Source organism: Coptis chinensis, chromosome 6 (genome assembly GCF_015680905.1).
Source record: "Coptis chinensis isolate HL-2020 chromosome 6, ASM1568090v1, whole genome shotgun sequence".
Taxonomy (NCBI): Eukaryota; Viridiplantae; Streptophyta; class Magnoliopsida; order Ranunculales; family Ranunculaceae; genus Coptis; species Coptis chinensis.
Genome location: NC_141461.1, coordinates 3,333,440 through 3,473,489, shown reverse-complemented (window position 1 = coordinate 3,473,489; position 140,050 = coordinate 3,333,440). Strand labels below are relative to the sequence as shown.

Genomic DNA, 140,050 nt, shown 5'->3' with positions numbered 1-140,050 from the left:
AAGTTAGCATGGTGAATCACACTAATTACAGGTAGCTTATAAATAATACAAAACGAGGAATGTTAACAGCCAACACGGCGTTCTGAGTAAGTGTACTTAAAAGTTAGGTTCCTTAAACAGAAAGTGTCTTTAGAGAAGACACATGCATGCAAACTCGCAAAATGAGTTGCCTGCAAGTATCCCTAAAATTAGATATTGGTGATCGATTTTTAGGTATCCTATAACCAAATGAAAAATGCCGAAAATAAACCTAAGGTTATTTTTACGGAGTTGCAAATAAACCTAAGGTTAGCTTGATCCAATTAACTTAAGTGGGTGTTTGGTTTTTATTTTTTCAAAAAATTATTTTTTCTTAAAAAATATTTTTATGAAAAAATATTTATTCTAAAAACAGTTTTTAAATAAATATGTTTGGTTGTGATAAATAAATAAGATCCAAACATTTTTTCGTAATAAATAAATAGGATCCAAACACCCTCTTAAATTATTAGAGCTATGAAAGTATTTCTTCTCGAAAGTTATTTTTTACTATATTGTGTGATCCTTATTTTATAGTTTTCATTAGAATTTGGTCAGGTCACTGTAGTGGGGGCCTATGATGGGTCAAGGGTTGAAATTGAAAGTTGGAAACCCATTTTTTATGAGGGTCTCGTGGGGTGTATGTGGTGCCCCGTCTGCCAGTCCCCATCTACTCTCCTTTCCGTCATGGAAAAAGGCACAAGTGTCATGTGCAAGTGAGAAGTTAAGTACTAAGAACTAGACCCTTAAGTTGGAATTGCACGCAGACTGATTGTGAAATTAGAAAAGTCCAAAACTTGGAATCGTACAAACGTTCAATAGATGGATGTTTCATGTGGGAAACACATACTCAAACGATCCCACTTTGATTTGTTTATTAGAAATATGAATTAGAGCTCACGGCTTATATAAATTTCCTATTTGTCCCAAAACCAAAATGTATTTTCAAGCAATCACGAATTTCACCATGCAACACTGGTAGGGGACCTGACTCCCATAGTGCTGCTGCTTATAGTCTGAGACGCTACATTCTGGAAAATATTTCAGGCAAAACTCCTGTTTTTCACCCCTTCAGACTTGGGGGAATTTGATATTTTAATCTGTGGATGCACAAGCACAAATGAAACCTACAAGCAATGGTAGAATTAGGCCACCCTACAGCTAGATGGGAATATCTACAACTCTGCCCACTTCCTCCTAATCTAGGTCAGCCATGAGGAGTTCAGCCTTCAGGCAATCAGGCCTAACTTAAGTCTGGTTTGGGGTTCAGTATGGGATTCTGCCAAATGTTGCTAACAGTAAATTCAATATTGGCAAATGCATTTGCCACATGAACTGTAAAATCATTATATCCATACAAAACAGTACAACTGAAGTCTACGGAAAATCTAGAGTCTGCAGTACAAAAGTTCACCGAAAAAGAGTGACACCTTATTAAATCGGTACAACATAAGCAAGTAAAATGGGATAAACATTGCTGCCAAATTTCACAAGACAACTAGTGATATACAGGCGCTATATATAAGTTCATAAAAACAAAAAAGTAGGAAAAAACAAAACTCAAGCACACCAACTGATCCAGTTCATCCACTTCCAATCGAATCTATAATTAGTGTTCCAAGTATGCCTCAACTCTGTCTTCTTTCAGTCAGCTCGAGATTGGCCAGCCCGGGATGAGAGAATGATACCCACAATGAGGCCATAAAGGGCAAGAGCTTCAGCAAAAATGAGGATGAGAATCATTCCCACAAAGAGCTTTGGTTGCTGTGCATTAGCCCTGCAAATAGGGATAACCCAACACAAGTTTCAACATGCAATTGTAATTTCTCTTTCACACTGACCAATACATAGAACACTCAGAATTCAGAAAAAAAAAACTCAGTAATAACAGCACAGTCATAGTAACATTCAAGGCAGCATACAAAAGAGTGTTGGCCAAGAGGAAATCATTTAGAAATAATTACGAGACCAAGTAAGTTGTACTGTTCATGAGGACATGTAAGATGTAACAGCTCACTGGAAGCTTCATGATTAAAAAATAAGACCCTCACAATAATAGGTGTCTATGCCTGGGCAGAAAGACTGGTATATAGTATACCACCTGAATCGCTCCTACCAGGCATGAGGCACATGGAATGTGACTCTGACTTAAGCATCTACTACATAAAACAACAGATACCAAATTAAAACGGACAATGAATGACCATGAATCTCGGCACACATTCGACAAGATAAAAACATAAGATCACTAATTCAATATTTCCCCTTCCCTTTTAAAAACAGGAAATAGGAGATTCCAATTCATCCAGACTCCTTTTTAAAAGCGGGTTTCGTAAAGTTCACCAGTTCAAACCAGAGATGTTTGACACCAAAACCTAAATTATCGATAATAGATGTCAAACTTAAATCTATGTACAACCACTTAATTAACCTGTGTCCTACAGATGTGAAGCCTATAACAGCATTAAACTTATCAGATCCCATGATCACATTGCTGAATGACTGAAAGGAAGCCTTTCCTTCATCTATATCAAGAGCTTGTGAGTAGAAATGATTTAGGTACATTCTCATTCTTCAAAATAAGGAAGGAACTAATCCTGGGAAAAGGAGTGGAACTTTAGGCTATATCCTCCACTCTCTAGTGTTAATACTGCGACTCAATTGTTGGAAACAGCAGAAAGGATTCAAAGGTAAGTTTAGGTGTCTTTATCGAGTGAGCGGAGCGAACGATCTTGGGCCGAGTTTTTTCGAGTTAGCCCAAATGTCATTTGACGCAGTTTTCGTCTGACTGTCCGCAAAGCTCCTCAAACTCCCGTCTCTTCCAGCTCTCCTCTCTTTCTCCTCACTCATCTCGGCTCAAGAATTTCTCCTCTCTTTCTCACCTCTCCCCCAAAACCCATCTTTCCCTCTCTCTCCCTTCTCCACCCTCCACTCACGCCCCCACTGCGTCACAGTTAATCTAGTAATAATATAGTGTCTAAAATTTATTTCCAGACAAACCTTACAGGTATAGGATGCTGAGTTAAGCATCACCTGGTCTAGGAACTTATTAGTAACTAATCTAGGTAAATTCTTTTCCTCTTGAGAAAGAATTGAACTTGTGATAACCCATTTTTATACACTTGATTCCATGAATAAGGTTTACTGTGACAACTAGCTATATATAACTAACCAGTAAGCACAAGATTTAGGAGATTTGCCTTTTAAAGTAGTCGAAACATGTACTAGACAAACATGGTACAAGATGCTACCTAAGCCTACTAATGAGCCAATAAACTAAATACAAGGCCCACCTAAGTGGGTGAACAGTTAAAATGTTTATATGAGAAGCTTTAAATCTGAAGTCTGAAAAATTACCACAAGCAATAGAAGTCGTTATATTAATAAACAGTGTCTAAAGTTTACACCTTGGCTTACTTATAGAGACTTCTGCTTTAATACTTTGTCAAAGTAATAGATATTAGGAAAGAATCAAGTAAAAAAAGAAAGCAACAACAACGTGTAGCATTTTCTTCTCATGATTGCATGTTAATTTATGTCAGAGATTATCGGAATGTGTTCGTTATACATCTGTAAGAATAAACATATAAGCACGTTGGATGTCTAATTGTCCTGGCAGCAATGACCGTCAAGGCATCTTGAAAGTGACTCGCATTGTTTCACTCCAAGACAAAGGAGATCAGTTTGCAAACACTCCACAAAATCATAAAAAGTTAAGTACATGAACATTGTGAGGGATCCTTTGGGAGCCAAAACTCTTCCTGAGCTCCCAATTGTTTCATCCTTTATGGCATCAAAAAATGTATTTGCATTTTGTAATTTCGAGCATTTGCTACCTATCACCTCTGAGGCGATACAAATAATTAAGACTTCTTGTTCAAGCACCTGACCTTGTCGTCAAACTCTACATTTCAAGGTTCTATAACATGGTTTGGGCACTTGTCTGTGCATAGGAACTATGAGAATCTCAGCATTTGGTTTTGAATTTGTTATGTTCCAAGATGGTTTCACTTATCCTACAGTACTACATGTATTATGATTATTTGATGAACTCTTCCTCTTTTCAAACAACTTGTCCATGTCCATTTCTTACTAAGACACCTCTTGGTCTCCTTAACTACCTAATAAGTCATTTTCTTCTCCTTTTAAACCAGTATTCAAAGGTTAAAGAGCTACCCCTCTAAAGGGGAAGCAGTCAAGATACCCCCTAAACAAGACATGATACTGCTAACATCAATATGTGAGATCAGTTATTATAAGTAGCTCCATGCTTCCATGCTTACCCCCTAATAAGCAGCTCCTTATCAACTCTCAAACACATTTCTCCTTCGTTATCTATAATAATAACAATCACCTTCTAGTAGTCAACTTATGTTCATTCTTTTTCTTCTATACCGTAAACTTAATAAACACCTTCACGATTGGGTTGCAAAACATATAACCAAATCCAACTACTTCAAATTATGACCAAGTTAGCTACTCCAGCTCAACAATCACAATGTAACCAAGCAAATGACCACAACATCAACACAAATTCAAAACTAATTCTATAAAAAATGATTACCTCACGCCAGCATCGCCAACAATACCAATAGCCATACCAGCAGACAAACCAGCAAGACCACAAGAAAGACCAGAAGACAAATGAGCATAACCATCAAAAAGGTAATAAGATTTAGCCTTTGGGTTAATACCAGTACTAATAATAACAGCAATAATCAAACCATATATCCCCAAAACACCAGCCATAACAACAGGTACAATTGACTTCATAACTAGCTCTGGTCTCATTACTCCCATTGATGCTACTCCTACTCCACTCTTCGCTGTCCCATATGCTGCTCCCATACCTTAAAATATCGAAACTTTAACACAATTAGAACAAAAAAATAACAAAACAAAGCTTGGAAATTGAAGGGGTCGTTTTTTTTTTCCTTACATGAGAAGACTAAAGCAGCTGCTGCACCGAGAAAACCAAAGAATGGTGCTGTTTCGTCACCACTGAATGCTGTAGATGACATTTTTCCTTCTTTGGGTATTGTGAAAGAAAGGGGCAGGAATTAATTTGAAGAGATGTTCTTCTGGTTTTTTTCTTCTTCTTCTTCAGAGAGAGAAGTTTTTGGATCGAAGATAATGAAATCGACACAATCACTGATATTTCAGTTGTTGTCGGCAAGTAGAAGTAAAATGCCGATAAAATTGATCAAACTACGCCACTTCATTTATACTGACGCTTATAGCCTTGTACAGAAAAAGAGGCACGCATCCTGACAAAGAAAATTTCTAAATTACAAACTGAAAATATGCTCTTTTCACCGTCCACTGGAGATTAATTAGCAGGTATTAGACATAGTTAAAAAGTATGTCATTATGGAGATACAGTATGATGCAAAGTTTAGATACATTGAAGGTAAGCAGCCACAAGAAATTGATAATAAAATATGGAAAAGTAAACCCACGTACAAGAACATTGAACGAAATAAGACTTCAATGAATAGAAACGTACTACAAAAACTATTCATGGTACAGATAATACCAATTATAAGAGCTTTCCTCACTTATCATCTTTAATGGAGGGTGTAAACCGTATAGAGTGTCAAGTTTGCACTTTAAATATCAAAAAACTCTTTCTAATGGGGTGGTATACAGTAGATAATAGAGTATTAGTTGATAAAGGAGGTGGGGAGTTCATCATCTCGCTATTAGTTGATAAATAGGTCGGGCGACACTTTAACCAACGTCCGAACAAAAAAAAAATTCGGACTTCACTTTAAGTAATGTCCCTTTCTAATTCTAAAATAATTTTTTTAACTCGGTCATTTTAAGTGACGTCCCACTTAAAATGACGTACAAGTTTAAAATCTATTTTTTTTTACACTTTTCTATTGAGGAGTATAGAGTGTGGATATTTATAAGTTATACAATAGTATACAATTAGAGGTGTAAAATCCTAATGGCACCTACGTGGAGTCTAGATGGAGGTGTAATTTTACACCCCTCATTGGAGATGCCCTTAAGAGGAGAAACCTCATCAACTTCTTATGAAGAAACTTGTCCTCGAATGTAGCTTGAGAAGTCAGATGGAAGGATGCACAGCGGTTGATCATCAGCAATGCCTCGGATCACCAATACTAAGACCTACTGAAAAGGAAAATAAATAATAGCAGATGTAAAAGCGTCCCTAATACAACATCAACCCTTGGAACCTTGCTGCCCTAAAACAAACATAATCATATAGGGACACAAAAGTTCTGAATAACACGAACTAATTGGTTTGTCTGAGCATAACTTTCACTCTGCTTTCTTTTTCTTCATTGGAGGAGGGAACAGTACACGGAAGATCCACGTATAACTGCTCCCATGTAAGCACAATAATCCTGCTTATCAGGCACAAAGCCTACACAACAGAACTGAAGAGAACAGAACAAAATTCACAACACAACAATATAACATTTCAATATTGAACCAATTGAGAATGGTAACTGAATGCGGACCAAGAAGGATGTCACCAGGCAAAATTACTTGTATATACTTTTCCCTGCCGAAGAAAAGAAAATTGGCTGCATATTGAAAACATAAACACTCCAGACAAACTCAAAATTTCTTAAAGAAAATGTGTAACCCAGTACTCAGTTCCCAATTCTCAAAAACAGCTCAACAATGCTTGACCACCCTCCCCCCCCCTACCCCCGCACACACACACACACTACAAACGAACGTTGCATGTCCATTTCATTGGGAATACAAGACCAACTTACCCCTCTTTCACTTTGAGATTTGAAAACCACACTCTCTTCCCCTCTGGTGCAAATGTGCAATGCAATCTGGGGTTAAGAAGATGGCCCCCACCTGTATACAATAACTATAAACGAAATTTTGTGCACCCTCCATTTACATCCTGCTCCACTATCGTGTCCTCTATTACATCAAGAAAAGGGACGGGGAGAAAACAGTAAGGACCTCAAAGAAGGTGCAGCCAGAAGCAAAATAACAGCTCTATTAACTTCTCTATACACGTGGAGTAAAGAAATGAAATGGAATAGATGAGATTTCTCTTCGACATATTTTGATATGCCTCCACCACGTTCACATTTTTATCACGTAGGCATGCTTTGGACATTCCTCGCACCTTAGTGAAAAACATGTTTTTCTGTAACTCCACGTGACCTGTTTTTCTTTTTAACAAACTATGCTTTTCCTGAATACAGAAGTCAGATTGAAAACTATAGCGTACTATATCAATGTCAAATCATTTTTCTGAAATAGAATACAAACATCCAGTGTGAAAAAGTGTTGGAGTTATCCATCACACGAGTAGAAGAGAGAAATTCCGTTTCAACTTGTGTGGAGAAGACAGAGTGTGCCCCGCACCCTCTACAAGCCATTCTGGAGCGCACTCTGCACTAAAGTTTCTGGACATTGTCCAAGGCCAGAGCACACCCCGCGCCCTCGATAGCACAATTCCGAGCGCGCCCCGTGCCCATGCCTATTTTGGCAGGATTCTATTTTTGCGGAACCACTAGTTTTGCATTATATATTTGGGTTTTTGGCAAAACCAAACACACGAGAGGCAGCACAAAAGTCAGAGAAAACCCAATCTTGAAAGCTATCAAGATTGAGAGATAACATTTACAGAGATACAACCCTGTAAAGAGATAAGAGTGATCTAGTAAGGTGAGAGACTGAAAGGAGAGATTGTAATATTCATTCCCACTTTATAAAATGACTAGCTCTTGTAGAAGTAGGCACCATTGGCCGAATCACGGTATATCTTTGTGTTGTGGTATGCGTTTAATTCTGCTTTACATTATTATCTGTTGTTAATAGTTATTTAGCGAGTTGGGCATGTTAGTATAGGTTGTAGTTGATATTTAGAATTTGTCTGGAGTTGGATTGTGTTCAAATACAAGTTATCCGTATAGTGGGGGAATCAATTGATATTGGTATAAATCCCAATAAGTGGTATCAGAGCCTTGGTTAGATTAGCCTAGGGTGTTATCCAAATCTTGGTTGGAAGGTGTTTGACAAAACTCATGAGAGAAGATTTGAGTTTAAATAACTTGTAGAGATGGACCATTCCATAAACACTCGTATGACGAGTCTGAATAGGAAGAACTACACCATTTGGAAAGCCAAGATGGAAGACTTGCTTTACTGCAAGGACTTGGTACAACCTATTGAGAATGGAGGAGAAAAACTGAAAGCGGTTGCTGCGACTGAGTGGAACAAGCTTGACAGAAAAGCAATTGGGTACATTTGATAGTGGATTGACGACAGTGTCTTTCACCATGTATCCCAAGAGACTACAACTTTTGGTTTGTGGAAGAAACTCGAAGACCTTTATGAGAGGAAGTCGGGCGGAAACAAAGTGCTGGTCGTTAAGAAGTTTGCCGACACGAAGTACCAAGAAGGTTCTTCAATGTCTGAGCATCTTAACGAAGTACATAATATCATCAATCAGATGCATTTGATGAAGATTAATTTGGGAGACGAAGTTGAGGCTTTGTTTCTATTAGGCTCTCTACCCGAAAGTTGGGAGACATTAGCAGTCTCTCTACACGGAGCAGCCAAGGATGGAATCGTTACCATAGATGGCTACCGCGTCTTTGTTGAATGAGGAGACTAGAAGGAGTTCAAAAAGTAGCTCCTCTCGCTCAGAGATCCTTGTCATAGAGAAACGGGGGAGAGGCAGATACAAAAAATCATCTCGTTCTAGAGGTGATGACAGAAGTAAATCTAGGGGTCAAGCTAGAACTCCTAAGGCAGAGAGGCAATGTTACTATTGTGCCACCAAGGGCCACTTCAGATATGAGTGCAAAACACTTAAGAGGGATGAGAAGAATAACTGTGTACATGAAGACATGGTGCAGAAGAACGTAAACACAGGCAGAGATATTACCGCACTAGTCAACGACCTAGTGGGAATTGTGTCAGATTGTGGTGTGTGTTATCTTAGTACCTCATGTCAGGATACAGAGTGGGTGATAGATACAAGAGCATCCTATCATGTCACACCGCACAGGGAATTCTTCACTACCTAAAGCTGTGGTGAATATGGTGAAGTGAAGATGGGTAACAGGGGCGTCTCGAAGATTATAGGCATTGGTGATGTTCATGTAGAAACCAATGTCGGCTACATCTTGACACTCAAGGATGTAAGACATGTCCCTGACATTCGGCTAAGCCTAATTTCGGCTAGAAAAGTAGATGACGATGGCTTTGTAAACTCGTTTGATAACGGGGTATGGAAACTGAGCAGAGGTTCCATTGTAGTATCCAGAGGGAAAAAAAAACTTACTCTCTTTACAAAACACATACTAGTTTGTGTAAAGCAGAAGTGAATGCGGCAGAAGAATAAGCTTCCTCCGAACTGTAGCACAGGAGACTGTGTCATATGGGCATAAAAGGGATGGAAGTTCTTGCTAAGCAAAAGGCTTTGCCAGACATCAAATGTACACATTTAAATACATGTACTCACTGTTTGGTAGGAAAGCAACACAGGGTGTCTTCCCAAAGATTCCCGTCTCACAGAAAGGACAATGTCCTTGAACTAGTGCACACAGACTTATGTGGTCCTATAAAAGTGAAGTCCCATGGGGGAGCTTCATACTTCATGACCTTCATTGATGATGCATCAAGAAAGATATGGGCATATAGTCTGAAGACCAAGGATGAAGTACTTGGCGTGTTTGAGAAATTCCACAGCATGGTGGAAAGAGAGACTGGGAAGTTGTTAAAAGTGTATTCACTCAGATAATGGGGGTGGGTATATTGGGTCGTTTGAAGAGTATTGTCAGAGTCATAGGATTCGTCATGAGCAGACCGTTCCCAAGACACCACAATAGAATGGAATAGTAGAGAGAATAAACCGTACTATTGTAGAGAGGATGAGATGCATGTTGTCTCACTCTAAGCTATCTAGAACCTAATAGGTAGAAGTAATGCGTACAGCCGTGCATGTGATCAACCTATCGCCATTGAAGTCTCTCAAAAGTGACTATCCAAAGAGAGTATGGTCAGGCAGAGATGTTGATTATGGATACTTGAGGGTATTTGGGTGCAGGGCATTTGTACATATTCCGAAGGATGAGAGATCCAAGCTTGATGACAAAGCCAAGCAGTGCATTTTTCTGGGTTATGAAGATGAAAAGTTTGGTTACAAACTCTATGATCCGATTAACAAGAAGGTAATCCGAAGTCGAGATGTTGTGTTCCTGGAAGACCAAATCATAGCAGACTTTGAGGAGGGTGAGAAGCTACATGTTTTCACTAATGATCTTGTTGATTCAGAACCGGAAAGTTCCCTCTTGTGGAGCGTCTGCGAAAGGCATTGAGAATCTGAGAGAACCATGAGGTTGAAGCTCATGAATGAGAATCATATTGTTCATGATGGGATAGAACCTATTGGTATAAAAGATGCAGATGAGATGCATGAACCACCACCAGAGCAAGCAGAAGTGCATCCTCCTGAGGCACCAGCAGATGGGGCAAGGAGGTCAAACAGAGAGAGACTAGCTTCAACCAGGTATCCACCACATACGTACGTGCTACTATCGAATGGTGGAGAACATATGTACTATCAAGAGGCACTTGAAGGTACAGACAAAGAAAAGTGGTTGAAGGTCATGCATGACGAGATGGATTCTTTGTATAAGAATCACACTTATGAGTTAGTTGAGAAACCGCAAGGACGAAAAATTCTCAAGAATAAGTGGATATACATAGTTAAGCATGAGGAGAACAATCCTCACCCAAGGCACAAAGCTCACCTTGTTGTGAAGGGATTCGGTTAAAGAAAAGGGGTTGACTTTGATGAGATTTTCTCTCCTGTAGTGAAGATGACTTCTATCCGGGTGGTATTGGATATGACCGCAAGTATGAACTTAGAGGTTGAGCAGCTAGATGTTAAAACAGATTTTCTTCATGGAGACCTTGAAGAAGATGTCTACATGGACCAGCCAAAGGGGTCTGAGGTCAAAGGCAAGGAGCACTTAGTATGCAAGCTGATAAAGAGCTTGTATGGGTTGAAGCAGGCACCGAGGCAGTGGTACGTAAAGTTTGATTCATTTATGGCGAAGCAAGAATACAAGAAGTCTGTTTTCGATCATTGTGTGTTTGTTCAGAGATTTCTAGATGGGGATTTCATAGTGCTATTGCTGTATGTGGATGATATGTTGATAGTTGGCCCAAACATCAACAAGATATCCAAACTGAAGAAAGACTTGAGTAAGTCCTTTGAGATGAAGGATTTGGGTCAAGCAAAGCAGATACTTGGGATGCGGATTACTCGTGATAGAAAGAGTGGGAAGTTGTGACTTTCTCAAGAAAGCTACATTGAGAAGGTGTTGAAAAGATTCAACATGGATCAAGCGAAACCAGTCAGTTGTCCGCTTGGTGGCCAGTTTCGCATGACCAAAGAGATGTGTCCAAAGGGTGAGCATGAGCAGAGTCAAATGGAAAAGATTCCTTATGCATCTGCAGTGGGCAGCTTCATGTATGTAATGGTGTGTACAAGACCGGATATTGCTTTCGTTGTTGGTGTTGTAAGCCGATTTCTGTCAAATCCGGGAAATGAGCATTAGGAAGGTGTTAAGTGGATATTGAGATATCTCAAGGGCACTTCCAAATCATGTTTGTGCTTTGGTGGAAGTAAGCCCTTACTTGAAGGCTACACTGATGCAGACATGGAAGGTGATGTTGACTCGATGAAGTCCACCTCCGGTTATCTGGTTACTTTTGCAGGGGGAGCAGTTTCTTGACAATCTAAGTTGTAAAAGTGTGTTTCCCTCTCCACTACAGAAGCCGAGTATATTGCAGCCACTGAGTGTTACAAAGAGTTTCTATGGATGAAGAGGTTCTTCGACGAACTATGGCTAAAGTAGAAACAGTTTGTAGTTCTATATGACAGTCAGAGCGCCATCCACTTGAGCAAGAATCTGAGTTTCCATTCTAGATCCAAGCACATACATGTGCGTTGTCATTGGATTATAGAAGTACTCGAAGACAAGCATTTGTGTATCGAAAAGATCCATACCGACAAGAACGGGTCGGATATGATGACCAAAGTCTTACCGAACGGTAAGTTTAATATTTGTTGTGCTACCGCCGGAATGGTAGCAGACTCCTCCGGTTGATTTGGAAATTGTATGGAGGTATTCCCCCTCACTGTTCGGGAGGGGGAGATTGTTGGAGCTATCCCTCACATAAGGAGAGGAGAGAAATTCAGTTTCAGCTTGTGTGGAGAAGACATAGCGTGCCCTGCGCCCTCCACAAGCTATTCTGGAGCGCACCCTGCGCTTAAGGTCCTGGACATCGTCCAAGGCAAGAGCGCACCCCGCACCCTCGATAGCACAATTCCGAGCGCGCTCCGCGCCCATGTCTATTTTGGTAGGATTCTATTTTTGCGGAACCGCAAGTTTTGCATGGTATGTTTGGGTTTTTGGCAAAACCAAACACACGAGAGGCAGCACAAAAGTCAGAGAAAACCCAATCTTGAAAGCTATCAAGATTGAAAGATAACCTTTACAGAGATACAACCATGTAAAGAGATAAGAGTGATCTAGTAAGGTGAGAGACTGAAAGGAGATATTGTAATCTTCCTTCTCACTTTATAAAATGACTAACTCTTGTGGAAGTAGGCACCATTGGCCGAACCACGGTATATCTTTGTGTTGTGCTATGCGTTTAATTATGTTTTACATTATTATCTGTTGTTAATAGTTGTTTAGTGAGTTGGGCATGTTAGTATGGGTTGTAGTTGATATTTAGAATTTGTCTAGAGTTGGATTGTGTTCAAATACATATTATATGTGTAGTGGGAGAATCAATTGGTATTAGTACAAACCCCAATAAAAAGTTGATCGTCGAGTTTGAATAAAACAATAAGTTTGTAATGCTTTCTTTTTTCCCACAAATCCCAACAAGGGTATCTCAAATTTAGCTGCAAACATATTGGAAAAAGGGAGAAACTGCAAAGCACAGTCTCCTCTTGTTGGTTTCTTATGGGTATGTCAAGACAAAAACCATTTTTCCATTGGACCAACTTATCCATATGTTCACACTTCACACTATCATTCCAAGGACGGAGACAGGGGGGTGGGGGAGTCACCCCTCCAAATATTTGGAAAAGCCAACAAATTACACTACAATCAGTACAGAAATGACTGAAAATATAAGGCTTTGCCCCTCCAAAAAATTTCTGGAAAATGTACTACTGCACCCTAATATACCTTTACTCCCTCTAACCCAGAATCCTGGCTCTGTACGACCTTGCTTGAATAAGATTTGTTCTATAGGTAAGTACCTCTGTTTCCTTGAGTAATCCAAAGATTCCTGGCTCTGTCTCTTATTGTGTCTGATGTACTTCTTCTGTGTGGTGACTGGTGTGTTTGGGTTCGTTGCAATATTGTGTGTGTGCAGTGTTTCCAGAACATGGAAAGCCATAAACCAAACATATAAACATACAACACAAACAATTATCCAAGCATATAAATCCCTAAGACTAGTAAACAAGTAAAAAGAAAATACGGAAGCAACTCACATTGGCAGGATTCATGAAAGGGCCAGTGTACCCAGTGTAAAGACTTATTATTTTGGTTAAATTTTGAATGATTCACTTGCATTGAGTCATTCTGTATTTATACTCAACTTGGTTTGTTACATATAATATCTAAACTAACAATACGTCATAACTGAAGTAGGATTTTAAAGAGTCAGATTATCTTCTCTTGGCTTTGATGAGATCTTCTCTTGACTTGGTCCAATACCCTCCCTCAAGCTGAGCATGAGTGGTCGAATGGTTAGCTTGTCTCGCATTTGTTGAAATCGAGGTGATCCCAGCCCCTTCGTGAAGATATTGGCAATTTGATCCTTCGTGGAGATAAAACGAACATCAAGTTGTTTTTTAGCAACACGCTCTCTTACAAAGTGATAATCGATTTCGATATGCTTCATACTAGCATGAAACACAAGATTGGCAGTGAGGTAGGTGGCACCCAAGTTGTCACACCAAAGAATTGAAGATGAAGAAGAAATGCCAAGTTCTTGCATAAGGGATTCAATCCATATAATTTCAGCTGTAGCAATAGCTATACCACAATATTCGGCTTCAGTACTTGAACGTGAAACCGTCTTTTGCTTGCGAGCACTCCATGAAATTAGATTACCACCAAGATATATACATTAGCCACTTGTTGATCGTCGATCATCGGGGCATCCTGCCCAATCAGCATTCGAATAAGCATGAAGTTGTAGAGTGGATGGTCGACGTAAAAGTAAGCCATAATCAATGGTGTTTTTTCAGTCAGTAATTCTCTTTTAATCTGGCTGCCCAATGCTCATCTGTTGGGTCATACATGAATTGCCAAACTTTGTTCACTGCTACTGATATATCAGGTCTGGTAAGTGTGAGATATTGGAGGGCTCCTACAACACTGCGATAATGCGAAGGATTTGAAAATTTGTGGCTACCTTCTTTGGTTAACTGAGTGTTGGCAGCTAGAGGAGTGTGAACTGGTTTGGCACCATCAAGTTGTGTGCGACATAGGATGTCTCTAACATACTTGCGTTGTGACAAAAAAAGTCCTTCACTGTTTGGAATGACCTCAACACCCAAGAAATAGTGTAGGCTACCCAAATCCTTAATAGCAAATAATGAATTCAGCTGAGAGATCAGTATATCAATGGTGTTTGAGTCAGATCCGGTGACAATAATGTCGTCGACATAGATGAGAATATAGATAGTTACAACAGAGTCTTGCCGAAACAGAAGTGAGGAGTCTGATTTTGATACTCGAAAGCCCAAGCCAATAAGAAAAGTAGTTAGGCAAGTGTACCATTGACGGGGAGCTTGCTTTAGACCGTACAATGATTTGTGAAGACGACATACATGATTAGGATACCGTTGATCAACATAACCAGGAGGCTGCTTCATATAAACTTCTTCGTTTAGGATGTTGTGCAAAAATGCATTTTGAACATCTAATTGTCGAAGAGGCCAGTGTCGCTGAAGTGCAATTGATAGATTTATACAAATTGTGCAAGGCTTGACCACCGGACTGAATGTTTCACCATAGTCAACTCTTGCCTTTTGATTAAATCCTTTGGCAACTAATCGGGCTTTAGGACGATCAATTGAACCGTCAGCTTTGCACTTGAGTCGGAAAACTCATTTGTTGTTCACTACATTCATGTCGGGATGTGATGGAACTAGTGTCCATGTGCCATTTCTAAGAAGAGCATTAATTTCATCATCCATTGCTCGCCACCAAATAGGATTAGAAGAAGCTTGAGTGAAGCAAGTAGGCTTAGTTTCATCATCCACCTGCAAAGGGTACTTTGTTGCTGTTAGACACAACTTATCAATAGGTTTATAAATTCCTTATTTACCTCGAGTAACCATGTGATGTTCAATCTCCGAGTTGGTGGTGGTATTTTGTTGCAAAGGTTCAAGGACTGTTGTTATGGATGCTAAAGGAGGAGATGAGTTTGTTTGGGTTTCAGTAGGTGGAGAAGGCATGTGAGGTGAACTTGGAGTGGACGAAGTTACTGGTGTTTGAGTGGTTAGTTTAGGACTAGTTGGGGTTAAAGTTGGGGAGTTGGGATTTGTTAGATTTTGTGAATGGGTTAAACTAATTGTGATGGGAGGAGTTTGGGTGAAAGTGGACTGATTTAGTTGGGGTGGCGGGGCTGTTACAAAGGGTGAGACAGATGTAGCTCTTTGTTGCACACACGAGGACTGTGATTGCTCTGAAAAAGGGAAGGCCGTTTCTTCGAAACGAACATGCCGCGAGATGTAAACCAGGTTAGTAGGATGATGATAGCACATGTAACCTTTCTGAGTGCTGCAATAACCAATGAATACAGAAGGAAGAGACCTAGATGCTAACTTGTGAGGACTATATGACCGTAAGTATGGATAGCATAGACATCCAAAGACACGAAGAGTTGTATAGTCTGGTTTTGTACCAAAAAGGAGTTCAATAGGAGTGTTATTTATATGGTTTTTAGAGGGTAACCTATTGATTAAATAGCATGCTGTGGTGAATGCTTCAAACCAGAAACTTAAAGGAACCGAGGCATGATTCAAAAGGGAAAGACCAGTTTCAACCACATGCCGATGACGACGTTCAGCTAGTCCATTTTGTTCAGATGTGTGGAGGCATGTAAAACGATGGAAAATTCCTTGACTATCAAGATATGAAGTAAATTTCTTGTACTCCCCACCATTATCAGATTGAAAAATTTTAATTTTGCAGTCAAGGAGATTTTGAATTTTATTTTTGAATGTTATAAAGACTGTAAGTGCATCAGATTTGTGAGCAAGAGGATAAATCCAAGTGTAGTGAGTATAAGCATCCATAAGTAACAAATAATACCGAAAACCATCTCTTGATAAAATTGGTGCAGGTCCCCATAAATCAAAAACAATTAAATCTAAAGGTGCATACGAAGTTGAACTTGACGAAAAGGGAAGCTTACAACTCTTACTGACATGACATGCATTGCAAACTGAAAATGACTTGCTAGACACTGGCAACCAATTAGACTTAATAACTTTATTGACTGTCCGAATCATCGGATGACCTAAACATTGATGCCATTGAGAAAGAGACATTGAAAGAGATGCAGAAGAAGGTTGAACCGGGTTTTGCACCTCGTAGCCATTGTCAAAATAATATAGACCTCCCTTATTCTTTCCTTGCAAGATTACAGTCCTCATGCGGCAATCCTTCACAACAAAAAAATTTGGGTGAAATTCAAAGAAAACATTGTTATCTATCGAGAATTGAGAAACGGAAAGTAAGTTGGCAGATATATTAGGAACATGATAAAGATTATGTAAATGAATTTTTTTGGAATTATGGGTAAATGAAGCAGTACCAATGTTTGCAATTGGAAGATGTTTACCATTACCAACTCAGATTTGATCGGGACCATCATACTCAATTCGGAGATGAAGATTGTTCAAGTTCGACGTGAGATGATGTGTAGCTCCACTATCTGGTATCCAATTTCCGTCAGCTATGGAACCTAGTGCCGCAACATATGCTGTAGGAGGTGTGGAAGAAGCACTATATGGTTGATTAGATCGATACCAACAGGTGTTGGCATCATGGTTTCTGCGACCACATATTGTACAGGGCCCAACTGCATTTTGTGAACGATTATAGTGTGGGCGATTATTGCCTTGACCACGAGGGCGATTTTGATAGCCACCATTGGAACGTTGCCTTTTTGAATTGTTCCCAAATCTGTGTTGATTGTAGTGTGGCTTTGAAGTCATTGACCTGTGCTAGGTAGCAATATTAGCTACTGGATGTTGTTGAAGGAAAACATTCTGAGCTTCAATCTTTTGATCAAACGCAAGCAAGTGAGCTCATCCATTGGAATATTATTTTCCAGTATGGCAATGAGTACAGCAACAATGGGATCATATGTAGTATCAAGGCCGATAAGAATTATTTGTTAAAGATCGACATCGTTGATATGTTCACCAGAAGCGGCAAGGCTGTCTCTCAATTGTTTGGCATGAGACAGATATTCTTGCATCGATTTTGCCCCTTTGCGCGAGCTTTGTAACTCACGTTTGAGATGCATAATCCTTGCCCGAGATTTCGAAGCATATTGCTTTTAAGAGCGATCCATACGTCATGAGAGGTGTCCAATCCCACTACTTGAGTAAGAGTATGTTCTGTAAAAGATGATATAATAACCATCCTAGAAGAATTTGGTCTTGCTTCTGCCATTGTAAATAGGTTGGGCTAATTGTTGGACAGAATAAATTTGTGGACAAGCAACTGTTTGTTGTCCACAAGACCTCAGCTTCTTATTGGTGGAGTGGCTGCCAAAAAAACTGTACCTACTACCCGAAAAAACTGTTAAACTGACCGAAAAAACTGTTACCCAATAGAATTGTGTTGTTTGTGGACAAGTCTGTCCACAAATTCGAACTCATTGTTGGATCTGTGGGAGAAAGAGTTGTTGGTGGACATTTGTTTGTTCCATCAACATAGCCTCCAAGGGCATATCCTCTGAGTAATGCTTTAAACTGTGTTAGCCATAGTAAGTAGTTATTTGTGTCTAGCTTATGAGATGATGAATAGAAGTAGTTTGAAGGGTAGGAGAGGGAGTGATTTCTGTGGTGTTGTTGTTAGTGGAAAGAGCCATAAGAGAAAACACAAGATTCAAAGGTTCTGTAGGATAGATAGGATCGGAATAGGCTCTGATACCATGTAAAGACTTATTATTTTGGCTAACTTTTGAATGATTCACTTGCATTGAGTCATTCTGTATTTATACTCAATTTGGTTTGTTACATAATATCTAAACTAAAAATACTTCATAACTGAAGTAGAATTTTAAAGAGTCAGATTATCTTATCTTGGCTTTGATGAGATCTTCTCTTGACTTGGTCCAATACCCAGAACCAGCAACAACAAACACAACAGTGGAAATAGACAACAACAGTGTCTTCAAAATAGGACTGTTAGGACCTCTAAAGCATGGATGCACCTCCTAATAGGCTATGTCCGCGTTGGACACGCATCGGACGCGGACAAGGACGCGGCATGGACACGCGTCGGACGCGGTCAACATAGTCAGAATGCGGATTTTGACTTTAAAAAATAAAAAATAAATCAAAATAATATTAAAAAACTAAATTTTTTCATATTTTTTGTTTTGTTAAGACTTATGACATGTTTTTAAAGTTTGATTAGGAAATATTAAACTTAATTTTGTAGCTATTTATCTTTAATAGTTTTGAATTTATGAATGTTGATACATTTAATTTAGTTTTTAATATTTAATTTATATAAAATAAAATTATAAATATTAATTAATTTCCGCGTCTTTTGTCGCGTCCGCATCCTACTTTTTTGAGATATAACCGAGTTGCTGCATCCGTGTCCGGGCAACATAGGTTAGGACCCCTGAGAATAATAAAAAGAACACAAAAACTAATTAAAAAAGTCAATACTCCTTCAGCCACGGCCACAGCCCCAGTATGCAAATCTACTTTCAATGAAGGTCCTCCCAGTTGATTTTTATAGTGACTAGGCACCACTTCCATTATCGCCACGGCCCCACCCAGTGCCCCTATAGCTTGCCCAGTCACAACAAACAAATTATTAACAACTAGGGTATGCCTGTGCCTACGACCCGTGAGACCTCAACGCGCCTGTTGCGCTACCCCGACAACTCGTTGTGCCTTCGGTGCAAAGACGATCTTTGAAACGCTTAATGTCTTCGACGAAACAACCGCAACGCGCCAAATCCCATGCCGGTACCAATGCCCGGCCAGCGCCCGACGCGAAACAACTCGTCACGCTTTTCGGTAAAGGTGTATGTCGTCTTCGTGAAACAACTCGTTAGCGGCAAGGCCCCAATTGCCCATTATCCATAAGCCCAATAACATCAATTGGGTCAGCCAATTGTGTAGTAGCATGTCAAATTTGGAGGCCCAACAGTTTTTGGAGGCCCAATAGTTTATAAGCCCAGCCTTTTGGCTGATTTTTAGATGCCTACCCTCACTATTACAATTTTTTTTTAATTGAGCCCATGCTCATGGTTCCAAGCCCATAAAAAATTCAACCCATAAAAATTTTGTCCAATGTTGACTTTATTGTGTGGGGGTGGGTGAGGTGAGAAAAACTGTTTAACTCACTTTATAAAAGCTTTTTAATTCACCTTCTATGAGTTTTGAGTGGCTATGGTTAGGGGGTGTGTCGACCAAGTCTCACCTTATGACGTGGAATCTGTCCTCCCACTCCTCCCTGTTTTGTTAGATATAGATAGAAAAAGATAACATAGTATAATTTATAATTTAGTCATATGAAAACGAATACTACAAATATACCTGGGCTGGAAAACGCAAGGCCATGGAAATGAGGGCACCAGCAGCGTAGAACGAGGCGGCACCTGTAGGATTAAAACTAGCTCCACCCAAGTATGTTAAACATGAAAACAAGGAATGCAACGAGAAGAGTAGTGATGACTAGATTAGCTATCGCGTAGGTTTGAACGGCAGCTGCGGATGCTATGATGGATGTAAAGATTCCTAAAGTTGACGCACAGAATACCCACATGCATGTTAAGATAGCATCTCCTATTGCAGCCTTCACCGCTCCCATTTTTTTTTCTTGATCGACTTCAAATGGGGTTGTAAAAATAGTAGGATGATGAGGAGTCGAAGATCACGACGTCTCTAGTGAATGACTCAACTAATTAAACGACCCAAGACCTCGAGTCACTAGATAAAACTGTTAATTTTGAACACTGTTCTAAAAATCCGTTTAGGAGACTGTTTAGGCGGTGTCCAACCGATTCACCTAGGCCCAAATCGTTTAAAAAATCGGTGAACTGACTAGGCGGACCGATTAAGTGGGTCTAGGCAGTCTAGTCAAGTTTTTTTTTTTTAATAATTAAATGTCGAAAATTAAAAACTCGTGTAGACTTAAGATTTGAATGAATTTAAAAGACTAAAGTCTGATGTAAATTATATGTCACTATAACAAAGAATATGTTTTTATATAAAGTCGATATTTTTCAACTATTACACATTTTTATAATAAATATTTTTATTTGTGTTTATTTTTTAAATTATGATAAATAATTTTCTTCAATAGTATAGGTGTGTACAGGACAATTATAGATGCTTCATAAAAAAAAACCAGTAGTAGGCTTTCTTTGTGTATGCTAGCTATGAGTCTATGACTGACAAAATATTTGGTAATGTGAACTTTTACAAGGGGGGATGGTTATAATGCACCCTTCATCCTGTCCACAGGACACGTCTGGATGCTTCATCAAAAAGCCAATAGTAGGTTGGGGCTATACTAGTATGACTGACAACATTTGCTAATATGAACCTCATCAAAGTGGGAATGGTTAAAATGCACCCAATAAGCAACAGCCCACCAAACAGGCATCGGGGTTATACCTTTCACTTAACATTTTTTACACCGTACAGCTAAATCACACAAGAATCTTCAACTGCAGACAAAAATATTCCAAATAACATCGCTAGATTTGGAATCCCATTGAACAATAACATTTGTAGTTCCTTGAGTTCAAATGACAACTTGTTAAGGTACGAATTTCAAATTAACTAGTTTCTGAAGACCATAACTGTCGCACATAGAAACTAATCAGCATGTAAAGAAACATGAACTTATGGAGATACAGTATAATACAACAAATAGGAGAGCTATTGAAGTTTAAAAATATATCTACACTATATAATAGCTGTATTTTTAGGAGGAAAATTTCTCAACTGAATTGTGTATTTGTAATCTCTCTATTTTATGATTTTAGAACCACCTCTCTTAATTATTCTAATCAGCTCCTTCCTTTTTAAATAATTTACCAAAAAATCTCTCACTTTATTGAAATTAGAATTAACTTCATATTATTTAAAATAATTTAGAAAACCTTATTCACATTAATCAAATTATATTCAACCCCTCCTAATGTTTTTATATTATTTTTTAGATTATAACTAGAATTCAAAAAATCATACTATCAGAAAAATGTTTGAGCGATAGATTTAAAAATTTGAAAAAATACCGATGCGTAGCATGGTTCGCATATTCATTTCAAGTAAGATGCACGATCTATAGAACAAATACCATGGAAAGGTAAACACAGATGGAAGAAAATTGAACAATAGCATTTGTAGTTCCTTAAGTTTCAGAGTTGTACCATAAACTCTAAATCGGAGTACATAATGAAGAATTATAAGAGCTTTTCTCACTCTAGAGGATCAACCTCATCAACTTCTATGGAAGAAATTGGTTCAAAGCTTGAGAAATTGGCTGGAAGGGTGCACAACGGCTGGTCATCACAAATTCCTTGTAATGCCAAACCTAATGCAAATCCCAAGGCACGAGAAACGGGAATTGCAACTGCATTCCCTACTTGCATATACCTATAAAGAAAAGTATAATCCAGTTGTTAATTATTTAAAATGACAAAAGCAAATTAAGCCAACTCCCAGGCCTATACAAAGAATGCACAACAAATAAAAGAACATAAAAACTAAAAAAAAGTATGTTATTGGTTGTGAAGTGAGTAATTATCACTACACCATAATATAGGTGGATAAATAAAAAAAAATCAGTCAAACAAACATTAATGAAAAGTTGTTTTACCTTTCTTTAATAGAACCAAAAAGCTTATAGTAGTCTGGGAACCCTTGTATACGGGCATTTTCTCTAATGGAAAGCACCCTATCTTGCTCCGGATGCATAATGACCTATTAAAAAAAACAGGTATTGATTTATTGCAGATCCACATGCTTAATCACAGCATATATGATCACTATAAAACACATAACAACAAATATTATACCTGATTATGTGGCTCAGCCCTGGTAACTACAGTAGGAACAATATCATCCCACCACAAGCGCCCAAAAGGCCTATTCACATTCACACATTGTTAGGAAACTGTAACAAAATAACATAAAAGTCACAATAAATCACGAGGGTTCACCAAAAAATTGCATACTTTGAAGAGGTACCGTCGCAAAAGGTAATCGCATAATCAGGCACCTATAAGAATGACATCAAGTTAGCTAAAAAAGAAACCAAAAAAATAGTTGAGACTTTATGATCAATACTATAAAACTTACTAATGGTTTTCCAGAAGACAAATAAACTCTAGGAATTGAATCATCAATTTCGACCTTATTATTGCGGACAATAACGCCAGCAAGATTACGAAAATTTGCGCCCTGAAAATGTCAAAAAACAAATCAACAATGTTATTGCCTATAAAGGGTTTTTTTTTTTTTGTAATTTCTAAATGAAGAATAAGAACCTTCGATTTAGGAACAAGACAAACACGCTCATAGTCATCCTGGTTAAGCTTGAGTGGTCGGTGGTCATAAAGCCTAGCATTTGATGATGATGACTCGAGCCCTACGAACACTGCAATTCCACAACTTTTAATGAAAATAGGGTCTAAATACGCATAAAACAAAAAAAAACAAAAACAGATGCATGACCACTGAACATCTCTATTGCATGGGTACTCCCTAATTTCCTCTGTATCGCGTACCCATGTCCTGCGGACACTAGTACGGACACGGACACCCGAACACAAGCAAAACAGACCCTAATTCTCAGATCTCGCCGTGTCCAAATCGTCGTACCCGTGTCCAAACCAGACACTCCGTCCCGTACCCATGCAACACAGCTGAACATAGTAATTCAAGACATACATATTACTCGAAATTTCCATAATTAAGCAAGACAAACCGGTTTAACAGACAGTTCAAAGCCCTTTAAGATTTCAAAGCAAAAACAACACAACTTTTGAAAATAGGGACCCAATAGGCAAAAAAAAAACTAAATCAGGCTGAGTAACCACAAAACATAATAATTATAGATAATACTGAATATTTTCACAATTAAACACGAACTGAACAGGACAGTTCCAAGGCATTTAAATTTCAGTGCCAAAACAGTGTGGTGCGAGCTTTAGGTAAGCAATAAAAGCATAAACTCATACAATTATGTACAATAAAAATTTGATTAACAAAAAGTTTAAACTTTGAGACAAATGCACACAACCAGACACTTTGGTCACAATGTCACTTTTTCTGATTATAAAAGAAAACTTCCAAGATGATTGTAGAAAAAACCACAAAATAAGTCTGTAACACACATTGAATTACAATAATATCTTCACTGAGCTAAGTGAATAGCTCGAGACAAAAAGGTGTCGTGTCCATAAAAAAATCTTTTAGAGTGTATGGGTAACCATAAAAACAAGTGCATACACAAACACAACAGGTAGCACATCAGTTCCAACAGCACAGAACAGCTTAGATTACACGATTTATATTCAGTTGAGACTAAAGTAAATAATTAACACTTGACTAACAATGAGAACGACAAGCTAGCAATTTTAAAAAAGGTAAAACATATTCACCATTTCTACTCGATCTAATGTATTTCTGGTATTCTGTTTGAGCAGCAACTTTGTAAGGCATTTCGTCTTGACTTTCAACATTTGTTATCTAGACAAAATTGTAAATGCATGTCAATTTATACTTGTTTTTGCCAATTTAATTGTTAAAAGAGCACATAAAAGAGATACATACCGGTGGAAGATCCGATATTGCATCACCAAGAAGAAGTGCCTTTTTCAAATCCGTTGGAGTGTTCTCCTCGTAAGCAACAACATTACGCTGTTTTCAAACATTAAATAACTACATTTTGAATCACTTTACATATGAAACTAACACATTAATTGCAGGTGCCAACTAGCAAAGTCGGTAAAACCTTTGGGTGATGATACCAAAGGTCTGAGGGTCGAACCCCGCCAGCATCAAAGAGTTACTGATCTCATTTAAAACAAGCTTGTCAATCAGAAAAAAAAAACTAACACATTAATTCCATAGAACCATACCTCAAATTGCTTTGGAAATAATCCTCTAACCACTACATCATGTGTAGGAAGAGGAAATTGAGGTAATTTCTACAAAAGCAAAACAACAATGGCTTAAATTTTGTCTTATTCAACCAAGGGAAAAGTAAAAATGAAAGCTTTAAATAACAAGTAAAGACAATCATCAATACAAACAATCCACCTCACTTGGACGAGCTCCCCATAGAAAAGCCCGGCCACGAAACTGAGGCAGCCCATATGTTCCTGCTGCCATCATTCCCATCCTTGCTTGGTAGTCCATGGAAACAATTCTGCCCATAGCATACCGTCCGAGAAACCCATCAGAAAATTTGAAAATGTCAACAACGTTTTCCATCAAGAGACATCGTGGCTTCAAGTACTCTACGATATCCATGAATACCACAAGTTGGCGATTCTTTTCATCATCAAGTGGTCTAGCTTTGTTTCTAAATCTGTTGAAGCCACTGGCTCCTTGGCAAGGAGGACCACCACAAATTACATCCACATCACCCTATTCATACCAAAAGAAATAAAATAAATTCTTGTTGATGTTTGAATAATTAGCATATGGAAGAAAAGGAACTGATATTTAATAACTACATTTAGAAAAATCAAGAACACATGGTGAAAATGAGAACCGCTTGATAAAGCACATGTGGATGGCTGTTTGATCAGAAGGCTAGCATGCTCGATTGTCGGACATACATAAGAAGCCCAATTTCTCATGCATCTAAGTACTCTAGAGGTTATATGTGGGATACAAGCTCTAGTTTTAGTGTACTTTAGATTTCATTGATCCTTAGCTCATGACTTACATTTTCTACTTTCTTTTTTCCTTGTTAATAAATTCCTGATTTCTTTTATTTACCAAGCAGAACGATAAGATACTAAAAAATGCCTACACCCTTGAATTTGAACACATGAAAGATATGGAAATTATTATTTAGTACGTATTTTTTGTGAAGCCAAGAAAACAAACAACTTTACCGGAAGGGGCAAGATCCTTGAATTGTAACCCCTTTTAACAAAGTCTTGTATTCTCTCCTTGCATTTGCTGATCAAATGAAAAACAAAAAATGAGGTAAAAACAAATGCATTTTGAATTAAATGTAGGAATGTAAGGCACATCTAAAGATACAGGAACAAGAATAGAAACTGATGTAGCTCACTTAAGACCAGAAAGTGGTTCCCATGAATCATAGCTGGAGCCATAACCCTTCCACCGTACCTATGTACAATCCAACATGAGAGCACTAAGTATAGACACTTGTAACTATCACTAATGAATACTTGACTGATTTATGTGCTGAAAGTTCCAAGAAATGGGAACAAAAAATAGACTAACACAAAAGTTAAAAGTGCTACTGAATTACAAAATTAGACAAATATCTTCTAAAACACTTTCATACCTTGAAGTGCACTCCAGCTTTTTTATTATTATTTGGATCTCCAAAACAAACTTGTACCAACCTCTCCACCTCAAATTCTTTTGAGGGATTCGCTGGAGCAGTATCATCATCACCATCATTTGGTATTAACAAGACCTCTTGTCTTTGGGAACGCTCACAGCCTAGCAAGTTGAACTTCTCACAAAGCTTCCTCCACTCCTTTAGTAGAGACAAAAAGTTTTCAGCTGTCTCGTTTCTTACCTACAAATATGGAGTAAATGCTTGTTACCTATACATGTCAAAATTTTAAACCAAATGGAAGCATCAATTAAGTACCTGTGTCTCAGGGTGGTTCAATCTCAAACTTTCACACGCATATTCATTAAAATCCACTGCCCATCTCTGGGATAACAAAACATAAAAATATCGCAGTGGATTAGTGACTGATGAAGACAGCATTTTCTTGACTGGCATATGTACTTGGAAAGTCTACTTACAGTAACAAGATTTACACCAGAGAAAGATGCACCAAGGCATAAGCCTGTTGACATTGCACCGCATCCTGAATATAGATCCAAGAGCGTCGTCTCAGATTTTTCATGATGACCACCAAGAAAATATTTTTCTGAGTTAAATTTTGTTTCACTCGTTTCCCCACTAGATCCACCATCGCATGTAATTGAGGATGTTTCACTACCCACTCTAATAGTTTCTGAAAAGACTCCACAGTTAGCTATTAGAAGAAGTTTGAAGTTGTACATAATCTTATGAACATTGTGTAGTACTGAAATAATTTAAAGACAAAAGAAAGATGTTCTGAAATCCTTTAAGTGTAAACACACCCAACTCTTTCAAGTTTATTTTTGCATGCATAATTGCATAAAAATATTACCTGTAGGTATGTTCGAGAATGCGGAGTAAGGCAACGAATAAGACATATCATAGTAGAAATCACATGGTGGGATAGCTGCCTTCTTTGCCACTAAATCAACCTGTTACAAAGAAAGAATGGAATTAGGATCAACAGAGTACAGAAAAGAGAAAAAACACAACAAAACTTACACGACAGAACCATACATTTGGAGGAACCTTCAAAACAGTTATTCTGGAAAGGATACAGTCAAGCGGGTTGTCATTCTTAACGTCCGAAATGAAGACACGCTTACAGTCTACAAGACTTGCGTTTGCTTTGTTAATAATCTAGTAACAAGGCCAAACACAGATCAGAATTTGTAGTATAAAGAGAAGATGCTATCAGAATCAAGATTATCTTACTGTATCCAAAGCTCTATAAAACCACTGCACCGTAAAAACAGCCCTTCCATCTGTGGTTCTGAAGAATTCAAGAATCCGTCCAATAAAAGGATCTCTTCCTTCATCAGCCTAAGATAAGTAAACAAATAAACTGACATAATTTTGATAAAACAAATCAAACTACCAACGGCTACGAAGTAGAAACAAGACAAAATAAGGGGACACCAATTACCACGGTACAAAATATCAAAATACGGTTATTTATCGATATTTAATTTCTAGATATGTATCGTAGATATATTCTTTTTTTTTTGGATATTTGACATTGTTTCACATGCAAATATCGTAGATATATTCAAAATATTGACAAATATCGTAGATATTTCTTGATATATTATGATACATTATTTATATTTATTTAAAATATAATGATAAATATTAAATGAAATTGTTATATACACAAAATATCACCAAATATCACAAAATATCTCAAAATATCACCAATATTTACAGTCATATATATCTCTGAATATATTGTGATATTTATATATCTTTCTCTATATCTCTGAATATATTGTGATATTTATATATCTTTCTCTAAAATCTAAATAGACATCTCCAAATATCGCGATATATCGGAATATTTTGTACTATGCCAAGTACAGCTTCCATTTGAGTATCAGTCACATAATTAATGAAATCAGAGAAACTCCTTCAGTTGAGCCCATTTTCACATAAGCATCAATTATTTGTCTTCACATCCTGTCTACTGAGTTATTATTTACAATTGTTAACAAGTTTGTCAGTACAACAATGTGTTCCCAGATATTGAGAATCCGCTAAAGATATTGAATCCATTCACTCATCCCATGATCCTATCCAACAATTGCTCTCTATTAAACATTCTATTGATGTCCCAGTCCATATAAAACACTGACAGAAATAACCAATCACGAAATGACTATTTCCAGTTTTGACAAACAATATATCTAGATTGAGATCACTAGTCCGTGAGCGGAACGAACATTTTGGGAGAAGGGGGGAGGGTTATGCGGACAAAAACCAACTTGGTTGGTTTCTGTCTGTCTGTCCTCATTTCTTCCCTTCTGTTTTTTCTCTTCGTCTCTCTCACTCTCCATTTTCCTCTCCCTCTCCAGACACTCTAAATCTCCACTCCTCCTTCTCCATCTCCACTCCTCCATCTTCCTCTCCCACTCCGCTCACCCCCACTGCTTAGCAGTATACTAGTAAAGTATAACAAAAAGGATTGAGCATTTCTTCCCTTCTCTTTTTTATCAAATTAATGTAAGGAACACACGTTTCAGAGTTACAAGGTGGTGTTCGGGGAAGATGGCAATGTCTTAACAGGTAAAACCTCACATAACAGGCACTATTACCAGCTAATCAATAGCATTAAGCTCAAACCAATTTCCACTGCAAGAAAGACAGACCATCTTATTGGTACATACATTGTGTTTAAGCGATCTAGAATACTAAATTTGGAGTCTCAAAAAACAAGTTACTACACTTAGCTCAGTTAATTTTTTTTGCTGGAATTTCAAGGACCTAGTATATCAGCAATCATGTGTTTTCTAGCAAATAGTTTGTTAAACAAATTTCATGAGCGAAAAAACAACAACATTTTCTCACTTGATTGCAATAATGTAAAGACACTTAAACCCCAAATCCAATAAAGAAAAAGATAAAAGTGGCTTACTTCAACATGTACATCATCACCAAGATTAACAAAATCATCAGTATCAATTTGAGCTTGCTGGTAATGAGCCACAGCAAACAATACCTCATCCTCTTCATCCTCCTCCTCATCAACTCTATAAATAAACAAAAATCAACACTCAAACAAACACAAAACAAACAATTTCAAGTAATAAAAACTTACTCCTTCTTCTTTGATCTTCTCAACTTAGCTTCTATTCTCGCTTCCCTCTCCGCATTCTTAATTTTAGCAATCTTCATCTAAATAAAAACACAAATCATCAACAAAAATTTGTTAAAAATCCAATCTTTAAGCATATAATGAATACTACGGCAAAAAAAAAGTTAACTTTTTTACCAGCTGTTCATCATAACGGTGTGGCCAACGTCTTCTCGCTTCATCATCAGGTATTGGGTCACCTACAAATTTACAGTCAGGGTCTAAAACATCTCTTTTTTTCTTCTGTGGTGGTGGGGAAGAAGAAGTACTCGCTTGTTGTTCAGCATTTCTTTTATATCTACTAGTTTTTGGTTTACGAAGAATGGGTTCATCTATAAATTTGTCTTCTTCAATCTGTTTATCTTTCCTTGGACGAAGTTCTCTTTTTGATGATGAAGAAGAAGAAGAAGGAGGAGGAGGAAGAGGTTCCATTGGTTGAGTGAAAAAAATGAGGAGTGGGAAAAAAAATTGGAAGTTGAAGAGAGGGAGACGTGTGGAGATGAAAAAGGAAGCGAAATTTGAAGTTTTAAATTTTTGGTTTGAGAGGGAAGATGAAACGGTCAAAAAATTTGAGAAATTGTAATCAGTTTAGGTAATTACATATTTACCCTTCATCTGCTGAGGAGTGACTGAGTAGTGAGATATGTGGGTAACTCTAATGGTGCGGCAAAACACCAAATATCACGGGAATTTTGATCTAATAGTGCGTCAAAACGCTAACCCGCCAACGCTATCGGCATAAGTTTACCTATATATAGCACCAATTTTAACGAGATAGCGTCAAGTCTACACGCCAGTATGAGTGGCGGGTAGAAGAAATCTAAGCCACACGCCACACCTGGCGGCTAGAATTTATTATTATTTTTTTTTTCCCACACGCCTGTGAGAATGCCGGCTGGAGAGTCCCAAACAAAAATAATAATAATCCTATACGCCGTAGGTATTGGCGGTTGTGAAAAAAACCATTGGCTTGAGAAATGCTAACCCGCTAACTGTATACACTATGCTATTGTGGTTTAGCGGGATGGCGCGCCAAACCATTGGACTTAGCCTTAGTGATTGAGGTAGTTGATTGTTATCAGTAGATTGATCGAAGGAAATTGTCACGTAATAAGTAGAATAGTTGATTATGATTGGAAACTTATTGGTATATTGATTGTGGAAATTTACCAATTAGATTATGATTTGTTAAGTAGTACTATATGATGTAATTGATTGATGCAATTTACTAAACAAGGTTGAGTTGATTAATTGATTTAGTAGATTGATTAACGGATTTGTCATATATGCCTAGCAAGAAATTTAATTTCACTAGTCGTTGATTGAGCTATATTAGGGTTGGTGGAGACTGTTCATTTCCCATCAGTCAATCTAACTTTAGGCTGTTTGTTTTTTTCTCGATAACAGTCGGACTTGGCCCTTGCAAGTTAGCTAGGAACTTACGGCTGAGTGACTTGATGTTATGTGTTGGATGAGATTGTCTATGCTAGGAATCATGCCCATCATTCACAACAACGTTAGTACTGGGGAAGGTGGTGGGAGTAGCTTAGGTGATGTAGGCTCAAAGTCTCAACTTGCAAGTTGCAACTATAATGCCCATAGCGTGCATTATTTTTCCAAAATACTTACTATAACTATACACTGCACCACATATCAAACACCTTCAACAAGTATTTACAGCAAGTATTCCGTTGCAAAAAGCCGCCCAAACACTGTATGATGCAACATGCCATACTATCCAGTACCTGCTCAATATTTCCTAAGAAACGAATTCATATCAGAATCTCATCGGTGATCAAAGAAAACAAACGTTTGACTACAATATATTTACAAAATAGTTACATTACATGAACTGACCACTTGCCCACCTCAAGCAGAGCAACTTATGTAAGTAACACAGCCATCAACCCAAATATTCAAACACAATGTGCGTATCTAACATGTTCATGACAGCAATCCTTTTGTTTTACCCCATCCAATAGCTATGAAATATAAAAGCAGACAACCTCCTATGGTACCATATGTAGTTGTCCAAAACTGAATTGGCTGACCAGAAAAGATGGGAATTTCAATATTCATGCCAAATAGACCTACAACAACAATGCCAGCATTGAATACCATGTTCGCAGTAGTGAGCACGACTCCCATTTGTAGTAGCTGATTCTGTTTGTCGTCCAACATAATGTTGATGTAGTCCTCTGTGTCATCCACATACTCCCTCATCTTTGTAGGATAACAAGAATGTACATGACAAAAAATGAAGTGGAAATAAGAAACATGGATAAATAGATCTCACATCATTAGAAAATATATATAAAAAAAGAGATAAAAAGAAAAATTGCATAATTTATGTACGCATTGAAATAACTAAGACCACGTCAGAAATCCAGAAGCATGCATCCGATAATTCTCAAAGAGGACTTTAGTACTGACTTCTCTTTCTATATAGTTGGGATTCTGTACTCAGCCTACTATTCACATTTTCCTATTTGGAACATCAAAAGATGCCGGTATGTCAATTGTCAATAGTGCAAATAATATTACGTAGCACCTCTTATATCGATCCTGACATACCAATTCTACTTCTATGCAGCACCTTCTCTGAGAACCTCTGAAGGGCATGGTAGTCCGACCAAAGAAAAACCCTTTGTAAATTTTTTGCATTGGCAATCCGGTTCACTTTTTTCAAAATTAATGTCCGATAATCTACAGCATTTTACGAAGGTTAAGAAATCAGTTAAAATGGATAGAAAGATGAAATTCATACAGTGGATAGCTTTTGTAACGTGCCATCTATCTGTGCAAAGTAAGCTTCTAAAAGCATCTCCAACTCCTCGACATTAAGCTTCAAACCGCTGATGCTTTCATCAGTATTTTCAGTCTTAGTGTCTTCAACTCTGATACAAGCAGAATAGAGCGTCTTAAGAGTTATTAGCTGGTTCTACTGCCAAGTTCTCTATTGAAGGTTATTAAAACTGAAGAAGTGACTGCTTTTATAGATTAAATTATTGTATAAGCTAAGTACGCCATTGAATCACTAATAAAGATTAAGGTACCTTTCATCATCTGCATCATATGCCTCACTGGGCAATTCATCATCTCTAATAAAGGACTGTTCTAATGGCTGAATGGCAAGTTTATCTGTCAAATACATCTCAGCCATATCATTGTCATCATCCAGTAAATGTTCGAGCTCGTCTCTAACCTGACGGAGAGAAGAAAAAATTGTCTATTCAAATATGACACAATGATATAATGACCCTAGTTATAGAATAAGACCCCCTAGCAACCTTTAGGGAAGACATCGCAAGCCAACAAGTAGAGGTACAAGTAAATCTTATCAGGATTCGTTACATTTATATCACTCTCATGTTCTGGTACTCTTCAAGAATCATATCAAAAGATTACCTTTTGCACTCGTCCTGATATTGCAACCAGCCTACTCTTTATTTGTCTTACACGTTCAAGATTGAGAGTGCTGATTTTGGAGGTCAATTCATCCAAAGCAGGGTATGCCTCTTGCTCCAGAGTCAAAGTCTGACATAATTATAAGATCCATACTTATTAGGCGATGCTTATCATACACATATGTACTAACATTTGTACGTGCACATACTGACATATTGGATCTGATGACCACTTAATTGACATCCAGCTGCATATTTCCCACATGGATTAATAATGGATATTATATACCACAATGTGCAAATCCAAAAAATATAGTGTCGTCAAATGTTTTTTTTTTTTGCTCCCGAGTTCGTGTAACAATGGCCGCTCTATAAACTTTCAATTTCGACTCGCATCCTCTTTAAAAAAGATCAGCAGGGATTAAACAAGAAATGCTGATTGGCAGAAAAGGCCGGGTATGTGCTTAAGATGTGAGACATATTAGATAAAGGGTGTGTTTGATGGCACAAGGGAGCTTTTGTCACGGCATGAAGAATGTATAGGGAGGCAAGGGAGAAAAATTTGCCACCCCCAAGCAACTTCAGTGGGGAAGTTCCATGAGAGGATTCACCTAGGAAGGGAATGGGCCATGAGAAATGATCTGAGCAATCTCCACTATCAACTGCTGAGATGGACTGCACACTGCAGTGAAAATTCCCTTGTGCAACAAAACACACCCAAGTGTTTGTATTTCATATGGACATAGAGAATGATGACAGGTAATGTCTTGTTAATAACATGAAAAGTAAAACTTGGCTGGGAAATGCGTACTAACACAGAGATATGAGAAAATAAGTTAACACGCACTCGTGTTTGCTTCATAATAGAAAATAAGACTATTACAAACGTAAGAAAAATTAAATGTTGACGAACATACCTCAGATTCCAAACGTTTGCATGCAGATACAAGGCAAGCTTCAAGTGCCCTGAATTCAAAAGGTAACATCCTTGTACCATGAGCTGCTGGAACATCCTTTGAGTTCTTACAATTGCTGTCGTCCGTATCAGCATTTGTTGAAGAGGTCTGTGTGGAAATAAACAGATTGAAAAATCAAAATGTAATTGAAATTTAAACAGGAACTACATTGATAGAAGTGTAGAACAAACAACAATTGCATTAAACATTTCCTTTACGCATTTTAGCAAAATTCCCAAACAATCACACCTAAAGTAAACTTAAGTAAAACCCAAATGCTTATAACATAACAATCTACAAAAGGTACCTCGTTTGACTCCAAAATACGACATTGAAAATCATGAATAAATGGAACAACCAAAGGATCCTTAAAATTAAGCACCAAAACCTCTGCCGCGGTAATAATAGCCTTAATATGTTCCAAATTAATAACAATGGCTCTTTCCCTTCCTAGAATAGTAGACGGATAAGATAGTATTGGATCAAGACTCCTAAGATCACGACCTGGAAGTCCAGTTCTTTTCATGATTGAATGTTTTCCTACTTCCTCTAAATGAGTTTGTCCCAACAATGTAACAACTAGCCATTCTTTAATTCCTGCCCCTTTTCTTCTTGTTTGTGTAGGACCGATTATTGGCGTTCGGTTATATTCTTCTTCTGTGGAAGATTTCGGATAGCTTGAGCTCATTTTTTCATACATGGTGTTGGTCTCCTTGAGGGGTAGGATTTCTATGGTTTTATTGATGGTTAACAAAATTTTAGGATTCTGCCTATTATTAGGGACTCTCTTTCTTTGGACTAATTCTTAAAAAGTGGAATTGACGGTTGGGAGTTGGGAAATGTAAAGATGGCGGGAAAATAACTGATTTTTAGTTTTGGGCTTGCCCTTATTGGATCTGGAGAGAAGGGTGAAGTCGTGAATTGTGTACTAATTAGGCGTCGAAGGCGCTCCGAACGGACATCCGCCCCGGCACAGATACGCGTCATGAATTACTAATTTGGGGGTTGTTGCAGTTTGAATGGGCCATGCTTGTTTTGTAGTGTATTAATAATGTAAGTATTTGTTACTGACAGACCCCATATTGTGTTGGGCAGACAAAAAAAAAACAATTATTACAAGTGTGTCATTAGTCCCAAAAAGTTGAATTTGAAAACCCCAAGTTTAAAACGACTCGGCTAGTTCGTTCGTTGTGCAAACCAAACGGTCTAGTGACACCGTCTGGACTAAGTCCAAAACGATGTGGTCATGTCGTTTGTGATTTGGACTTAGAAAAAAATTTACCAGTGTGGTCACATCATTTGGACTAAATCCCAAACGACTTGGCCACACCATTTGGGACTTAGTCCAAATGATGTGCCCACACCGGTCAAGAGACCAAAAAACAAAATTTTATATTTTTTTCAAAGTTCAAATCCAAAAAACAGTGTGGCCCTATCGTTGGGGATTTTTCTAAGTCCAAATCCCAAATGACATGGCCACATCGTTTTGGACTCAGTCCAGACGGTGTGACCAGACCGTTTGGTATGCACAACGAACGATCTAGCCGGGTCGTTTAAGGTTGGGATTTTCGAATTTTCTCATTCAGTCACTATACACATGCATATTCAGTCCTAGTCACGTGCATATTCAGCCCTAGTGTTTAATGTTAGTGTTATGACATATTTTTCATTGTTTAAGATTTAGGGTGGTGGAAGAGAAGAGAAGAAAATAAAAGAGAATGGCTGAAAAAGGAAAATTTACGTTAACACAAAACAACTTTTTGGGATCAATGACACATTTGTAATAATTGTTTTTGGTTTTTTATTTTTTGGGACTAATAACACACTTGTAATAATTGTTTTTTTTTTGGGTCTGCCGAATAGGGTCCGTGGACCCATAATATCTCTACACTATATGATAGCCAGAGGAAAATTTCTCAACCGAACTGTGTATTTATAATTTATCTATTTTATGATTTTAGAACCACCTTTCTTAATTATTCTAATCAGCTCCCTCCTTTTTAAACAATTTACCAAAAACTATCTCATTTTATTGAAATTAGAATTAGCTTCATATTATTTAAAATAATTTAGAAAACCTCATTCACGTCACTCAAATTATATTCAACCCCTCCTATGTTTTTATATTATTTTTTAAATTATAATTAGAATTCAAAAAATCATACTATCAGAGAGATGTTAGAGTGACAAATTTAAAGATTTGAAAAAACACCGATGCCGTAGCACGGTTCGCATACTCGTGTAGAATGGATAGATATGCGCACTTCAGATGTTTTACATGATACATCGATCATCAAGGTTATTGTATTGCTCTTAGCAAATAGCTATTTTATAGACGCGTACTTTGAGAGGCTTATTTGCCATACATGGTCTTATAATCAGTCCAAAGCTGATCAACAGATTTTCCTAGCAATTCAACAAAGAAGTTGTCGTTGTAATCATTTCTCATCTTTCCATTGAGTTCAGCAACGAATCCTTCCCTAAGACTGTTACAGTAATCAAGGAATCTAGCAGTTACATCGTATCCCTGGTCCCATTTATAACCCTCTCCTGGTTGCTGCCAGTGTGATGGTGCAAGGTCACCCTTCAACCTTACGTAATCAGCAATTCCTTCTGTTAGGTTGCCTATATTTGGCTGTCCATTTCCATTTCCATTCCATTGCCATATATGTGTTGCCTCGTGATAGAGTACTCCGGTAATCTCTCTCTTTACATCGCCCGTGTAGCTTGCAATGTACTTGGTGTTTAGATAGATCTCATTACCCGTTGCGTAAGCAGGTACGTCAAGAATCCTGCTTGTATATGTATGATGGGAGAATATATGGGTCGGGTCCTTATTGGGCTGAAATCTTGGTATATTGAATATGAAAAGTGGTACGGCAGAGAGAGTGGCTGGGCTGGCAAATTATTCATAGAAAAGAGAAAATGTGAGAAAAGGAAGCTGACTTGGTCCATTTGCTATAAGTAGAAGGCAGATACAAAAGAAAGAAAACCGTGAAACGTCTAATGTAATGGAGTGGACACAAAGGAATCCTAATAGTGCAATCCAAACAAAGACATGGAGACATTTGTGTGGGTTTTCAAACAAAATAAAGGAAGAAGAAAAAGATCTGTTGCATACTTGCATCAAGAGAGAAACAGAATCCCTTCATTTCTATTAAACAAATTCAAATTAATTGGAGAGTTTCATCAATCCCCTGGCTTCTGTCGGATGCTTATATTTCACATTTTCACTGGTTGATTTTGGTAAGATGTGAAAGTCGTATTTTGCTTACTTGAGGGTCGGCTTACCAGCAACAATGCATTCATGTTTCATGTATCCAGTATCCACATGGTGAGTCATTTCATTGCGATGTCTATAATGTTTTTCTCCTTTCAAACCTGAAAGAAAGTGGCCAAGATAAGGAATATACAGTGATCTGAAGCCATTTAGTTTCCAAAAGCTTATAATAATGTTGATCCTGTTATTGTGTTGCTGCGCATAGCAATGGACCACTAATGAACCGTACGCAATAATTGCAGCTTAAACTTCATGCTCAGCGAGCTCAACAAATCTTAAAGGCTAATTGTCTCATTACCACACTTGCAGACACAGTATAATGCAAACATAATTTTATAATGAACACAGTGATCATCAATTATCACGATAAAGTTAGGCTTAATCAATAGGGTCGTGAAAGCTTATAAAAACGCTAGAAAAATACAAAGTTTTTTGAGATGACGATGAATAAAGATGTTAGTATATTGTTCTCGCACTTAGAACTTGTAGACCCTCTAACTGTATATGAAAAGTAACACTAATGGCACTTTGAATGGCAATTTGTGCAAAATTTTAGATTATCGTGTCTCATTGAATACTGATTACAAGTCATAAACTAGCTGGGCCATGGAAACCTAGTTATTGTCACTGTCTGTGCGTGTATGCTTTTAAGTTTTAACTGATTTTTAAACAAATTCTCTCCCAAAAGAGTGTTGCATATCAATTACATATAATTCAATTGAATGCATCCAAGTTAAAAAGCACACGTACTAAAATGATGGTTTTATGACTAATGTTCCACAAATTTGAGAATTTCTGAAACCATTGTTCTCTGCAACAATAATTACTAAAGGAATCGTATCAAAATTTGTTAAACACTTAACGTTATACAAGCACCAACCATCAAGTTGGAAATGTCTCATTATAAGTTAATAATCATAGGATAGAGAGTATGTATAATGTATTATTACGTGCCATATATCTTCTTCTTCTTTTTGAAGTATCCCTCACAACTTATCATAACTTATCATCATAATATAATTCTTCAACAACTGACATAATATACATATAATACATATGCATGTTCATCTCAATAACTCACAAATCTTCACAAACAATCTCATCAATAATCAATCTCAACCAACTTTTATATCAACCTATTCTATTTGGAAGTGAATCAAGTACAAACTACAGAGATTACCTTGTTAAATAAACGAGCAATCGGACTAATAATAATTCACCACTATATATTTATTTTGCATATGTGCGATATTTACTGAAGTCTGCTTTTTTATTTCAGCTTTTCAAGTGCAGGTATTGCGGTTTGGGCCATGTTGGTAGTGGAAGAACTAGACCAGAATCCTGAAAACAATGTATTTTCCTTTACATCTCATGACGAAAGCAGCCTATCAAATTCCGTTAAAACCATACCCAATCACCATTCCCTTTTCTCTCTCTTTTATCTTCACTTGCTTGGATTGCTTTTCATTTCTTGTCAAATCATTTATCTTTTTTTCCTATAGCAATCTCAATCATTTAGTCAGTTAGATGCCTTTGTCTTCTCTCCTTTGTTTCTTTGCCTTAAATTCCAGCTCACACTACCCCATCTCTCCACCATACACCATTTCTCTGTTTCTTCACGCTTTCCTTTTCTTCAAAAATGGAGAAGTTTGAGGTTTTTAGCTCTTGGGCATCTCTGTTTTTGTTTGTTTTGCTAGAAAGATCATATTTTTAGAATCTAAATGGGGAGTTTTAGTGTTTTTAGACCTTGGGTAACTTTGTTTTTCATTTGGGGTTTTTGTTTTGAGCCATTAATGGCTGAAAGAGAGGAAAAGACACCACCACCACAGTCTCTTCGTTCTCTTTTCTTACACCCACCACCATCATTTCACTCTCACCATTCACCACCTCCTCTCACTTACAAACCAGCATTAGCAACTCCATTTCGACCAAGTATAGCTGTAATAGTTGCTGTTCTTACAACAATGTTCTCCATCACATTCCTTCTTCTTCTCTATGCAAAACACTGCAAAAGAGGTAATGGGTATCATGGAAGTACTAATGCCAACGCACTCACTACTTCAACTGCACAAAGAAACTCAGGAATTGATCGTTCAGTCATTGAGACTTTACCTATTTTTCGATTTTCTTCACTACGAGGTCAGAAAGATGGACTTGAGTGTTCTGTTTGTTTGAATCGTTTTGAGTCAAATGAAGTTTTGAGACTACTACCAAAATGCAAACATGCCTTTCATGTTGAATGTGTTGATACTTGGCTCGATGCTCACTCAACTTGTCCACTCTGTCGTTACCGAGTTGACCCGGAAGATGTTCTTCTAGTTGAAGAAATTAAACTCGGTGTTGAAGAAAGAACAAGTGCTACAGAGTTAGCAAAGAATCGTGAATCGGCTGAGTTCACTCGGAGAATATCGGGTAGACACTCATCAGCTGGAGAAAGAACAAGTAATTTTCATTTCCTTCAAATTTTGATTGAAAAACCCAGCGAGTCAACTCAGTATAGTAGAAGATCTGTTGATAGTGCGATCTCGAGGAAGAGAAGTGAATCTGTGACCGTTGGCTGTTTTGAGCGTGGAGTTAGAAAAGATGGACTTTTGTTATCGGAATCAGATAGAGAAAATTTCTTGAAAAGATTTGAGCACAAGATCATTTTGTCCAATGAAAGTGGGTCCCATAACAGATGGAGTGATTTAAGACCGTCAGATCTTTTGTACTTACAGTCTGAGATGATAATCTCGAATAATGGACGGTATTCTTTGTCCTCAAATCAACATAAGAGAGTAGCAGAAGACAAGAGTGGTAGAGATGTAATAAATGCACGAAGTGTGTCGGAAATCACGGGATTAAATAGGTTTTCTCACAAAACAGAGGTATATACTGAGAACAGTGAACAGAGGATCTAGTGTTAGTGTTCAGGACAGAAATAACTAGATGACAAGAAAGCCCTTGAATTCAGAGTTTTTTCACAGAAAAGGGACTTGAAAGTACTGTTGTTGTTTCAGGTGTGGGGTTTAGTTAGAAAGCATTGGGAGTACGGTGTCGTGTTCGCTTTTTAGTTCTTCTATTTTTCATCTGATCTTTGTAGTTTGTACACCCGTTGGAAGCAAAGTACTGTTGTACCACTGAAAAAACACCAGAAGCTTCGTATCCTGCTTTCTAATTTTAAATTTCTTTTGAAAAACACTATCCAACATGTTTTTCATCTCAAGAGAATAGCTAGTAGCTGTGCAATTTTGCATGACATTATTTACACTAATGATTTTGGACTTACTCTTGTCTCTCTATAAGTGATCAAGATGTCTCAATTAGTACTCGTCTTTTGTGTGTAATATGTAGGTTGTTGAGATTATAAATGCACGTTGCATTCAATCTACCTAACTGCTCCTTTAGCATACTGAGTGAAAATCTTTAGTGCAACTGAGCAAATCAAACTGCTTCAGATTGAGCCAGTTGTTAGCAGCAGGGAATCACCTTACACATGGGCCCTGAGCATACCAAGTTGTTTGGATGTATTGTCATTACTTTTTGTGTAGGGGGTGTAATTTGGGTTGGGTATACCCAATCCCGACTGCTAAAACCCGAATTTAGAGGGCTTGGGAATTGGGATGCATACAATTTTCATTGGGTCGGGCTTGGATTGATAAGTAAAAGCCCCGACTTTAAGTTGGGTTGGGCTTAGATTGGGAGATAAAAGAACCCGGGGAATGATTGTAAGAATGAAACCCAACTAACCCGAGTAGGACTTGGGTTGATGTATTTGCACTTGGGCGCACCCTTGTGTTTGTAATCCAAAACCCGACTCATGCCCTAGCTAGTAGGACTTGGATTGAAGGCTTGAAGCTAGAGCTGTCAATGGACCGGTTTGAGTCAGGTTATGAAAAATTCGAACCCAAACCGATAAGAAAATTAAAAACCCAAAACCGAACCGACCCAAATCGAAAACTATAAAATCAATTAAATCCTAAATTAAATAAATTAATTACAACCATACAATTGATAGACATATACAAAATTAATTATAAACATTTCTAAAATGTCATCCTATTGGTTTGGGTTCATATCGGCTCAATGGAGGACAAACCCGAAACCAACCCAATATCTTATAGGTTCGGTTCAATTCGGTTTCAGATCGGTAGAGGGAAAACCAAATTACCAAAACCCAAACCATTCTTTATCGATTTGGTTCGGGTCGGTTATCGAAACCCATTGACAGCCCTACTTAGCTTGAACCAATGAAATATTGGGTTGGACTCAGTTTGGACCCCAACCCGTGAGAGTTGCACCCCTAATTTTGCATGTGTACTAATAATTTTAGTTTTAACCGTGTGTTGATAAGGGTGGAATTTGAGTCGAGTGGCACAATTGGCTCATTTAAACTCAGTTCAACCTTGTTTGTTTAACTATATGAGCCGAGCTCAAACTCAAATAAATTAAAACTCGTGTAAGAAATGAGTTTGATGAAACTTAACTCGTTTAGATCAAATAACATCTTTGTAGTGTAAAATAACCAAGCTATTCAGGCTCGACTCTAACTTAATTTAAAAAACATGTATATGTAGTTGTATAAAAATAGATGAACGTCTGATTCCCTCGTTCTTTTTATTCTCCAATTTTTATTTCCATATTTATCTTGCACCCACTCACAATTCTTCACCAAACGTCATTTTCCCCGCTTGAATTCTATGCCGTTTTCTTTATACATACAATACAATCTGTCTTATCTATTTTCTCACTTCGCTTACACTATATGTTTTTAACAATTGTCTAATACAAAAACTAGACAAATAGACCATGTTTTTTCCGCTCTCCCTACATGAACCAACCTAAAACATTACACGTCAAAAATCAAAAGCCGATTTATTAGGGAAGCTCACGTGGGAATAAAACTATTCTATAAATTGGGCTCTAGACACTTTTTTTAGTGTGTTTTTTGTCTAGAGAAAGACCGATATTATCTTTTGATTATACTCCAATTTTAGTAACACGTCACTTTTTGGGTGTATTAACTATTTTTAAAACTTTTTATTTCTCATTTTTACCCTTTCATTTGTAATTGTCAATTTCTTCCACAAATAAATAATATGAAAATCTAATGTGTGCAGACTATAGGTGTGTGTGTCCGAGCTATTCAGGCTCGACTCTAACTTAATTTAAAAAACATGTATATGTAGTTGTATAAAAATAGATGAACGTCTGATTCCCTCGTTCTTTTTATTCTCCAATTTTTATTTCCATATTTCTCTTGCACCCACTCATAATTCTTCACCAAACGTCATTTTCCCCGCTTGAATTCTATGCCGTTTTCTTTATACATACAATACAATCTGTCTTATCTATTTTCTCACTTCGCTTACACTATATGTTTTTAACAATTGTCTAATACAAAAACTAGACAAATAGGCCATGTTTTTTCCGCTCTCCTTACATGAACCAACCTAAAACATTACACGTAAAAAATCAAAAGCCGATTTATTAGGGAAGCTCACGTGGGAATAAAACTATTCTAGAAATTGGGCTCTAGACACTTTCTTTAGTGTGTTTTTTGTCTAGAGAAATACCAATATTATCTTTTGATTCTACTCCAATTTTAATAATACGTCACTTTTTGGGTGTATTAACTATTTTTAAAACTTTTTATTTATCATTTTTACCCTTTCATTTGTAATTGTCAATTTATTCCACAAATAAATAATATGAAAATCTAATGTGTGCAGACTATAGGTGTGTGTGTTCGAACTATTCAGGCTCGACTCTAACTTAATTTAAAAAACATGTATATGTAGTTGTATAAAAATAGATGAACGTCTGATTCCCTCGTTCTTTTTATTCTCCAATTTTTATTTCCATATTTCTCTTGCACCCACTCACAATTCTTCACCAAACGTCATTTTCCCCGCTTGAATTCTAGGTCGTTTTCTTTATACATACAATAAAATCTGTCTTATCTATTTTCTCACTTCGCTTACACTATATGTTTTTAACAATTGTCTAATACAAAAACTAGACAAATAGGCCATGTTTTTTCCGCTCTCCCTACATGAACCAACCTAAAACATTACACGTCAAAAATCAAAAGCCGATTTATTTAGGGAAGCTCACGTGGGAATAAAACTATTCTATAAATTGGGCTCTAGACACTTTCTTCAGTGTTTTTTTTGTCTAGAGAAAGACTAATATTATCTTTTGATTCTACTCCAATTTTAATAACATGTCACTTTTTGGGTGTATTAACTATTTTTAAGACTTTTTATTTATCATTTTTACCATTTCATTTGTAATTGTCAATTTCTTCCACAAATAAATAATATGAAAATCTAATGTGTGCAGACTGTAGGTGTGTGTGTCCGAGCTATTCAGGCCCGACTCTAACTTAATTTAAAAAACGTGTATATGTAGTTGTATAAAAATAGATGAACGTTTGATTCCCTCGTTCTTTTTATTCTCCAATTCTTATTTCCATATTTCTCTTGCACCCACTCACAATTCTTCACCAAATGTCATTTTCCCCGCTTGAATTCTATGCCGTTTTCTTTATACATACAATACAATCTGTCTTATCTATTTTCTCACTTCGCTTACACTATATGTTTTTAACAATTGTCTAATACAAAAACTAGACAAATAGGCCATGTTTTTTCCGCTCTCCTTACATGAACCAACCTAAAACATTACACGTCAAAAATCAAAAGCCGGTTTATTAGGGAAGCTCACGTGGGAATAAAACTATTCTAGAAATTGGGCTCTAGACACTTTCTTTAGTGTGTTTTTTGTCTAGAGAAAGACCAATATTATCTTTTGATTCTACTCCAATTTTAATAACACGTCACTTTTTGGGTGTATTAACTATTTTTAAATTTTTTTATTTATCATTTTTACCATTTCATTTGTAACTGTCAATTTATTCTACAAATAAATAATATGAAAATATAATGTGTGCAGATTGTAGGTGTGTGTGTCAATCGAGGCCACTCATCAACCAAGGGTGCGTGTGTATTGCTCCAAAATGTACTGCAATCAAATAATACAATTGTCTTATTAAAAAAAACCATTTGTTCTTTCACAATTTGAATTACAACAAACAAAACTTAAACATGCTATTCAAAATTATCGTAGATGATCATTTAAATTGTTAAAGTCAGATTGAAATTAGTTGTAATCAACATTACTTTTTTCCGTTTTTGAAGTTGATGTTTTCCACATTGTTTTGGTCTCTCCAGAAATTCATCTCACTTTTAATTGGAATTTTGTAGATTTCAGATAAATTTTAGTTATTTTGATTAACTCACTACTCTTTTGGTAACTGATTTAGTTCGTAATTTTTTTTTTGTTGGTAGTTGGCTTTTTTAGTTGAGACTAATAAAAGAGGTCAAAATTGTAAAAGTCAGTTTGAAATTTGAGACAGATATCAAATTTCAGTTTTTATGGAGGAAAAACTAAAAAAAAATTTACTATTTCATATGAACTTAAGAAATTTGCGTCTATGTACCTATACCGAATTTTCTGTAAAACTATTATAGAAATACTAAAACAGCTACCTTATATAAGAGTTGCACCCATAACACCCCAACAAATGACAAAGTAAAGATAAAACAAAAATAAAATAAACAGTAGTAGAAACTGGAAAGAAACAAGAGAAAGAGAAAGAGAAAGAGAAAAAGGAGGATGGCGAGAAGCCAAGAAAAAAACAACACCGGAGCATTTTTCATAGCAACTCTACTACTCTGGTCGGTTTCAATAATCTTCGAAATTTTCTTCAACAAAAGAACCGAACTTGTTGCTATAATTGCCGGTTGTTTCTTCTACCAATTTGCCAATTGTGTCATTCGCTTTACTGTTTCTCGTGACCCACTTTTCGTCAACACCTGTGTTTCTCTTCTTCATTCTTCCATTGCTTCTGTTTCAGGTATTTCCCATTGCCAAAAGTTTGTTAATTTATGTGTTTTTTGTACTTGAATTTGGTCTGAGTATGTGATTATGGCATTTGCAGTGATTCTCATACTGATTAATCAGTGGATAGCAAAGGGCCCAGGTAAGATGTTTGAGCACTCACAGTTATTTGCAGCTACTTGGCCTGGGGCATATTCAGCTTTGTGTTTCTCATCTGGTTACTTTGCATATGATCAATGGGATATGCTCCATTATCGTCTCTACAGTGGCTTCATTCCATCAATTCTCGTGCACCATTTAGTCCTTCTGGTCTGCTTTACTTTGGCATTGTTCCGGAACATAACTATCAACTATCTTATTCTCACCCTCATTTGCGAGGTATGTCATCCCCGACCTCTCCAATGTCTTATGTATAGTCATAAAGTATTGAATGTCTGAATGTTCTATGTGGTAAAACTTATTTTCAGTCTGTGATTTTTGGTGGGAAATTATGATCCAGAGTATTTGGTAAAGTTAGTGACAATCATTAACTTGTAGCAGTACTTGGAAGATAGCCAGATTCTTCTATCTAGGGAAATGTCCAATGCTGCTGTTTGCAACACTTGGCCATTAGGCATTCTCCTGTTGACCGTCACCTTAGCATTTTTGTTTTAAAGTTCCTGCCCCTCCAAACTGCAAAGATTAAACGTGCCAAGTGGTAATTTGTTACTTTTTATTATCTTTTAAAATTTTTGTTTGTTTGTTTGTGTTTTTGTTAGGGAGATCCAATCTAAAAAAATTCAGCACTTAATTCAACTTTTAAGTCCACAATTTTGTTTGGATTCATTTACAATGTAGCTAGAATGTAACTACAGTGAATGTGGCTCTATCCCTCCCTATATATAGGGGAGGGATCTATATACAACAGTTTATACAACACCCTTTTATAAGTTGAACTAAAGTCTAATACTTTGTGGGTATGGTCTTACACTATAGAGATCATATCCACAAAATTTCATATCATTCCAAAATCTCTACTCTTTCAAAATTTGATTTGAAAATGTGATTTATTTTAATGGTTAGGATTTAAAATTTTGCAACCCTCTTTTGACATTTTTAGAAATTTTCAAATGAGTCCAATTTTTGCAAGGATGTTCTCTATGGTAGGAAGATGACATCAACAAAAAAAAATCAAGTCGTAAGTAAATTTGTATAGTGAGATGGAGGCAATTGTATAAACTGTTGTATAAAAAGTGTTGTATATTGACCCAAGTTCATAAATATATATGGGAGGGATAGAGTCACTCTATCGACTTACAGATTAAATTAAGACCCGATTTTTTGTGGATATGATCGCCTCACAATGGATAGCATGCCCACAAAATTTCATCATATTTGGATATGTTTAACCTTGCGAAAACTAACGTTTAATTTTGAATGTTTATCTAACGGTCTAGAATTTTTCGATTTCATAATAACATTTGATTAGGTTAGATATATTTGAATGAGCTGAAATTTGGTGGGCATGTTATTCATGGTGGGGAGATCATATCTACAAAATATCAACCCTTAATTCAACTTGTAGGATGAGATATGGCTTTGTACATTTTGGAAGTGGCTCTATCCCTCCCTATATATATATTACGTTGACACCCCTACCAAAAAGTGCACTTCTACAATGCATTAATGATTGATTTTTGGTGGAGATGACCCTCTTAACATGTTGATTGTGTCTGCAAAATTTCAATTCATTTTGATATCTCTAGCTTTGTCAAATTTATTTACAAAACTGAAAAAATATGGACCGTTAAAAATTTTCCAAACTTCAACACAACTTTTGACATGAGTTGATTAATATACCAAAAATCGGCTGTTAAATCACTGTGTTTAGTAGGGGTATCATTTAGGGGTGTCAACGTAGCCTGACCGATACACACACACACACACACACACACAAATTTTGACTGTTTGGTTTTGGAGTGAGCTACTTTGGAGATTCTCCAAACCCCTGATATGATACCAACATTATGGATTTTCTTCAGTATTTTCGATTCGGGTTCTCATGAAAATGGAAACACCTCAATCATCAACGCAAGACCACCACCATTACAGTGAGAGCACTAAAAATTGGGTCGAAGTGCAAGAGCTGCTCAGAAGTAGATTAATTCTAGCAGATGACTTCACATGGAGATTGCCCACGACCAGAGAAGAACCGAAAGAAGATCAAGCACTTAGAGAGAAATTAAAATACGTTGGTGGGGTTGATTTGAGCTTCTCAAAGGAAGACCCCAGTATAGCATGTGGGGCACTTATTGTTGTTGATTTGAACAATGATATGAATATTGTTTACGAGGATTTTAGCGTTGTTAAGCTTCAGATTCCATATATCCCTGGATTCCTTGGTTTTAGAGAGGCTCCTGTTCTTGTGAAGCTGTTAGAGAAAATGAAGTCTGAAGCGCATCCCTTCTATCCTCAGTTACTGATGGTGGATGGGAATGGAATTCTTCATCCTCAAGGTTTTGGTTTGGCTTGTCACCTTGGTGTTCTGAGTGGTCTTCCTACAATTGGGATAGGAAAGAATTTACATCATGTTGATGGGCTTACACAGTCTGGGGTGAGACAGTCTCTAGAAGCAGAAGAAAATAGTACCAGAGATCTGATCATTTTAACTGGACACTCTGGTCACACATTGGGAGCTGCAATGCGATCAACTCATGATTCTTTGAAGCCTATATTTATTTCAACTGGTCATCGCGTATCCCTTGATACAGCCATAAAAATTGTTGAAATGACCTGCAAGTACCGTATTCCTGAACCCATTCGGCAGGCTGATATAAGATCAAGAGCTTTCCTACAAAAGCATCCAGCATCTACCAGGATAACATGAGTCTAGATGAATTTACAGATTTCTATATTGAGTGACATGACAAGAAGAAGGTGATGATGAAGGTGTTTGGAAGACCTGCGTTCTTGTACAAGAATTGTTATTAGTAGTATTTTTATGGTGTACTTGTATCAGCCAGCACTATGGACCTATTGATAGATTTATAGACTGTATTCTGAGGAAGTCAAATATATTTCAATATTCTCTCTCAATACTGTTTGCTCTTCTTTTATTTCTTTGACTACATGTCTTGGGTGTTAGAACTGTAGGAAGCTAGACTGGATATGCTAATTTTCTATGTTTTTTTTCCTCTGAACGAACGAATGGGACATCTACTTGCAAATAATTGAACCTTGTTTTATATGCAGGTGCATTCAATCTTCTTACACACAAGGAAAGTACGACGTATGGCTGGAATACGTGATGCTAAGAGCAAGATTGTAAAAATGGAATGGGTGCTCAGCTGGACCACCTTTTTGGTAGCAAGGCTGGCTTCCCACATTCTCATCACTATTAAGCTTATCATAGATGCTGACAAGTTTGGCAAGGGTATTGAGCTTCCCCTCGCTCTGTTTGGAATGGTTGGAATGAATTTACTGAACTTTTTTCTCGGGCTTGATCTCTGGAAAGCTTACAAAAGAGAAACAAATCATCCTCAAAATCATCAGGATTGAAGAAATAGGAAACGAAAGGATAAAAAGTGTGTTGTATCTAGATTTTTTTTTCGCAGCCTATTTCATGTAAGCTGGGAATGCATATCCTTATACGTGTAGATTATGCTTTCTGGAAATGAAAATAGATGTATTTGTGTTGCGACTGTCGCTTCCTGGCATTGCAGTGTCCTGCTTGGTACGCCATTTGTGTGTTATGCCTTTTCAAACCGCAAGAATTGGTCGCTGGCCACCTTATTTTTGTAACTCAATAGCGATAGTGAGCCTTGGCACTGTGCAGTTGTACTTTCCATGTATACAAATCTATAGAGAATCGTGTTTTATGGCTTGGTTGGAAATATCTTGCGTTTAGGAACTTTAAGCAGCCCAACATCAGTTGCACAAATGCATTTGGTTTGTGGTCTGTTTGGTTAAAGTAACTTACTAGTACTAATACTGTGTTTGGTTGTTTGTTCTGATAGTTCTTGTTTCTCCGTAACTTGTAAATTAAAAAGTCTGAAGTCTGAAGTCTGAACCGAATGAGTTGATTGCTTCAGTAGAGTCTGCAGAAGTAGAGACAGTAAGACACTCCTAAGTCCTAACAATGTATAAAAAATGAGAGTGAAAAAAGAAAAGGTCCTACCGGGATTCGAACCCAGGTCGCTGGATTCAAAGTCCAGAGTGCTAACCACTACACCATAGAACCCTATTGATGGCAGGAGTGTCTACTAATAATTGTTATACAAAACCTATTTTGACCAATTAGTCGTTTTTCTCTTTTAACTGAATCAATAAATTTTGATACTCCGATACATGTCCGTTCCCTGGGATTGTGTGTGTTACACCATCAATTTCTATTTATTCAAGAAAATGGTGTAAATGCCATGGATTTTCAAGATATTCCAAACTGATTTTTCGTTGAAGGTCGAAAGCTCCTCTTAGCAGTTCAATGTAAAGACAGGCAATAATTTATTATCAAGATTGACAGTCCAAAAATCAGATGGTTTGAACTTTAAAAGAAATGTGGTTGCAATAGTACATTATTGCCATAATATTGGATATGATCTCAGACTCTATATTATCAAGGTGCATGTAATACAACACCAGTGCCACCTGCCTAGCTTGGTGGTAATTGATATTGTTATTTAATATTGGGACATCCCTTTTAGAGTATTGTTGTTCCAAGGGTAGACAAACATAGCTCAACAATCCAACTACCATAGAGGGCTTCCATCAAATTCTTGGTGGTTGATTGGTTTGTTTTTCTACCAAAACACAGTTTATCTTTCTTTTTCTCCCCCTCCCTTTGTTATTTTGGGTTTGAAGATTCAGTCAATCTGTAGGGTACTCTCATATGCAACAACCTTAAAAAAACTTTTATACGTGATCCTTGTGACATACTGACATAACTTGAGTTTTTTTTGGTAACTGACATAACTTGAGTTGAAATGTTGATGAATATTTGGAAGATCTGAAAATTTTCTTTGGACTAATGATTCCGTGAATATTTGGCCCACCCAAAAGGTTTACATACTAGTATGTTAACCTTTTTAGTAATGCATGTGAAGGTTTGGGAATAACCATGCGATAGTCGATAGCAATGTCTTGGCTCATAAGACGCTGGTAGTTTGTAGGAAACACAAATTTTTGACACTGGTGGTTCTGGTATGGCCGTATGGATCGATTTTTCACTGAAACTTTGGTAGTCAGGAAAAGTTTCAACCCTTCAACTTTAAGCCAATTCGAGATTTTGAACCATGGTTAATTGGTTATAACAGTAGAGTAGTTGTTAAAATTGGTCACAAAGCTAGAAGTATACCGCTTGTATAAGAATCTTTCAACATAACAATTATTGCTCTATTGTTTGGTTATTTGCGGGTACTTGCTCTACGACCACAGATTGCCAAACCTTCTGGAGAAAATAATGCTCTACCTTTTACTTAATTAATTGTTTTCATTCTGTATTAAGTAATTTCGAAGGATCCTGCAGAAGAATTTGCGATTTTCTACGTTCTTACATGGATCTTATTTGATGGCGACACAGTATTTACACTAGTATTTCGAGATTGCTAGTAAGTCACCAAATTGGACTGCTTTTTTCATTTTAGGCCCTTTGAAAACTTAATGTAATACCTTTGGGTGATGATACCAGAGGTCTAGGGTTTGAATCCCGCTATACACAATTGAGTTACCGATTTTTTTTAAAATAGACTTGCCTATACATTTTGCCAATAAAAAACAAACACTTAATGTAATACAAATTTCACTTAAACAAAATAGAGTTAACGAGTATTACCTCCTAGATGAGCCAATTAGGATTTCACTCCTACTAGATAACCAATTAGGGTATCTTCCCAAATACACACAAAAAAAACACGGTCAATCCAATTTGATATTTTTTTGGTGTATTTAGAAAGAAGACCCTAATTAGTCATCTAGTACGGGAGAAATCCTAATTGGCTCATCTAGTGGGGGGTAATATTCGTTAACCCAACAAAATAATACTTGCACTTTTTGAGAGGGTTAGATTGACTCATCTAGTGGGTAGTGGGGGATAATATCATAGTTCGTGATTCTGAACGAAACTTTGAAATTCTGCTTGAAATTTCGGTTTTTCAAAAAAACGAAATTCCAAATATAAAATTGAAATATTTGAAATTTCAAAATCATCTAAAATTCCAAATATAATAGGAGTCGAAATTTAATAAATTCCGATTTTTAGATTTGTCGGAATTTCGAGAACCGAACTATGGATAATATTCGTTAACCCAACAAAATAATACTTGCACTCTTTGAGAGGGTTAGATTATCAGCTATCGCAAGGTCATTGTCAATTTTTGACATATATGCATGATAGTATCACGATAACAGTCCTTATTTTAAATTTATTGCTCCATAACACCATAATCCACCAAAAGGTAGGCCTACGTAGATGGTGTTGATGGGTCCAAAATAAGGCCCACATATATTAATCTTAATAAAGACAAGGCTTCAGTCCCTTGGAGCTAGTTCACAAAATGAGTGATTCACATAATCATATCACATGAATTATGAGTTAATTGCAACCATTCATACTACTTTCGTGACAATATTTGAACTTTTAATTAGTCGGTGGGGCGCCAGTGGCAGTCAAAACTGTGACACTATCATGATCCCTAAAGAATAGTCCTGGTCGAAGGTAGATATGGTTTGGTGTGTTCTTTGAAAGAACTACTACATGTCTACATGACTGTGAAATCCATATTAGCAATATAATGTTTAACATTCACTCAACCATATATGAATTGATTTAGTTCATTACCATTGCAGGTAGGTGTGGAGGCAGTAAGAAAAGTAGAATTCTTGTTCACCATTTTCATCCAATGACACACACACGTAACCGACACTAATAAGCATATCCACAATTCTTATAATCATATACATATACATATACATATAAATAGAATGCACTCAAGTAAAATTAGTAATTCATAAAGCACATACATAAGTACACATTCCACAATAACCACCATACTAGTTTTTGCATCTGGTGATTGTGGTGAATGAATAAAAAAAACAGTAATAAATACCTTTGACCCACTAATCCCAACCTAATTATCATCAAAAGTCAAAACTAACAATTACATTTTAAAATAAGAGGTTGTCTATTCTGAGGTGTCTTCATAGAGATGAGATTCGAGACCGTTATTTAACGGTCCGAAAATAAAAAATAAATTTTTTTTTTGTTTTTGATTTCCAGACCGTTAGATCACACATCCAACGGTCTCCAAACTCTCATCCCTACGAAAGATATCCTCAGTAGCCCAGGCCAAATATTTGGTAAATTTTTTTTGAAAATTCGGACCAGTAGAAACAGTGTGGTAGTACAGTAGTAGTAGTGAAGTGTGGAGAGTAGAAAAAAATAATTTCTCTCTCCTCCTTTCACATTCACCTTTGCTTCTCCTCAACGCTCAGTAGCAAAAACAAAAACTAAACTATTTCATATTTAAATGTATTTTTTTTTATTAGTTTAGAAATAACATCAAACATTTAACATGCATTCCATCTCTCCATCTTCTTCTTCTTCTTGGAAGAAAGAGGGGTGATCTAAAATTTGTATTCCAGATGCTTTACAAATGGGGAAAATATATCAAACACAAGAACAATTACAACAAGAGAGGAATAATCAAGCCCAAGCTCAAACTTCTTCTTCTAGAGAGTTTGGCTGTTGTGGGTGTTTTCCAAATGGGTTTATAAGGATTAAGAAATCATTTAGTTTCAAATGTTTATTCATTTTGATTCTGAGTGTTTCTCTTTTTCTCTCTGCTATTTTCTGGATCCCTCCTTTTAATAGGCTTGCATCTCAGTTTGATGCACATGCAGCTGATAAACTTAATGGTATGACTCTATTTTCTTCCTTGTTCTTAGGGTTTTGTCTTGTTTAGGGTGTGCTTATTTTGATTGAATTGGTGTGTTTTTGTGAAGAAATTTGTGATATTATGTAATGGAGTTTGTGCATTTTGGTGTGGTTTGTGAAGGGTGAGCTAATTAATTAATTAATTATTCAGTTTAGGAATGTGATTAGTGTTTGTAGGTGTCGCGGATTTTGTTTGGAATCGGAGTTTAAATATGAGGAAATACTGATTTGTATTTGTAGATGTAATTTCTATTCCATACAAAGTAGGAAGCCCGTCTTCGTTATCTTTTTTGTTTTGGTCTTGGTGGAGAAGTTATCAAATATAAATATAATTACCAGTTTAATTATCGCATTGGATATTGCCATATAATAGAATCTGATTGTTGCAGTAATGCTGTATTATATGGTATTAATTCGGTGTAGTACCGCCATTTGCCATTATATGTTAAGGAATTGAGTGAATCCTATTAACCATTTTTGAAACTTTTTTTAGTAATTATGTGTTACCAAAAAATCCAATAAAAGTATTATGAATTGTTAGCTTATTCAGACTATTTTTTTGTTATTATTGTATTTTGATTGTTAGTTTGCGTGAGTTAGAGTACACTCGAATTTGCCAAAAACACACCTATCTTGTTATTGGTAAAAAATATCAAAAGGTCAACATTGAGATTCTGTTGGTTGTTATTCAGGACCATAGTTATACTCTAACTACTTTGCAAAAGGGGGGATACGTTTACACAAAATTGTACTGAGGCAAACTTTCACACCTAACATAATTGTGAGCTTTTGATGTCTCTTTTATATTTGACGAGTATAACGACCCACCTCGTACCATGTGTCAATCATGTCACCAGTCACCCAAGGCCTCAAGCCCATCATTGGCAGGGGTTGTATTTGAAAGACCTTACACAACTAAGTGCTATACCGTTCCCATATATCCATGTAAGTGGTAAATCATTGAAATATATCCTAGATCTAGAACAAATTCCTACCTGATGTGAGACAAGAATGACGAAATTCATGGATTAAGGTCTCGACTTGTTTCACAATTCAAATGATTGTTAAAATAAGATGTAGTTCAATGTATACCTGGATTGGATGTATTTTAGGAGAGCTCTATGTCAATGAAGAGTGAGGTTATGCATAGAAGTAACGGTAAGGTTGCACCAGTGTGACATTTGGACCTTTAGAATGGATTATTCTCCCCTTTTATCGTTAGCTTGGTATAGGAAGCACAAACATGGACACAAGTGTCGTGAAACTAGCTTGTTTTTCTGCATGTTTGTGATCTTTTGTTGTTTTGCTTTTAGTTAAAATTTTGGATGTGCTTGTGAGATGAGCCATTTATTGTTATTTGGGGATTTTGGTTGAGGTCAAGTAGCTCCTTGCTACTTGGACCCTAGAGCATTGTACTCTATGCAATCATTGTTATATCACAACTACAAAGTGAATTTTACCTATCAAAAAGGAAAAATTAATGTCCAGTCCTGGGATATCTATTTCATATTCATATTCATATTATGTTTTGTTTCCTTCTGTTAATAGTATTTCCTTCATTCCATAGTTGACACTTGACTGTTGCTTGTTCAGTTACCGTTAAAGCAAGCTTCACATTGCAAAAGCCAGTTTCACTGGTTCTTGCTCACAAGGACATACTAGAGGATGATATTTTGGAGGAAATAGGTGTCCCCAACACAAAGGTATCAGTTCATACCTTTGCTTATATAGAGTTCTTTAAACCAGTTGACGCCAATGTATTTATTTCATACGGGAATATTTTTTCTTGTAGGTTTCTCTCCTGTCTATGCACCAAGCTGCTACTTCAAACTGGAGCGATGTGGTGTTTGGTGTTCTTCCTGATCCAAACAATGTTCCAATAAATTTGGTGTCTCTTAGTGTACTGAAGTCATCTTTGGTTGAGCTGTTTCTTCGGCAACTGAACTTGTCTTTGACAACTTCCATCTTCGGGAAGCCATCATCCTTTGAGATTTTAAAGTTCTCGGGGGGAATTACTGTGGTCCCTGGGCCAACTGCTTCCGTGTTCAAGGCACCACAAGTCCTTTTTAACTTCACATTAAACAACTCAATTTCTGAAATACAGGAGTCGTTTTACGAATTTAAGGAAGAACTAAAGTTTGGATTGCGTTTGAGGCCTTATGAGGTAATTACCCTTGTGCTTATGGTTTTCCAAACTGGTTACATGATCTATATTATATTGGTTGCAAGTGATGTTTCAAGGTTTAACTTTCCTATTTGGCTGCAGCATATATATGTGCAGTTGACAAATGGTAATGGATCAACAGTGGATCCCCCAGTTACAGTGCAAGCGTCTGTTATATCAGATATTGGGAGTCATTCTCTTCTTCCACAAAGATTGAAGCAGCTGGCACAGACCATCACAAAATCTCCTCCCTCAAAGAATCTTGGCCTTGATCACTCTGTGTTTGGTAAAGTTAAAGGGATCAGCTTATCATCTATACTGAATCGTACACTAGTCCATCCATCTCCGGGAGGCCCAACTCCATCTCCATCTCCATCTCCATCTCTGTCACTTTCTCCCTCTCCGTCACAACCCCCTTCCCCATCTGAGGGAATTCACCATTCTGCACCATTGATTTCTCCAACTCCTGCTCCAGCTCCAGCTCCATCAGGTGGTCATCAGGGTCTCTCACCGTGTTCGCACTGTGGTGCTTCTTTCTCACATGCGCCAGTTCCTGCATTTGTTCCTCAACCTGTTTCTCCTCCAAATTCAGAATCTCCTGCACCTTCAATGCTAACTCACCCACCAAGACAGATCCCATGCCGTCGCCCTTCGGTTGCACCAAGTCCTGTCCCAACATCTTATTCGGAACGATCAGCTCCTCCATCCTTTCCTCCTCATGCCATCAGTCCTTTACCTTTGGGTCGCATGCCAAAGGTAGCACCAGATTTCCCTCCTACACCTGCCGCTTCCCATGGCACCAGCCCCAACCACGACGGGAAAGTAAAACCTCCAGTCTCACCGGAACAGGCCTCGTCTCCTATATCACCATCATCATCCTGTGAGTTGCTATTGCCCTTATATAAATTGTATTTTATTTTTGTTTCTGTACCTTGGATGAGTTTTCGCATCTTGGAGTTGGTTTTACCAGTAAAGTTATCATTTCTTTTCTGTGTTTATATTGACATGGTCATTTTCAGCATATTTAGAGACACATTTATGACAGTAAGGTTTGTCACCGAAGTGATGGGAACCTTATGTAAAACTTTTGTGCTTCATAGTGTTGATGAGACATAGCCACCAAATCCGTTCTTCAAATTTGTACACTCTTCTTAAATATGTTTATTCTGAAAAAAGATCCAGGTTAAGTGGTTATATGGAGTCCCGCCTAGTATTTTTATTGGTACAGATGGTAGCATTTGTGAATAAATGTTTGGTCTTTTTTTTGACCTTGTGTTCCTCAGATTTTCAAGTCTTGTTTCTGACTGTGTGTTGTTTGCTGCAGCTTCTCTTCCTGATCCAAATTGTAGAGGAATGTGGCTAATTGGAATGCTTGTGGCTTGGCTATTCCATTTTCTAAATGAGCCATTTTGATGAATCTGTTCCTGGATCATTTCAAACTTGGTACCAGGTTTTGGCCGTCGAGTGTTGTGACTTCTTGAGGCTGTCGTACATTTTTGCTGTTCCGAGATAGATAGAAATCTTAAGAGTTGGAGTATACAACCCCAAAAAAGTAAGACTAGGGGCTTCTATGCAGGTTTCTGTATATATAATATGTGGGAGATGAACTTCAGGTCAAAGCCACAAAGGTGGCAGGCCTTGGCTCTCTGTTCTATATTGTTGTTGTTGTCTGAAGAATCTCGGGCCCAAAGGGGAAATTCAAGAGACATGAATGGAGAAGCTGTTGATCTTTTGCAGTTGTACAGTGAACACACCACTTGCTCCAGTTGTTAAATCTGAAGGTGGAGATTTTAATCATTACTAGCATCTGTCATACTTCCTAGAGCACTCTTCTGAGTTTTCTGTGCTGTTCAATAATCTTCTTATTATACAAGTTCCTGATTTTTCATTTTCTTTGATAGATATTTTGTCTAAGTTTAGTCCTCAGTTCCTAGTACTGGCTATCTAAGCCAGCAAAAACTCCAATGTACACACAACATAAAGACTCGTATGGACACTAGATTGAACCAGTTCATCTTCGAAACAAAAGTGAGTAGGAAAAGGCATGTATGTTTCAAGAGTGCCAGCTTGGCTTAGAAGGCAATGTGCAAAGTATACCAAATGGGTTAAGATATTGAGGGGACTTAATGGTCTGCCGTGTGGACAATTGTAAAAGAAAATTGAAAAATCTCCATTAACTCCTGATTCTGTATGCTTAAATTTTGTTACGTTTTTAAATTCATTTCCATAACAGGATAAAAGACTTAAGAAATCGTTCCATTGCCGGGATTTGAACCCGGGTCGTCTGGGTGAAAGCCAGATATCCTAACCGGGCTGGACTACAATGGAATGGTGATTACGATTTGAGTTTTATACTAAACACTTAAACAGTCTTGACTCTTAATTCTTGGACATCTTATCCTAAATTTTTATAGTAAACGTCAGTAGTAAAAAATACATCAATGGCTTTGGTTGTCACTTTACTAGGCTGGTTGAGTCTGAATTTTTTACAAATTTTTAACTAATACGTCTTTGGTAGCCAAAGTCATTGCTATAGAAGGGAGCTGTATATATACATATACGGATATACCAACCACATTCTAATCCTTTATGAAGAAAAAAACATTCTAATCCTTATAAAGTCCAAGTTAATGGACAAGAATCAAAAGCCGCAGACTGGTTAGCAGGCTACGTGATAGTAGGCGCGCGAGCTTAGAGCTGGGGGGTGATAGTAGGTGCGCGAGCTTAGAGCTGGGGGGTGTTGGGCCTGTTGGAGTTATCCTCACATGAGGAGAGAAAAAGAAGTTCGGTTTATGCGAAGAAAGCCGAGCCTTGTAGCCAGGTTGGTTTTGCCTAAAGGCGCATCAGCCCATGCGCCGAATAACTCGAAAGTACATTGAGGGCGTGCGGCGCCGACATTGGCATTGGCCAAAGCGCTTGCGAGTCGCGCCCATGCCTATTTTCGGCAGAATTCTATTTTTGTGAAACCGCGAGTTTGCAATATAAGTTGGGGTTTTTGGCAAAACTTACACACGAACCAAGGCAACACAAGAGAGAGAAAACCCAATCTTGAAAGCAATCAAGATTGAGAGATAACCTTAAAAGAAAGACAAGTCTATAAAGAAAGATGAGTGATCTAGTAAGGTGAAAGATAGAAAGGAGTAATTGTAATCTTCTCACTTTATAAAATGATTAGCTTTTGTGGAAGTAGGCACCATTGGCCGAACTACGGTATACGTATATCTTTGTGTTGTAATATTTAGAATTTGTCTGAAGTTGAAGTGAGTTCAAATACAAATTATCTGTGTAGTAGGGATCGATTTATATTAGTATTTCCCAACAGGGCCTAGGCGTGATATTGAGTGCATATACATAAACAGAATTTTCAGAGTCTGCTTCGCAATACATCATTATTGATGATTTGTTTCATATATTTTGAACATCATCAGTTTAAATGAATCTCAAAGTTTAGCTACAAAGATTAGATATGAAACTTCATGAACATGACATTGGATTATAAAAGTTGGAGCTTCAGGACCATGGTATTGCAAGATAAAAATTGAACCCTGTTATCTTATATGTAAGAATTTAAAAAACTAGCTACACAGAGACACAGCTGTGTCTCACAACTTATGAAGGAACAATACAACTGCTATACTGTGTTGCTGGAGTTACAAAGGAATCAAACACCTCTGTATTGATAAAATTCCAGGATAATTCATCGGAGCGCTTGACCACTTTCATCTTAAGTTCTTCAACTGAAACCCGCATCTGTTCAAGTTGTACCAACTCAAGATTTTCAATTGGAGCATTATACCAAAACTGATCCCACCCGGCTTTCTTCGCATTCTCAAGCATCTTCTCTCGTTTCTTTTCGAATTCTAACTGTCTCATTAGTACTTCCAACTCATTCATACCATTAGCACTTCCTGAGAACGGATCTATGTAGGATGCAACATCGTTTCCAGTAACATAACCATCTATTACTGATTCGACGTTTGGGTGGCCAAAGGAGTAGACCTTGCCAGCAGGAGAGAAAACAATAATGCCAACTTGAACACCACACAGGATACATAACTCACTGGCCTTCTTGATTAGCCCTGCTCGACGTTTTGAAAAGGCAACTCGCAAACGATCTATCTGTTCAATCTTCTTTATTTCAATCTTTTGGCGCCCCATGTTTGGTTTCTTTAATTTACTCATACTCGTTTAGTCAAAAGAGAGAAGATTAAGGTTTGACGAGCAAGACGCTAGGACTTACAGACTTACAGACGTTTATTAGTTTATATATAGTACGTGACTAAACTCAAGGTTGTCTGCAATCTTGTGTTTCTTAAAACATGCACATTGCTATCACAAAAATGTTAAGTTACCTTTATGAGAAAATTAAAATGTAAACTTTACAAATTGTATCCTTGATTGGTACTGAAGATAGATTATAGTATCTTCCCTATATATTCGTTTAGGAAACTTTAGTGCAAAATAAGTTGAACTCGATCTGTGCATGGCCGGTTTCGTGATCTATGTAATTATATGGTACAAGACTACAAACAGGACAAACATAGCAACTAGTTTTAAATACCAAAGGTAAAGGTAAAGGGAGTGACTCTCCAATACAGATTTTGGGAAAAAGTAACTCTCATAACTTTTTTTTTAGTGACTCAACAATGACCGGGTAGATGAAAAGAAGTATACTCTTGATGCGAAATTAAAAATGGCTCTTGTAGATGAAAGGTCAAGTATACTCTTGACGCGAAATAATAAACTGCCTGACCTAACCGAAACAATTAATGTTCATACTTCAACATGAGTTATGAACAATCACTGTTCATACCTCAACATAATAATATGTGGTCAGTAAGAAATATGATCAATCATTGTTCATACCTATTGGAGTACAAACAATCATTATTCATACCTCGAACAATTACTATTGTTCATGCATCAACATGAGTTATGAACAATCATTGTTCGTAGAATAAGTTAAGGGTACGGAACAAGAAATGTTTCGGGAGAGTGGATGAACTTATAAAGAATAAGTATGAAGAGATCGATGCACTGGATCGACAAGAGGAGATATCTTCTCTAACCTTTGACGAGGAGGTTCATAAAACTGATCTTAGATGCGAACTCCAAGTCCTCATGAGAAAGGAAGAGATTCGATCATGGCGACAAAAATCAAGAACGAAATACTTTAAAGAGGGTGAAAACAATACAAGATTCTTCCATAAAACAGTAAATGCAAGGAACAAAGTTAACAACCTCAACAGCTTAATCATAGATGGCACAGAGGTCAGCGACAAAGAACATATTAGAGAGTATGTAGTTGATTATTAGGAGTCTCTCTATTAAGAAGATCTTTTGGTTAGACCGGACCTGGATGACCTTGAGTTTAATGTGTTTTCGGAAGACCAAGCAAATGGGTTGGAGGCTGAAATTACTAAAGAAGTGGTGACAACTATTACAGATCTTGGGAGTGACAGAGCACCAGGGCTTGATGGTTTTCAGATGTGCATGTTCAAGAAATGTTGGCATTTCCTTAAAAAAGATATCATGGCCGTGGTAAAAGAATTCCAAGATGAAGCCACTTTGGATAGAAGGAACAACTCGACTTTTATCACGCTAATACCGAAGAAGTTTGGAGCTCAGACACTAAAGGAGTATAGGCCAATAAGTTTGGTTGGTGGTATTTATAAGGTTATCTCTAAGGTTCTCGCTACCAGGATTCGCATTGTCCTCCCTTCTGTCATTTCAGTTCAGCAGAGTGTTTTTGTTGGTGGTAGACAAATATTGGACGGGCCATTAATTGCAAATGAATGCATTGATACTCAATTGAAGAATAAGGAAAATGACATTTTATGCAAGGTCGATATCTCAAAACCCTACGACCATGTAAACTGGTCGTTTCTAGACTACTTACTGAAAAGGATGGGGTTCAGGGAGAAGTACAGGAATTGGATTAAGAGGTGTATCACTTCAACTTCTTTCTCGATTTTAGTGGACGGTTCACTGACATAATTTTTTAGAAGTCAAAGGGTTTGCGCCAAGGTGACCCGGTCTCTCCATTCTTGTTCAATGTGGTAATGGAAACTCTTACTAAAATGGTTATGAAAGCAGCAAATCTGAGGTATATCAAAGGTTTCAAACCAGCTCCTAGCGGTCCAGAAATAGCTGTTCTTCAGTTCGCAGACGATACTTTGTTCTTGCTGGAAGCTTCAATATCACAAATGCTTGTAATCAAAGCTATACTTCATATTTTCGAAGCCGTGTCTGGTCTGAAAACCAATATGTCTAAGACATCGATTTTTGAGGTGGGTAAGGTTGACAACATGAATGCATTAGCACAAGTTATGGGGTGTGCCATTGATAATTTACCATGTCAATACCTGGGACTGCCACTGGGGGGTAGCTACAAGAATAAAATAGTGTAGAAACCAGTGATTAAGAATATACAAAGACGACTAGGTGGATGGAGAAGTAGATTACTTTCTAAAGGGGCAAGACTAATTCTAGATAGTACTGTCTTATCAAGCCTACCCATCTATTTTATGTCTTTATTCACAATCCCTAAAGGTGTTGCTAATGCTATTGAATGGCTTATTCGGGACTTCATATGGGGTTCTACTGACAATCATAGGAAGTATCATCTTGTTGACTGGAATAAGGTTTGTGTATCTAAGGAGGAGGGTAGGTTGGGGATACGAAAGTTGGTGACAATGAATCAGGCCCTTCAAGGTCGGTGGCTATGGAGGTATTTAACCGAAGAGGGATCCTTGTGGCGTGAAGTTATTACTGCAAAGTATGGGTATTCTGAATCTAGGAGGTGGCCGAATAACACAAACCAATGTTACGGTTGTGGACTGTGGAAAGTCATTCTTAATATTTTACCCATCTTTAAGTGTGGAATTAAGTTCAGAGTTGGTAGGGGTAACAAGTGCTCCTTTTGGTTGGATAGTTGGGCTGGTGACAGAGCTCTGGCAGAGCAATTCCCCTTAATCTATCAAGCATCAACTAACAAAAGGGGCTTTGTTCATGAGTATGCACACATGGACAACAATCAAGTGGCTTGGAACTTGTTTCTTAGGAGATGTTGTAATGATTGGGAGCTGCAACAATATGCAAACTTGACTGCAATTTTGGATGCAATGGTAATTATTGAACAAGATGATAGGTGCTGGTGGAGTTCGACTAAGAGCGGAATATTATCGGTGAGCTCTTTTTACGTACTATGTTATAATCGCTGAAGGCAGAAATCAGGATTATATTACCAACCTATTCCCTCGTTTCCCCATAAATTGGTATGACAGATTCCTATTTATTTGAAGGTGAGACTTTTCTTTTGGGAAGTTATCTTGGGAAGCATTCTCAATACTGATGTACTCACACATAGGGGTACAAATGTGCGTCGACTTTGCTCTATGTGCAATATGTTTGATGAGAGCATCTGTCATCTTTTCTTGCATTGCTCTTTTGCTCTTGGGGCATGGGCACAACTGCTACAGCCAATGGTCATAGCCTTTCCACTTCTAGCACAAGTTGATTCAGTACAAGAATTCTTAACCTTATGGCCAAAGAGAAGATCAGGGAGCTTCGAGAACAAGATATGACGTCTCTTACCGTATGCAACCATGTGGGTGTTGTGGAAGACGAGAAATAACCGTATTTTCAGTGGTAAAACATTATTAGTTCGGAGTATATATTGTGTTAGAGATCAATGGGTTGTTATGGCATTGGTTGTCTACTACTCAACAAAGAAGGAACTACAGGTTTAAGGATCTAATCTTAGAATGGAGTCCTGTGATATTTGGAGATTGACAAAGTGTTATCGGTGATCACTTTGTATGAGGATAGTTGGTGTTCTTTTATCTTTTTCCATTTTCTGTCTCTGTAACTAGGTGAAGTTCTCACTTACGTTTTTCTTCTATGTAATGTACTGTATCTTGTGCTTTGCACTTTTCTCTCAATAAAGTCTACTTATAAAAAAAAAAAAGGTATAATTCGAACAATGAATTAACCTATAATAATAATTGTTCATACTTTTTTTTTTTTTTTTTTTTTTTGGGGGATAACCTCAACATAATATATGATCAGTAGGAATACATATTGGAGTATGAACAATCATTGTTCAGGCCTATTTGAGATATGAATAATCACTGTTCATATGAACAATCATTGTTTATATATATTTGAGGTATGATCAATCATTGTTTATACCTTAACATGAGCTATGAACAATTATTGTTTATACATCAACATAGTGTATGAAGTATGTTAACCTATTTGGGTATGAACAATCATTGTTCATACAACAACATAATGTATAAACAATCATTATTCATACCAAAATGACAGAAAGGGTAAAATTGAAAAAACATTTATTTAAAATCCGGGTCCTTACGAGTTATTTTTACTTGAAAATTGGTTTTCAGAGTTATTTTCACCTGAAAATGGGCCTTGGGACCAATTTCTTGTAAAGTAAATAGACTTAGAAATTAAAGTGGAGATCCTTTGGCATTTGTTATTTTGTTTTACTTAAAGTTTATTATGCCATAATACAAAATGTTGCTTATGTTGAATTAATGAAATTATAGTGTATAAGGAAGTAGTTTATCATAATCTCAGCATATATCACCTTATACCGTGGCATTTTGGGAACTTGAGAATCTAACTAACTCTAACTCTAATTCTAACTCGTTTGTTGCTAAACATTAAGTAGCTCCTAATAATGATCCAACTCGGATATTGATATGTTTAATGTATTTCTCAGACTACATACCAATTAAGTCGTTGTAGTATAGTGGTGAGTATTCCCGCCTGTCACGCGGGTGACCCGGGTTCGATCCCCGGCAGCGGCGTTTTTTTATTTATCATCATTCAAGCGCTTAGAAAACGTATATATAGGCAAATTTCTACAGAAGAATTGATAAGGGTATTTTTTTTTGGGTAATGGGATTTGTAAATTGTAATTTGTTGATTAACAACCCTCTAATTGAAGTATTGAACTCATAGGAAAGTGGCACAACGCCACAACATGATATAACCTGGACATTTTCAATTTACTTTTTTTTGTGTGTGTGTGTGGCTGGATGGACTGGCTCAAAACTATTTGACTGATAACAATTTATTTGTCCATTATCAGTTCTCTTGAACGAATAGTCAACAAATCATTGCAAAGGAATAAAAATGTGACATAGAAAGAAGAGAGCAAATGTTATAAATTGTTTTTATTCGATATTTCATACTTCGTTCAACCTTTTTTTGAAACAAAGACAGAAGTATTATTAATTGAAAACCAACTGCAGAACATAGCAACATATAGATAAGCTAATTAAGCTACTAAAAGGGCCTACGTTGGATAAGAAAATCATATCCATGAGAAACATTGGTAGCATTGTTGTAGCAAGGGTTGTAAGGATCAATCATCCTGACTGCCTTTTGATCCAAGATCGATCTAGGTGAAGAGGAGTTCATATTTAACCCATATGCTTGCTTGTAATAAACATTTTTCTTCATTTCTTCCATAGCAGCTTTCAATGTCTCCAGCTCATGCAGTCCCAGTTTATCAATTGAATCCCAACTGAAATGTTGCTCATTCGCATTCATCGACTTTTTAAGCATTTTTTCCCGTTTCTTCTCAGCTTCAAGTTGATTAGAAAGCTCCGTAAATTCACGGTTGAGTTCATGTATTCGAGCAGCACGATGAGCACCAACAAGGTCGCCAGTCAATAAGGATGAGTCACCCGTATTTGGAGATAAGCCTGGGGTGAGGAGTCGATCAATAACAGTTTCTATCAATGGATGGCCAAAAGAGTAGACCTTGCCAGCTGGTGAGAATACTATAACAGCAGTTTCAGCACCACATAAGATGCTAAGTTCACTTGCCTTCTTGAACAGACCAGCGCGTCGCTTTGAGAAAGTAACTTGTCGCGCTGCTTCATCTTCGATCCTTTTGATTTCGATCTTTTGACGACCTCTGCTTGGCCTCTTTGCCATAATCATAAGAAATGAACAAGAAACAAGAGAAGGAAAACTAGATGATGTTTTTGGTTGCTCACTTCATGGACTAAAATTGTGGATTGAAGTTTTTGGAGTGAACCTAATGCCTATTTAAAGGTGCAATTGCAAGGCTTGAGGCAACAACTTAGCAAATTAGCTGTTCTTTGGTACCTTAACTCATAATTATGTGCTGCCCATATAGAGCTTTTTCTTTCCTTCATACCAAATTTGCAATGTCCTTATTGGAAAACAATGTGAGTGGGCAGTGTCGACCGTTGGATACTTGGTGCACATGGAGATAAGTCTTGTCCACTAATTGGATTGCACTACCAACGGTGTACAATGCACCATTAGTTTTTTCCTTACTTGAATTTGGCCATTACCAAATGTTAACTGACATAAATTGCTCCATTTTTGGCTCTAAACATTTAAAACACGATGAATTTGTACTGTCTCAATTAATGCTTTCCGTTTTTGTCAACTCCGATTCATAAGCTTGAGTTGGAGTGACACAAATACATAGACGGATAGACCTATCACACAGGATTAATCGAGGCTGTCCTGATAAGTAAAAGAATTTCCGTAATAACTTTTCGATCTAATTTCTACCACAAAATCACAAATAAGAAACACTTTAAGTGAAAATCCCTGGTTATTGTATTGTTAAACTCGGAACAATAACTTTAAGGCGCGAACGCCCGAAAACTGACTCTCTAAACGGACTCCCTAATCGATAACCATGAACTCATATCCGGTTATGGAGTCGGAATTAATGGAGAGTCAGATTTAGGGAGTCCAGTGAAGTGCTCTGGCTTTGCTAGTTTGGCAATGTATACATTTTAAGTAGGTAACAGTGCTGATTAGGTATGGTATGACCGGTTATCAGCCTGTTGTCCAACTATTCTTTGCAAATTTGAACATAAAAGTGAGGTGAATTTGTTAATTATATAACAATGGATGAACTCGCCAAGGACATTACTATAGGCCTATACGTTTTTCCAAAGTTACAAGGACATTCTCTCTCAAGTCTCACAGAAGTTTATAGGTGTTATTTTGTCCACTCAACGATGCTTTAATCTGTGTATTTCTGATTTTCTTTTTGGATACCATGTATATATGATATGAAGAAGTTCTTATACCACTCACATCTTGCTTTCAAATTCATTTCAGGGCTTTCCACACTTCCATGTTATTCCATTTGTGATATGATGTTTGATCTAAACTTTTTTGTCCTGCGGCGTTAAGGTTAGTATTACTTTTTATTTTTAGTTTTTTGTTGTGTGCATTTTATCCATATAACCATCTGCAGATGGAGAAATGTGCTGAATTTCTTGTATGTTGCATCAAAATAGTACCTCACTTGCACTTGTTTTTTCTATTGTTAGTTTGTGCGTATATATATATGGGGAGGGATAGAGGCACGCACATTCACTGTAGCCACATTCTAGCCGCATTGTAAATTAATCCAAGCAAAATCGTGGACTTAAAAGTTAAATTAAAGGCTGAATTTTTCTAGATATAATCTCCCCACCATGATGAACATGCTCACAAAAATTCAACTCATTCAAAGAAATCTAATATCCTCTGCCTATTGTGGCTATTGTATTCCATCAAGAGACCTGAATTTTCAATTTTCAGTTCCAGACACTGATAGACAGCATTTTCCTTCCATAAGCTACTAGGAATCATGTTTTCCTTTACTACGCAATTTGGAATCGCGTTTGCATGTCATACACAATTTGGAACCACGTTCTCTCATTTGGAAATTGGGATTAGAAATACATAGTTTTAGCAGGTGAAAATAATGGAACCCAAATTTTATTCTATTTCTTTCTTAAAGATTAGTCAGATCGCCTGTAGATGTTCAGCCACAAGAGTAGTTTGTCCGAACCATTTACACGACTTTAATTCTCCTGTGTATTGGACACCATTGTAGTACGGCAAAGAAGAAAATATAGACGTGTATCTCCAAGTAGCTGCATTTTGAAGTCTCAGATTCTCTGTATCCTTCTTTCTTGGTCATGTCCTATATCAGGGAGGAGTGTCCCTTATGCCTAGAATCTTCTTTGAAATCAATATGAACTATTTTTTTTGCACGCAAGTAAGGAGTAGTATTATGAATAAAAGAATGTGTTACAGAGAGATAATAAGATTACATTTCATCTGACTTAACAGAATCTAAAATAGGATCGAAAGGGGCACTCCACTCTTGGGACAAAACCTGGTCGAATGTCACTCCAAACAGCTTGTCTATTATCAAGAGTTGAAGCATGCCTTGCTGCAGCGTCAGCTCCAAAGTTAGCTTCGCGAAAGATATGGGTTATTCGCCAGGAGCTAAATTTCGAAGTAGCTATTTTCCATCTTGCTCTGATCTTCCATGGCGTGTTCTCTCCCATAAGGCTTTGAGCCACAACCAATGAATCACATTCTATCCATAACTTCAGCCATCCTCTACGCACGGCATGTTCTGTTGCCAAGATGATTGCCCAATATTCTGCTTCAAAGTTTGTTACTACTCCAAGCCCTTGTGCAAGAACACCTAGTATCTGATTTTCTTTATCCCTAAAGAGAACACCCGCACCTCCATTACCTGGGTTGCCAATAGAGGAGCCGTCGGTGTTGGCTTTTATCTCCTCGTCTTCTGGCAGGATCCACTTGACTTCTTTGATTATAGGAACTACTGTAGGCTTGCAAGTGACCCCCAATCTGTGAAGGAATGCCAGTTCATGCACAGTATTATGCATAGTGGCTTTGGACAGCCACGATGCTATTTTCACTTCCTTAAGAATATCTCTTTTGAATCGATCTTTATTGAAAGATCTTTTTGAAATCAATATGAACTAATTTGCTTCCAAGTTAATAACAAAAAATGCCAAAGCATTGCTCAAATCTACAACTTTGTTGCGTTGTAGTACAATAATACAGTAGTATTATCTAAAGTAGTTTCTGCGCGCTGAAGCATATATTATTCGCATACTTAAATTCATTCATCTAAGACTTAATAAAGTTATTTACCAATAACCTTAGTTTGATCTCTTGGAGAAAGATGTTGAGGACTTAAACTCAAATGCAAGTGTCCAGTGGGTAGATAGATGTTATGCGCAGCCAGTCCTCTCCACCTAAATAATTAAGGTCTTAAAACTCTACTGGAAGATGAGAGACACCGAAGGGAACGCGGGATGCAAATTCATGGTCGGAGTTATACTTGATCATGGTATCGAACTATTGATATACTATTACATATTTGCAATAACCATTTTCTCTTTCGATGATAGATAATCAAGTACGTTTAGCCATCTGATGCACCAGGTGGTGAACCCTAACAAATAGAATTGAAAGAACATCATATTATTCCAAGTCCAATACGAAATTTGTAGTTCGAGGCGGTGCTAATTCTGACATCTTAAATAATTCTGAAAACTAAACATGAAAAAATGTTTATATTTCTTCGCAGAAGATTTTTCATAACTATCAGACCCATAATACAACATACAACATTGAAATTCAGGGAGTGGAGGGTAGGGGTGGCTAAGTTCATCACCTCGCACAAACATAGTTCCACTTCCAAGCAACAAATTAGGATAATACTACAAACTCTGTTTCCTGTCAGCTGCTCTCCAAGCCAAAATGTTTTAGATAACTCCTCCTACTTTGTTATCATCATCACCCAAATAATTGTTTAAGCCTGAAAGAATTTGATTTTCATCTGTTACCGGTTGTGAAGCATCAACGTATCCATCCAAATTGTGTGACCTTGGCGGCGACGAGGGCCAAATCAGCTCATTCGGAAGCAATGGAGCGGCAGAGCTATCCTGCTTAGGAGCCATATCTGAGTGCGCAATTGGCTCATTGTTTACATAGGTAGACTCATTGGGAACTGATGAATCAACAAATAAGTCCAGATTTGAATCCATGAAGGATGACGATGGCTCTAATAGCTCATTGAAATTGTTGGTCTCAAAAGAAACTGATGGACAAAAAGATTCGCCAACATGAGCATCCTTGAATTGCGCTGAAGTTCCCATTAGCTCATTAGGTGTGTTGAACATACCTTGATTAGAGGTAACGTATGATGATGAGGACCCGAACATCCACTCAATAGATTGGATCGGCACGTTGGGAATTGATGTACCAACATGCTCATTGTGAGCCAGGACAGGTAATGAAGACCCAATATTGAACTCATTAGACGGATTAGTCCAACCTGTAACTGATGAACCAGCAAGCTCCTGCACATCGGGAGCCATGTATGAAGTTGAGGACCCAATCAAGTCATTGGGTTGGTTGGTCACATTTGGCTCTGATGGACCAACAAAGCAGTGCAGACTGTTGGCCATGAATGTCAACGACGAGCCAATTCGATCATCCAAACTGTTCGCCACGTATTGAACTGATTGGCCCATGCCTCTATCCAGATTTGGAACTGCGAGTGTGGAGGAATAGCCAATCCCCTGATTCCAGGGGTAGTTGGCTGAAGTTGGAGCAGAACGACCAGTGCCTCTATGCTGACGGCGAGCCATGAAAGTTGACGAGGACCCAATCAGTTCTTGCGAGCGGTTGTTCAGATACGGAGTTGTTGGACCGATGCCTCCACACCGATTCTGAGTCACATACATTGAAGAGGACCCAATCTGTTTCATTGAGCGGTTAGGCACATTTGGAGCTGATGGACCAACGTCTCTATGCATAACAGGGACCCTGAAAGTAGACGAGGACCCAATGCAGTTGGCCGTGTATGGATCTGATTGCGGACCACTGTCTCTTTGCCAATTGGGAGCCATGATCACTGTTGGCGAGGACCCAATCCCCTCATTCAAGCGGTAGGTAAGATCTGGAGATGGTCGACAACCAATGCCTGATTGCTGATTGTGAGCCATTAAAGTCGAGGACTCAACCAACTCTTTCCATCGGCTGCACATTTTCGGAGCTGATGGACCAATGTCTCTATGCACGTCAGGAGCCTTAGTCACGTTCAGAGCTGATGGACCAATACCCCTGTGCAGATTAGGAGCCAGTGATCTTGATGAGGATCCAATCTGCTCACTCCTGACATTTGGAACCGATGAACCAATGCCTCTTTGCAGATTCTTAGCCCCCAATGTCGATGAGGACCCGATCTTCTCATTCCAGCGGTTAGTCACACTTGGAAATGATGTACCAATGTCTCTATGTTTATTGCGTGCCGTGACTGCTGAATAGGGCCCAATCCGCTCATTTGAGCGGTTGTTCACCTTTTGAATTGCTTTACCTTTGCCTTTACGATCGCGAGTCAAGGAAGTTGAAGTGAATTCGATCTGCTCATTCAAGCGGATAGTTGTACTTGAAGAGAATGGACCAAAATCTGAACGCAGATTGCAAGTCTTATATGAATACGATGACGACCCGAACCGCTCATTTGATTGGTTGGTCACATTCACCTTCAGTTTATCGTACATGCCCATTAGTGTTTCAAGTTCCTGAAAACTGAGAGTGTCTATGTCAACCTGCAGCAAGTAAGGCTTCTCCATTTCTCTAGTTCCGTTCTTGATCTTATCCCCTTCCTTCTTTTTTGCTTCTAACTTGGCCTGTAATGTTTCACACTGCTGGTTAAGTTCCCTTATTCCAGCATCGCGATAACTTTGGAAAAATTCAGGAACACGACTTGATGCTGGTACCTTATTGTCATTAAGGAACCGATCTGCCACTGCATCGAAACTGGGGTGGCCGAAAGAGTATGGTTTATCGGCCGCAGGTGAAAATACAACAATAGCAGTTTCTGCTCCACATAGCGTCGAAATCTCACTAGCTTTCTTCATAAGACCCTTACTTCGCTTTGAAAAAGTTACAAGCAAATGCTCTCGCTTCTCTATTTTACGTATTTGGATTTTTTTTCGCCCCTTCCCCGCTTTGTACTTGGTCATTGTTTTAGGAGAAAAACAAGAAGAGAGGATATGGTTTGGACAAATTGAAAGGTTGCTGAGAAGAACTTGACAATTGGAGAGGCTCAATATGTTGCTTTATAGAAATCCATTTCGTACTTCCTAAATCTTATTCTTTCCACATGTGTACAAATCAAATTTATTCTTTCAGATAGAGTTTCTTAACACATTTTGAGAATTGTGAGGTAAACTGGAAAGAATTTGATACACATTAGGTGCCACAATAAAATTCTTTATTGGCCTTACAATAATAAAAATGTCAAAGATTCCATTTGAAAAACTTTGTGCTTCTTTCCAGAAAAAACCATAAACATTCAAATTTTGGTGTAGGCTCTAGAATTTTGCAGTAGTTAATTAGTCATTTTTTTTAAGAGGGGCATCCATTATTTAATAATAATCAATCTTACCAAAGTAACGTGATTTTTCTAAAATCGTCTTAGTCACACTATTGCTTACTCAGGACAAGTGGCGCCTAGGCGTAGTCGCGGAGTCATCTGATTTTGTCGAATGGCTGGGCGAGGCGATGCGGCCCAGATTAGAAGCACACAAACAGCATGACATTTCTACAGAGAAGTCTATATTCCGCCCCAAAAGAAACGTTAGAAATCTTGGAGTCTAAAGCTATATTTTTGCCTAAGTGTTGAAGTATATATGAATGAGTCCTATGTGGATAAGTGTTACTGCATTGTTGAAATTAATTTAACTGTTTAGAACAAGTACGCAAAATTAAGCCCTGAACAAAACATGCTGGTCATGACTGTCGATGATCATTTGACGACTGCACCATGAGATAGGAATGCTAAGACCAGGCCAGGCCAGTGTCCAGTTGATTGCTCTAAAATCATGATAAAAATACAATGTGTAATTTCATAACTCATGGCAAAAACAAGCCAGTGCTTAAAAATTACCAACAAATGCTAGTATTGCATAATTACCAACTTAGTTAAGACTTACTACTTTCTCCTAATCCAACTGTTTCTTGTTCGCAGTTGGAATTTTCACGACAAAAATGTGCCTTTTATTGATGTGGTGTATATGCAACTCAGAAACGAGTTACCTTTTGGCATTCCACTTTACTTGTTTTGGTTTGTTTTAGTTTTTGGTAAAGATTTGTATTAGAGTATGTTCTTAAAAAAATTCCGGTCCAGGGATCAATTTCTCGCTTATATATCCATTGTACATGCCCTGCATCCAGTGGCTGGAAGCTGCCCAAAGAATTAGCAATACGTAAAGAACTTGCATATTTTTGGTAGGACTCTGGTAATGGAAACACCTGCTAATTCTTGCCTACTCCTCCATTTAGTCTGCAATTATGTTCTAATAGAGAACGGAAATTCTAGCGAACTTTTTTCTCACAGTTATTAGGATTTTCATTAGAACAGAGATAGAGTACACAAAACAGAGATAGAGTACACAAAACGAAATATATAGTTCCGTTTTATTAATCTGAAACACTTGTTGAAGCAAGGACAGAAAGACACTAGCTGAAATCAACTGCAACAACAAACTACTAAATTGAAACTATCCTTAACAAAGAACCAGCAAACATAAGAAAGAACAACAAATAACTAAATTGGAACTATCTTTGACAAAAGAACCAGCTAACATCAGAACAGCTTGCGTTCGAAACGAAAATCATATTCAAGACGAGCAGTAGCAGCATTATAGAAGTTGTAGGAATTGTATGGATCAACCATCCTGACTGGATAATTTAAGTTCAACATCGGCGCTGGTGAAGACACATTCTTTAGCTCGAATGCACGCTGGTAAATATCGTTCTTCAGCTCTTCCATGGAAGCTTTCAGCCCCACCAGTTCACGCAGGCTTAGCTTATCAATGGAGTCCAACTTCAACCTTTTGTTACTCTCCTTGAGTGACTTTTTCAGTTCTTCTCCTCTTTTCTTCTCAGCATCTAACAGGTCAGAGATTTCCTCATATTCTCGATTGAGTTGCAGTATTCGAGCAACACGATGAGCATCAACAAGCTTGGACAATGCGGTGTCTTCGTGATTTGAAGAAAACGACTCCGGGTTACTGAGGGCTCGATCGAGGACAGAGTCAATATTTGGATGTCCAAAAGAGAAGGGCTTCCCAGCTGGTGAGAAAACTACAATAAGAGTGTCAACACCACATAGGATGCTTATTTCACTTGCTTTCTTAAATACACCGGCGCGACGCTTTGAGAAAGTTACCTGTCGTGCGGCTTCATTTTCTATTCTCTTGATTTCAATCTTCTGACGACCCCTGCATGGCCTCTTCTCCATATTCAGGAAGGAGACAGAAAAGGCCACAAAGACGGAAAACAAAATGCTATTGCTGTGTCTTGACTAAATTGTGTTGAAGACCAGAGAATTAACATATGGGGTATTTAAAGGTGTTCAAGGGATTAATGCAGTATATTCACTCATTAGCTGTTTGTATAGAATTGTTTTCTCTGCTTAAATTATATTTACGTTCTTTCCATTAACCGGTTTTGTTCTTGCCAAATTCGAAGATGGCATTTTAATTTTAATTTATCTTTGATTCATTTTAAAAATGTATGTGGTATGCAAGGGAACAATGTGCGATTTTCAGTAAACATGGAGATATGAGTGTTGTCTACTTGTCCAAATGTGCTATCCAACAACGAATTATACTCTACTCCCACAGTTCTTTTTTTCCCTCTCAAACAACATGATCCTAGAGGCTAGATCATTAACAATTTTTTTTTTTTTGGTAAAATGATCATGAATATTTCCATTTTAGCGCATAGATCTTACCAAATATTAACTGTCTTGAATTGGATAATTTAATCTCATTTTGGTTCTAAATAAGTACACAACATAAATGTTTTCCAAACACTTTGTCTTGCATTTTTCCTTTGTTATTGCCTATTTCACTCTGTTGGGGATGAAGTAAATGAGATTGGATCTTCTATTATTGGTGGCATGCCATCTCAGGAAACTAAGAATTCACCACAAACAACTCCACCTTTTGACGTCAGATCTGACGCCTTTTGAGTTTTGAATGTTAGTGGTTGATGACCAACTGCAATATAAAGAACAAGGTTGAATGGAAAGAAGAGGTTGTTGCTTAGTTCCCAAGCAACTGTGGTGTCAAACAATGAACTCATAGACCGATCACCTTCACTTTACACTAAAACTCTACCTAAGCTGCTACGTAATTGTCCATCTGGCACGAAAGTGAACGTCACTGGCCAATTTTACAGGATAATTGATCAAGCTGTAAAATCATGCCTGGACGCTATGGTCACCAGCGATATAGGGCCTAATATAATTACACAGTAAAAATTCCCTAGCGCGAATGACTTTGGAATCCACCTCCCACACATGGGGAGGGCTGTGCAACGGTTACTTACTGGTTATTAGTGCCCCTTAGTAGCCAACATCTATTTAGAGTAATACCGAATCATATTTTATCACCAAACATAGTTGGTAGTCCATTGTTTGAACATCAGAATAATTGTTAAAGAGTGAATGATCTAGAAAGTGAACACTATTAGTATCAGACTTGGACCTCCAATGCCATAGGCAGGGCACACAGACAAAGAAAAGAACTACAATAATTCGTGATACAGAGCTAGATAGAGTTCAACACGAACAAACTTTGCCAAATATTTTCCACAGTAGTAAAGTATATATCCCCAATCACCAACATAACGTGAAGTCAATTATTTTTGGCCATTTCTCGAATCAATTGAATTCACATCGAAAAATTGGCCCTCCTCATAATCTTGGTTTGCATCCCCTCCTTTTGTTCTTGCTTATCTCCTCAATTAATTTTTTCCATGGAAACTGTCATTAACAACGTGGTTTCATGCTGTTGCCTTTCAATCTTTGTTTGACTATGCAGTACTACTCTAATAGTCTAGTTTCTGAACTTTTATATGGTGTAATGCCTCTCAAGCCCCATATAAAAGAAGAATGCAAAAATCATGTTTAACTGTACTTTGAAAACCATTCATTATTACCCAGTTAATTGATGTACCATAGTGACCAGAACACCTTTCTGAAAGTTAAGGCCAGCAAATGATAGATAAAATAAGCTATTACCTTAAATATGCCAGAAAACCATTAACTGGCCTAGTCATACATCATATCTGAAAATTTCTGTAAGCACAGCCTAATATTATCAGTTTCTAATTCCTTGTGTTGTTTTTCCATAAGCAACTTTTGCATAGGTAGCACATCAGGAAATATTACTTGGCTATGAAATAAGATACAAGAAGTAAGGAATGCAAGGCGATTGGAACTAATACTTAAAATCTTAATAGTCATCGGTCTGCTACCAATTTAGACCTAAGCAAATTAAGAATTGGCAGTAAATTAGTGATAACTATACCAACAACTGCAATATTTAACCACGCTATTTCGGTTTGCTGATAAATAGAAACAACTGTCTTTGTATTTATTTTTCTGCTAAAGGTTCTTGTCAACTGCTTAAAAAGATGATACTGAATACAAATTCAGGGGTGGAGGGCAAGAAAACTAATCTACTACCATAATTTTAAGCAAGCTAGCAGCTGGTAGTTGACAGGAATAAAAAATAAGCAAATTTTGAGCTACCTAAAGGGTACACCTCCCAATATTGCAAACTATAAACTAAATTATTAGTCGTTAGCTGTGCTTCCTCCGCTGCCCCCTAAACCAAAATGTCTTCAATAGTCCCGTTCGACATCATCATACACATCACCATGATAGAAAGTGTTTATATCTGGTAGAAAATGTTGGTCATCTGCTGTCGAAGCCATATTGGTTGACATGAAGTCCAATGAAGAACTGACCGGCTCATACGATTGGCTGCTTGTATTCTGAACTGCTGGATAAAAAATATAGTTTGGGCTAGAAGCAGTGCCAGCTACAGCGGTAGGCTCATTTGATTGGTTGGTTTTATTGGAAATTGAGTGATCAATAAAATCATCTAGATTCAGATCAAAATCAGAGGACTCTACTGGTTCACTTGAATGGTTGGTCTCATTGGCAGCTAATGCATCAAAAAATGCATCTAAACTGGGATCCAAGAGAAACTCCGGCAACTCGAAGGGATCATTGGTTTGGTTGGTGACATTTGGAGCTAATTGAACAACAATTCCACTCGGGTCAGGAGCCACAGAATGTGATGAAGGTTCAACAGTCCCACCCAGATTAGGAGCCACAGAAGAAGCTGAAGGCTGGCTTAGCTCATTAAATTGGTCAGACACATTTGGAGCTGCTTGACCAATAAATTCATACGAATTATGAGCCACATGTGGAGAAGAGGACCCAACCAACAGCTCATTTGGTACTGATGACCCAAAACGTCCCCGCTTATTGCAAGCCTCATATAATAAGGACGAAGATGGCCGGATTCTGCTAAGCTGGTTCCTCACATTTTGAATTGTCGGACCAGCAAGGCTATCCAACTTAGGAGCCATAAATGGCAACAAGGATGAATCAAATACTGGCCTATTGAAGCGGCTCGTTGCATTTGAAACCGATGCACCAACAATTCTGTGAATATTATTGGGAGCCACTGCTAACGATGAGGAACCCCTTGTCCACTTGTTGAATAGGCCGCTTGCCGCATTTTGAATTGACGGATTGACATGCCGAACTTGATTGCTAGCCAGATATGATAATGGCGCCATCTGTTTTAATTTCAAATGGTTCCTCACACTTGGAACAGAGGGGCCAAAAGACCAATGTCGATTGGGACCCATGAGGTACGACGGGTAAGAATATTGGTTCCTTACATTTTGAACCGATGGAGCACCAACTCCATGCTCCTGCTCATTCAAACACAGCCCAATTGGCTGCTTGTCTCGCCCGTTTTGGAGTCTAGCATTTGCAACCAACGGACCAATCTGTTGATTAAGAAACTGGTTGGTCATATTTGAACCAACGAACCCATGATGATTGCGAGCTGATTCATTCATCCGTTCAGTAGGTTGGTTCACTCCATTTGTGGCCAAGGGACAAAGAAATTCACGCGTACTGGGAGCCATGGATGATGGCAATATTGACTGAATCGTTGGGCCAACAGAGGGACCATAATAAATTTGCTGATTGAGGGCCTTGGCTGAGGATGAGCCAATGTGCCCATTAGAATCTTGGTTGGTCATATTCGGATCAGATGAAGCAACAAACTCATGCAGTCTAGGAGCTACAGATGACCATGGAGACCCGAAGAGCTCTATGGATCGCTTGTCCACAGTCTTTCTAATTTCTCCCAGCATCTCCTTCAGCTGCTCTAATTCCTGCGGACTGAGTTCTTCTACGTTAGCATTCAGCAAGTAGTGCTTTTCACTCTGCGCACTACGCTTCTTGACTTCTTTCCATCGCTTCATTTCGGCTGCTAACTGATCTGTTAATTGGTCGTAGTATTGGTTTAGTTTTCCTATTTCTTGATTTCGCATGGCTTGAAAGTAGTTATGTGCTTGATCCTCTGGTGGTGGCTTGGCATCGTACAAAAACCTGTCCAGTACGTCATCCACACTTGGGTGGCCAAATGAATAGGCATTTTTCCCTGGCGAAAAAACAACTACAGCTACATGGATTCCACATAGAGTGGCCAGTTCACTAGCTTTCCTGAATACGCTTTTCCTCCGCTTACTAAATGCTACATTGCGAGCATCCATATTTTCTATCATCTGCATTTCGATTTTCTTTCTTCCTGTTCCCTTCGACATCATTTTGAAGAAATGAGAAGAAGGAAAACAGAAGCTGGCTTGGACAATGTAAAAACAGTAGAACCTGAGGAGAAGTGAAGATTGAGTTGATGACTAGATTTTATAAAGAAATCTTTCAAAGGGTACTGCTGAAATCTTCTTCTTGCCTCCCAATTTTGGTGGTGGACTTGAAATCTTTTCCTAACTCCTTTATAGTATAGCTTTTATGTTTTAACCAAAAATTATTTATTAAAATATATTATGTATTATTTACTTTAACAATTTTGAAATGAGACAATTAAGGCAAATGCTGATTCAAAATGATTACTCTGACGAGATATTCAAGATCGATTCAGAGATCTGACGATCCACATAAGACGCGTGGATTTTACGATTGGCTCTCTAAAATCCATTTGACATTTTAATTTGAAATTTTTTGTATCTTCCTAATTCCTATATAGTACATTTTTTTTTTAATTTTATCTAAATTAATCATTAAAGTAAATGCCGTATTATTTACTTTAACAATTTTGAAAATGATAATTAAGACTGATGCTGATTCAAATGATTAACCTTACGAGATCTTCAAAATGGATTTCAGAGATCTGACAATCCACGCAGGACGCGTCAATTTGTAAAATTTGTAATATCCATTTGACATTTTAATATGTAAAATTTAGTTTTTGTCTTCATTGTGCTGTTTAGAGTGTGTTCATGCTCAGAAAGAATTTTGCTCACAGCATCCAAGGGGCAGCAGTTGGACAATAGAAAAACGGAATTTTCAGTGAGATATACAGGAGGTTCTGCATTTAGCTTGGAGATTGAACTGAATCTAACTGTTCCAACTTCCAACTTCCAACTTGCCATTGAGCGTTAACTGAGTGCACAATATTTTTAGGGAAACATAAGAAGATGATAGCATTTAATTATAATCTAGGAAAGGAAGAACAGAAAGTATCTTCCCGAAGTAAAATAATATTACAAAGTCTGTATTTCATGGATTGAACTGAAGGATAGTTTTGTGTTTTGCACAAGAAGTGAAGAAGAACAACCAACTGGTATATAAATACATAGAACTTCTAACCACAAAAGAAACTTAGAAGTTATATATCACTACAAATATAAAATTAATTTCACTAAACATGTTTTGAATAAATCATACTATCTAATGCCCGAATCTTAGCCTTGGTGGATGCGCATAATACCTTAATGAGGTTGTAGCTTAACAAAATACATGGGGAACAAAAAAGAAGAGCAAGCATACACACACCTTAGTTTCATGGCATTTTGTACAATGTTATCGTACACAAGTACATTTCCATTTTATTAATCAAACAAAGGTATCGCCACCAATCTGAACCAACCAGTTTATACTGCATAGATAACTGATTTATTGATATTGTGCAACATGATAAAGGAACTTTACATAAACCATAACTTCAGGGACTGCAAGTTTATCACTTTATTCCGCTTTTTGAAACTAAAACAAAAAAACAAAAAGAGAAACATACACACAGCGGCTCATGCAATATTAGCTTAATGCTTCTTGTTCCCATAGACTTCAGCCTCAACACACTTTATTTCATCTTTCAACTCTTTTAAAGTGTCTCCCCTGGATTTTCCTTTCTGGTCATCCTTACTTTCACTTATAAGAGTCGTGAGATGCTTTAAGCATGATAGATACTCCGATTTAACATCATGTGCATGACAGATCGACCTTGAACTTCCAGACTGAGCTACCTCTTTGAAGGCAGTAATACACTGGTGAAATGCTTGCTCAGCCTTGGCTGTACTTGGACGCTCTTCACTTGGTTCTTGTAATATTTGCCTACTCTCCTCCAAGATCCCAAGAGTGATGTATGACTGCAACAATATAATAAGTGATGCACGCTCCTCTTTCAGGTCTCCTCCCTTCTTTGTTGGACCATCCAAAAATCTTTGTGCAATCCGTATTGAGTTATCTAACAGATCTTTTGCCTTGTCAAGCTGACTACTTGCTTCAGAAACATCCGCCTTCATTAATTGGTTTGAATGTAACATTGCAAGTCTTGCCATGTGAAGCATGTTAGCACCAATCTGAATATGATTTTCCGGAAGTAGACTTTTTCTGACATCAAGGCAGTGCTGTAAAAATTCCTTTGCTTCCTTTAAGTTTCCATTGGATTGTAGGGTCAAGGCCAGGTGTTCAGCTGCAATGACAGTCTCCAAGGACTTCCTCCCCTTAGAAAGTTCCATGATGTGCAGGATCCTCCTCTGGACATTTTCAGCCTCTGTAAGTCGGTTAGACTTTAGAAGGATCCGAGAAAGATAACGCAATCTCCTCAAGCATGTAAAAGATTCCACCTGCCCACCTTCCTCAAGAATACCGATTGAATTCCTGATAAGGGTTTCTGAATCATTTTCTTTTCCTTCAAGGTACATCACCGTTCCAAGATGATACATTGTATCTGCATAGTCTGTATGGCCATGTCCAAGAACACGACCTTTTATCTTCAAAGCACGCTCATAATAGATATGAGCTTTCTCGAGCTGCCGCTGTACAAGATAGAACTGCCCAAGGTTGTGCAAAGCAGCCCCTACACGTACATCACCAGGTCCGTATGATTCCTCCAAAATTTTAACTGCCTCCAAATAAAAAGGCTCGGCTTTATCAAATTCCCTTTTCACTCGGTAAAGCTCAGCCAGATTGTTGCACGAAGACGCAACATGAGGATCTCTCTCCCCGAAACCTTCTTTAGCTTCTTCCAGTGCTAACAGGAAATACTTTTCAGCTTCACCTAGTTTTCCCTGCCTAGATAGGTTCCTCCCATTATCAGTAAAAACACGCCAATTGATTGTATGTATGTTTGATATCACGGACCCATCCTCGATTCTGCGCAAACCAGCATCCTCTGTGTCATTTTTGCTGTTCGATTCAATTGGCACATCTTCAGCAAAGGCAACATTTCCACTTACACCAGCAAAGATTGCAGCTTGACCATATAACAGAATCCATAAAGCAATGTCCTTAGGCTTGATATTCCACGTAGAAAATTCAGAACCACATTGAGAAGACAAGCTCCTGGTACAGGTAGTTCTTCTGCAAGCTCTAGCAACTGTTGTTGGAGCAGAAAGCCCGATTCTACTAAAAAAACCAATGGCCTGTCTATAAAACATCACCCTCAATAACAAAGATAATCCCAACCCTGCAAAAAAGAATCAAATTGAAGGCATAACATGTGACTCCAATTCAACACCAATCAGATAAACAATTCAACGCTAATTACGACAATATCAATAATTATATAAAGAAAAATGTCCATTTCTAAATTTACATAATTATAAATTACCCATTGCTATTCTAGTTACCTGAATTTGGAGAGAGTTGTTCGTGGGTTTTGTTTTCAAGTGTTAACCCCTAATTAAACCCTCCTCCACCTTAAAACAATTTCTCGGAATTTTTCATGGAATTTCTCGGCATTTTGCACTTTGAGATTGTTTCGAGTTTTGACCCTAGCCGAGTTAGTTCACAAATGCTTGCAAGTTGTAACCTATCGATTTGTTTTATTATGAAAAATGAGATTGGTTAGAGCATTCACAATGCAACTCATAATGAGGGGAGATTGGTTAGAGTTTTCACCTTTGAATATCAAAAAATTCTTGCCCAATGCAAGGGTGACAAAGTCGGTGACTAAATCACAATGAGAATAACACTTACTACTAAGATTTTTACTAAGTTGTGAGTTTCGGATGAAATGTTTTATTCCGTCTCGTGTGTGTGTGTGTGTGTGTGTGTGTGTGTGTGTGTGTGTGTGTGTGTGTGTTTTTTTTTTTAGTGGAAATTTTATTGATACTGATGATGAATTTTACAAATAATTAGGACAAACGTGCAACAAGCTGCGCCGCAAGTCCTTTTTGAATAGAAAATCCTATTCTTCTAAAAACAAACTCGTTAGACCCAGCTGTCATAACGTTATTGTCCATAACTTTCTGAAGTCTCTTGAGAAGCTCAACAGCCTGTTGTTCCAAGAAACCGAAAGTGTCGAAACTAAACGGAATGAAACAATCTTTGGTTAGTCGCGGCAAGCTTCCTCATGCTTCTCCATCTTCCCCGTCATTTGCCTCTCTTAGTCGCTTCTCCCACCTCAAAGACTCCATTCCCAAACTCTACCAATGGAGAGGCCGATTACATCAACACATCCATGTCTCCCCTCGCACCAACCAAGATATCAATACATCCGCGGTCGAAGTGTCGATCGCCTCATTCGGATCGATGAGAAAGTTAACATGAGCCTCTTTTCACTTCACTTGTACCCCCCTCCAAAATGCATCACACAAAATGTCTCTAACATGATCATGTCTGTATTTAAAACCCGGAAAATGTCTACAATGTGCTGCATGGTCCCCAAAAGCATCTAATCTACTTTTTTTGCATACAGGACAAAGACCCCCGTCAGAGTACAGAGGAATCATAAGACGGTACTTGAGAATGGCACGATACTCCACCTGTGACATACGTTGTCCTAGTCCCTCCATCGGAATAGCAAGTAGAAAATATTTTGCATGTTCCGACTGCAAACATCCAATGACTGCTTTCTGACGAGTAGAGAACTCAAACTCCCTCTCAAGACTAGCAACAATCTTACCGTAGAAAGCTTCCGCCAAAACTTTTTGTGGTTTTGAGGGGACGGTAGCATTCACAGCCAGAGAATCAAAGTCGAAATTAGGAAGACAGAGACGCAATGCACTGGTAGCATCACCAAGGATCTCACCCATAGGCACTGGACCACAACTCCTAAGAATGTGGTTCTGAAGCTTTGAAGTCTGAAAATGGGAGGCCACAAAAGCAAAAGCAGAGACATCAGAGGCACAATAGATACCTAACCCCCCAAGGCGTAATGGAAGCGTCGCTAAACGCCACTGCAAATCACCGAAGCCAAGACCATCAGAAACTATAATGCCCTGCAGAACCATGCGAATGTGCTAATCAAAGGTTTTAGCTGCCTCCATAGAAAAAGAGTGGTGGACAAGTACGAACTGCAAAAACCAACTTGGAGAGCCCAACACAAGCTCGTAAAAGTGTTAACTCACACTGTGGATCCTCCAATGCAGCAAAACGGTCCATCGAAGCCATAGCCTTTTCAACACGGTTACGAGCAAGACTCATAACAAACGAAGAATCAGTGCTAATTACCCCTCCAAGTAACCTGACCACATGTTGAGGACAAGATAAATCTGAAGGAAAGAGACCAGGAGTGGAACGACGCGGATCCAGTGATGGCCAAAATATCTCAGTCTTGGTCACATTAAGAACCAACCCATAAGAAGGTCCTTCTTCCTGAATGATACGCAGAGCTGCCACCACTTGTTCTGTATCCCCAACTAGAGTCCCATCATCTAAGTACCATGCCTGGAGCAATTGTTGACAACTTGATTGGATCTGTAGAATCAGAGGGTGCAACACCAATGCAAAGAGAAGGGGACCCAAAGGATGACCTTGCTGAACCCCAGCAGCAGACCATATGTAATCATCCCCCAAGTATAATCTTGCAGGCTGACAATACAAATACTCGACCCAAGGGAAAAAGCGGGGTAGCGAATGCGAACCTCTCTCAACATAGTAGTCTGATCCACCATATTAAAGGCATTCTGAAAATCTACTAGCAACATAGAAAGAGATGTATTGTCACCGTTAGCATATACCATGCGATTAACAGCATGCAAAATTGCCTCTGCTCCACCAGGGACACCGACCCCATACTGAAAATCCTGCAAGTACCCTACCGCCTCTTTGGAAACCCCTTTCATTGCAATTTTGGAAACAAGACGTCGCCAAACTATACCCACATCTATCGGACGAATGCTATTATCCGGCTTAAGAAGTGGAGTGAGCGGAGCACTCGCTATAAATTTTGCTAACGGCTGCGGACATTGTCCCTGTAACCACAGATTCACCACCGAAGCCAAGGCATCTAACAAGTCAGACGATATAGCTGCTGCAGCACCACTCATGGCATCTAACAAGTGTTGAGCACGGAGACCATCACGACCACAAGAAGTACCTTTCGGAAACGACTTAATACATGACAATAAGGTGTCTCTCTCTACTAATAAAGGGGGCTCAGCAAAAGGAACCGTTGGTCTCACAGGTGGTTGTCGCATCGGGTGTTTCTCCTTTAATGCATGTACAGTCTCTGCAGTATTGGAGGCAACCCCTGATGATGATAACACTTGTACCGCTGCAGCAAAATGTCCATCGGCAACTTTCTGTAAGCATCGACGCACATTCTGAGTGGGAACAGATTTCCTGGTTGACTGGATTGAAGGAGGCTCTATTACAGACTCTAAGAGGCGAAACATCCCACCATACTCATTCCATGTCATCAAAGCATGGAGAATCTGTTTTTGCTCAAGGTTTTTTCTAGTACCAGAACGACGTTCCTGACGATTCTGTGGTTGAAAAACTTGCAGAGTATAGCGCGGTAGAAGAAGGAGACGAACCCAAGGCATAACTTAACCAGGGTCAGCCGTAATATCCTAGAAAGCAGATTTCAGTGCACCAGAAAAAACCAAACGACAAGCACATGGTATAATTTTCACAGTACAAAAAGGTATACGGAATGCACTATCAAGTAACGTCTCATTAAGATGCGAAACCTCACCAAGCTGATTAGGGGTATCACTGTCACTCCTGTGTGTCGTGAGTGTAAGGTCCGTAGTGTTGGGCTTAGAGGGCGGCTGTGGTATGCCCACAATAACACATGCGGGTTCTCCACTTTCCATCAAAGCAGGCGGTTCTATGGTATCATCTGGATGACGACACGGTATCCCAAGTGCATGGATGCAAAGACAACTGCCACAAATCCATTTGTCTAATGACTTTAAGGAATTCTCTAGTGACAAATATAGTTCACAATTATCCTTAATCTCATCTCGTACCCTATCGATACTCAACTGGCAATCCAAATGTTGTTTATCGAAATGTGTGAAAATGTAGGGAACAGTAAACCCATTACCGTTCACTCCATTGGTGCATCCATGACGATCCCGAAAAGGGCAATTAACACGTTTCTTAGGGGGTGGGGCACAAACCCCCGAAGAAATAGCTGAGAGGGCGAGACCTTTCTTCCCTCTCATAGTCAAATCCCGCAGCCAGGTAAACAAATCCCAAACCAAACAAACCCCAAACTATACATATCCCATACCCCAAAAACCCGTCGAATAACAACACACAGAACCCAATACAGACAAATCCACAGACAAATCCCAAAACTAGTCCAACAAACAAATCCAAAACCAAATGCTGTCAACAGTATACCACACTGTTCCAGCCAACAAAAATCCTGACAACCAAACACCAGTGAGTACACTGTTGCCCTGTTGCTGACGGAGTAAGTGACAGTGCTATGGCAAAGATGCTGACGGTGGTGAGTGACAGTGCTACGACAAGCTTTGTTTTGTTGTTTCTTTGTAACAGTAATGAGTAATGATGGTGGTGACGGTGGCTGGTGGTAACAGTAACAGGAATGACAGTGGCTGGTGGTAACAGTAACGGTGATGACGGTGGCTGGTGGGGGTTGGGTTTTAATATGGTAGATGAAGAAGTGGTGGCGAGCAGGTGGTGCACGGTGGGAGGGCAGCGTGTGGTGTTGCGGGTCGGGTTTCAATTTGGTGGATGAAGTGGTGGCGAGTGGGTGGTGCACGGTGGGAGGGCAGTGTGTGGTGCTGCACCGTCGGGTTGGGATTTTGGTTTGGTGGTTGTGGTGATGGTGAGGTGAGGGACTGGTGGTGGCGGTGAGGTGCCAGCGATCGGGAAGAAGGGTTTAAAACCGGTGGAGATGGTGGATTGGGTTTTGAATAAGTGGAGATGGTGGAGGATTGGTGGTGGCGGTGGCGGTGGCAGCACCAAGTTAGTGTTGATGGAAGGAGACGGTGGTGGAGTGGAGTGAGTTGCGGCACAAGAGGTGCGGGATTGGTTTTTTTTTTTTTTTTTTTTTTCCATTTTTTCGATTTTTACATTCAGATGGAATCAAACATTCCAAGGTTTAAAGTTATCTCTGCATTGGGCAACATTTTCTTGTTTTTCACCAAAAAGATAGCAAAGAGAGAAAATAGTCCTACGTGGAGGTGAAAAAAAGTTGTTTGCATTGGGAATACTCTTAGAACATCTTTTTAACTCGATAGAGTTTTAGCTACCAGTACATATTTAAGCATTTAAGAGCATCTCTAGGTGGTAGTATCACCACCCAATTTCTCCAAATTTGCTTCCAAAATTTGAAATTTTGTGGAAATCCAATTCTAGGTGAAAACAAATTCGGTCGCATCACCTGTCTAGCCGTATTATTGGAAGCAAATTTGGAATTTTGAATGCGGATGCAGCCCGACAATGGTAATGTCGCATGTCATTGCAAATGTCGTCCCAAATTTTTTTTTTTACTTTGACCAGCACTCCGCGTCATTGCCAATGTCGCGTGAGTTATTTTTTTTTTACTTTTTCAATTTGGTGCGACAGTGGAAATGTTGCGTGACTTTTTTTTTTGGGGGGCGACAGTATCAATGTCGCTGTCGCATGGTAGACCCTACTCCAAATTTACGACTGATATTTGCGACCACCTAGAGTTCGTCAAAATTTGCATCCAATTTCTTCAAATTTGGAGGTTATACTCTAATCTAATATAATGTAGAGTGTCAGACAAGATGGTCGAATGAGTCCAAGTTATAAGCAAAAAATACTATATAATGAAGCAGACTGTTTGATACCACTACAAATTGATTTAAGGAAGAGAAAGATGACTTACCGTAATCCCCTGCACCAACTAAATATAACAAGCTCGGCCATAAGATGGGGATAAACAATTTATAGGCTACGCCTTTAATTCCAACACTAAACAATTCTTTTTTCTTTTATTTTATCGATATATATATTGAATACATAATCAAGCTAAATGTGTTTGATACAACTCAGTTGAGTTTCTGTTTCTTTTTGCCTCGATAACCATCAAATGAGTTCAAGTGCCCTGTATTATTTGCATCATTTCGGCTTGTGATTGAAACTAAGCTCTCCCTGTAGAGGACTACCTTCAATTCCTTCAGAACACGAGAGAAAGGTCCAGCTCCGACGCCAAGATTCTTTTCTTCTTGAGTAAAAAGGTCGTACAAACACAAGCGTTTATAATTTAACAACAGAAGAAACTCTCCTTTCTTCGAAAATCCTATCTGACCCGACTTTGGAAAAGGTCCAACTGTATGTAATTTAGTCCAAGACTCTTTGATGCCAAATTCATTCATCATCCATATTTCAAAATGCCAGCCTTCTGTGTTGCAGCCAACCCTATTAATGCATGCAAGGTTTTCTCTTAAGATAGCTAACTCCATAAGGCCATCATTAGACATCAGTGTTGTAGGTAATGCCATAGTTTCAAAAACCTCGTTGTTAAAGTTAAATGAAAGGATCAAATAAGAAACTACTAGGGATCCATTTTCTTGGGACTCAACCTTTCCCAACCAACAATAAATTTCATCACGATATGGTGTTCTAGGATTGGAAACGATAAAACTGACAGGCAAAACAACGTCTATAATTCTCCAAGAATCGGTACTTAAACTATATACTTCAACTTGGTTTGTTTGACCCGTAAAAGCATACTCCATAAACATTAACTTCACTACCTTGTAGTCATTGCTTTTAATATCAAAACCAAATCCAAGAAAGGTATTCAGCTTTTTGTGTTTCCTTACTAATCGAGTTTGCAATTCGGGGAGAATTCTGAACTGTCTTGTTGCAGGATTCCACAATGAAACATGCCTAGAAGCTCCATGACGTAGACAAATCACGCCGTTACAAGAGGCAACCATATGTGTCCAACAAGCATTGCGTTCATTATCTAAAAAACCCGGTATCTCCATAGACGTTGAAACCTCAAATTTTTCACCAGAAAGTAGGGAAAATTCGGGAAAGTATGTATCAAGAGACTTCACTGGAATCATAACAATGAGATCGCAGTTGTTTTTCGAAGTGGGAGGAAATTTTAGGTGTTTGTCGATAAAATTAGAGCTTCCAATGACAGAGCACAAGGACTTGCAAACCGACTTGCATCGCAAGAGAGTAGTCACTGGTAGCAATACAAGAATGCAGGAAACCACATCTTCAGGCAAATCACAAAATTCTGCCATTATCTAGCCTCTAATCCTTTATGAAACAAACTCGATCGATACTAGAATAATCTTAGAGAAATATAGAGTGCAAAATTGTTGTTACTACATATATTCTTAAGTGTTACAATCCAAAGTGGAATAGAATTGGAAACTGTTAATTTGGCCAATTTAAATCGAATTAGAACTCCAACTAAGGGTTTGACCCGGCCCGAGCATTTTCACCTCTCGCCTTTCTATTCGGAAGGTCTTAGAAGAAAGTTGGTTTAGGCTTTTAGGAAACTTGCCCTTCCAAATCGTAGAAAGAATTATCACAAACATACATAGAGGAGATTGATTGTAAGTTCATTAACGGAAAAAAAAAAAAATAGATTGATCATACATTCTAAAGTTAATTAGGAGTTATTAAACAGTAATGCTACACCGTCCCACTTATTTGACCTACTATTTGAATCTACTGATGTGTCAAAAGTCTTAATCATTGATTTACATAGAAATAAAAATTATGGAGGGTGCACGTATTGTAAAAACCAATGGGATGAATCTCATCTCTTCTTGTATGTAAAACAATGATAAGGACTTTCGATGATACATACTGTTTGGGTAGAAATTCGCCCAAACACACCAATGGTTTCGTAAGGGGGGTTGTTGCAATGAACTGTTGAGACTGTACCTTCAATGGCTGCCTACGTATCCAAATCGTTCTCTGGAATCAAGTCTCTCAAATGAATGTAGTTCTTTGTTTCAGAGGAATGGGGTATTTATAGGATAATAATGATAAATATTATTTCCTTTATTACTACAAAATCTTCTGTAATTATGTAAAATCTTAATATGGAAGCGTATCTTGCCAAATATATTTTCTAAATCTGAAACTGCTATATCTAGCTTATGATGCCATAATTTTGGGTAGACAGGCACGCCATAAAATTGGGCAGGCAGGCATGCCATAAAATTGGGCAGGCTTACACGCCATAAAATTGGGCGGCTCTTATAGTGGTACCCAATGATGGTCGTTCGTAGGGGTACAAACACAGTGGTACATACACCGCCCCTTCTTTGCCGGATGGAATTCGTTCCTTGCGGCGAAGAATAGACATCATATTACTATAAAAGAATGAAACAGTGTGATCGAAATTTCTGTGATGCCATGCGAATAACTTAGTTAAGCAAGATGTTGATAGACACGATAAACCAGTTTGCATTTATACTGTCATTCCCGCTTGATTGCTATGTGATTTGTGATGAGTGGGGTAAGGTATTCCAAATGCTAACTCCACGACTTTCTAGTGCGTGGGGCAAGATATTGCATATGCAAACCCCGTGACTTCTTGATGCATGGAGTAAGGTATTGCAGACGCAAACTCTATGACTTTGTGATGCGTGGAGTAAGGTTTTGCAAACGCAAACTCCCCGACTTTTTGATGCGTGGAATAAGGTTTTGCAAACGCAATCTCCACGACTTTTTGATGCATTGAGTAAGGTTTTGCAAACGCAAACTCCCCGACTTTTTTATGCGTGGAATAAGGTTTTCCAAACGCAATCTCCACGACTTTTTGATGCATGGAGTAAGGTTTTGCAAACGCAAACTCTACAACTTTTTGATGCGTGGAGTAAGGTTTTGCAAACGCAACCTCCACGACTTTTTGATGCGTGGAGTAAGGTTTTGCAAACGCAACCTCCACGACTTTTTGATGCGTGGAGTAAGGTTTTGCAAACGCAAACTCCACGACTTTTTGATGCGTGGAGTAAGGTTTTGCAAATGCAAACTCCATGACTTTTTTATGCGTGGAGTAAGGTTTCGCAAACACAAACTCCACGACTTTGAATTTGTGTAGGTTATGGATCGTCGATAGGGAAATTTGCCATTAGGGATGCAAGTGCATGACCTTTTTCTGAAACGCGAGGTTCAAAATTGATGCTATAAGCACATAAGTAGATGTCCCATTCCGCGAGTCTACTTGATTCCTGGGCACTTTGGAAAACTTTGTGTATGGTAGAGGATATTCCGTGTATACTTTGACCAGTCTTCCTTGGAAATACGGCTTGAGGCGTCTGGCAGCATGAACCAACGGTAAAGCAATTTTTTCAATTCTCGAATATCTACTTTCCTCCCCGTTAGTGTTTTACTAATGAAGAAGATCGGACGACTGTCTTCTCCATCGATGAACATGACTGCACTTACTGCAGTATCTGTAGCGGCCAAGTAAGCTCCAATAGGTTGCCCTGTAGCTGGGCTAGCCAAGATTGGTAGTGAGACCAGATAGTTTTTGATTGATTAAAAGACATTTTCACAATCTTCATTCCACCTTGCTGAGTCTTTTAACGTCTGAAAGAAATGACGACATCGGTTCGAGTATTTAGAGATGAAACGATTTAGTGCTGCTAAGCGCCCTTTGAGCTGTTGAATTTCCTTTTTTGTTTTTGGAGAGGACATGGCTTGAATGGATCGGATCTGTTCTGGGTTAGCTTCGATGCCTCGACGAGTCATCAAATACCCTAGAAATTTTCCTGATATCAGTCAAAAAGTACATTTCAAAGGATTTAGCCGCATGTTGAATTCGTCAATTCTGTCAAAAACTGATTGTAAGTCAGAGATGTGATCGCCACTGTGCTTGGATTTTACAACCATGTCATCAATGTAAGCCTCCATTGTCTTGCCCAACATATCTCCGAATATGGTGTTGATCATCCTCTGGTACGTAGCCCCTACGTTTTTAAAACCGAAAGGCATAACTTGGTAACAAAAAAATCCCTTGGTCAGTGATGAATGCAGTTGTTTCTTGGTCTTTAACAGCTAGTGGGATCAGGTGGTATCCCGAATACGCATCCATAAATGATAAGCGTGGGTAGCCAGACGTGACATCTACCAATTCCGATATTCGTGGAAGAGGGTAGGGATGAATCGGGCAAGCTTTGTTAAGGTTCGTGAAATCAATGCACACTTTCATTTTACCATCTTTCTTGGGCACTGCAACCACGTTAGACAACCACTGCGGATATGAAACTGGTCGTATGAACTGAGTTGAGAGTAACCGATCAATTTCCTCTCTGACTTTGAGTTTTCTATCCGGGGCCATGCGCCTAGGCTTCTGCCAAACTGGCTTGATGGTAGGATCCATGTCAAGTGTGTGGCATGCAACTTCTGGGCTGATTCCTGGCATCTGCTCGACTGACCAAGCAAAGATCTTTTTGTTCTTTCTGAGGAGTGCTACCATTTCTTTTTGTTCATTTTTCGTCAGTTATGCCGATATGAAAGTTGTTTGTCCGCCTGAATTCTCAATTTGAACTTCTAAGAGGCAGTCGATAGTTGGCGGTCCTTCATTTTGTGAACTAGCAGTATAAATACTGTGCGTGACTGATTCTGATTTAGACACTGCTTGCGAATTACTGAGAATTGTATTTCCTCGCATATTCGACTGACGATATTCCTCAAAAACTTTTTCGTGATAGCTGTGGGAAGCCATCTGGTTGTCGCGCACCTTACAAATTTTGTCAAGAGATGAGAATTTTACTGCCTGGTGAAAGGTAGAGACTACTGCGCCCATGCTGTGGAGCCAGTCTCTTCCTAGGATTGCATTGTAAGGGGACTTGTCAATGGACTCTCCTGTTTCATGGCCGAAATCATTGTGGAAATGACACCAAAGATTTTTGTCATGTGTAGACTTAGTGTTTTCAGGCAAGGGTAGCGGTGGAAAAAGTAAGTTGCGTCCCTTGATCTTTTCATATATCGTATCGTACTTAGCATTTAATGGAGTGAGCTTCATTTCCTCACGAACTGTGTTAACCTTGTTGTATTCTGACTTCTGTTGTGGCCCTTCCGATATGTTTTGTTTCTGTTTGGCTTTACCTTCGTTTGAGTCCTTACTCCGAAAGTCTTTGTCTCTTGAGGCTTTTGATCTAACAATCTTCCTCCACGTTAATGAATTGCTGCGTTCGTGCAAACAAATCGGATTTTGATTGTGGGGGGTCCTGTACAAGGGAGTTGTAAATTCCGTTTTTATCGAAATGGACTCCTTCCTTGAATGCATGAATGATCATTACGTCAGGGACATCGGTGACCTCTGCTTGCACTTGGCGGAAACGAATTACGAACTTTGCCAATGCTTCATCCTTTTGCTGCTTGGTGTTGAGCAAGATGTTGACATCCTTAGGACGTGTCCAATTATGCTTAAACCGATCTGTGAACTGGTTTGCTAATTCCTGAAATGACGCCATAGATTGAGTTGGCAAGCTGGAAAGCCAACGTAGAGCTTCTCCTTTTAACGTAGACGGAAAAAGTTTGCACAGGAGGGGGTCATCTTTGCGCCATAGAATTACCCTCTTTTAAACTCTATAACATGATCGTTCGGGTCTCCTCCTGCTTCGTTGAACGTAGGAAGGTCTGGTTGTTTGAATCCTTTCTGATGCTCTGCATTTTGTATCTTTAGAGAAAATCTCCCGACGACTTCTTCATTTACTGCAAGGTCTTTCCATCGTGCTTCAGTGACACCCACATTGGTCATTGTTTTCTTAATGATGTCTTTGATTTGTTGTTCCCTGAATGGTGCACCTGTGGCTTCTAGATTTACGACTTGAGTAACTTTACTACGTTGCATCTCACGGTGTTGTTGCCCCCATTTGTTGCTTGCTTCTATATTTGGCTGGTTCCTTGGGCTGCGAGACCTATGCCGATAAAACGGGCTAGGCTGTCGAACTGGGGACACATTTCTTTGGTGTGGCCATATTCTGGGCTGACTGTCATTAACCTGTCTGTATCGGTTTGATGTATTCAAGTCATGTCTAAGGTCATGTTGCAATTCGTCTCTGAGGTCCTGATCTTGGTGTCCAACATTTCGTCTTATGGTGGATGTTGTCCACCTTTCTGATGCGCTATGATCAACATTCAATGATCTTGTCATGTTAGGACCACTTCTACGCCTAGTGTTGTTGGTATTTTGAGATCTGGATCGTCTTCTTGAATGGGATGAATGTCTGCTTGACCTTGAGTGATGATGCTCAGGGACAATTTCCAATGGACGGGATGTACCGTAATTAAATTGTAGTCGGTTGGATACACTCTGGTTTTCACCAGCTCTGGGAGCTCTTGCCGGTGTGGAAGATGCAACATCGGCGTCATCTCTTTGTACTTGCTTCCCTTTGTCCAGTTGCTTCTGCAAGTAGTTGCTATGCTCATTCTCTTTTCTGAACCTCTGACGCAGTACTTCTAACGGCACGTCTTCATCTCCTATCTCCATGTTTTCCGGATCTACTTCGTTTGCATTTGTAACGTCTAGATCTTGAAGGTGAGTTACTGGAGCCTGAGATGTCGGACGTCTAGATCTGGGTTGTCATGGCACTTGGAGTTGAAAAGGCTGATCTTGCAGATCTGTTGCAGCAGGTTGTTCTATCACCTCCTAATTGATTAGTACTTCTGGATTTTCGTCTTGTTGTTGTTGTTGTTATTGTTGTGTTCTTGCATTCTTGTTCGCCTGAGACCTTGTAGTTTTTGTCATTAATGGTGCTTGGAAGAAGGAACGTGGAAGAGGGCCCGTCAATAAGGACCACGGACGGCGCCAATTATGTTTGGGTAGAAACTCGCCCAAACACACCAATGGTTTCGTAAGGGGGGTTGTTGCAATGAACTGTTGAGACTGTACCTTCAATGGCTGCCTACGTATCCAAATTGTTATCTGGAATCAAGTCTCTCAAATGAACGTAGTTCTTTGTTTAAGAGGAATGGGGTATTCATAGGATAATAATGATAAATATTATTTCCTTTATTACTACAAAATCTTCTGTAATTATGTAAAGTCTTAATATGGAAGTGTATCTTGCCAAATATATTTTCTAAATCTGAAACTGCTATATCTAGCTTATGATGCCATAATTTTGGGTAGACAGGCACGCCATAAAATTGGGCAGGCAGGCACGCCATAAAACTGGGCACGCCATAAAATTGGGCAGGCAGGCACGCCATAAAATTGGGCAGCTCTTATAGTAGTACCCAATGATGGTCGTTCGTAGGGGTACAAAGGGAGGCAAGTACAAAGGGATGACGCCGATGCTGCATCCACACCGGCAAGAGCTCCCAGAGCCGGTGAAAACCAGAGTGTATCCAACCGACTACAATTTAATTACGGTACATCCCGTCCATTGGAAATTGTCCCTGAGCATAGTCACTCAAGGTCAAGTAGACATTCATCCCATTTAAGAAGACGATCCATATCTCGAAATACCAACAACACTAGGCGTAGAAGTGGTCATAACATGACAAGATCATTGAATGTTGATCATAACGCATCAGAAAAGTGGACAACATCCACCATAAGACGAAATGCTGGACGCCAAGATCAGGACCTCAGAGACGAATTGCAACATGACCTTAGACATGGCTTGAATACAGCAAACCGATACAGACAAGTTAACAACGGTCAGCCCAGAATATGGCCACACCAAAGAAATGGGTCCCCAGTTCGACAACCTAGCCCGTTTTATCAGCATAAGTCTCGCAGCCCAAGGAACCAGCCAAATATAGAAGCAAGCAACAACTGGGGGTGACAACACCGTGAGATGCAACGTAGTGAAGTTACTCCTCAAGTCGTAAATCTGGAAGCCACAGGTGCACCATTCACGGAACAACAAATCAAAGACATCATTAAGAAAACAATGACCAATGTGGGTGTCACTGAAGTACGATGGAAAGACCTTGCAGTAAATGAAGATGTCGTCGGGAGATTTTCTCTAAAGATACAAAATGCAAAGCATCAGAAAGGATTCAAACAACCAGACCTTCCTACGTTCAACGAAGCAGGAGGAGACCCGAATGATCATGTTATGGAGTTTAAAAGCAGGGTAATTCTATGGCGCAAAGATGGCCCCCTCCTGTGCAAAAAAATTCCGTCTACATTAAAAGGAGAAGTTTTACGTTGGCTTTCCAGCTTGCCAACTCAATCTATCGCGTCATTTCAGGAATTAGCAAACCAGTTCACAGATTAGTTTAAGCATAATTGGACACGTCCTAAGGATGTCAACATCTTGCTCAACACCAAGCAGCAAAAGGATGAAGCATTGGCAAAGTTCGTAATTTGTTTCCGCCAAGTGCAAGCAGAGGTCACCAATGTCCCTGACGTAATGATCATTCATGCATTTAAGGAAGGAGTCCATTTCGATAAAAACGGAATTTACAACTCCCTTGTACGGGATCCCCCACAATCAAAATCCGATTTGTTTGTACTAACGCAGCAGTTCATTAATGTGGAGGAAGATGTTAGATCAAAAGCCTCAAGAGACAAAGACTTTCGGAGTAAGGACTCAAACGAAGGTAAAGCCAAACAGAAACAAAACATATCGGAAGGGCCACAACAGAAGTCAGAATACAACAAGGTTAACACAGTTCGTGAGGAAATGAAGCTCACTCCATTAAATGCCAAGTACGATACGATATATGAAAAGATCAAGGGACACAACTTACTTTTTCCACCGCTACCCTTGCCTGAAAACACTAAGTCTACACGTGACAAAAATCTTTGGTGTCACTTCCACAATGATTTCGGCCATAAAACAGGAGAGTGCAGATCCCTCAAGGGAAAAATACAGAGGCTAGTCGACAAGGGACAATTAGACGAGTTTGTGCTTTCAAAAACGGTGAAGCAAAATATAGCAATGACTAGCCACAATGTCATACTAGCTGGTCATGCCAAAATCAATGATGTTTCACGAACAAGGTAAAAGTGTGAACAACGAGCAAAGTTTGGTTTCTTGCGGGAATTTTATCATGTCAATAACATTGATTTTGTTGAAGGAATTCATTCAGAAACCACAGAGCCTGGTCCCCTATGTTTTAGTGATAGAGATCTAATTGGCGTCCATTATCCTCATTATGATGCTGTCATCATCTCAGCTTTCATTGGATTATGGCGAGTTCAGTGCATCATGATAGATACTGGAAGTTCTGTCAGCATCATTTTTGCAAATTGCTACAAGAACATGCAGCTGTCAGAAAATTTAATTATTGCAGAAAGTACTCCAATCATTGGGTTTGACGGAACCGCAACAACCCCAGTAGGAAGAGTCTCTCTACTAGTCACGCTCATGGACAAGTCCATCGACATTGAATTCCTCCTGATGAATTGCAAGTCCCCTTACAATGCAATCCTAGGAAGAGACTGGCTCCACAGCATGGGCGCAGTAGTCTCTACCTTTCACCAGGCAATAAAATTCCCATCTCTTAACAAAATTTGTAAGGTGCGCGGCGACCAGATGGCTTCCCACAGCTGTCACGAAAAAGTCTTGGAGGAATATCGTCAGTCGGATATGCGGAGAAATATAATTCTCAGTAATTCACAAGCAGTGTCTAAATCAGAATCAGTCACGCACAGTATTTATATTGCTATTTCACAAAATGAAGGACCGCTGACTATCGACCGCCTCTTAGAAGTTCAAATTGGGAATTCAGGCGGACAAACAACTTTCATGTTTGCAAAACTTTACTCCACGCATCAAAAAGTCGTGGAGTTTGCGTTTGCAAAATCTTACTCCACACATCAAAAAGTCGTGGAGGTTGCGTTTGCAAAACCTTACTCCACGCATCAAAAAATCGGAGAGTTTGCATTTACAAAACCTTACTCCACGCATCACAAAGTCGTAGAGTTTGTGTCTGCAACACCTTACTCCATGCATCAAGAAGTCACGGGGCTTGCATATGCAACATCTTGCCCCACGCACTAGAAAGTCGTGGAGTTAGCATTTGCAATACCTTACCCCACTCATCACAAATCACATAGCAATCAAGCGGGAATGACCGTATAAATGCAAACTGGTTTATCGTGTCTATCAACATCTTGCTTAACTAAGTTATTCGCATGGCATCGCAGAAATTTCGATCACACTGCTTCATTCTTTTATAGTAATATGATGTCTATTCTTCACCGCAAGGAACGAATTCCATCCCAAGCAAAGAGAGGGGCGTGTATGTACCATCGCATTTGTACCCTACGAACGACCATCATTGGGTACCACTATAAGAGCCGCCCAATTTTATGGCGTGCCTGCCTGCCCAATTTTATGGCGTGCCTGTCTGCCCAAAATTATGGCACCATAAGCTAGATATAACAGTTTCAGATTTAGAAAATATATTTGGCAAGATACGCTTCCATATTAAGACTTTACATAATAATTACAGAAGATTTTGTAGCAATAAAGGAAATAATATTTATCATTATTATCCTATAAATACCCCATTCCTCTTAAAAAAAGAACTACGTTCATTTGAGAGACTTGATTCCAGAGAACGATTTGGATACGTAGGCAGCCATTGAAGGTACAGTCTCAACAGTTCATTGCAACAACCCCCCTTACGAAACCATTGGTGTGTTTGGGCGAGTTTCTACCCAAACAAAATGCACTACTGAGATTGTCAAAAACAAGAATTGTGTGAGTTCCAGCAATGAGTTGAAAAAGTCGATAAGGAAGAGCAATGGGGTTGAGGGTTTTCAAGGCTGCAGAAGATCTCCTAGGTTGTCCATTGTGAAGTACAATACTGAACTTCTCGACCAGAGTAGTGTGAGGTCAAGCGATGCTTTGAAAAAATCCACGAGAATGAGCAATGGGATTGAGGGGTCTCAAGGTTCTAGAAGACCCCTGAAAATATTGACTTGAAAGAGGTTTTGTCCGGAGGTATCCAAGCAGGGAAGTCGGGAAAACAAGGAAGGCAGTCTCTTGTAGTTATAGTGTCTCAAAAGAATTCTAAGGAAGAAGAAGTGGGCTTTAAATCGTCCCAGGAATCTGCAAGAATGGCGATAGGCAGAAAAAGAGTTGGTTCTGTAATATCTCCTTTTAGCACCCCTGGAAAAGGAAAGGAGATGAAGAAGAGAAACCTCAATCGTGGAACTAATGGTAATTGTGATGTGAAGGAAACCTGTGGTATTCGAGAAGTAAACAAAAGCACTTCCACAGAATTGTGTCTTCCTCTAACTTCCATAGAAAACTTATCGCCAAAGAAAACACGACTAGTTTGCCATGGAAAAAGTTTGAAGAGTTTAGTTGAACCGAAGAATGAGGTGAGTAAATGTGTTAAACCCATATGTGGGTCAAGGAAAGAAACAGAAGATAAGTCGACAAGCAGTCAACATGGTGAAAAATGTGGTGCGCATGGGTGGACACAAGATCAAGAATCAGCATTGCAGAGGGCTTACTTCACTGAAAATCCGTCTCCCCACTTCTGGAAGAAGATTTCAAAGCTGGTATGTTTGCTCCTGTACTTCTTATCTTATATTGGTTGTATGTACTCTTCTTAGAATTTGTACTTACCTGTTAGAGTAACCAATAAGGTCTGGTGTGTTTATCATACATCTGTGGTACTGCTATTGAACTATGTAAGTGCTGTTCAATTTGTTGTTTTTTTTGTGTGCCGGATCTCTGTAAATCAATGCCAAATATCCTCATGTGGAGGAACTTCAAGAAGATAATTCTGTTTCTTTAATTACAAGTTATTAATTAAGCATATCACATGGACTTTGAACCTTAAAAGTTTAGCAACTAAGAGTAGGTAGAAGCATGATTAACTAATAAAAATCAACCAGAAAATTGTTGCTTTTTTAGTTTGAGTAGTTCATAGTAATATGCCCTAATGTTTCAGGTGAAACAATCTGATAATTCTTTTCTTCAACTTTATTTATGAGACTAGCAACAACTCATTGTATTTTATTAGGAACCTCATTGTATTTTCTTTGATGTGATGCAATTTTTTTTTGACAGGTGCCAGGAAAGTCTGCACAGGATTGTTTTGATAAGTTCCACTCTGACACCATCACTCCTCCTCAACCCCGGTCTCGTTCTAGAGCTAAGAGAACAGACTTATCTCCATTGGGTCATTTCTCACTTTCTGCTAGTAAACTTCTTGAACCTGCTGAGTTGATGTCAAAAAGTCAAGAGCACCAAATGTCTGGCGCAGAAAACTGTAAGACATTTACTGCAAAAGCAAAACTCCGTGAACCAAGGTTATAAAGCAGATATATTCTCAATTCTCGAACCCACAGCGACTTTATTCACCCATAGTGCTCCAGAGCCAGAAACACCCTCCGCTCCAGAATGCTTACTGGATAAACAAAGTTTTCGTCAGAACTGCACCCAGAGGTTATTGTCAGCCCACAAGAAGCCTCTCTCCAGATTCGGAGGCACCAGTAAAGCACCACTTGAAAGTCCAGCAGTTCTAAAGCAGATTAAAAACCTAGCGTTTCATGAGAAATATATTGACCGGCTACATTCACGGGATGCTAGGAGAGTGGCAGGAGGCAGACAATGCACTACTATAAAGGAGGATAGAGAAGAAAATGTGCAGAGGATGGACGCGATTAAAGTTGCGAAGCATGCCCTTGTTTCTGACGCCACAAATATGATCAATAAATTTAAACACATGGAGGCTAATGCATTGAACAATTCTGAAGATTTCGATGATGAAGATGATTACCAGGGTTCTGATGGACAGGATGGAGCTGAAGATGAATTTTAATACAATTATTGTAAACTCTGTAATGCCTGCCTAATACTTGTTCTGCTCTCATTTACAATTATTTGGACATTACCACTGTCCATTAGTCCATTAGCATTGTAAATTCCATACATGTGCTGTGTATACTTTTTAGTTCTACCCAGCAGAAATAAAACAATAGATATAGGTAATAATTTAAGGAATATACTTATGATTCATCTTTCCACTCCAAAACTTCAGTCCTCTAATTGGCATTGATAATGTCAGCTGTAAACCATTGGGCATGTAAACTTCAGTCCTCAACAAGGCTCCGTCCCAAACTTCACAGAAATTCCCATACTGAATAGCTCCTGACAGAGAAGCTTCGCCCCATAAGGTACATTGACCTTCACAACATGCTCGGCAGAATCACAGAACCTGCAGAATGGCCCTCTAATCTTGCCTCCACCAGCAACCGATCTTTGTATGACATTTGAAATATGCGAGCATTTTCCACAAATATGCATCTGGGAGAAGTCGCTGAGAGTGAAGAGGCGTTCATGCAAGTTGGCAGCAGCTCCATGGGCAAGAAGACAGTCACGCTCCATCTCACCAAACTTGACCCCACCAAACCGCTTCCGATCTGCTACAGGCTGTCGTGTGAGAGGGTGCACAGGTCCAGTGTTCCTGAACTTGACTTTATCCTCTGCCATATGTATCAACCGCTGATAGAATGTTGGCCCAATAAAGATCAATGAGCGCATCATTTCACCATAATGACCACTATAGACCCTCTCGTGTCCCCATCTTGAATAACCGGCTCTGCAATGTCAATTGATGGATTAAATAAACTGTCAAACCCTGTAAGATACAGATCTAGTCTGATTACTGGAACAAAAATTAATAAAAAAAAATACCACTTCAACCTAAAGCTTAGGTAAGAAGAACTTGGTCCAAGTGTTACAATGGTCTAATTAAGTAAACATTTTTAAAATTGCATGATACAAACCTGACGCACATAAAAGACATTATCTTGTTCAATATCAATTGATCACACAATATTACCAAGGATCAGCCATATTCATTTTTCTCATTGTGAGCATATAGTCAGTTATAGTAAGGAAACTTTCTTTAGAAAAACGTCCAATTTGCATCCAAGTTGGCGTGGTTCGGCAGCAAAGCAAACACAGCTCAACAGATGGAGAGGAAACATTTGATCCCAAATAATGCGGCAATAGGGGAAACAATCATACTAAATGTCTTAATCCTGAATATTACCTGTGCAGCTGATCTGTTATATGATCAATTGAAGGAGTTGTGAAAGGAGTAGCATATCTCATCAAACCACCACAAGCGATTCCTTTCCCCAAAGCTGCCTCAAGCAACTGGCCAGGAGTTTGTCGGGTGGGAAATGCATGTGGATTTATGACAATGTCTGGAACTATCCCCTGATGTGTAAACGGGAAATTCTCTTGAGACTCCAATAGACCTATAACGCCTTTCTGACCGTGCATGCTTGAAAATTTGTCTCCTACAATTGGTGATCGAACCTGCATCCAAGAATTCAAATATGTAATTTACCACCTTTTGTTCTGTGGAAGAGATTTCTCAAAATCAACCTCAATTTTTTTTCTTCCCCAAACAAGTCAGCTGTCTTATTTTTATTTTTTGAAACTGATGTTTGAAGCATGACTGGAAATACTTGTTACATGCGATATAAACCTAAGTAACATGGACACTTCATAATCCGTGCCGCACACACAGATACATGGACACGTTGTGCATTCAATTTCAAACTAGTGTTTCTTCTATACCCTAAAAGACTAAGCAAATAATCTCTGAACATAGTTACAGCATCATGAAATGCCACTTTCATAATTATTTACTTGTAAGGAGGTGCTTTGTAAGGTCTTGACCCCAAGAATCAATCGTGTAATAACAATAATATTCTTTTTAATTACTTGTCTCCATGTCCTATACGTCATATAGCTCGTTGTGTTGGACATTCCGTATCCTTGTCAGACACCAACATGTGTATCTGAGATTCTGAGTCAATGTGATTTAGATATAAACATATATTCCTTAAACATGCATATCTCACATGGAAACTTCGCTAAGTAGAATACAGACAAAAACGTTCTGACTTCCACCAATAATTATTAGAAACTGATTCGAAAATTATCATAATCAAACAATCAAGTCTGAGAGATAGAGAAGGAAATAGGGGATATACCTGTCGGAGAGAAACAGCTGCAAAATTTGTCCCTTCATCATTTGCTGACAAGATAACTTTTTGCACTTTCCCTCTTTCAGTGTGCTTCAGTTTGATGCTGTGATCTGCCCCAGATTCTGCACACTTGCCAATGACTATATCACCACTCTGCAAGTTCGCACCTATAAAGGGAAACCCATCGTCGTCAAGGCTGTCAACACGTCCAATCTTGCTAGGCATTTTACCAAAGTCTATCTTATCCTTTGACTTCATCCGTTTAGTTTCAAGTATCTCTTTGTTCTCAACCTCGGCCTTGTAACAACGGATGTGCTCTGTTCGGAACATGCCACGCTCTAACGAAGCTCGATTCATGACTAATGAATCTTCTTGATTGTACCCCTGGTGAACATTTACAGCCACAATGGCATTCTGTCCATTGTAGATTTCAGACATTGGATGCACATTTTTCCCTAAGGGATACTCGGGTTTTCCAAGACAATCAGAAATCACTGTTCGGAAAAGAGGTCTTTGGGGATAGTACAGCTGATGAGACAAAGTATCAACTCTAATTTTTGGGTTTGTCGTGGAGAAACCAATTGCTTGCTGGGAATGCTTCTCAGATTGGTAGAGAGCCCTCCTAGCATGGTCATGGTTGGTAAATGGTATGATACCACAGCTTAGGCCCAAAAGAAAAGATGGATCCAACTCACAGTGTGTGTAGACCTTTTCTTCTGAGAAAAGATACTTCACTCCCCATGCAGTTTGACAGTCCTCTTCTTCTTCAATCCCAACAAGCTCTATTACTCCCTCATTCATTAGAGAGTGTATGTTGTAACCTCCTTTCAACAAATTTATCTTCTTCAGATTTTCAACAACCAAAAAGGGGTCGGGATTCTCCCAGAATCAGTAAATATACGGACCTCCTCTTGTTGCTGATCCCTTTTGATTTCGACCTACAGTACCATCACATATTTAGAAATTATGACGTTTCACTATAAATGCATACACAATACGGAATTATATGGATGGGGCGATTGATTATACTGATTGTGCCATCTCCATCAATTCTACAAGGGACCTTCAATAGCTGGCAGCAAACTGTTCTAGGTAACTTGAATAATTGTATATAAGAATGCCATTCTTCTTCATAGAAAATTAAAAAAACTTAGTTAAAAGATTCATATGGATAGCTCCCCCCCTTCTCATTTTCGCAATGTTGATAGAGTAAAAAAAGATCCTTACATAAAATTAAAATAGTCATTGCCCCTTGGTTTCAGTTTTTAACATATTTATGCAGGAAATAACATATGAGCAAATAATGCAGCACACATCGCTTATTATCTATGTCGAAGATCTTGTAATCACAGGCCAGAGGCCACATGGTATATTAAATCCAAGAGCTAAAAGACTGCCTCAAAAACAAGTTTGGGATGAGGATAACATATGCTTAGGAATTAGGCTTGCAAGATCAAAGGAAGGCCCTTACCTTGCAAGATAATTAGCATTAATTATGTTGTCAACATGCGTCTGAATGTCCTTGACAACAAGTTTTGAGGTGAAGTATATCAAGCACTCATATAGGCTTTAACCATTAAAGATTGCAAGATCAAATGGAGGCGTTCGTCTCAAAATTAAACAAGTGTGGTATTTGCTTAAAAGAAGCTCGGGTATTTAGAACAAGAGCAGGGAACTCCTATTTAGCCAATGATAGAAAAACTATTCAGTTATAAGCATAGTGATATTCTCTATGATGTGTCATTATCCATTTTATGGATGCCCTGCAATCTGCACCTCTTGAAGTTAGTTGTGATACATGGGTTTGATCTGGATGGTCACAAGTCACATACGCAAAACCATGAACTGATGCCAATTGGACAGAATTAATTTAGTATTCATTGTTTTTTTTTTGCTCGGTAATTTAGTATTCATTGTTAGTGGAACTAAGTCACTTCAAGGAGAAAAGGAGGAACAATTGGAGGGAAGTTTAGTGCATGCTCAAACATACAAATAAAAGAAGGTAACAAAAATACACTAATTGTTCCTCTTTTTCTCCTTGAAGTGACTTAGTTCCACTAACAATGAATACTAAATTACCCAAGTCTGGAATGAATTGGGTATGCCCGGGCCGGGTATTGGATTTGCTTAAAGGTTGGAGTCATGGCCCTTTCTCTTCTTCTGGAAATCGCATGTGGAGCTTATTACCTTTTGCGATCATGTGGGGCATTTGGCTAGAGCGAAACCGTCGTCACTTTGATGGCATCTCTATTTTGCGTAAGAAGACAATTCTCTCGATAAAAGCTTTGTTATTTCGGTGGTCTAAAGTCTTCAAAGAGTTTAGAGGATGCTTCTTTGAGGATTTTGTTGCTAGATGGGATTGTCTTATGTTTTTAGACATGGGGTGACAGTGCATGTCAGGGGTTTTTTGTTTTTTCTTCTTATGTTTTGTTTCATCGCTTGTAAATATTTATTTTTCGGTTGTTCTCTTGTAATGTAGGCCTTCTCAGCCTACTTTTCTTTTATTAATGGAATATCTCTTTTACCGAGCAAAAAAAATACACACTAGAATAGGTTCGCCATCAAATAGACACAACTTAATTGGTACCTTAACATAATTAGTGGAATCCAGTATCTTAAGGAACAAAAACACATATACAAAAACACATATAGTTGGTCTGAGGTTTAGCGTATGGATAAACACACAAACAAAAGAAGCGAATACAAAAAACAAAACATCAAGGTAGACCTTGTGAAGGAGTAATACTGCCTAGATGCTACAGTAAAAGACATTACCTGGGGTGGGACTTCCTTGCTGCGACGTTTCCTTTTCAAAGTGTTTACAAGTGAAAGAGAATCCCTGCATACTCCAACCCACTCCCCATTCAGAAAAATCTTATTCTTTCCTTTCAATGACAAAGGAGAAAGATCATCACTCAATTTCTCCATTCCGCACACCAATAGTATGCCCAGTAAAGGCTGAATCAAGTTTGTGGAGACAATTCCAGTGATGGCCATATTCTTTACAAGCCCACAGTTTTCTCCATCCGACGTAGAAAGAAAACACAATTTCCCCCAATGAGAAGGGTGTCTGCATCCAGAAAAAAAAACATTTAATACAGAATAACAATACCAAGATGAATCTAACAGCAAATCTATTAATAAACAGATTAAAAATCAAAGACAGCTACAATCATATAAAAAAAACCCCATTCAAATACAGTTAAGTCTGTTAATGCATGTAATTGAGCTCAGAGAAATGCTTTTTGAGGGCATGTGAAGCAAAGCCAGTGTAAAAACATCAGAATATGTTCCTTCCTTTTACAAAAGATGCTACATCAAATAACATTATTTAACAGGAAAGTAAAATCCAAAACAATCACATTCAAAGTTGGACAAAAAATTTACAAGCATTGAAATTCAATTAAGGTAGATTCTTCAGAACTAGCATAGTGCAGATAGAAATTCATAAAAAAAAATGTTTGGGAGGATGAATATAAGGTTACAGACCTAAAAGCAAGATGAAAAGATCTTGATGTGAAACAAAAATCAACTAAAAGTTCAAACTAAAGGTTCCAATTTCCTATAAATTTTCTAAAAATTCATGACAGGAGCCTTTACGTGCATTACCTACTGATGGCACATGTAAATAATTGTGAGTATGACCTACAATAAGGTGCAACAGTGTTGAAGAGCATTCCAAGGAATTACTGACAACGAAAGTGCCCGATATTCTAAGGACAATGCCTATGCAAAAACAGAATTCTTCAGTACAACAATGGATTGCCAATCAAAAAGGTAGGAAAGGAAACAAGATGTCTAAGATGAATGCAATACTTCTAAGAACCCACAAAATGACAGCTTACAGATGGCATTCAAGTTTGAAATCAGGAAAGCACCCTTTCTTTTTAGCTCAGTAAAGTTGAATTTCATTAACAGTAAAAATAAGAATAGGCCGAGGAAGCCTACAAATACAAGAGTGAACCAAAAAAAAAAAAAAAACGAAAGCACTTTATTAAGGCTTACAACCACCTAAAGTAAAAAGTGGTAAGTAAATAAGTAAATATATGAGAAGAATAAGAAATAACACATCAAAAAGATTTCTAGAAGTTCATGAATGACACTTACGGGAACCTAGCATCTCCGACCTTCCCGGAATACTGGACATGCTGACGTGTTTTCCTCATATCACACATTGTTTGCAAGGGATTCGTTCGCCTAAGGTTTGCAACCACACCATTTATCTTCTCCGAGTATTTGAAATGATGTGACCAAGCTCCAGTTGAAAAGGCCTTCGTAAGACCGTTAGTGATAAGTGAAGCATCAAGATAGTGTTCAATTTGCCGCAGACTGCGTTCTCCATAGAGATCTCTCTGCATGGCCTTTACCATCCGCCTCTCAGCATGTTTAATATGATTTCGCAGCTCCCGTTCAAGCAGCTCTCCAGCTAAGTCCAACCTCTTGTTTCTAAAATCATCCTTGTTGTCAGGTTTCCCTTGTCCAGAATACGACTGTAAGAGACGCTTTACCATGTACCCCAAAAACAAAGCCTTTTGTTTAGACCTGGTAAGCGTAGGAAATAAATACTTGTCCAAACAGTCTCTGGTACTTTCCTTTGGAGGAAATCTTGTTCCCTTAATCAGCTCATCAATCTTTTTGGAAGAATATCCTCCTCTGCGGAAACCTTCATGCCGATCGTCCGCATAACTGATGGTTGAGAGGAGTAATTTCACAGAGCTCTCATCACTCAGATTGCAGTCAATCATTTCAATGATTTCTTTGTCTGATGGCATACCAAGGGAAAAAAGGAACACCCAGAGAGGAATTGTACACCCCAAAAAGTGCACATTAAGGACCTTTGTTCTTTGAAGATGTTCACATTCAGAAGCACTCACTTCTTCTATTTTCAAATCAACTCTTAGCCTCCTAATCTCAGTACGATAAGAAATATTCCAGTTTGGTTGATCAAAAACCCAAAGTCTCTTCAAGGAAATCCGTTCTTGTGCAACAAAGGCCTGCAATTGACATCATAGGGAGATTATCACCAAAACGTCTAATAAAAACCACACTTCATAAATATAATCACCCGTTCAGTAAAGTAAATTTTCCAGACTACAGTACTACACAAGCCCATTTAGGGATGAAGGATATGTAAAGTTACTACTTATATTCAGTAACTCCAATTCATGAAACAGTGCATACCACAATCAGTAGGGACCACAGATATGCTGTATGATATTGAGTTAGCTTCCTTTGTCATGACCTAAATATCCAACGCAGTATTGATTTCCTGATAGCAAAAAATCCTTGGTTTTGACCATCTTATTTTTCATAAATCAAACCACAAAAGAACTCTATTGATTTTACACATTTATGTGGACCCCGAGAATGTATGTAATAGGAAAACAAACAGAAAATGAAGCATCAACTATGAGAGGAGTTAATTTTACCTTCTCTGCACCCTTGACCACAAAATAGCCTCCATGATCAAATTCACAATCATCCTTCTCCTTTCCATTCATCCAACAAAGGTTAGAACCCACCATTACAGGTATTCGGCCAATCACAACTTCCTTCTTTTCCTCGCTTATACCAACCTTTTGAGTATATGTTTCTTTCCCAGTCTTGAACTTGTCACTAGATTTATTCTCTAGTTTAAAAACCTGATGGATTATGAAGGAGGAAAAAAAACAGCATGATTTAGTTCCAAAAGAAATAATAACAACAAATGAGAGGTAAGTCAAAAACAGAATATATACGGAACACGCTATAAGATATCCAACAAACCAATGACAACTAGCAATATGTCACATCCTAAACACCCAAACCTCCATCAATGGGAAATCCACTGGACCCCCATCTACGGATCTGCGAAGAAAATGTCGATGAACACAAGCGCAACTAGCAACCCCAAACAACCAGCACTGTTAACCAAAACACAGTATTCGTGTTCATCACCCCCCTTAGTTCAATTTGTTTGTTCATAAACATGATACAATACTTCCTCAAAACAAAGTAAAACGCAAAGTTTTTAAGTTTTACCCATTTCCATCCTAAAAGAATATTTTTTTAAAGCCTTGCGTCACAGAAGACGATGAATACTCGAGAAGTGCAACTAGAAACCCCAAACAAACAACAATGCTAACCAAAAGAGCATAGATGACAACCATCCAAGCTCAAACAACAGCTGCATTACTCGTGTTCATCACCCCCATTACTTAATACTTTATTTATTCACAAAATTATTTACACAGTTTTCTCTTCATACAAAGTAAAATGCAGAGTTTTTAAGTATACCTCAAAGTCGATTTCGACTTTCATCCTAGAAGAATAAGTCATATGCTGCAACCTTGCATGTCTAGGCAAAAACTTCAAAGCTTTACCACTATCATTACTCCAAAACATAGGTTTCTCCAACTTAACCTTCCCAAACTTCACTTTTGCTCTCCTCCAACCACCATCACCTCCTTTCTTTGAAGGATCATAACCAGGCTCAACATCAATCTCTCCAATATCATCAAAAACTTTCTGCACTCCATTTTCAACAAAATCATTATAAGAGTGAATCTGATGACTTAACAAACCATACTCCTTAAAAAACGACCTTGATGCTTCTCTACACAATTTACTCAACCCCTCTTCAGTAAATGCTACTTCTTCAACTCTTTCATCTTCTTCATCATCATCATCTTCATCTTCTAGCTCCATTGCAGTTGAAGTTGAAGCTTTATCATTTTTTGAAGATGGTTCTGGTTTTTCAGATGAGAGAATGTTGTCAACCAGTTCCATTATATCATTGTCTGAAAACCCACCTTCTTCTTCTTCACTATCACTCATTTTCACATCTTCTTCATCCTCATTTGTACCCATTACTACTTCTTTAACCTCATTTGTGCCCACTACATCATCTTCATCAACACCATTTGAACTCATTGTTGAAAAACAGTAAAAAAGATTGTATTTTTGGACTAAAAAATTAAACTTTAATGAAAATGAGAGAAGCCCAAGTTTGGGGCTTTTTAGCCAAGACCTTAAAACTCAAAGGGAGAAGAGTTTGAAGAAGAAGAAAGTGTGGTTGTCGGAATAAAGAAGAGAGAAGTGAAAATGTTGATCTGGTGGTTCAGATGTTGTGTAGATATGTTACTTTTTTGATGGAATATGTTTTGATTTTGAGTGGTGGATCAGAATTTGTATTTGCAGACCTGCAATGTTGCATCGAGTTTTTTCTATTGATGGAATTTGTTTTACTTGTTTTTTCATTTTGATATATTTTGCATCTCATCTCCAGGTTTCACTGTGTCAGAGATAGTACAAAGATCCCAGAAAAATATACTTTGCAATAAAAAAGAAGAAGACCATGTCTGAATACTCACTCTTGAGAATATCAAAGAGAATTCTGGATGCAAAGGAAACACAGGTATTCACTTCACCAATATCTTATTCTATAAAAAAACATATCTTGCAAACAAGCTTATGAGAGTTCTAGAAGAAATTTAACTACTGGGTATGTTAAGTGTAAGATATGAAAAGAATTGATTAAAAAGAGTTATGGTGTTGAGAGTATTCAAGGTTCTAGGGTTTCTATTAGGGATGATGATAAGATGAAATGTGTCAAATTGAGTAATGGGATAAGAATGAGGAATGGGGTGGTTGATGGTTGTAGACGGTCTCCTAGGTTGTCCATTGTCAAGTGCACTACTGAGATTTCCGACAAGAATTTCTGTAGTGGGTCGAAACAATCGGCAAGGAAGGTAAATTGTGTTGAGGGGTCTGTAGGTTGCAGAAGATCTCCTAGGCTTTCCATTGTGAAATGCAGTACTGAGATTGTCAAAAACAAGAATTGTGTGAGTTCCAGCAATGAGTTGAAAAAGTCGATAAGGAAGAGCAATGGGGTTGAGGGCTTTCAAGGCTGCAGAAGATCTCCTAGGTTGTCCATTGTGAAGTACAATACTGAACTTCTCGACCAGAGTAGTGTGAGGTCAAGCGATGCTTTGAAAAAATCAATGAGAATGAGTAATGGGATTAAGGGGTCTCAAGGTTCTAGAAGACCTCCTACGATTATTGACAAGAAGACTGGCTTGAAAGAGGTTTTGCCCGGAGGTATCCGAGTAGGGAAGTCAGGAAAACAAGGAAGGCAGTCTGTTGTAGTTTTAGGGTCTCAAAAATTTTCTAAGGAAGATGAAGTGGGCTTTAAATCATCCCAGGAATCTGCAATAATGCCGAAAGGCAGAAAAAGAATTGGTTCTGTAATATCTCCTTTTAACAGTCCCGGAAAAGGAAAGGAGAAGAAGAAGAGAAACGTCGGTTGTGGAACTAATGGTAATTGTGACATGAAGGAAAATTCTGGTCTTCAAGAAGTAAACAAAAGCACTTCCACAGAATTGCGCCTTCCTCTAACTTCCATAGAAAACCTATTGCCAAAGAAAACACAACTAGTTTGCCATGGAAAAAGTTCGAAGAGTTTAGTTGAACCCAAGAATGAGGTGAGTAAATGTGTTAAACCCATAAGTGGGTCAAGGAAAGAAACAGAGGATAAGTCGACAAGCAGTCAACGTGGTGAAAAATGTGGTGCTCATGGGTGGACGCAAGATCAAGAATCAGCGTTGCAGAGAGCTTACTTTACTGCAAATCCGTCTCCCCACTTCTGGAAGAAGATTTTAAAGCTGGTATGTTTGCTCCTGTGCTTCTTATCTTAGATTGGTTGTATATACTCCTCTTAGAATTTGTACCTACCTGTTAGAGTAACCAATAAGGTCTGGTGTGTTTATCATACATCTGTGATACTGCTGTTGAACTATATGAGTGCTGTTCAATTTGTTGTTTTTTTTTCTGCTGGATCATGATATTGTCTTTAAGATGGAATCTGTAAATCAATGCCAGATATCCTCATGTGGAGGAACTTCAAGAAGATAATTCTGTTTCCGTAATTACAAGTTATTAAGTTAAGCATATCACATGGACTTTGAAGCTTAAAAGTATAGCAACTAAGAGTAGGTAGCAGCACGATTAACTAATAAAAATCAACCAGAAAATTGTTGCTTCTTTAGTTTGAGTAGTTCATAGTAATATGCCCTAATGTTTCAGGTGAAACAATCTGATAATTCTTTTCTTTCAACTTTATTTATGAGACTAGCAGCAACTCATTGTATTTTATTAAGAACCTCAGATAATTTTCTTTGATGTGATGCCATTTTTTTTTTACAGGTGCCAGGAAAGTCTGCACAGGATTGTTTTGATAAGTTCCACTCTGACACCATCACTCCTCAACCCCGGTCTCGTTCTAGAGCTAAGAGAACAGACTTATCTCCTTTGGGTCATTTCTCACTTTCTGCTAGTAAACTTCTTGAACCTGCTGAGTTGAATGTCAAAAAGTCAAGAGGAAACAAACGCACCAAATGTCTCACGCAGAAAACTGTAAGACATTTACTGCAAAAGCAAAACTCTGTGAACCAAGGTTATAAAGCAGATATATTCTCAATTCTCGAACCCACAGCAACTTTATTCACCCATAGTGCTCCAGAGCCAGAAACACCCTCCGCTCCAGAATTCTTACTGGATAAACAAAGTTTTCGTCAGAACTGCACCCAGAGGTTATTGTCAGCCCACAAGAAGCCTCTCTCAAGATTCAGAAACACCAGTAGAGCACCACTTGAAAGTCCAGCAATTCTGAAGCAGATTAAAAACATATCGCTTCATGAGAAATATATTGATCAGCTACATTCCCGGACGCTTGGAGAGTGGCAGGAGGCAGATGATGCACTACTATAAAAGAGGATACAGAAGAAAATGTGCAGAGGATGGATGTGATTAAAACTGCGAAAAATGCCCTTGTTTCTGACGTCACAGATATGATCAACAAATTTAAACATATTGAGGCGAATGCATTGAACAGTTCTGAAGATGGCGATGATTACCAGGGTTCTGATGGACAGGAGGGAGATGAAGATGAATTTTAATACAAGCATTGTAAACCCAGTAATGCGTGCCAAATAATTGTTGTGTCCCTCATTTAGAATATCAATATCATCATTGATATCTTACCACTGTCCATTAGCATTGTAAATTCCATCCATGAGCTGTGTTTACGTTTTAGATCAATCCAGCAGAAATAAAAGAATAAGATATAAGTAATATTTGAAGGAATATATTTATGATTCATCTTTCCACTCCAAAACTTCAATCCTCTAATTGATTTCAGCTGTAACAAAAACCATTGGACATGAAACATTTAGCCCTTGTTGTGTACTGTAGTTTTGGCAACACCAGTACCTGCTGACTGCTGTCTAGTAAAAGGTTTAGCCAGGGAGACAGTCATGGGATTAAATTTCGCCAAAGTAGGCAAGTTTGCACAAATTTTGACTTATACGTGATCAATCCCAGGGTCTTCTGGTTTGATCCAAACACAAAAACACTAAGAGGTGAAAAAAAAACTTCGATTAGTAAGCCTCTGGTAGAACAAACAGAATCTAGAGAATGCATGCAATTCTCAGGGCCAACTTAGAACAGCGAGGTTCATGTTTTCTCTGAGTTTCTCGTGTGGCAGTCTTACTTCCACCGTAGTTCCACGGAGACCATCTTTGGCTCAATACTAAGAGTATAACAGCATAAGTGGATCAGAAACCCAGTATAAAAGAAATTTGAATGAAGAAATTCCTCTTGGGTGATTTCTTCCAAAAAAAATAACAATGAATGAGGGAATGTAATCTCAACCGCTCTGTCCCTATCCAGACTATGCCGCGTATATCTTCGTTAAGAGCAGGTAACTTTGGGCTTTCCTTATATTGATAGAATGTGGGTGAGCAGTGTTAGCATTAAAAAAAAATTAGCATTGACTTGAAATGATTTAGCCTTCAAAGAAATTAAATTAATTTGAGTAAAGTGACTATTGAATATATGAACTGGAGTGATGTTTGTAATTTAATTCGGAAGGTACTCAAGCTCAAGGGGAGGGAATGCAGAAGAAGTTTCAACAGTGCCTGGGCAACGCTATTAAGTGGTGGATGCAACTGCAACTACATTTAGCTCCAGCAGTCACACCACCTCTACTTGGCCTCGATCAAACATGGAGCCACCTTTAGCTCTAGCAGAACAACCAACAAGGCCAGAAGGCTAACTATACTCCTTCAAGCTACATTATGGAAACTCTCAGAAGGCACTGATAGTGAGTTTTGAACCCAACCGCTGAGCCAAAAGCTCATGTTCCGAAAGCTAATTTCCATAATACAAGTAACCCAACAAATAGACTCAGATCAATGTACCAAGGCCGGCCTCCCGCCTCCCAAATGAAGCTAAATTGCCTTATATTCCTCTCTAACCGTATACCCTTTACGAGTTCAACAGTTCAGGCACCAAATGAAGAGCCTTACAAGAAGTCAAGAACTCTCCAGTTCCATGCTACATTTATACCTCTATCAATACTCAATAGTCTACTGGGTGTGCCCCGTGCCCGGTTTCAGTGAAGGAGCCAAATGCGATTCACAGATTCGCTAAGCACAAAGGACAACAAAATTTAAACTGCTTCCTTAAGTGTCTTTTTCTAAGATTATGTATGGTTAAAATCTTACCAAAAAACATACACACAGCAACAAGGAGCAAATTTGGAAGGAACTTTTGACCTTTTAAACACAAAATTTATCAAAACCAGACCGTTGGACAATTGTTCACGGCCGCTTATAGACAATTTATAATAGATATATGCATACTTAAAATGCACCTCATTAGTCACCAAGCAATGTGGTTTCTACACCGTGCCTCGCCTTGTCCTAGCCGCGTCCCCCTAACAGTTACTTAATTTTGATTACCGGCCAAACTAATGATTTTCTTTTTCTAGTACTACCAAATATTCTTCAAATTCATTTAGGATATTGCAATTTTCAAATTTGGTGACTAAACTATTACAAAGATGTAAATAATGGAATGTACAAAAATAGAGGAAAAAAAAAAAAATTTCAAGTAGCCTTGAGGTTGCTATATATCTAAGTCCTCAACCCACTTGACTCCTCACTCCTTATAGGTTTTTATCTTTGGTAGCTCTCTATGTAACCTTCTTTGTCCAAACAAGCTTCTCTTCTTATTCTTCTCTTCCATCTTCTCTCAATATGCCCAAGAAAACAGCAGGGCGCAAGAAGATTGATATTGAAAAGATTGAAAACCATGAACGCCTACAAGTAGCTTTTTCCAAGCGTCGCCTTGGGGTTTTCACCAAGGCCAATGAAATTGGCACCCGATGTGGTGCCCAAACAGCTGTTGTTGTCTACTCTCCAGCGGGTAAGGCCTATTCTTATGGCCACCCAAATGTAGAAACTGTGTTAGACCGCTACCTTAACAATGCCCCTGCCCCTGATGATGATGCTCCTACAGCATTAGAAGCCTATCGTAATGTAACTATACATGAGCTCAACCAACAGTACAACGACTTGCGTGACCAGTTGGAAGCAGAAGTGATCCGAGGGAAGATGCTCAAAGCTAATAAAGAAGTAGCTGCCTTCCAAGCCTGGTTGAACAGGCCACTAGAAAGTTTTAGTCTGCGTGACCTTGAGATAATGCAGAAGGCTATGCAACATTTAAAGTCTAATGTGAATGAGAAACTTAAGGAGCTGGCTGGATCTTCCTCCTCATTTGTGGTTTCTAATCTGGATGAATCGGTTGATGATCCCTCCATTCCAGATATCCAGTGACAAAAAACAATAGTACTTTTGTTGTTCCGCATAACTAGGGGGGTTACATGTATTAGTTGGTTTTGTTAATGTTGGATTAGTCCTCATGTATGGTTCTAAAATATATCTGATTATAGATCAAATAAAAAAAAAAAATCACCATTGAATGAATTAGAATTATTGCTATGATATGATTCAAATTTTGCCTAAAAATCTTTACTGTTGGAAGAAAACCCTTGTAAAAGTTTTATTTCTTTCAAGTAATCAACCCATCACACCATTAATCTACAAAGCCATATTAACGTAACGAAAGCAGGACACATCATGGTTAAGTTGTCTAAACATTCTGTTTGGACGTTGTTCTGCTTCTGCTTAGTACATTCTCGAAAATGCAGATGAATTTCAAGAGAGGATATGGTGGTGCATATTTCCCTACTCTTTCAATATAGGCGTTTTCCCTCATTATGTTCAATATTTAAGAAAATTAAATCAATTATTCATACTTCAGTTTTTCAGACTTGCTGCTTTCGTGGAACACAAATTTCCATAAAGACATCTGACACTATCTGCTTTTCTTCTTCTCTCTTTTTCTTTGTTCCGCCAAAAGCATATTATGTATGTAAGCTAGTAAACTCAGATGCGTTTAAGCAAAAATGTGTTGCTCTGAAACTGTATATAACACTGAGCACATCAGTACTAGTAAAAGCCTCAACATTTGAAACTTCGGGAATTGGAAATTTTTAGCTCCCACAAATTTTCTCGATGCCTCAAGTACTTCACAGAAATATCAAGAAAAGAAACTCAAGAAGTAATAACTTTTAAAGAAACAAAAGAAACTTTGTTACTATATCATGAGTGATGTATGACAGTGTACATGAGAAGCAATTTAGGACTTCTTTTCAATTACATCATTTTCAATTATAATAAGCTCAAGCAAGCTGTGTTTCAGATATTGCATATACGAATTCTGTACTTCACTTTAATTTTTTCCAGCTTGTGAGATAAGAAATTGGAGCTCTGTCAGCATATATTGGTCTCCCATCCTGAGACTTGGACTGGTATCTCCATGCAGGGCCCAGTAACCATGATGTAGCAGCTCCACCAAGCAACCCTCCTACCTGAAAATGTGATATCAGGTCAAAGCAGATCCTTCAAAATACAAGTATTTTTATTTATTATTAGTATCACTATTATTATTGTTTTTATTATCATTATTATTTTCCTGTTACTAGTAGAGTAGTAGATCACATTTTAGGACATTTTGTCAAGTGATATTTCTCATAGGGTAGATGTGCTGCATACAGAACACATTTAATAAGCACATGGCAGGGTGCCGGCTAGGTGACTAACCGAACTTCAGAGTTGAACAACTGACCAGAATTAGTTAGGCATTTGCCCCTAAAATCTACACTGCTGTACGTATACTTACATGCCCCCAGTTATCAATGCCTTTTGATAAAATCCCGATAGCCTGCAACCAGAATTCACTTTAGTTATTCATCAGATATCCAGCTAAAATCAATGAAAAGGCAAATCACTATCTAAGTCAACAGGGTAAAAAATCAGTATGTACTCTGTCTTTAACTTCCATTTGGAATCTTACTCAAAAGCTTAATTTTTTAATCTTAAACTATTATGCAGAATTTATTTTCTCTTCACTTAGTGATACCTGAACAATTAGGATAAGTTCCTTGGGATTTAGCTTATATTATACAGTTTAAGAAAGCATTATAATTACCATGCCAAATTAATGTTATGATCGCCATAACAACTGCTATAATGGTTGGAAGCAGTGGACTGCCTAGAAAAAAAATTATTGGGATGATTAAAAATGGTTATGAAGTCATTTTTAAATCTCAATGCAAAAGGAGAAGGTAAGACCTCCAGACATCATGATAAAAAAATGGTTAAGAATAAAAGCAGTTGCTGTTTTTGAGGAATCGTTTATTAAAATTGGTAAAGCTTGAGAAGGAGTATTTAACATGGCTGAGCTACATGTTTTCCAATTTATTGAGTTAGATTCTAGCGAAATGTCAGTTATTTTGAAACTGTTTGATGAAGAGAAAGCCATACCATATTGAGGGCAATTACACGTGCTACTTGCTGCAAATCTTCTGTCCCACCCCCAAAGAGACTTCTATGCCTTAGTACAAAGACTGCAAAGGATCCAACCTGGTCGTACAACAAGAGCTCAAGCATAAGAGATCAAGAAAAATAAATAAGTAAATAAATAGAGAACTTGAAGTGTAGGTTAAATGATTGATTGAAAACTCTAAATTTATACCTAAATGGCAATGAGTTTTACATGGTTTTGGCCTTCAGGAAGGCATTACTAAAGGTAAAGCTGTTACAGTTCAATAGCTTGGAACATCATGTTGTTATCAGTAAGTTATGATTTCACATGTCAGACGCATCTGAACACACTTCAACACAGTTTGTGCATCAGGTTTATGGTGTCCATTCGCAGTATCTTACAGAATTTCATATTGTTATCACAATATACTTGTTCGAACTTTCCTCTATGTCATGGACAATCCATTTGTTAAGAATGAAAACCTTCACATGCCACACAAATGTCAAGCAGATATGATCTTTCAACCAGGTTGTTAGGACTTAGCATATCAGACACCAGCATACATGTTGTGTCCTTGTTGTTTACACCATTTGTAATTTACTCATCTTTTGAAGTGCCCTTGTGAAAAAACAAAGTATGAATTATGCAATAAAACTGAATCAAGACTACATACCACTCCAAAAATGGCCCCTGAAGCACCAACTGCAGGTGCTTTGCAAAACCAATAACTTGCTGCGCAACCTGTACTCTTGAAACTATTGGATCAGAATATGAACTGGATCTTGCTGCTACGGATGTAAACGATCCAGGCGCATTTACTTTAATAGACATGGCCTTACCCTATGAAAGTCCAATCCCATGAGTTGGCCCGTCTACATCCGTAGTCCAAGGTATGGACATTGGCGAACAATGTATATTACATTAGGTATATGAGTTGTTACTTGCAATTGCAGACGTAAAATACACTGCAAGAAATCTTCTAGGACCACTGATATTCTCCATGGTGGGACCAACAGAGTTCAGAGAATAACAATTGACCTGAAAGAAACAAAAGCTGTTCAGTTAACAAATCAGTAGTAACATCACAGATTTAGTACGCAAGTTCAATACCAGACCATGAGGTGCCCAACATTTGCATGAAGAAAGGATGAAGTGGCCAACCTCCATAACTGTCCTTTGTCAATGAGGCTGTTAATCTGTAGACATAACATACTTATGAATCTTAGTGAGCACATAGAAAGAAAATCATAAATGCAAACCAATTTTCTTATTCAAACCTTAGCTCCCCAGAGCACCAGCTTTCCATGGCTTGCAAGTTGTGCAACATATGCTCTGACCAAAGAAAACCATCAAATAAGGTACTGTTCTTCTTTCCCGTAAAATAAAAGGGTACACCTAAATGATCATTGCTTAATAAAAAATTTATATCAATAACACTATCCAGATTAACACATAGGACCTGTTTGATTCAATACATTCCTGTGGATAATATAGGTTTTCCGAGAATACACCATTTATTCATTCATGTGTGGTTGAACGAAAGTAGGGCAGGAATTTTTTTTTTTAAGACATTTCAAGTTAAAGCCAAGTGCACTTCAATTTTTATCATAGGAGAAGTAGAACAATCCGATTTCAAGATATTTTATACTCACAAGACATTGATTGCAATGAGGACATTAGTCCATAGTCTTCCATTGAAGGGTTTTCTGGCATTTCTGCTAGGTGTCTCCAGAAATGGTTTCCTCTCATCTCCAAAACCACTTATACTTCCGTTGTTGCCAAAGTAGTATAAGCAAGATGAACATGTATTGGACATGGAAACACGTGATTCAAGAAACTCAACCCCCTTGAATAATAATACTACTCTTTCATTCCAGGCATCCTTAAATCCATGCACATGAGCAAAATGAGTGAATTCCTGTTGATTGCATGAAATGATTATATATCCTAATATCCTAATTACAAGTATTGACATAGAGTGATTCTGTTTCCGTTCTCGAATACCATAGTGATATCGTAAACAGTTTAAATAATGGTTCTTTATTGGAAACATAAACACTAGTCATTTTATTGCATTGCTTGTTTTCTCTGACAAACTTGTACATCAAGTAATGACAAAATTTCATCCTTGGGCAGCTTAAATTTGAGGAGTAGTATGAATTTAAAGTATGAAGCTGAAAAAGAAAGAATATAAAGTTACCTTGAAGGAAGAGCGAAGGAGAAGGTGAAGGTGGTTGGGAGTGCGAAGAGTGACGATATTGCCCACGCGAAGAGCAGCAGCTGTGGTTAAGAGGTGTGCTGGGGTTGGGGTATTTCTGGGATTAGGAAATCTTTGTGGAGAAGGTAAAGCTCCTATGCCCATCTTCTTCTTCTTTGTCAATGCCGTCAATTTCAACCCAGTTAACTAAACAGAACCGACATTTCTTATATGCCGGAGTGTTCTAAGTTCCGATATATATCGCTAGTTTGCATCTCACACTTGATATTTTAACGTACAACACTAATCAGCTCATCACGCCTTTGACGCTAACGTAAACGTGACATAACACCACCATATACCAAGAACCTAGTAGGTGCCGCACTTGGTCCATTATTTGTTGTGACTTAAGATCCTAAATAGTTAAAAGCCCAGTCGAGCCCATAGTCTATCAACTATTGTTGATTAAGACAACACTAACCCATTACAATTGACTTTATTATCAAGTGTTATTGAGTGGATCACACATAATGAGAGTAAATAATTTAAAGTCTGGAATACATTGGATTTGCTATATCATACTTTTTTAGGAAAATTTGTAGCTGGCAGGCCGTTAAGGTATCGAATACATTGGATTTGCAATATCATAATTTTGTTAAATAGATTTTCTTGTTAGTTTTGTATGTCAAAATTTGTATATTGCATATATATTAGGATATAATTGGAATAAAATTATCTGAAAAACGGTCCTGTCCATATTATTTGTCTTTTCCAGTTTTTTTTTTGTCTTTGCAAATTATTTTAGCATCAAATACGAGTTTTTCAGTTATTTTCATTTGGAATCTGTCTTATCGGATGGTTTCAAAATCAATGGATGAGTTCTCATCCATCCTTGGGTGCATTGGTGCAACTCTTTCAAGTTTAAAGTTTAAACAAGAAGTTGCTCATTTCCCATCCCTGGTTAGCATGATCGAGGAGTTATTATTGACCAGTTTGAAGTGGTGTTTTTCATTGGAGATCTCTTTTCATTGGGCCTCCATAGAGCCTCTGTTAAATCTCAATGAAAGTGTAGTAGCATTGCCGAATCCATGGACTATTTTCAGTCTTCAGTGAGTTGGGAGTTGGGACCACTGACCACACTTTAGAGGCGCCAGCCAAAAACCCTAATAATACTAGATTTGAAACATTAAAAAAAAACGGTATAATCCTCAAAACCACACTTTGTCCAAATTTCAAATGTTTGAAAACAAAGCGGGCCATTTCACAAACCCTTTCCTTGTTTTTAAATTTTAAACTCAACCTCTTTTATTATATAATCACCATTTCCAAGCTCTCTCTCTCTCTCTCTTTCAAATCTCTCAAATGGATGCATTACCAGAAGCAATGATTCAAAACATTCTTTCCAACATGAAAAACGCTAGAGATGTAGCTACTTGCAACACTGTTTCTAAACGTTGGAAACAAACAACCCCATTCATTCGTAGTCTTTATTTTCCTCGTAATTGTTTCGACGACGTTGTAACCACAGAAGAAAGTAATAGCCCAGATTCAATTATTTCCAGTTTGGTATCAACCATTGTTTGTTTAGATGAACTTGTTGTTTACTGTCCATTTTCCGTTACTGGACTCTCGCATTGGTTAACAATGAGTAAACATTCTCTTCGTCATCTTGAGCTTCGTATGGATAATCTTCATGACAAGGCGGGTGTTGTATTAGAAACTCCTAATAAATTGGATTGTATTGATTCAGTTCGAGGTTTGGAGAGTTTGAAGCTTTGGGGTGTGTTAATGAACCAATCTCCTAAATGGGGTGGGTTTGAAAGGATGAAGGTTCTTGAAATAGTTGGGGCTAGATTGAAAGACGACGCGCTTTCGGATGCCATTCGAGCTTGCCCAAATCTTACTAACTTGTCTTTACTTGGTTGTGATGGTGTTAGATCTGTTTCAATTGTATTGGAGCAATTGGTTCAGTGTAGATTGGATTTTTACGGGTCGGGTAATTGCTCTCTCTATGTGAAATCACCAATGATTCAAGAGCTTGAGGTGCAAGGTTGTAGTTGGATTCAAGTTAATCAGACTAATTGTTTGAAAACCCTCTCAATAGCGAACAATACAGGTACATTTTACATATCTTGAAACTCTTTCTAGAATTCAAAAGGTCTAATTTCGATTCATTTCTAATTTGATTTCTATCATTTATATCTTTTAGGTAGAGTTTATAGAGTAGATTTTGGAAAACTTTCGTCGCTCGAGTTCTTGTCCATAAGAGGTGTCCAGTGGTGTTGGGAAGCCGTTAGCACTATGCTTCGATTCGCTAGTGCCGTGAAGCATTTGATTATGAAAGTCGAATTCGCAGGAGACGATGCATTGCAGCCCTTTCCGGAGATCGATTTGGTTGAATTCTTTAATAGCCATCCCAAACTCCAGCGATTTGAGATGCATGGAGCAATGTTTGCGGCATTGTGCCAGAAGAATAGTCTAAGAAATGTGAGTTTAATTACCTTGTTATTCCAAACATGCCTAGACTAGTTTCTAGCTTGAATAGTATAATTGAATCTCAAATTTTGTTTTATAGGTGAACTCAAAATTTGTGATTCCGAGCTTGGAGGAGGTCGTGATTACTGTGAGATCGCCGCTAAATGCTGAGCAAAAGATGAACACTCTTGAGTCATTACTAAAGTATGGAAAGAATCTGAAAAGAATGGTGATAAGAATACTTCAAATGAAAAACTCTCATAGTTCTGCAGATGAATTTTTTGAGGATATTTGCAGGTTTAGATACATGAACAGCAAGATAGTGTCCATTGAATAAAAGTGGAAGGAATGGAGGCTCTATAGTTTGGTCCCTCTACTCTAGTCCCACATTTAATTGGTTCGGATTGTCTTATAACCGGAAGAGTCGATTCTGCTTTTTTAATTTGTTATTGTTACTGATTGATACAATATCAATCCGCATTTGAAATTGTTCTTCTTAGAGTTCATGTAGACTATTACTTGCTTAATCTAATTCAAAAAAATATTCATTCTTCATTTATTAGCCCGTGCTCAATATGGCTATGATCATTTCATCATTCACAATTTCAGAGCTACTTTAGGTAAAATGAAATTCCTTCTAAACCAAGAACCTGGAACCTTTGCACATGTTTCTGCTTCATGTGTAAGTGTGTAACTAGGGGTGGAACTTGGGTTGGGTTGGGTTAGCCCAAGCCCGATAGACTAAAACCCAATTTTTGTTGGTCCTAGGCTAACATTTCAGATCCGTGGTCTGGGCTTGGCCTTGTAAACTCAAATCGATAGTTTTTAGAATATCAAATAACCATGGAACCTTTTTGGAGAGTATGAGTATATATTTTCATTCCTATTTTTTGATATTTGTTTATTTATAAAGATTTATTCTTATCAAAAATAAGATTGAGAATATCAATTTAAGAGAGAATAATTGGATCAATTAGGTTAGTTTTCTCTTTGATTTAGTTAGAATATTGCAATTTTGGTGTTATTTACCTCTTAACTTATTTATTTAACCGTGAAAAGGTGTTGAGTTACTCATTATTTAACATCGAAACTTGACTAACCCGAGTTGGGCTTGGACTGAAAATTTAAGGACCGACTAGGGTTTGGTCCCGAGCTCGAGTTGAATCATTTGAAACTGGGGTTAGGCCTCAACTCGACCCAACCTGCCCAAGTTCCACCACTATGTGTAACAATACAAGTAGGAGTGCAAACGGATAGGTTCGGATTCGGATATGATTGTATCCAAATCAAATAATATATTAAAAATTTAAAAATCGAATCCGATTTAAATGCAAATATAATAATATCCGATCTGAAAATTAATATTAATTAAAATTTTATTTGTTTTGAATAATTTATTTTACCACTATAAAAACTATTATAAATATATATATTTGTCATTTATTATTATTATTTTGTTATTATAGTTTTATATTATTAGTTTATGATTTTATATAATATTTTATACAATAATAAATAAATAAATTATATATAATAAATATTAATTTTTTAAATCGGATCGGATATTTTCGGATGCGGATATGGCAGTATCCGAATCCGTATCCAAAACCAATTTGGACATAAAAAAATTATGCGAATCCGATATCCGAAATTTTCAAATAATATCCGATTTTTTAGGATTCCGATATGTGGACATCCACTTGCACCTCTTATGTACAAGTATGCCAAATAGTAGCTTGTTGTGAGTCGTGACTGTACTGCTGCAGTCGTGACTGTACTGCTGCAGCAGCACCTAGTACATTCCTTGTGCAATTTCAAACATCCAAGGACTCTTTCACGTAATTGGATATTTGGATGATAGGAGGGCCAAATTGTCATGGACTCATGGAACAAAAAGTAGGTGACTTACCCACACTTCACACTGATCACATCAGCCGTTGTGTACTATTGGATGAGAAGTAATGACTAATGAGGTATGTTATAGATATCAATCCAAAATTGCCAAATTTCCTAACCGATTTCAGGGAAGATTGAGTTTACAATTTCTATAGTCTAACTTCATTAGACACAAAAAACGAATCTATCTAATAAAACACAATGGTGTGGGGCCCAAATAACTCCATCTAAAAATTACCATCATTTTTCTAAGTTGTGACATCAAAAAAAATAAATCAATCCCAAAAAAAGATGCTCCTTTATTAAAAACACCTGGGATCTATTGGATCTTATTCTTCAAACAAACTATGTATGTCCTATCCTTCCTTCCTTCCCAAACTAACTCTAGAAAAACAATTTTTGTTTCATTTCCACAACCAACACAGTAAATGAGTATAGTTTTTTGCATTTAAATGAGGTCCGACTTTTGTTTTCATTCTTAATCAATCTTTTGTTATTTTGTGTTATTCAAAAGTAGTTTCAAACAAACTTAATTAAAGGTTGGACAAGTTGAATTGTTGTTCTTAAATCGATGGTTCATGTAGACTATTGCATGGTTGATCTTTTTCTCAAACCAAATTGGTGATTTAGATAAAATGACTTCAAAAATCATTCTTCATTTATTAATAAAATGGATTTTGACAAGAAAATTTGGCTAGGATCATTTCATCATTCACATTTCAGATAATTTAGGTAAAATTATTTTATGTTCCTTCTTGGTTCGAACTTGTTTATTCAACCTTTTGTATGATTACCTTTGTGGTTTAATTAGTATTTTAATTATGAAGGGTTAGGTTGAGATTTTAGACATATAGGTGCCACTTTGTTGGTAAGTTGAAATTACGCCCATTTTCAGGCTTGTAAATTCTTAATGCATTCATCTATACCTAGGTTGGGCTGCGAACCACATAAATCAAATAAAATAAAACTTCTTAATATGTCTAAAATAATGGAGCAATATGTCCTCTTTGTATCTTAAGTTCTTAATTAGACTTTAGTTTCTATGCAAAGCTTTATTATTGTCAAAAATAAAGTTAAAAAATATCAATTTAAAAGGCAATAATTGAATCATACCAAATCGGTTAGTTTTCTCTTTGATTTAGTTAGAATATTTGAAAATTTTGGTGTTATTTGGATAGTTCAAAACTCCAAAGCAAGTATTTAACCGCAGAAAAGTGGGCCTATGCTAAGTTAACTTTGATTGTTTAAAGATTTCAAACCCGAGATCGAACTAACCAACCATCCCCCCAAAAAATGTAATTTGATTCCAAGCCAAATGACAAATTTAAAAATGTAATCTTTGTTATTTATGTTGAATGCTTTTGTTCATTCATTCATTCCACTGGACTCGGGTTAGACCTCATTCATTCCACCACCACTATGTGTAACTGTACATTTGATTCATTCTTTATGTACAATGCTTTAGCAGCACCTGTACACTCATAAATTGGATGTTTGGAATTTTTTATGACAGGAATAAAATGAGGTCCAAATTGTTTGGACTCATGGAACAAAATGTTCAGTTCATGTTCTTGCCCACACTTCATAGTGATCATGTATAATTGTTCCTGTATTATTGGATGAAATATTATAACTAATGAGGTATGTTATAGATATCAATCAAAAATTGCCAAATTTCCTAACCGATTTTCAGTGAGGATAATGTTAACTCCAAATTTTAGGCTAACTTCATTAGACACAAAAACGAATTATTATTGTACACTCTTGATTGTCCATTCTGAAATTGTACACAATGTATCATGTAGAACAAAATTGATTTGGCAGTCGGCACTGAAATGATACTAGTGCGATTTCCAAGCCGCATGCTTTAGGCTGTTAGCTACAGGTACCTGGTCAGCAACTCCACAGATCCACTACAGCAAGGAATAAGTTACAGTATCATGCAATCAAACTGAAATGGGCTAATATTATTGGCCGAAACCCGAAATCTGTTCAAAACCCGAATAAAATATCCGCACCGAATTTTATTTGAACCCGACAAAATCCGAACCCAAACCCAAACCGAAATAATCCACAGATGCTTGGCCCATGTACCATTTCTGTAGTAAAACGGTAAAACCCAAATAACCACCTGATTCAGATTCAATAAAAATGTACCATCATGGTGGATTGGTGCACAAGAAAAGACAAGATGACAAAAACCACACTTTATACCTTTACCTTTATTAAGGAAAGGATTATTAGTTATTACCTATAATTAAGAGATAAAGTAAAGATTAACTAACAACTAATAACGAATCCAGAACCTTCTAACTTTGTCTATAAAAACCACACTTTCTCACAACACTCACACACCATTTCTCTCACTCTGTTTTAAAACCCTAGATAAACCCTGATATCTTGTTTTTTTTTCACAATGGCTTCATCCGTTATGCTTGGGAAAATGCCTGTTGTTCAAAACTTAGGACCATCTGTTGCTGCTGCTGCTTTGCCTCCAAAGTCAGCTAGGATAAAAGTTGGTCCTTTTACTATCAGTAATGCTGCTGTGAAAGATTATCATGAGTCGGACAAAAATGCTACTGCTGATGACAATGAACTTAATGTTCTTGATTTTTTCCGTTCTATTGGTCTTGTTGATGCACGTCCTTCTCGTCCTGCTACTTCACCAACCTTCTCTGCTGGTAGTATATAATTTCTCTGTTTTTAGTTCAGTGAATATATGTGATGTTGTTTTTGTTGATCAACTGTTTATAAGTGTTTGATGAATGGGCTGGGTTTTATAATAATGAGTTATTCTTCATGTTTCTTTAATGTCTGATGAGATCTATGGTTCATCTTGTAATGGTATATTTGGCTTGTTTTTTTATGAAAGGGGTATGCTGATAATGAGTTTTTTTATGGGAGATATATGAAGTATATTGGTTATGGGTATGTTTTATTACATGTTTGTTTTGGTTATGGGTTTTTGATCCAAAGTTTCTGATGGGGTTTTTTCATTTTTTGGGTTTTGGTTATGTTGTTCATGTTGTATTTTGGGGTTTCTTCATATATCATAATATCTTTGTGTTTTATTGTCTAATATATCTCTGTTTTGGAGTTTCTTTTATGTGATTCAAGGTTTTTGTTGTATCTGAACTCGTATGGAAATGGTCTATTATTCATCTTGTTATGGTAATGGGTTTTGGGGTTGGTTGATGTTTCATATATTCCGATATGATGTTGGGGTTGTTTTCATTTTGTCAAATACCTTTGTCTTTTGTACTCCTTTTGTGTGAGTCAACATTTTTTTGGTATATGACCTTGCATTGTATGGACTAGTTATCTGGTTCTCCATAGTTGAAGTAGTGGCTCTATCTGATGGGTGTTTGCGGTTTACTTCATGAATGCTTCTTTTCTGATGTTGGGGTTATTTTTATCTACTTCAAATGTTTTTGTTTCCCAACATCTAGGGCTTATGTGGTTATTTTTTTAAGCGATATATTGGTCTATAGTTAATCTTGTTATGCTTCTGGGTCTGAACTCTACTACTTTATTATGTATAGCATATATAAATATTTCTGATTAAATCTCCTTCCTTACTATATGCAGATGTCATTGAGCCTGTCTCCACACCTAGGAGCATAGGCGAGTTTTTTGGCATGTTGGGTGAGCTCGCCGATCAACCATTTCAGTCGGCAACTCGTGGAAAGAACTGGAGCAGAAAGGATGAGGATGAAGCAATGCAGTTGAAGATTGATATGCCAGGACTAGGCAAGGAACATGTCAAAGTTACTGTTGAGGAGGACCTTCTGATTATCAAAGGAGAAGCTGATACTGAAGCAGGGAGTGGAAACAATTACTCCACTAAGTTTGTGATTGGGAAAGATCGTTTCAAGGTTGATAAGATCCAGGCTGAGATGAAGAATGGTGTGCTGAAGGTGACTGTCCCTAAGCTCAAGTATGAGGAGAGGAAGAATGTTGTTCAGGTTACTGTGGTTTGAATCTGTTTAGAGGACTGACTGAGTGGTTTTAGTACGTTCTTCATGTTTATGGTTTATTTCTGCATATTTTGCACAGCAAACTTTCAAAAGACATCTTGATGTTTGTATATGTTCAAACTCAGACTTGGATGATGTTGAATATCAATTACAAATGCTGTTTTGTTTAAATGCCTTGATTTCAATCTTCATTTATCGTATATATGTTGGTTTGCCTATACCATGTATCGAAATTTCAGGTGAAATATCGATATTACGAATTGAGTGCGTACCTTGTAAAGTAATCAGGAAATTGGGTATATTCCTCTATAAAAACTGAAATTTGACATCTGTTTCAAATTTCAGACTGACTTTTACAATTTTGACCTCTTTTATCAGTCCCAACTAAAGAAGCCAACTACCAACAAAAAAAACTACGTACTAAATTAGTTACCAAAAGAGTAGTTGGTTAATCAAAATAACTAAAATTCATCTAAAATCTACAAAATTCTAATTAAAAGTTAAATGAATTTTTGGAGAGACCAAAACAAAGTGGAAAAAACTTTAAAAATGGAAAAAATGTATGTAATTACAACTAATTTTAATACAGCTTTAACCATTTAAAATGCATCTCTGATAATTTTGAATAACATGTTTAAGCTTGATGTAATTCAAATTGTGAAATTGTGAAACAACAAATAGTTTTTTTTTATAAGACAATTATATTATTTGATTGCAGTACATCTTGGAACAATACACACGCACTTTTGCTTGATGAGTGGCCTCGATTGACACACCAGAAAATTGGGTATAGGTACACAGATGCAATTTTTTTAAGTTCAATTCAGAGGAAATAGCAAACTTTTTTTTTGTTTTTCCTCCATAAAAACTGAAATTTGACATCTGTCTCAAATTTCAGACGACTTTTACAATTTTGACCTCTTTTATTAGTCCCAACTAAAAAAACCAACTACCAACAAAAAAAACTACCTACTAAATTAGTTACCAAAAGAATAGTGGGTTAATCAAAATTACTAAAATTCATTCAAAATTTACAAAATTCTAATTAAAAGTGGGATGAATTTCTGGAAAGACCAAAACAAGGTGGAAAAAACTTTAAAAACGGAAAAAATGTATGTTAATTACAACTAATTTCAATACAGCTTTTAACAATTTAAAATCGTTTCGATAATTTTGAATAACATGTTTAAAACGATATAATTCAAATTGTGAAATTGTGAAACAACAAATAATTTTTTTTTTATAAGACAATTATATTATTTGATTGCAGTACATCTTGGAACAATACACAGGCACCCTTGTTTGATGAGTGGCCTCGATTGACACATTGTAATTAACGTGTCTAATCACACCTAATTGAATCATTCTTGTCCAACCTTTACCAACACGTCAGCCACTTTACTTGATCTTCATTTCCATCCCCAAATTTTCCATTTCCATTTTCTTATTAGATTCAATTTTTTTGAAAAAAAAAAAAAAATGTACAAAAGAAAGAAGAAAGAATCATCATCAAAAAGAAGTAATCAATTCAACGAATTGCCGGAAGAATTAACAGAGAGAATATTTGCAAGGCTACCAATATCAGCGGTATTCAATCTGCGTAGCGTATGCAAAAGTTGGGAAAAACAATTGACATCAAAATCATATCTACGTTTATGGAATGAAATCGGTAATAGAGATTTATGGTTTCTTGTTTATCATACAAATCGTATGATAGCTGCATATAGTTCAAAATCTGAAAAATGGAATAATATTCCTTTATATGATCGTTGTTCACTTGATTCATCACAAGTCTTATTATTAGCTTCTTCTGGTGGTCTTTTATGTTTTCGTAATCGAAATTCTGATTATCCTACATTAATTGTTTGTAATCCTGTTACTAGTACTCATAGGGTCTTACCTGATTTACCTCAAGTCAGGTATATCGATATCGTGGGCATGGTTGCATCTGGTGATTATTATAAGATATTGATTACTGGTACTACTGAGCCTACGTCGAATGATAGTATTACTGAAGTTTATGATTCTAGGACTGGGGTATGGGAACAACATTCTTGTTCTGAGGAAGAATTCTTGTTTTTTTGGTATGAGGTACACGCGATTTGGCATGATGGTTTCTTTTACTGTCTTGCGACTCCGCTTAATACGTCTCAAGGGTATAGACTTATTGCTTATGATATGGAGAAAAGGGTTTGGATTGATTTGAATGTGAAAATGCCATTTGGAGATATACGGTGTCCTTCGCTTTTGATTTGTAAAGGGAAGTTGTATTTGGCGGGGAAGATTGTGGAAGATTATTTGATTAAGAGTATATGTATATGGGAATTGGATATGGACAAGTTGAAGTGGGTGAAGGTTGTGGAAATGCCCGATGAGGTTTTGAAGAAGATACATTCTCCGCATTCGGTGTTGATTCAGTGCCAAGGTTATGGTGATTTGATGTGCTTTAGTACTCATCGGGGGTGGCAATCTATTATCTACAACTTTACGGAGAGGACTTGGCATTGGTTACCGGAGAATGACCTTTGTGGACGGAGCAAGTCGCAGGTGGGAAGGAATAATCTTGTTGGATTGCTTTATGAGCCTAGCTTGTCCGCAAGAGTCTGAGTGCTAGAAAAAATTGGTAAAGATCGTGCTGCCCCTGTCCCTGCCCCAATATCCCGACTCGGTGGCACCTGTTTCCATATGCTTCCTTACGCTTAGAATTCCATTCATATCAACATTCTACTAATTGTGAATGGCTGGTTTCTGCCTCTCCTTGTCTTGATTGACTTTAATGCTCTTGTGTTATTTGTTTGTTTCGTTCTTCGTATAATCTTGAATTGATTTACTTGGTATTGGTATTTGCTGTTGCACTTGTTTTAATTGTTTGATTACTGTTTGTGCTCTTTTTGTTCATTATTATAAAATAGTTAGTTTTCTTGTTGGAAAAGTTTGACGTAGATGAAATTGTTAATTCTTGGTGAGGCACGCCTTTTACTTCGCCTTTTTTCCATGTAAATAGGTCCCGAAATTCTGAATTCATGGCATTTCATTTATTGAGTTGTCTCCAACCAATTAATTTGTCTCGTGTAGAATTAGAATCAGTATTGATATACTCTGCTTTAAAAATTTCGAATGATTGACTAGAATGTTGCTTTAACATAACACAAGTTATTTTGTTCATTCTTAGGGGATTCTAAAATCATATCAAAATACCAAAGATGCAATGAGTTTTGCATTTTTTTAAAGTAATTTTTATATTTACAAATTTTTGCCTGGGGAAGCATGTTTCATGTTTGTTGTGTGAGTGAAGACATTAAATGCATTTTCATGAAGTTTCTTTAGTTGTCTTGTTGTGCTGTTTTAGTTTCTTTTTCCTTTTTCTTTTTTCCTTTTCTTTTTTCTTTTTCCTTTTCTTTTTCTTTAAAGAAAAGTAGCTTAGAGCACTATACTAATTCCACTCTATTGGTTAGAAGTTGAAGTACTTAAAATTTCGTGTGAATGTATCTTAGATGATCTGGTTCCGTTTTGTATCTGCAGATACTGATTTATTGAACAATCCATATCTACTTGGTAGAGGACGTTATGCAAATATTATTGTTGTGTATGTTGTCTTGGTATTTGATTTTGGTTTTTGACTTCGTTGTGAAATTTCTTGTGGTTTTGCGTCTTGTTTTTCTACCTAAGAGTCTATGGCTCTATCTTTTTTCCTTCTTTTTGTTAAATACTACTCTTGACTTATGATAGGGGAAGCGGGGGTTTTCGTTAAGTCGATCAGAAAGAGATATTGTGAAGAAGAGAACTTTTTTGGACACATTAAGAAAGAAAAAGGAAAAAGGCGTTTTATGATAGACTGCTAAAAGCTTTAAGAGGAATGTGCAGATGGAGGGGTTCTGGAAAACATGGGGTTTGATGGTGCTAATTTGACAAAGCTTGAGTTGTTGGAATTTGCTGTGTTGGATGGTATTGGATGGCGGAGGATTGCATATAATGAAAAATGGAGGACCATGATTCATTGAATTGATCCCAGCCAATTGGATCGAAGGGATACTGGATAGAGGAGGGTTGCTTATAAAGGAAAACGGAGGAACATTAAGCCCTGATTCAATCCTAAACAATTGGATCGAAGCTTATCTTGTTGTTTCTGGTAGAAATAAGGCATCCCTTTCAGGTTTTCTTGTACCACTAGTAATTCCTCTTATAACCTATTGTTGCACAGGGCGAGCATTGAGTATTTTAAACACCAGATGAAGAGAATCTGCCAAAAGAAGAGGGACTATTAGCAGTCATGTCATGATTGATGGAGGTCGGAGTTCAAGATTAACTCTAGTATGCTCCCATTAAATAGTATCTCTCTTTAGTGATTACATTTTCGTAATACATCTACTGCGTGTTTGTTAAGATGGTGAATGGTGGATTGGTAGCCTTTCATAAGTTCAATGATCTTTGGGATATTATGTAGACTCCGTCTCTAGCATTCATAAATCCTTATTCCTGAGATATCTGTCCAGTTGTGCATTTTAAGAATTTTTTTGTGCTGTATTATTGACTCGCCCTTGTCTTGTTTCCTGAGAGCAGAAGTGCCAATACACCTCACAGAGTGGTGTTGCCATCAAGTGGTTTTCCTTTTATATCAATACCGTGCATTAAGCACAAGTAGCATTCCTGCATCAATTGTATATCACCTAAAATACTTGCAGAACTTTCTGTTACTACCTGAACAGAGAAACTTGGTGTTGCCAATGTTTTTTTCTTTTTTTCTTTTGCTTCCCCCTTCAACTTGTAGAGTGACGCCCTCGACAAACCATGTATTGGCAAGGTTTCTTTTTCTCAAGGTTCAACTTTTGGTCATCTCTTCAGTGATATTTTTCTTAAATTATTTGCCTCAATGCTCTTTAAGATCTGCAGAAATCAGTCTGCCGTTATCGTGGTTTCTGTATCTCTTTCCATTGTCTCCGTTCCTGATTTAGGAGGATTATTCTAATAATTGTGTGTGCCAGCAAGTTATTCTTTGACGAAGTGATTCACACAATTAGGTATTGAGTAATGTGGCATCAATTGACATGGTATGTAGTATGGCACTGAACATTTTCCATTTTCCAAATTGACTGGCTGATATTTCCATTATTACAAATATGATCTTCTCAATTTCTTCCAAATATTCAAAACAAATGTTGAAAATTTCGTGGAAAACAAAACAAAACGTTAGTATTGTATACAAGATGCAAATAGTCATGCCCTAGACTGTTGAAAAGATTAAAAGATGCAAATAGTCATGCCCACAATGACTGTTGAAATTAAGAACAAACGGAATGTACTAGCTGAATGTAAAAATATGCACCTCCCTGAACTAGTTAGAACTCTCATATCACATAATGATAATGATGTTCTTTAACGTAGTTGAATGTAAAAATATGCACCTCCCTGAACTAGTTAGAATTCTCATATCACATAATGATGTTCTCTAACGTTTTGGCGACATCCTTCAAACAAGAATACCGTGATTATTATGGCAGGCAACACACTTGTAGTAGCACGGACGATTACTCTTTACCACCAACTCACTAAAAAAAATAGATTCGTTCTCAAAGAAAAAAAAAAAAAATATATATATATATATATATATATATATATATATATATATATATATATATATATATATATATTATTGTTGTTGTTTTGACCCAGACACAGCCAATGAAGAGTCAAGATGAAATAAACTGAAGTTTTTTATTGAATAATAATGGTGGTTTTACAATCGCTCAGTTTTTTTTTCTTTCTCTATCCAGTTTACAGTAATTTTTGTGGGAATGTTCGAATGATCTTATTTCTCCAGTCTTTATATAGTATTTCCAATTAGCTTTGATCCAGATCATGACTTGCGACATTTTCTTTTTTCTCACGCTCAAACCTGTAACATAAGAAACTAACAGAGAATATCTCGAGTTAGTTATGGTTCGGGCTCATATATCTCCTGATAATATTTGTCCATCACAACACTCATCATTCGTAACAGATTAGGGCAACGCACCACCATTCACTTTCTGATATTGCTCTTAGAAGAAATTATTTCGGTCTTTGGTATTCTCCAATGTCCCATTAGTATGATTTCTTAGAAATAATTGCGCTAATGTTAGGAATAATGACATAAAACCACCGTCGAGTAGAATAAAATTGAGAATCTCAAAAGCCCCACCAAAGTTAATAACACACAACTTTGAGTATTATCATTGCCCAATTTTTTTGAAGTTCATCTGTAAGCTATAGAATGCAATAACACCTTCACATACCCAACTTTAACACGCTGGGTTCAACGATTCTAGTTGTTATCATTCATATCCTGCTGAACACACAAAATGACACCAATCAAGAATAATCACACTAAATTACTTTCAATAGCTGAGCAACAAATTTAGCTGAAATGGTTTTTAGCCACTGAAACCAACTCAAAAAACAAACAGGTTTTTCAATCAGTAATACACCGTATCATGCTTTTATTGTTTTTGTTCAAATGTGTCTAGAGTTTGTTGAGCCTCAAACGTATACTTTTGCATTTGTGTTTAAAGCTTGTGCTCTTGAGAGTGGGAAATTAGTACATTGTGTTGTTATGGATTAGATTTGTTTGTTGCTAATACTACTATTCATTTTTATTTATCGTGTGGGGATTGTGTGTCGGCGGAATAAGTGTTTGATGAAATGAGTGTTAAGGATGTTGTGACTTGGAATGCTGTGATATCAGGTTCAATGATTTTCGGGATGAGTTCAATGATCTTTGGGATATTATGTAGACTCCATCTCTAGCATTCATAAATCCTTATTCCTGAGATATCTGTACAATTGCGCATCATTTGTATATCACCTAAAATACTTGTAGAACTACTTGTGCTTCACCTCTCCTGAGTAGTCCTGACGACCTGAACAGAGAAACTTGGTGTTGCCAATGTTTTTTTTTTTTTTTTCTTCCCCCTTGTAGAGTGACGCCCTCGACAAACCGTGTATTGGCAAGGTTTCTTTTTCTCTAGGTTCAACTTTTGGCCATCTCTGCAATGATATTTTTCTTAAATTATTTGCCTCAATGCTCTTTAAGATTTGCAGAAATCAGTCTGCCGTTATCTCGGTTTCTGTATCTCTTTCCATTGTCTCTGTTCCTGATTTAGGAGGATTATTCTAATAATTGTGTGTGACAGCTGATTCGCACAATTAGGTATTGAGTAATGTAGCATCAATTGACATGGTATGGTATGTACTATGTAGTATGGTACTGAACATTTTCCAAATTGACTTGCTGATATTTCCATTATTTTATAAATATGATCTTCTCAATTTCTTCCAAATATTCAAAACAAATGTTGAAAATTTTGTGGAAAACAAAACAAAACGTTAGGATTGTATACAAATAGTGATGCTGGATTGTTGAAATTAAGAATGGAATGGACTAGATGAATTTAAAAATTTAAAAAAAATATGCATATCCTCCCTAAACTAGTTTTCGAGATATATCCATCGAACCCCTTTTTTTCCAGATATATCATTTCCGAGCATCATATATGATGTTGACTTTTTGACCAATTTTAATAATTTAATATTGAAATTTCGAAATATCCGATTTCCGGCAACATCCTTCAAAACATCCTTCAAACTTCAAACAGAATATGTGATTATGGCAACACACTAACTATCGTTCCTAACCGATTAGGCCAACGCAACAGCGCACCACCGTTCACTTTCTGATAGTGCTCATAGAAGAAATTATTGCGGTAGTTGGTATTCTCCAATGTCCCATTAGTATGATTTTTGAGATGACTGAAATTTTCTTAGAAATAATTGGAGTTATAATCCAGCGCTAGGACTTATGTTAGGAATAATGACATAAATTCACCGTCGAGTAGAATAAAATTGACAATCTCAAAAGCCCCACCAGTTAATAACACACAACTTTGAGTATTATCATTACCCAATTTTTTTCAAGTTCATCTGTAAGCTATATAATGCAATAACACCTTCACATACCCAACGTTAACACACTGGGTTCAACGATTCTAGTTGTTATCATTCATATCCTGCTGTGGTCGTTGAACACACAAAATGACACCAATCAAGAATAATCACACTAAATTACTTTCAATAGCTAAGCGCAAAAATTTAGCTTTCAGCCAGAGAAGCAGCATGGAACGCTGAAATGGTTTTTAGCTACTGAAACCAACTCAAAAAACAAACAGGTTTGCCCTCAGCTAGATCTTGGTGCTGAAAAACTTAAAAAGCCAAACATATAAACTGGACATAATGACCTAAAAATACAATGTACTTTCTTGTTTTTTACATTAAATACGTATTTTTTTTCTTGCCTAAAAATACAATGTACTATCAATTTTTTACAATCCGTACTATCTGTTAAATTTGGTTGGACGGAATGTAATTTAGCCCTTATTTACTAAGGAAAAGACTTGAATACCGAATTTGAGTCAGACTTAAAAATTGAAGTACTTTAAATATAATTGATTGTAGAAAACTTAAACTTAAACTTAAACTTCTGAAATTCATGCTTCAAAAAAAAACCAACACAAAGACTTAAACTCATAACATATCTTTAAAAACAACACCCAACTTCATTAATGCATGCCTCAATTACAGTGTATGGCCGGAAGGTATGTGTTATGAACGCGTACTAGACAATTGAAATTTTGAATTGTTGTTAAGAGTATTCGAGCCTTTTTCTAGATAAATAGGACATTGAGGGTATTTTAATAATATTGATCAAATGAAACGGCTATGTGCAATTTCCGTCCAATCAAATTTAATAGATAGTATCCATTGTAAAAAATTGAAAGTACATTGTGTTTCTAAGCGAAAAAATATAGATTGTATTTAATGTAAAAAACAATAAAGTAAAGTCATTAGAGCATTTGGTTTCAAGGGGTTTGTGAAAATAGTCACCAACTTTGGCCAAAAACTGCTCTGCAATGCAGAGGTGATTATCTGGTGAATATTTTGCCCAGTTGATTTCAAGGTGAAACTCATCACTGAGATAGTGGCTGACTTGTTAACTTCGAACGGAATGTTAGATTCCGTCTGGATTACAAAACTGTTGGGATATTTGGCCTTTACAAAGCCAATGAACGTTTATTGATTATACATGATGATGTTTAATTAAATACATGAATCTTATTATTATGCATATGGGTGAACTAATATCATATGATGAAACCATAAGTTCCATAGGTAATAGAATTAGAACAATCAAGCATATGAAGAGTCATGTCCGGGAGATTTGATTGTATCTATTTACCTAGAATACTCACGCTTAGGGGTGAAGTCTAACGCTTCACTTATAAGACTCAGAATATACATAATCGCTATATGATAGGATGATGATATCTCAATCATTTGAGTATGACTCTAAGTTTGTATATTGGTGTAGTCACATGACCGACAATCGAGGAGATCAAAGTGAGAACACACTATAAATTCAATTATTAAGGTTAGTGTGCAAATCTCACTCTACCAATTAATCCCTAGACTTGAGGAATTGTGAAAATTCATTGTGTCTCAAATTTATTACTTTGAGACGTTAAAAGTAATGTCTATTCATAGACTAGACTTAACGCTTTTGGGTAATAAATGTAGGGCGCCTTGAATCACGAATTTTAATAAAGGATCCACCACTTTCACGGAGTTATGTATTAGGAAATTGTGACATAACTAATTGAGCTCAAACCCGGCCGGTATAAGAAATAGTTTCTTAATGCTCAATTGATGTTAAATGTCAAATTTGGTCAATTAGACATGGGTGTGACAGTGAAGAACAAATTCCCAATGGTCTAATTGTGAATACAAGATAGGTGGAGGGACTTAGATATAATTAATGGTAGGAAAGGACTTTCTTGAAAGTTCCAATGGCCTTATTGTAAATATGGATTTGTTAATGGGCACTTTTCATATTAAAGAGATATATATTAAAAGGGTTTTAATATATCAAGTACAAGTACTTGTATGACAAGGATTTGTCTTCTTAAGATAAGACTTGGAATCCTAAGTGGATCCCACTACACACACATCTGCGTATTCTCAAAGTTTCTCTATATAAGAGAATAATTTTTTAGATAAAGGGACCATTAGTCTTTCCAGAAAAAGTACAACTAAAAGTATGAGAAAAGCAAAAGTGTTTTGTGGTGTGTTGTGTGGTGAATACTACTAGAAGGCTGAAGACTACGTGATTTGGATTCAGCTTTGGAAATTTTCTATTTACTGTCAATCTCCAATTTCGGAGGCTTTGAAGGTATTTTTCTTTTAATTATTTTTTTTATCAATACTAGATTAGCATGTTAAAGATGTAGGATTAAAGTAATCCAACAAAAACTCACCAGATGGAATCCAACATCCTGTCTCATTATATTTCTTTTTTTCCAGACGGAATCAAACATCCCTTCCGGAGCCTTAACGGCTAGTTCACCAACGGTCAGAAAGTCAGAACGGTCAAAAACGGTCAAAATAAAAAAACTTTGGTATATATACAACATTTGTTTCATTTCAACTCACACTTCCAACAATCATATATCATATTTCTTCTTTCTTAAAACCAGTTCTTCAAAAAAACAAAATATCAAATGGCATCAACTCAAGCATCTCAAGCAAGTGGTAGCACTCAAGCAAAAACAAAAACTCATTTTAGCATGTCCGAAGATCAAACTCTATGTCTTGCTTGGATAAAAATTAGTGAAGACTCCATTGTTGGTGCTTTCCAAAATGCAAAAGGATTTTGGAATCGTGTAACAAACGAGTTCAATCAAGCACGTAGGTCGAATAGGTCTTCCGATTCAATTAGTGGTAGATGAAAATATATTTCAAAAATGATGAACAAGTTCGTAGCAATTGTCAATGCGGTGGAGGCTCGACATGCAAGTGGTACAATAATACAAAGCCGGGTAATTACAACGTTGTCAATTTGGAATTTATTGATTATCTTAGTCTTAGTCTAATTATTTCCGTCTTAGTCTAATTATCTTAGTGTATTAATTATTTCTATTTTAGTTTTAGTTTAATTATTATCTTAGTCTAATTATTATTTTAGTTTAATTATCTTAGTCTTATTTTAGTGATTATTTTACTCTAATTATTTCTATTTTATTTTTTAGTTGTCCGAGGCAAGAATGATGTACCAACTACAAGAAAAAATAGTTTTTTCACTTGATCATTATTACATTATACTTAAGGATAATCCAAAGTGGAGTAACATTTTTGAGACAAGGTCAAGCCGCCCCACAAAGGGAAAAGGTCACAAAAATGATGGTGAAGATTCAACTTCTAATTCACCCAAGTGTTGGTGGAGTTGAATTGGAGGGTTCTCAAGAAATAGAGCGTCCTCAAGAAATAGAGCGTCCTCTTGGATCGAAGAAAGCCAAGTCCAAGAGGAACCAAGAAAAATCAGTTGGTATGTTGGAGGGTTACTTTACACGTTTAGAGGATACATTTTCACATGAAGCAAATAAAACACAAAAATGCTTAGAACTTAGGGAAAGGGAACTTGCATATGGTCAAAGAACTGTGATGGCAAGAGAAGAAAAAATCGGATTCAAATGGAAAAAAATCAAGTTCAATTGGAAAAAAATCGGTTTCTAAAGATGCAATATGAAACTAAGATTTTAGCGACCGATACAAGTGTCCTCCATCCCGATACCGCTTTTTTAATCGAGCAACAACAAGCTGAAATACGTGCTGAATGGGCAAGGGCTAGAGGTGGTTCTAGCTCTAACTAAGGGTATGTAATATTTAGTATTTTATTTTAATTAAAACACTATGTATTTTAATTAATACACTATGTATTTTAATTTCACTGTCTTTTTAATTAATGCAATATGTATTTTAATTTCATTGTATTTTTAATTAATGAACTATGTATTTTTATCTCACTATTTTTTTTTAATTAATGCACTATGTATGTTCTTTCCAATATAATTATTTTCATAGAAATACAATTAAAAACAGTGAGATAAAAATACAACTCACTGAACACATAAGAACTTATTAGAATTACATAGGAAATACATTAGGAAATACATAGGAAATACGTTGGAACTTAATAGTTCACGTTAGGAAATACTTTGGAACTTCATAGTTCACGTTAGGAAATACATATGGAATACATAGAAAATACATAGGAAATACACTTTCATTTCCATTTTAATTTTTGCCTCCTTCTCCCTCCTCTGGATCCGACCAATTTGGATCATAAATTGGTACCGGATCTGCTGTTTCTTCAATGTCAGTCCAATTAAAAACATGCTCAACTAAGTCCTTTTGAAGATTAATATGTGTAACTTCATTTCTGATCTTATTTCTTGTTTCAATCATCTAATAGACAAAATGAAAACCATCATCTTCTTGAAAGAGATCAGGTATTGTTTATTTCCTCTGACCTTTCCAATTCCAAACTCCACTTTCACGTTCATTCTCAACAATTATATTATGCATTATAATGCATGCCTTCATTATGTCTCCAAGAACAACAACACTATGACAACGCGCAGAAGCCTTAACAATATGCCATCGTGCTTGCAAAACTCCAAACGTCCTTTCGACATCCTTTCTTGCAGCTTCTTGATGTTGAGTAAAAATCTTTTCATGCTTATTTCTTGGATAACGAATGGCTTGAACAAATGTGCCCCATTTTGGGTAAATACCATCAGCAAGATAATATCTCATATCGTAGTCATTACCATTCACATTAAATGCAACAGCAGGAGCCTCACCTTACTCTAATGATTCAAAAACATGAGAACGATGAATCACGTTAATGTCATTATGCGAACCTGGTAAGCCGAAGAAGCAATGCCAGATCCAACAGTGTTTGTCTGCAATGACTTCAAGTACCAAAGTTGGCTCCTTCTTGTACCCTACATGTGTTCCAGCCCATCCACTTGGAAAATTATTCTTCCACACCCAGTGCATACAGTCGATTGATCCAAGCATTCCTGGAAAACCCCTTGCCGCATTTTCAGCTAATATCCTAGCAGTGTCTGCCTCAGTTGGTCGTCCCAAGTACTCTTCCTCAAACGCCGTGATTATTGCCTTGCACCAACGTTTCATAGATACATTTGTTGTGGAATCTCCAATTTGTAAATACTCATTCGTTGAATCATAAGAACAACTAGTTGCTAATTGTGCAACTGCAGCTGGTCCCTTCTGTAACCCAGAAATTGCTTGCCGACCCAATCCATCCACCTTGTCTTTAAAGTAATCGTCGAATGATGCAACAGTTTTCAACATATACATAAAAAGCTCTCTTGTCATCCTGTACCTTTGTCTAAACTTATGAGGAGGCCACCTACACGGTGTTGTGAAGTAATCCCTCATTATCTTTTGTTTACTAAAATCACCACCATCTCTAAACGTGTACTCTCTTCCCTTCACAGATCCACCGCGTTTGTCTGTATCCGTATCTTCAAGTTCAATGGCTGCTTGAGTCATTAATGCCCCAGTAGTAGATAATAACTGCAACCTCCTTTTCCTCCTTCGCCTCATCATATCATTATGCTCATCTCTTACTCTTTCCATGTAGTCATCTTTAGCGGAAGTACCAGAAGACGAACTATTACTACTAGATCCTCCCCATAACCTTTGGTTAAATGCAATTCTTTCTTCTCTTGACATTTTTTCTATTTTTAGCTTGGTTGTGGGGAAGAAAATGGTTGTTTGTTTGTTTGATCTAAAAGAAAAAAGAGTAAAATGAAATATGAAAGGTAAGGTCACATGTGATAGTTCGATTTTGGTCCACTCTCCAATTGACAACACATTTTATCAGATTTTTTTTCACTCTCCAAGTGACAACACATTGTATCCAAATGTATCCTCAATAATT

The 140,050-nt window shown here is 37.6% G+C and overlaps 21 protein-coding genes, 3 non-coding genes and 1 pseudogene across 29 annotated transcripts; 11 read left to right on the top strand and 14 right to left on the bottom strand.

Moving 5' to 3' along the window:
- Positions 1-1,340: 1,340 nt before the first annotated feature.
- On the bottom strand, positions 1,341-5,382 carry LOC147490809 (V-type proton ATPase 16 kDa proteolipid subunit-like). The gene is made up of 3 exons (XM_086569004.1): positions 4,958-5,382; positions 4,583-4,868; positions 1,341-1,795 (listed from the first exon to the last, which is right to left on the bottom strand). Exons 1-3 carry the CDS (start codon positions 5,037-5,039, stop codon positions 1,663-1,665), a joined length of 501 nt encoding a protein of 166 aa, XP_086425130.1. The 5' UTR covers positions 5,040-5,382; the 3' UTR covers positions 1,341-1,662.
- Positions 5,383-21,669: 16,287 nt separating this feature from the next.
- Positions 21,670-29,523, bottom strand: LOC147490808 (DNA (cytosine-5)-methyltransferase CMT1-like). Its single transcript, XM_086565881.1, has 21 exons — positions 29,152-29,523; positions 28,978-29,054; positions 28,795-28,909; positions 27,099-27,206; positions 26,901-27,023; positions 26,716-26,815; positions 26,321-26,535; positions 26,160-26,225; positions 25,845-26,084; positions 25,605-25,663; positions 25,423-25,489; positions 24,617-24,946; positions 24,436-24,504; positions 24,128-24,214; positions 23,956-24,043; positions 22,840-22,949; positions 22,652-22,753; positions 22,528-22,571; positions 22,369-22,438; positions 22,170-22,273; positions 21,670-21,946 (listed from the first exon to the last, which is right to left on the bottom strand). Exons 1-21 carry the CDS (start codon positions 29,443-29,445, stop codon positions 21,769-21,771), a joined length of 2,646 nt encoding a protein of 881 aa, XP_086422007.1. The 5' UTR covers positions 29,446-29,523; the 3' UTR covers positions 21,670-21,768.
- A 1,245-nt stretch (positions 29,524-30,768) lies between these two features.
- LOC147490807 (magnesium transporter MRS2-F-like) lies at positions 30,769-34,199 on the bottom strand. 2 transcript variants are annotated; one of them, XM_086565443.1, is made up of 6 exons: positions 33,684-34,199; positions 33,338-33,484; positions 32,422-32,550; positions 32,070-32,218; positions 31,781-31,910; positions 30,769-31,236 (listed from the first exon to the last, which is right to left on the bottom strand). In XM_086565443.1, the coding sequence occupies exons 1-6, from the start codon at positions 34,074-34,076 to the stop codon at positions 30,958-30,960; spliced, it is 1,227 nt and encodes a 408-aa protein (XP_086421569.1). In that variant the 5' UTR covers positions 34,077-34,199; the 3' UTR covers positions 30,769-30,957. The 2 variants fall into 2 exon arrangements, with proteins under 2 accessions (XP_086421569.1, XP_086421570.1); XM_086565444.1 differs by lacking the exon at positions 30,769-31,236 and adding an exon at positions 31,489-31,719 and having other exon boundaries at positions 31,804-31,910.
- Positions 34,200-35,729: 1,530 nt separating this feature from the next.
- Positions 35,730-36,719, bottom strand: LOC147490806 (uncharacterized). The gene is made up of 2 exons (XM_086567116.1): positions 36,652-36,719; positions 35,730-36,273 (listed from the first exon to the last, which is right to left on the bottom strand). Exons 1-2 carry the CDS (start codon positions 36,717-36,719, stop codon positions 35,730-35,732), a joined length of 612 nt encoding a protein of 203 aa, XP_086423242.1.
- Positions 36,720-37,801: 1,082 nt separating this feature from the next.
- Positions 37,802-39,921, top strand: ATL43 (RING/U-box superfamily protein). The gene has a single exon (XM_086566310.1). The coding sequence runs from the start codon at positions 38,378-38,380 to the stop codon at positions 39,554-39,556; it is 1,179 nt and encodes a 392-aa protein (XP_086422436.1). The 5' UTR covers positions 37,802-38,377; the 3' UTR covers positions 39,557-39,921.
- A 4,394-nt stretch (positions 39,922-44,315) lies between these two features.
- Positions 44,316-48,412, top strand: LOC147490803 (TRAM, LAG1 and CLN8 (TLC) lipid-sensing domain containing protein). Its single transcript, XM_086566573.1, has 3 exons — positions 44,316-44,556; positions 44,641-44,918; positions 47,772-48,412. Exons 1-3 carry the CDS (start codon positions 44,316-44,318, stop codon positions 48,075-48,077), a joined length of 825 nt encoding a protein of 274 aa, XP_086422699.1. The 3' UTR covers positions 48,078-48,412.
- Positions 44,813-47,615, top strand: LOC147490804 (endonuclease V family protein). 2 transcript variants are annotated; one of them, XM_086566575.1, is made up of 2 exons: positions 44,813-44,918; positions 46,562-47,615. In XM_086566575.1, the coding sequence occupies exon 2, from the start codon at positions 46,582-46,584 to the stop codon at positions 47,404-47,406; it is 825 nt and encodes a 274-aa protein (XP_086422701.1). In that variant the 5' UTR covers positions 44,813-44,918; positions 46,562-46,581; the 3' UTR covers positions 47,407-47,615. The 2 variants fall into 2 exon arrangements, with proteins under 2 accessions (XP_086422701.1, XP_086422700.1); XM_086566574.1 differs by lacking the exon at positions 44,813-44,918 and adding an exon at positions 45,098-45,237.
- Positions 48,413-48,687: 275 nt separating the features above from the next.
- Positions 48,688-48,759, bottom strand: TRNAQ-UUG (transfer RNA glutamine (anticodon UUG)). Its single transcript has one exon. It is a non-coding gene; the product is annotated as a tRNA-Gln (tRNA).
- A 2,956-nt stretch (positions 48,760-51,715) lies between these two features.
- On the top strand, positions 51,716-56,506 carry LOC147490801 (uncharacterized). Its single transcript, XM_086566618.1, has 5 exons — positions 51,716-52,430; positions 54,043-54,152; positions 54,242-54,613; positions 54,716-55,493; positions 55,938-56,506. The coding sequence occupies exons 1-5, from the start codon at positions 52,169-52,171 to the stop codon at positions 56,024-56,026; spliced, it is 1,611 nt and encodes a 536-aa protein (XP_086422744.1). The 5' UTR covers positions 51,716-52,168; the 3' UTR covers positions 56,027-56,506.
- A 361-nt stretch (positions 56,507-56,867) lies between these two features.
- TRNAE-UUC (transfer RNA glutamic acid (anticodon UUC)) lies at positions 56,868-56,941 on the bottom strand. The gene has a single exon. It is a non-coding gene; the product is annotated as a tRNA-Glu (tRNA).
- A 1,281-nt stretch (positions 56,942-58,222) lies between these two features.
- LOC147490799 (agamous-like MADS-box protein AGL61) lies at positions 58,223-58,771 on the bottom strand. The gene has a single exon (XM_086567115.1). It carries the CDS (start codon positions 58,769-58,771, stop codon positions 58,223-58,225), a length of 549 nt encoding a protein of 182 aa, XP_086423241.1.
- Positions 58,772-63,375: 4,604 nt separating this feature from the next.
- TRNAD-GUC (transfer RNA aspartic acid (anticodon GUC)) lies at positions 63,376-63,447 on the top strand. The gene has a single exon. It is a non-coding gene; the product is annotated as a tRNA-Asp (tRNA).
- A 351-nt stretch (positions 63,448-63,798) lies between these two features.
- Positions 63,799-64,776, bottom strand: LOC147490797 (agamous-like MADS-box protein AGL29). Its single transcript, XM_086565830.1, has one exon. The coding sequence runs from the start codon at positions 64,589-64,591 to the stop codon at positions 63,929-63,931; it is 663 nt and encodes a 220-aa protein (XP_086421956.1). The 5' UTR covers positions 64,592-64,776; the 3' UTR covers positions 63,799-63,928.
- Positions 64,777-67,898: 3,122 nt separating this feature from the next.
- LOC147490796 (uncharacterized) lies at positions 67,899-70,589 on the bottom strand. Its single transcript, XM_086565576.1, has one exon. It carries the CDS (start codon positions 70,486-70,488, stop codon positions 68,221-68,223), a length of 2,268 nt encoding a protein of 755 aa, XP_086421702.1. The 5' UTR covers positions 70,489-70,589; the 3' UTR covers positions 67,899-68,220.
- A 1,524-nt stretch (positions 70,590-72,113) lies between these two features.
- LOC147490795 (agamous-like MADS-box protein AGL29) lies at positions 72,114-72,770 on the bottom strand. The gene has a single exon (XM_086567113.1). It carries the CDS (start codon positions 72,768-72,770, stop codon positions 72,114-72,116), a length of 657 nt encoding a protein of 218 aa, XP_086423239.1.
- A 5,685-nt stretch (positions 72,771-78,455) lies between these two features.
- On the bottom strand, positions 78,456-80,636 carry LOC147490794 (Tetratricopeptide repeat (TPR)-like superfamily protein). 2 transcript variants are annotated; one of them, XM_086567923.1, is made up of 2 exons: positions 80,501-80,636; positions 78,456-80,337 (listed from the first exon to the last, which is right to left on the bottom strand). In XM_086567923.1, the coding sequence occupies exon 2, from the start codon at positions 80,306-80,308 to the stop codon at positions 78,689-78,691; it is 1,620 nt and encodes a 539-aa protein (XP_086424049.1). In that variant the 5' UTR covers positions 80,309-80,337; positions 80,501-80,636; the 3' UTR covers positions 78,456-78,688. The 2 variants fall into 2 exon arrangements, with proteins under 2 accessions (XP_086424049.1, XP_086424050.1); XM_086567924.1 differs by having other exon boundaries at positions 78,456-80,374; positions 80,501-80,519.
- A 5,456-nt stretch (positions 80,637-86,092) lies between these two features.
- LOC147490793 (putative F-box protein At3g20705) lies at positions 86,093-87,410 on the bottom strand. The gene has a single exon (XM_086567112.1). It carries the CDS (start codon positions 87,302-87,304, stop codon positions 86,093-86,095), a length of 1,212 nt encoding a protein of 403 aa, XP_086423238.1. The 5' UTR covers positions 87,305-87,410.
- A 9,501-nt stretch (positions 87,411-96,911) lies between these two features.
- Positions 96,912-99,111, top strand: LOC147490792 (uncharacterized; annotated as a pseudogene). The gene is made up of 2 exons (XR_015198432.1): positions 96,912-97,506; positions 98,021-99,111. The product of XR_015198432.1 is annotated as an uncharacterized LOC147490792 (transcript).
- On the bottom strand, positions 98,755-108,021 carry LOC147490791 (DNA-directed RNA polymerases IV and V subunit 2-like). Its single transcript, XM_086565590.1, is given in 8 exon segments — positions 98,755-99,554; positions 100,011-100,282; positions 100,966-101,834; positions 101,837-101,897; positions 103,735-104,029; positions 105,067-105,953; positions 106,389-106,601; positions 107,236-108,021. Coding segments are annotated over 8 exon segments (3,735 nt in total). The 5' UTR covers positions 107,872-108,021; the 3' UTR covers positions 98,755-99,052.
- A 386-nt stretch (positions 108,022-108,407) lies between these two features.
- LOC147490790 (uncharacterized) lies at positions 108,408-111,081 on the top strand. The gene is made up of 2 exons (XM_086565815.1): positions 108,408-109,604; positions 110,143-111,081. The coding sequence occupies exons 1-2, from the start codon at positions 108,540-108,542 to the stop codon at positions 110,704-110,706; spliced, it is 1,629 nt and encodes a 542-aa protein (XP_086421941.1). The 5' UTR covers positions 108,408-108,539; the 3' UTR covers positions 110,707-111,081.
- A 1,955-nt stretch (positions 111,082-113,036) lies between these two features.
- On the top strand, positions 113,037-113,615 carry LOC147490789 (agamous-like MADS-box protein AGL62). The gene has a single exon (XM_086567111.1). The coding sequence runs from the start codon at positions 113,037-113,039 to the stop codon at positions 113,613-113,615; it is 579 nt and encodes a 192-aa protein (XP_086423237.1).
- Positions 113,616-114,410: 795 nt separating this feature from the next.
- On the bottom strand, positions 114,411-118,189 carry RBL10 (RHOMBOID-like protein 10). The gene is made up of 9 exons (XM_086565675.1): positions 117,869-118,189; positions 117,321-117,586; positions 116,946-117,000; positions 116,784-116,864; positions 116,610-116,706; positions 116,342-116,409; positions 115,668-115,766; positions 115,024-115,065; positions 114,411-114,712 (listed from the first exon to the last, which is right to left on the bottom strand). The coding sequence occupies exons 1-9, from the start codon at positions 118,028-118,030 to the stop codon at positions 114,569-114,571; spliced, it is 1,014 nt and encodes a 337-aa protein (XP_086421801.1). The 5' UTR covers positions 118,031-118,189; the 3' UTR covers positions 114,411-114,568.
- A 918-nt stretch (positions 118,190-119,107) lies between these two features.
- Positions 119,108-120,899, top strand: LOC147490787 (F-box/RNI-like superfamily protein). Its single transcript, XM_086566232.1, has 3 exons — positions 119,108-119,981; positions 120,075-120,352; positions 120,441-120,899. Exons 1-3 carry the CDS (start codon positions 119,228-119,230, stop codon positions 120,675-120,677), a joined length of 1,269 nt encoding a protein of 422 aa, XP_086422358.1. The 5' UTR covers positions 119,108-119,227; the 3' UTR covers positions 120,678-120,899.
- Positions 120,900-124,581: 3,682 nt separating this feature from the next.
- Positions 124,582-126,384, top strand: LOC147490786 (small heat shock protein, chloroplastic-like). The gene is made up of 2 exons (XM_086565828.1): positions 124,582-124,917; positions 125,825-126,384. The coding sequence occupies exons 1-2, from the start codon at positions 124,653-124,655 to the stop codon at positions 126,214-126,216; spliced, it is 657 nt and encodes a 218-aa protein (XP_086421954.1). The 5' UTR covers positions 124,582-124,652; the 3' UTR covers positions 126,217-126,384.
- Positions 126,385-127,543: 1,159 nt separating this feature from the next.
- LOC147490785 (F-box/kelch-repeat protein At5g15710-like) lies at positions 127,544-131,050 on the top strand. 2 transcript variants are annotated; one of them, XM_086566349.1, is made up of 2 exons: positions 127,544-128,836; positions 129,943-131,050. In XM_086566349.1, exon 1 carries the CDS (start codon positions 127,693-127,695, stop codon positions 128,818-128,820), a length of 1,128 nt encoding a protein of 375 aa, XP_086422475.1. In that variant the 5' UTR covers positions 127,544-127,692; the 3' UTR covers positions 128,821-128,836; positions 129,943-131,050. The 2 variants fall into 2 exon arrangements, 1 of the variants encoding a protein (XP_086422475.1); XR_015198919.1 differs by having other exon boundaries at positions 127,546-128,957.
- The last annotated feature ends 9,000 nt before the right edge of the window (positions 131,051-140,050 follow it).

Coding starts and splice junctions, on each gene's coding strand:
- LOC147490809 (XM_086569004.1), bottom strand. CDS start 5,039: ATGTCATCTACAGCATTCAGTGGTGACGAAACAGCACCATTCTTTGGT. Junction 4,869..4,957: donor AGCTGCTTTAGTCTTCTCAT/GTAAGGAAAAAA, acceptor CGATATTTTAAG/GTATGGGAGCAGCATATGGG. Junction 1,796..4,582: donor GTTGGCGATGCTGGCGTGAG/GTAATCATTTTT, acceptor CCCTATTTGCAG/GGCTAATGCACAGCAACCAA.
- LOC147490808 (XM_086565881.1), bottom strand. CDS start 29,445: ATGGAACCTCTTCCTCCTCCTCCTTCTTCTTCTTCTTCATCATCAAAA. Junction 26,226..26,320: donor CTGGTGTAAATCTTGTTACT/GTAAGTAGACTT, acceptor TTGTTATCCCAG/AGATGGGCAGTGGATTTTAA. Junction 22,950..23,955: donor CATTAGATCGAGTAGAAATG/GTGAATATGTTT, acceptor GTGGAATTGCAG/TGTTCGTAGGGCTCGAGTCA.
- LOC147490807 (XM_086565443.1), bottom strand. CDS start 34,076: ATGTATGAAAAAATGAGCTCAAGCTATCCGAAATCTTCCACAGAAGAA. Junction 33,485..33,683: donor GTATTTTGGAGTCAAACGAG/GTACCTTTTGTA, acceptor ATTTCCACACAG/ACCTCTTCAACAAATGCTGA. Junction 32,551..33,337: donor GCAAACGTTTGGAATCTGAG/GTATGTTCGTCA, acceptor TAATTATGTCAG/ACTTTGACTCTGGAGCAAGA.
- LOC147490806 (XM_086567116.1), bottom strand. CDS start 36,719: ATGACTCACCATGTGGATACTGGATACATGAAACATGAATGCATTGTT. Junction 36,274..36,651: donor GCTGGTAAGCCGACCCTCAA/GTAAGCAAAATA, acceptor ATAATTTGCCAG/CCCAGCCACTCTCTCTGCCG.
- ATL43 (XM_086566310.1), top strand. CDS start 38,378: ATGGGGAGTTTTAGTGTTTTTAGACCTTGGGTAACTTTGTTTTTCATT.
- LOC147490803 (XM_086566573.1), top strand. CDS start 44,316: ATGGCGAGAAGCCAAGAAAAAAACAACACCGGAGCATTTTTCATAGCA. Junction 44,557..44,640: donor TTCCATTGCTTCTGTTTCAG/GTATTTCCCATT, acceptor TGGCATTTGCAG/TGATTCTCATACTGATTAAT. Junction 44,919..47,771: donor TTCTCACCCTCATTTGCGAG/GTATGTCATCCC, acceptor TTTTATATGCAG/GTGCATTCAATCTTCTTACA.
- LOC147490804 (XM_086566575.1), top strand. CDS start 46,582: ATGAAAATGGAAACACCTCAATCATCAACGCAAGACCACCACCATTAC.
- LOC147490801 (XM_086566618.1), top strand. CDS start 52,169: ATGGGGAAAATATATCAAACACAAGAACAATTACAACAAGAGAGGAAT. Junction 52,431..54,042: donor TGCAGCTGATAAACTTAATG/GTATGACTCTAT, acceptor TTGCTTGTTCAG/TTACCGTTAAAGCAAGCTTC. Junction 54,153..54,241: donor TAGGTGTCCCCAACACAAAG/GTATCAGTTCAT, acceptor TTTTTCTTGTAG/GTTTCTCTCCTGTCTATGCA.
- LOC147490799 (XM_086567115.1), bottom strand. CDS start 58,771: ATGGGGCGCCAAAAGATTGAAATAAAGAAGATTGAACAGATAGATCGT.
- LOC147490797 (XM_086565830.1), bottom strand. CDS start 64,591: ATGATTATGGCAAAGAGGCCAAGCAGAGGTCGTCAAAAGATCGAAATC.
- LOC147490796 (XM_086565576.1), bottom strand. CDS start 70,488: ATGACCAAGTACAAAGCGGGGAAGGGGCGAAAAAAAATCCAAATACGT.
- LOC147490795 (XM_086567113.1), bottom strand. CDS start 72,770: ATGGAGAAGAGGCCATGCAGGGGTCGTCAGAAGATTGAAATCAAGAGA.
- LOC147490794 (XM_086567923.1), bottom strand. CDS start 80,308: ATGTTTTATAGACAGGCCATTGGTTTTTTTAGTAGAATCGGGCTTTCT.
- LOC147490793 (XM_086567112.1), bottom strand. CDS start 87,304: ATGGCAGAATTTTGTGATTTGCCTGAAGATGTGGTTTCCTGCATTCTT.
- LOC147490790 (XM_086565815.1), top strand. CDS start 108,540: ATGAAATGTGTCAAATTGAGTAATGGGATAAGAATGAGGAATGGGGTG. Junction 109,605..110,142: donor GGAAGAAGATTTTAAAGCTG/GTATGTTTGCTC, acceptor TTTTTTTTACAG/GTGCCAGGAAAGTCTGCACA.
- LOC147490789 (XM_086567111.1), top strand. CDS start 113,037: ATGCCCAAGAAAACAGCAGGGCGCAAGAAGATTGATATTGAAAAGATT.
- RBL10 (XM_086565675.1), bottom strand. CDS start 118,030: ATGGGCATAGGAGCTTTACCTTCTCCACAAAGATTTCCTAATCCCAGA. Junction 116,707..116,783: donor CAAATGTTGGGCACCTCATG/GTCTGGTATTGA, acceptor TGTTTCTTTCAG/GTCAATTGTTATTCTCTGAA. Junction 115,066..115,667: donor GTGTAATTGCCCTCAATATG/GTATGGCTTTCT, acceptor TTCTGGTTGCAG/GCTATCGGGATTTTATCAAA.
- LOC147490787 (XM_086566232.1), top strand. CDS start 119,228: ATGGATGCATTACCAGAAGCAATGATTCAAAACATTCTTTCCAACATG. Junction 119,982..120,074: donor CTCAATAGCGAACAATACAG/GTACATTTTACA, acceptor TATATCTTTTAG/GTAGAGTTTATAGAGTAGAT. Junction 120,353..120,440: donor AGAAGAATAGTCTAAGAAAT/GTGAGTTTAATT, acceptor TTTGTTTTATAG/GTGAACTCAAAATTTGTGAT.
- LOC147490786 (XM_086565828.1), top strand. CDS start 124,653: ATGGCTTCATCCGTTATGCTTGGGAAAATGCCTGTTGTTCAAAACTTA. Junction 124,918..125,824: donor TTCACCAACCTTCTCTGCTG/GTAGTATATAAT, acceptor TACTATATGCAG/ATGTCATTGAGCCTGTCTCC.
- LOC147490785 (XM_086566349.1), top strand. CDS start 127,693: ATGTACAAAAGAAAGAAGAAAGAATCATCATCAAAAAGAAGTAATCAA.